Raw genomic sequence first — 114537 nt, forward strand, 5'->3', positions numbered from 1 at the left:
TGCCCAGTCCCTCCTGACATGGCCCTCGATACTGTCTGCTGTCAGCCCCTCTCTCGCTCAGACATGCTGATAGCACTGGCCCCGCTTGTACCCACTGACAGTGCAGAGCGATTGGGGCTGGTACAAGCAGCAGCTGCTGCCTGATCGCCCCTCTGGAGCCAGGAGGAGGTGGAGAAGACCTCAGGGGCCAGCCACTCCTCGCACACACTGATGATGCCAAGTGATTGGGACTGCACCAGGTACCAGCAGCAGGTACAAGTGGCAGCTCCAGCGCTGGCTGCAGGTGCAAGAGGGGCCGGTGCTGGCAGTGGGCGTGAGCAGAGAGATTCCAGCAGCGGATGCAAGTGTCAGAACCGCGGCGCAGGAGCAAAGAATTTTCGGTAACCAAGAGAGGCTTGCCCCAATGACAGCAACCAGTGCCCCGCATTGGTTTGGCACCCCTGTTCACCTGCTCCACCATCCCGACGCCTGCCGTGTTCTGCGCATGCCCCCGGTGGTCAGCGCACATCATAGTGACTGGTTCTGGTTCCACCGTTTGGTCTATTTGCATATTAGCTTTTTATTATATAGGATTATAAAGATACATGGCAATGTCACAGAAATGACACATCTGTATAGGGCATTTCCTGTGAATGGAGATTGCAGGAGAGGAAGTTGCTCTGGGTGTCAGGATGGTAAATGACGGAAGGCCTAGGAAGGGGTGGGCAAACTTTTTGGCTCGAGGGCCACAATGGGTTCTTAAACTGGGCCGGAGGGCCGGAACAAAAGCATGGATGGAGTGTTTGTGTGAACTAATATAAATTCAAAGTAAACATCATTACATAAAAGGGTACGGTCTTTTTTTTTTCTTTTTTTTTTTAGTTTTATTCATTTCAAACGGGCCGGATCCAGCCCACGGGCCATAGTTTGCCCAAGGCTGGCCTAGGACATTACACTACTGTAGACTTTATAACTGAACCAAAAACCCTCTCCCCTCCCTGCTTGCTTTCTAACGGCATATAGAATGTCAATGCTGCTTCATGAACAGTATGTTAGTTGGATTGGTTGGAAATACAAAGAAGAAACCAAATCGGCTGGGCAAGGTGTAGGTCACCATGACAGTGACTAAGGAGGGAATAAAACTTGGCTTGAGGGTCATCAGGAGGAATCATTAAAATGGGAGAGATTAGGGGATTGTTGCAATGTGGTTTTGGCTATTGCATGTTGGAGCAAAAGATTAAGGAGCTTTGGTATGCCTAGAAATCATGGAGAGGGTGTTTAACATGCAGAGGATCTAGAGCTGATCCTCTAGATTTTAACTTCGGAAATTTTGTTTTTTGCTTCATTGCCCCATCTGGTTCAAAGGGCTCTCTGGCATTGATGGAAGAAAAATTTATACTTTATCCTATATAATAAAAGTGTACCTGGTAATATGCTAATTAGACCGGACAACTTTCCGGAAGAACCTGGGCCAGCGAGTGAAACCTGGGTCCCAGGTGCCAGAGGGAAGCTGGTGCCGGCAGCCAGGGGAAGACCTACTCTTGGATGAATTTCATGCATCGGGCCTCTAGTATCATAACCAAAAAAAAGTACAGGGAGGGACAGGCTGGCTCCACACTACTGCAGAGAGCCCTTACTGAAGTGGCAGTGGTACATACTTGAGGTAGCTCCTGTGGACCTGTGTCCGTGTGCAGGATCTGAGGTCCTCCAGGAATTTACAGCAGTGTCCTCTGAAGATGTAGATCTCGGAGGCCTGAGGGGACGGGCTCCTCTGCTGAACCGGTCACTGGGATGTAATCTGCTTTCAAAACTGAGTTGGTGAGGAATGGAATCTACTGCCAAGCACACACAGTGATCCCCTCGGAGATCCTGAGCCACAGACCCTTCCATTTCTTAGACAAAACTCCACTCCATTATGATCTTACGGGACCATCGTTGCCTGTGGTCTGCTATTGACGAAACATGTAGTGCATGACTGAAATAGTTGTCTTAGGGAATGGGAAAGCAAATATACTAGGGAAATAGAACTGCCAGCAGGTGGGGGGTTGGGTTTAGTCAGGGCTTTGCCGCCTAACTTCAACAGAGGAAGGATAGAGCAAAAATATTGAAAATGAAGACAGTAATGTTCCCAACATCCACTTCCGCCATCCCCTGATCCAGGGATGGGTCTGATTAGCCAAAGCCAACAAAAGCATAGCATTCTCTGGTGACTTGAATTGGTCCAGGACTTGGCAAGTGTTCCAAATTAACTCAATGGAGTAGGAGTACTAATTTAAGGGAGTTGGAGGTAGTGGTCCTAGACTGGCATGCTTAACTTGAGATGTACAGTTACTGGTGATGAGATGTAGGTTATGGTCATGTGAGTGGAAGACGAAGAGACACTGCTGGAAGTGGAAAGGTCAGAAATAGACAATGGTGTTCAAAGAATCCTCTCTGGGCAATGAGGTGGCCACAAGTGATGGTAGAAGTACCATGGAGAAGACCATGACAGTGACCCTGGAATGAAAATCTTCAAGGAATGCTGCTGGATAACAGATATAATCTGAAGGTGCGGGCTTCAACGAAGTTGGCGTTGAGGCCTTATGAGGGAGGAAAAGGGTGTAGAAGTGGCAATGGTGTGACAGGAGACTTAGCCCACCACCAGGCATCATGGTACATGGGTGAAAAGAAGAAAAAAACACCACTGAAAGGGCTCCGAGGGAAGTAGTGTCCTAGGGGTGAGTCTGTTAGAGGTAGAATAAGGTGAAGGAATATTCAGAATAGGCTGGTGACTGGCTTTCAGAGGTGGGAGGTTTGGGAAGGGAGCAATATTGGATCAGAATCGGAGTAGGAGAGAGTTCATGGGAATTAAGATAGTTACAGCTGAAAAGGGGGAAGCTTTAACATCTGTTAAACAAGCAATCGGGAGTGTAGCACGGGACAGGCTTAGTCCTGTGGTTCTGCTGGAGGAAGGACTAGTCTGATACTGGTGAGGCTGGCTTGTGGCTGGAAAGGAGCAGTTTTAGCAACTCTGCTTGGAATGGTGCCCCAGGGAGAGGCGGGCCAGTTTACATCTCTTTAATCAGGCTGCCTGCTTATAAGGCTATGTAAATGGTACCGAAGTGAGTAGATTTATACCTATTCGAGTGATGTTCTAGCACTTGACAGGCTTAGGGCAGCTAGCTGGTGATAGGGAATCTGGATTATTTTTAAATATAATGCTTTTCATTTCAAAAGTATTACTCTGGGGCAAAGAAAAAAGTTTAATCAGAAATGACCAATTTAGACATTGTTGCGTAAGTCCATATGAGTAATGAGACCTGGACCATAGACATGACAGAAGGAAAAGGAGATCCAATTTGAGATGTTTTCAGAAATGGAGTTGACAGATCTTTGTGACTAGCTAGATGTAGGGATGAGGACGAGGGAAGAATCTAGCATGATTGTGGTATGTTGATGCAAATAGTGCCATCTGCTGGAATAGAGAATGCAAAGGGGTATGCTCAGTTTTAGCTATATGGAGTTTGGGGTACCTCTGGGCCATCCATGGGGAGTATGCAAGAAGCTGACTTGTAGCTGAGTGGGGTAGGTTGAAGCTGAATGTTTGACACTCATCGGGCAGCTATTGAAGCTATGGTCATAGATGAAGTCACATTACTCAAGGAGCATCTGTGAAGAGCAGAGGGTGGAGTCCCAGACTTTTCAAATAAGACCATGGACATAAAAGTGATGACTGAAAAATGATGTATTGAATCAAGAATCAGGGACATCATAGAGTCCTAAAGAATAAAGTAGAAATGGTTCAGCTGGCATCAAAACCAAGAGTTCCAAGGAGGTGGAGGCAATCCTGGGAAGGTGAGGTGGACCCCAGACTGCAGCAGCTGGAGGGTGAATGGAGCTGCTAGCGCACAGCCTGCTAGGTCCATCCTGACAGGTCCCAGCCCCTCAGAGTCAATCCTGACATCTCACTTGTTCTCACAGTCCACGTCCCATAAGTCTTAAAATCCTACCTTTGAAACCCCCAGAATCTGAGCACTTCTCACCACTCCCAATCCCATGGATCCAGGCCTCCAGCATCTCACCTGGATTATTGCAGTAGCCTCCTAGGTGAGCTCCCTGAAACCTTCCTTCCCACGCAGCAGGGCGTCTTAAACACCATGTCAGACCCTCCAGAGGCTTCAGTGTCACTTGCACCTGTGCCCCCACCTGTCCCATTCCCATACTGTTCCCCCCAGCCTCAGGCCTTCCCTCCCCGTGCCAGGCACGCTCCCACCCAAGGCCTGACACCTGCTTTCCCCTCTCGACGGGATGACTGTTTCTCCGGATAACGAAATGGCTTTCTCCCTCAGATCTTTCAGGCCTCTGACCTTCCTTGACTGTCTGTTTAACATAGCAGGCCCTCCCCACACCCAGATCTCCCAGCCTCCTTACTTACCCTGCTTGATTTTTCTCCATAGTGCATACCCTCACCTGCTCATCTATATTAACTTTATTCTCTCTCATAGAAGGTAAGCTCTGTAAGGGATTTCATCTGTTTTGTTCACTGCTGATGTAGCCAACAAGACTAAAAGAGTACAGAGTTAAAGCTCACCGGCTATGTTGAAGTGGGATGAAGGAAGCAAGGGCTGCCGCTGGAAGGGCAGATGTGTGATTGGGGCCATATTAATTTACATATTAGCCAAATAGGGTGCTTGTGAGAACGAAAGGGATGTGGTTATCATTCGTACTGGGATGAAAATTGCCCTGGGCACCATGGGAGTTCCAGTAGCTCTAAAGTTAGGCAAATTTGGGGGAAGGGTTTTTTTTAGGATGAGGAGACATGTTTATAAGGCGAGGGAGAAGGAGCCAGCTAAGAAGATAGCGTTATGGTACAACGAAATGCCTCGCTTTACCCTGTGCACAGAATTTGATTTTCATAAGTCATTTTCAGACACCAGGAAGGAACGTGATTTGGAGTCAGGAACCTGAGCTCCACTACAGACAGTGGAATCCCACCTTCCAGAGCCTCCTTCTGGAGCTCACGCAGAAGTCAGTACGGCACGTGGGAATATTTCTCAAAGTGTGGTCTATGCGCCACTCGAGGGTCCCCGTCAAACCCAATCCAGATGCAGGGGAGGGCCCTCAAATGCGCATTTTACGTAAGCCTGAAAACACTCCAACAGCACCAACTTCCTAAAGTTCTGGTGAGGATTACGTGAGAATCAGTAAGGTAATAATTCCTGAATAACAGCTGAAGTGACTCCCAGGGGATACAAAGGCCTGGTGCCTCCCTCCACCCCATTCATTTTAGTTTGTTCCTCCTTTTGGGAGCCGGACATGAAAGTCTAGGGGACCATCAAAAGCCACCACATATATGGGGGAAATCAGAAAGTCACTGCTCGTGCCCAGGGAAAGCCACAGGCTCAGCTAAGACCTGAAAAGACCTGAAACTTACACCTGAGGCTGATCCTTGGCATATTTGCTTATTTGTTCAGTCCCCGTCACATGTAACCAGCCTGTGCCCTGCCAGCCAAGGACTCCTCAGCTGCGTGGGGACCATGTGGGCCACCATGTGACCTACAGGGAGAGGGGGTGCTTCTCGGGTTTGACTCTGTGACACCATAGCACCGTGTCAGCCTTTTGATGCTTTGAAAACATTTTGTACACTTTCCCCAACAGGAGTGTTGTCCAGAATAAAACTGCCTAAAATTTCTCATAAATGGAACCAATTCTCATTTTTATGTGCTCTAGGAGCAAAAACGGTCAGGAAGCGTGACTTCGGGTCCAGCTTTCCTGGGTCAGGTTTAGTTGGGGCTCTCCCTAATCTCACCAACTCAAGATGAAATGATAAATTCACCCATTTTCAATGCACCTAGGGTTCAAATGATGGAGGAGAACAAGGTATCGCAATTGAAATTTTCATCTAGAAGAGGGGAGGCACCGCACATCTCTCGCTAGCTTAGGTCTGTGTTTCCCAGACTTCAATGTGTACACAAACCAGCTAGGGATCTGGAGACGTCTGTTTCCCTGGGTCTGGGGTGAGGCCTGAGATCCCGTATTTCCAACAAGCTTTCGGATGATGCGCTGCTGCCGCCGGAGGGCTGTGCTTGGAGTAGCAAGTCCCTGAAGTATTTGTCACGCTTATCCCAGTGGTCAGCGGGGGTATATTAAATTGTACACCTGAAAAACGTGGAGGGATTTTTAGTCCTTTATTTCTTTCACTTGCAAACGTCCAGACAGAGAGAACAGTGAACCTCTGAGAAGCACTGGTTAACACACAATACACAGCACACCGCTGAAGATGGAACTTGAGTAACTACAGAAAAGAGAAAGGCCACTTAGGCCCAGAGTCTAGGAGTGTGAAGAAGCCTGCAGATTTGGGGAGCCTGGAGAAACTTAGGTCATTGAGCAGCATTTAAATATATTTGTCTGCTTACAATTTCCAATTTCCATGGCAAGTGTGATTAGTTTGCTTGACTAAATAGGAATATGAAGATGAAAAAAAAAACAAACCACTGGTTACCCAACTTATTTTATAACTTCTTCTGCCCCTGACCTTTTTGTTCCTGGAGTATTTTAAAGCAAAGTCGTCCATTATATTATGTCAGTGTGCACTTCTAAGAGATAAGGGCTAAAAAACAAACAGACCACAGTGTCATTATCACGCAAAATGAACAACACATATAACGCAGAATTAGCCATAATTCCTTGACATCATCTAATACTCAATCCCCACCCAGATCTTTGGATGCAGGCAACAGGTGAGTCCCCTGGCCAGCTACTCCAGTGCTGGGTTTACTCCCCTAGCTACTTGGACATTCCTTAGGGGCTGAGCATACAAATATATTCCTCCCCAAACCATATTTTCTGGCCTTCCAATTCCATTCTTGGGGGGGACAATGTTTGCAAAAACAATGGCAGAAGCTTTAGGATCAAACCCTTTGCCTCTGGCTAATTCTTTAGCCTTGAGGTTGGGACAGTAAGCAGGATCCCAGCCCTGACAGGGGCTTGGGAAGTTAACCGCACCACAGGTTGGCAGCCCAAGTGACCTTGATTAGACCTTTGAAAGGGGTTGTTGCTTCAGGAGAGTCCTGGGGCATCAGGCTTCCCAAACTCTTCTAGCTCCAAACCCTCTCACTTCTCCCAGGCACCCTCACATCGCCAGCACCACAACGCCCCCCCCTACCGCCCCCCCCCCCCCCCACACACACTGTTCATCAGTATATTAGCTGGGTTGTATGTGGTGATCTGACTCCACCTCTCCAGACTCTGGCCTCCTTTTAGGAAGGACCACACTGAAGTGTGCTCCTGCCTTGCTCTCAGGCCTGACCCGGGGCACAGGGCTGGGCTCTCTCACAGCCTGTCCCTTAAACCCTCAGGAAGCAGCTAGGGCATCCTATCCTGACGTCTTCCCACCAAGTCCTAGCACTGCAGAGCCTGTTTCTATCCTGTTTTAACAAGATCCAGATAGAAGTTCAACCTTGGCTGCACCACCTACGAGAACTGGTGGGCCCTTAACTGTTACCCCTTACAATCCCACCTGCGTCCTGGACTGAGGAGCACAGGCCTGAGCCGTGCCTCCTGTCTCCTTTCTTTTCTCCAAAGCTGGTGCTATCGTGTTGGCATCTGTCCATGAGGAGGTGGGGTGGGGGGGCGCGTGGACCCTTGCTCAGTGACAGTCCTGAGCCTCTGGTGGAGCCTGAACCGTAAGAGACCACACACAGTTGCCTGGCCAACTGCTTGGTTGCCAAATGCCCAGCCTGGGACTGAGGTCGAGCCTTGGGCCCCACATCCCACGCTGCTCAGCCTGCGCCCGTGACAGGAGCCTTCACTGCCACACCCGGTGTCCAGGTTCCAACTCGGGGTTGGCCAGGGCTCTTGTATCTGCGCGGCAGAAATCACACTGCAAGTGGCTTCAGCAAAAAGGGGTCTGTTTATTGGGGGACTCGGGGAACCGCCTGGTCTCAGGGTCTCCGGAAAGGCAGAGGGAGACAGGGCTTCCTTTCGTCCTGCCCCTCCTCGCCTCTTCTCCAAGGTGCCTTGCTCCCTCTGAGACCCCTCGGAGCAGCGAAAAATGTGGCCCCAACTTTAGGCCTCACCGAGGTGCTGACCGCTGCTGTCCCTCGGGAGCTGCCTGAGCTCAGATGCCGGGTCACCCCAGGCCGATTACATGGGGGTGTCGGGGGTGGAGCCTGGGCGTCGGAGGTGAGAGCAGCTGAGTTACAGCTCAGGCTGGAGCCCAGGCCAGAAGACTCCTTCGTACTCATCCATGGCTGGAGGGGCGGCCGTCCTGTAAACCATTGAGGGCCACCCTCTGGCCCCTCTCTGGCGCCCCCTCTGGCCAGAGGCTGGATGGGCTTCATGCAACAGCCATTCCCCGAGACCCCGCAGGGATGGGCAGCAGCTGTCCAGCCGGGGCCCACACCAATGATCCCACAGCAGCTCTCCCTCCCCTGATCGCCCTCCCCCTCCCCCGAGCATCCACGACAGACAGTCATCTTGTCAGAATTCACCTCTCAGAGTCAAGCTCCGAGGAGGCTGGGTTGTGCCCTGGGATCTGTGACTTGGTGAGAGAGGTGGTCACAAAAAGTGGTGGAGGAATCAGAAGGAAGCTGGCTGAGGAGGCATCGGGGAGGCAAGGGACCATCGCGTCAGCTCTTTCCACGTGGGAGAGAGAAGGCAGTGGCCAGAGAGAGACTCGGCCCGGGAAGGAGGTTTGGGGTGGGAGAGGCCCGAGCAGGAGGGAGGCACTGACTGGGCTCATTTTCCCTGCACTCCTCTGAGGCCTCTCCCCCTTTTAGACCAAGGGGGTGGGTACCTGTCCCAGGGGCAGACCTAGTGACAGGGATGGGACTGCGTCTCTCTTTAGGCCAAGGGCTCCCTGACCGGGGGATGCTGCCCAGTGCTGGGCCAGGCCTCAGGGTGGGGTCTCCCATTAGGAGGTCCTGGGGCCAACCCAAGGCCAGGCTGCGGAGGTTACTGGGCAGGAGTCCTGGTCAGCCTCGGCCGCGTTGTGTAACCCAGCCTGGGCCTGTCTCCCCATCTTTATGCCTAACAGCCCAGGGACCAGCTCTGACCTCTCTGAGCCAGCCCCGCCCTGGCCATTCCCCGGGACAGATCAAATGACACCGCACTTGGGGCTGGATGTTCACTTCTCTTTCCAAAAAGTACCAAACACACAGTCTGGGTGTGGCAGGGAGGCAGCCAGGCTGGGGGCCTGGACATTACACACCCAGGGGGGCCTTGGAGGAGGCAGACAATTTAAGAATTGGTCTGAAAGTCAAAAGAGAGGACAGTTGGTTAGTGGGGTGAGCAGCAGAGGGGGAAGGAGGGGCAGGGGCTGTGGGGATCAGGCCTGGGCCCAGGGACTGGCCAGTGGGGTCAGACCTGGGCCCCCACAGCAGCCCTGCCTGGGGCCCGTTCCCCGGGGCGGGGGAGGAGGACGCAGTCTGTGTGGGTGTCCACGCAGTGCTGGGCATGCTGCAGAGCTGAGACCCGAACTCAGAGGCAGTGGGGCCAAGGGTCTTGGTCTCTCTGAACGTGTTCCCTCGTGTGTGATATGGGGCATTCGTCATCCCAGCACAGCCTCCTTCATGTGTGGCTGTGAGGAGCCAAGGGTGCTGGCCACCCCAGGGTGCTGGACACCAAGGTCCATCTTTGTTGCTCTGTCCCCAGGGCCCAGCACGGTGTAGACACGTAGCCCTCCAGTGAGTAGATAAGCCTCCAGTGAAAGGGCTGGACCCTGACTGTGGGGAAACATGTAGCTGCCATGAGACTGTGTGGACCGGCCCAGGCCTGTACCTAGACCTGTGTGTGCACATGTGGCCTCTCTCTGAGTGTCTGGGTCTTGGCCTCAGAGCAAAGGGTGGATGCCTATGTTGGGGACAAGCTGCTCAGAGCCCTAACCAAGCTCAGGGGACACCCTGTATCCCACGGGCCCTGCCCAGAGCGCTGAAGGGGCTGTGGAGAGCTGGGGGGTGGACTGCTGGCTGGGGCTGGTGACTCAGACGTACTCTCTGGCTGCAGCTGAGGGGCCCGGCCGGTAGGGCTGTGGGCTGCTGTTGACTCTCTCAGGCTCTGGGCACGTGCAGCAGAGGAAGGAACCCCCCAGCATGGCCAGGCCGGCAGCGGCCCAGCCCACGAACAAGGCTGGGCCAAACTCGTACCTGCAAGGAGTAGGGAGGATGCCATCAGGTGTGGCTGCAACCCAGGCGCTCGGTGTCACCAGGGGCTCCCTAGCCTGGGCCCTGGCCGGGGTCGGGCAGGTGTTGGGAGCTGAGGTGGGACCTCACAGGCCTTAGCAGCCTCTCTGGATGAGCTGGGATGAGCGCTCATCCTTCCTCCGTGGCCACCCCAGCAGGTTGACGCTACACAGGGTGACCCAGACCCATGGGGGGCTGCTCCATGCAACCCCGGGCCCCTTTCCTCATCTGGCCCGCTGAGGGGTAGGGGAGGGCCTGCAGGTCCTGTTGGCAGAGCAGGGCAATCCCTGCCATCTCTCTCAGTCACGGTCTGGCCCTTAGAATCCCAGCCAGGGCTCCCCACTGCCCTCTGAGAAGGGCAGACCCTCCACCTGCCACTCCAGGCTCTGCACGTCTGGGCCCTGTCCACCAGCCTCGGCAGTGCCTGTGTCTACCTGCGTCTGTGCCTTCGCCTGAGGCGCCCCCTCCTGGAGAATCTCCTGTTCTGCACCTCCTGTACTCCGCCTTCAGGACCCAGCTAAGAAGCTACCTCCTCCAGGGGACTTTCCCAGGCCCCCCTGTGCTCCCCTGAATTGCACTGACTCTCACTAGGTGGCCATTCAGTACCATGCTAGTTCAAGCCATACACCCGAGGTCTCGTTTTTCTTCCCTCTCCATACCTCTGCCTCCTCCAGGGAGCACTCCCAAGTGCAACAGCCCAGGCATCTTTGCTCATCCTCCCTCCACCCTCTGCAACTCCTCCACCCCCTACCATCCTACTCTCCCCACCCCGCTCAAGGCCTGTGGGGATGTCCGGGATTGAGATTGTCCCAGTCTCTGCTCCTGAGAGCTGAGAGGTGAGGGAGGAGCCACAGGGGCCCAGGTTCTTCAGACCCCCCAGTCCAGCCCCCACGCCCTTGGCCTTACCTGTCCTGACCATTCAGCCTTCGAAATATCCCTGACCTACTCTTCACTGCCAGCCCCTGGCCCATGCCCTCTGCTCCAGACCTTTGCAACAGCACCTACTGGTCTTGCCCCTCTCCCACCATTCTTCACACCACAGCTGGAGGGACTGCCCGCTGCCTGAGGAACCAAACCTTCCTATGGCTGCAAGGCCCTCCGTGAACTGCCCGATCTCTTCTCCAGCTCCACCCCCTGCTTCCCACCCAAAGTAACGCTGCCTCCTGCAGGAGCAACAACAGCTGGGCTTGGGCCTGTGCTCTCCAGGCCCCGGCCCTGTGCTCAGTCCCTTACCTGCCTGTCTCACTGAACCCTCACAGCCTCGGGCCCTTGGGCCATAGCTCCCTTTACAGGGAGGAAACCTGGCACAGGGAGATTAAGGAACTAGCCCGTCGCATAGCAGCACGTGCAGAGCTGGGATTTAAGCCCAGAGCCGGCACTTAGCCCCTGGGTGCCGTCCACAGGCACCCTGCCCTTTGGAGGGCCCAGCCACAGCGAGCTTCTCGGTGCCAGCGCCTGCGGCCGTCCCCTGGGCCCCCTCCGTGTACCCTGCGGGATGAAGGCCGGTGGCCCTAGAGCCAGTGGAAAGGGAGGCCCAGCCCGACCCCTGGCCCCAGCCACGTCTTGGCACTCACCTGGCATTGACAGGTGTGCTCGGGTTGAAGAACTCCTGGGTCACCAGGGTGGCATACCATGACACTGCAGTCAAGGTGCAGAGGCCTAAGGACAAAGGAGCGGGTGCTCAGGTCTGCCCCCTGCTGGCCACCAGGGTGGGCTACCTGTCATGGCCAACACGGTGGAGAAGGAGCCAGGGGCACCCACCTGCCAAAAGGAAGAGGGCGCCCCCGGAGATGGCAATGCGGCCCTTGGCGATGGGGTTGCTGTCTCCGACCCGGGTGCACTTCATGCCGACGACGCTGAGGATCATGGCCACGAAGCCCAGGAGCACGGCCACCACCATCAGGGCTCTTGCTGACTGGATGTGACCTGGGGGCAGGAGGGGCTGAGCCGGTGGCGGGGGGGAATGGGGTGGATGGGGGAGCCGGGGGTGGGAGCCTGGAGCAGGAGGGGAAGCTGCTCTGGGACTGCACCTGGGCAGGGGTGAGGGTGCAGTAAAGAGGGACGGGGTGGAGCCTCCCTCTATAACCCCGTCTTCACCGTTCACTCTGGTTTTCAGGCTCCTCTGTGGTGACCGGGCGGTTCTCTCACCAGCCGCTCCGGCTGGGACTCCCTCTGGGGCCTCCCCCACCCAACAGCAGGGGCAGCTTCTCCTGAGACCTTTCAGATTCGGCAGAAGGAGGAGCTGAGGGCAGCGGAGGCCCAATTCAGCGCAGATGGCCCCGTAGGCAGGGATGCCAACCCCCATGGGCCATCCTGATTATGGCCACCTTCCCCTTTGAGTCACCACGGCAGCCATATGCCTGCTGCTCGGGTCAGTTCTGGGCTGGGGGCAGATGGCTGGTCGCTGGGCTCTGGCCTGTGGGCCCCAAGCCAGGGACAAAACTGCAGTGGTGCCTGCTTACGAGCCAACTTTTTAAGGCTCAATTCCAAACCCCAGGAGGAAGCAGAGAACAACTGGAGGGCTGGAGGGCTGGAGCGCATGTGTGCACATGCATGTGTGTGTGCACATGTATGTGTGTATGTGTCCATGTGTGTAGGGCTGTGTGTGTGCTTGCATGTGGGTGCTTTCCTAGCTGGCGGGGCCAGCATGTGAGGGTGCACAAGGTGTCTGCCTACAGAGCATGGGGAGAAGTGGAGGGGAGGGTCTTAACTGAGCCTTTCTGAGTGCCAGGCACTCATCTCACCCGACCCTCCCATCAGCCTGTCAGTCCTAGTATGCCCGTTACACATGAAGATGTAGGAACACAGAGAGGGAGGGCCAGTGGTTTTCTCAAGGTTACAGCGGCAGAGCTGCCAGAACCTAGACCCCTGCCCGCTGCGGGGCACCCGGCTGGCCTAGATTTTCAAAAAGTTCACGGGGCGGGGGTGGGGGGGTGGGGGTGGGGGTGGCGAGGGCTGGAGAGTAGAGCCCAGTGAGCCCAGTGAGGATGGTGGACTGTACGGAAGCTTGCTCTGGATCTCCCCCTCCCCCTCCCCACCCTCCACCCCTACCCCCAGCCCCATTCCCAGCCCGGCTGACATGAGGCCTACCTTCCAGAGCCAGCAGCGAGTCGTAGAGCTTGCACTGCACCTGCCCGGTGCTCTGGGAGGCACAGGACATCCAGAGCCCTTCGTAGAGGCCCACGGCGGTGATGATGGCGTCGCCCGCATAGGAGGACTGCTTCCACTGCGGGAGGGCTGTACTGGCGATGATGCCCACCCAGCCACCCAGGGCCAGGAAATAGCCCAGGAGCTGGAGGCCCGAGTTGGCCATGGCCCAGGGGAGGGGGCCGGGGGTCCCAGAGCTCAGGGCTGGGCCAGGGTTCCTGGGGGAGTCGGGGTCATGGCCAGGTGAGCCAAGCTGCTGGGCGGGGTGAGGTGCAGCAGTGGTAAGAGGCTGAGGAGAGGTGGCAGCCCAGCCACAGCAGCAGCACAGGCAGCGGCTGGGGCTCTAGAATGCAGGGGGAGGCCCAGGCGCTGGCATGGCCAGGGGCCCGCCCACAGCAGCCGGCTAAGCCAGGGCAGGTCCCGGCAAAGCTCCTGCCCAGCCCCCTGGGGGTGGGAGCTGGCTGTGGGGCAGGTGGGTGCTCCTGCTCCACCCCCAGGGACAGAGAAGGGAGGGGCTGGGGGAAGTGACCCTGTTGTCCTCAGGGCCTTTCTGCCAGGAAAACCCCTTTAGGAAGCTGATGCCAGTGCCCTAAAATTCTCCTAATTCCTGCCCCGAGCACCAGCCCTGAGGGGAATGACTTTGCTCTTGGGTGGCTGAACTGACCCTGGGGCTTCTGTCCTCTCTGCCTGTGGCATTCCAATGTGCAGCCGGTGAGACTAGAGTAAGACATCAGGGAGAACTTTGGGGAGAGGACTGTGAGGCAGACTTGGAGACGGGACTGGGGAAGGGTGTTGGAGAGCGGGGGTGTCCTGGGTACCTGGGGGCCATGTGTAGAAAACCAGGGAGGCCAGACCAGGGAATATGCACCGTGGAGTCTGTTTACGATAAGCAGGGCAGAGACGGACCCATCGAGGCTGGGCCAGACCTGGCTGCTGGTCAGCAAGGGGCCTGGCAGGGAGGTAGGAGACAGCACCGACCTTCTGGCATCAGCCTGAAGGAAGGCAGACTGTTCAGCCCTTAATCCCCTTCTGGCTGGCTTAGCAGCTCCTGCTGGGGCCTGTGGCTCTGCGCCCCGGCCCCCAGCTCCAGAGCAGCCTGGTGAGGAGGGAGCCATGGCCTCTGCACATTCCTGGGGTTCAGGCTTCCCCCTCTTCCCACCCACCTCCCCCCCCCCCAACCCCAGTCTCTCCCACCCCAGCTCCGCCCTCTGGAGCTAGCGAATATTTAACTCTCCTGGACCTCATTAGCAATCCCCTCACGTTCAGTGGAGTTCGGTTGTGGGTACAGGGGGAATGTCACAACCCTGCTCCCACTCCTGCCAGCTCCCTCCCCCAGCCGCCCCCTTCATCTCCAGGGGCCACCTGCTTTCGCTGGCCTGAACTGGGTGAATGCAGGGTCCTCCCCCACAGCCCCGGCCCCCCTCCATAGGGACCCCGTCCCCAGCCTGCACCCTTGCATTCTTCACGTGGCTATGCAAACGAGAGCGTGCCAGGCACTGCACAGACAATGGCTGCCCTGTGTGTCCGCCCAAGGCGTGGGCCCCTGGTATGGCCTGGAGCCCCGGTCCTTGGGAGCTGGGGGAACAGCCAGCCCTCTGAAGGGTCAGGGGTGGGTGCTGTTTGGCCTGCAGTTTGGAACACTGGGCCCCCTGTGGCCCTCCCTGCTGGGAAGACCAGAACCATATAGATCTGTGTACTTGGATCCCAAAAATCAAGCAGAAGGTCTAAGCCAGGGGTGGGTAACATCTGGCCCAAGGGCCACATAAGGCCTGTGAAATCATTTGGTCTGGCCCTGCCAAGGCATTATGGGTGAGTTCATTAAATGTCTGACCAAATACAGCAGGCTCATTTTTAGGTGGATACTTTTGTATGGCTCGTGAATGATGTTCTAAATCCCCAAATGGCCCTTGGCAGAGAAAAGGTTCCCCACCCCAGGCAGGAGCAGTTGTAGAGAAGTCAGTGCTGAGTTCAGATTCCTCTTCCCCCCTAGACAAGGCTGAGGCAGCACAGCCAGGGGGAGCTGAGGACATTGCTGGAGCCCAGAGTGGACATGCCTGGGGACCCACTGAGTACCTGGCGCAGGTCTTTGCACTTTAGTATCAAGATCACACAGAAACCAAGTGTCAGAGCCACACAGGCCCTCAAGACCATGGCTGCAATCCCGTCCGTCTGTTGATGAGTGAGGGAGCTGAAAGCCAAAGAGGCCACGTGCGTGGCTGTCTCCAGGACAAAGGTCGCAGGCTCCGAGGCCTTAGCGGATATGTGCCCGAGCCTCCATCCTGACACCCCCGGCGCCTCGCTCACACTGGGACCAGAGACATCTCTGATCCAGAATGACGCTCACATCGCCCCCTGCAGCCCTCTGTCCATCTCTTCTCTTTGTTATTTAAGGTCTTGAGTGTGTTCTATCCAAATGTCCCCGACGGCCTTCCCTCACCAATGTCCCAAGGCCTTTCAGGGTTCAGGTCCTGCTCCTGGAGTGGAGTTCCCCACCTGGCGGAGCTTCTCCACCTAGGGCTCCACCCCTCCCCAGCCCAGTGACTCCCAGGCATGCTGGAGCCACCCAGCCTCCATTAAGAGCCAACTGGAAACTGCCCCGGGGTGTCACACCTCACTGTTTAACAAGTGTTTTCACATACATTACAAGAGGCTTGGGTCGAGCTTTACCTCTGCCGCTAAGGCTGTGTGACATTAGGGAGTCCCTTAGCTTCTCTGGGCCTGGTTCCCCAACTGAAAAGTTAGCGCTGGTACCCCTTGTCCTGCCTGGTTCATGACAATATTTACAGAGATCAAATAATGGGTGAGACGTGCTTTTGGAAAACATAATGTGCCTGAAAAATGTGGCCAATGAGAGCTGTGTTCCCAAACACTCCCTCCTGGCCGGGTCTCCCATTGTGCCCTCGTCCCGGGTGTGGGTGGACTGGCTGTGGCCGAAGACCCACTGCCACGCCTGCCTGGCAGAGCCTGGCAGAGAGTGGGTGCCGAGTAGGTCTGTGTTGATCATGACCGGCTGGCTTGAGGATGACCGTTTTTGCTGGAGCCCTTCCCAGGGTCCTCTCCCACCGACAGTCAGGAGGGTCTGACTCAGTGGGTTGCCATCCAGCACATCTCTGCAGCCACCACCTGAAACATTGGAGCTGGTCTTACTGCCCCCAACTCAGTCTGACTTTCCTGCCCAACCACAGGCTTGGAATGGAGAGGACTTGCCCCAGGCCCCACAGCTAGAAAGTGGTGCAGCAGTAATGCCTGTACCGCCCCAACCCCCAAACCGCCCCCCCCCCCAGCCGTCCTGCCTACCCAGCCAGGTCAGGCGCCCTGACCCCGGATCCCGGAATGCCCTGCATATTTCCACTCACAGCACTTGGTGTGTTGCCTCCTTCAGAGGACTGAGGACGGTACGAACCTCATGGCCCTATACCAGCTCATTGCTGTGCCCCACGCCTAACCCCGGGTGGGATGCCCTCCAACTCACAACCACCGTGAGCACAGGCTCTCTCAATGCCTGTGCTGAGAGCTCTGCCAACTGCTGGGTGCCAGAGACCACGGTCCGCGTCCACACCTTCCATGTCTGCTGAGCTGCCTCCACCCCCTCTAGTGCTAGCAGGGCCCGCTCTCCATCTGGGGCGAACTCCCGCATGGCTGACATGCCGTTGCGTGTGCATCACAAACATGGATGAGGCAATCGCACCCGCATCTCGCCCGGACCCTGCTGTCCTTTGGCCTTTCGTGACTTACTGAGACAGTCCGCTGTCTCCATGTGGCTAGCATCTGTTGAAATGATAAAGGTTATCTGCTTTGATGTAGAAGCTTCTGGAAGACCAGCATCATGCAGGTGTAGTTTTCTGTAATATTGGGAATTTACTATGTGCTAAGTATTGTGCCAACTGCCTTATGAGCATTCCCTTGTGAACATTCTCTTAATATATATATATATATATTTATTTATTGATTTCAGAGAGGAAGGGAAAGGGAGAGAAAGAAACATCAATGATGAGAGACAATCATTGATTGGCTGCCTCCTGCACGCCTCTCCTGCACACACTGGGGATCGAGCCTGCAACCCGAGCATGTGCCCTGACCTGGGAATTGAACCGTGGCCTTCTGGCTCATAGGTCAACACTCAACCACTGAGCCATGCCGGCCGGGATTCTCACAAACACCCTTGAGCATCCTGGGAGGTCAGGACTGCAAGCCCAGGTGCCCGGGGAGGAAGCGCACTAGAAGGTCACACAGCTCCAAGTGGTGGAGTGAGTCTTGCCCACTCGGCACATGGTGAAGCTCATGTTCTTTCCCCTAATGTGGCCTCTCTCCACAGGGCGAGCACGTCACTAAACAGGTCATGGGACTAAAGGAGCAGAGACCATCCCTGCAGGATCACTCATGGAGTAGTGCTTGTCCCCCGCTTAACAACACATGTGCCTCCAGCTCATCTCTGGCCCCACGTAGAGCCAGACGCCCGAGAAGAGCTCTCTTCCCACCTTCCTTCTCACTTGAACTCACTCCAGCCGTCTTTCCTCCACACTACCTCCCCGATACATCTCTTGCCCCTGATCTCCATGTCGCCAGATCAAAGTGGGTTCAGTTCCTCCCCGGGCTCAGCCTCTCAGCGGCATCTGACAGCAGTTCCCTCCCCCTGAACCTCTCATCGGCTTGTCCTTTCGGGTCGCCTGCTCCTGTCTGTTGGCTCCGTGTCTAAAGCCCCTGACACCTCCAGCCAGGCTCAGTCTTCTGACTCTCTCTGCGCTGACCTGTCTCCTGGCTTTGACCACCACCCAGACGCTGATGATGTCTCCGACATGCAGCCTCCTGCTGTCCCTGAACTCGACTCAAATACAGCCAATTCTCTATGGTATTTCCACTTGGATACCTAACGGGCTCCTCAAAACGTCAGCATACCATGTGCAAAACCAAACTCCTGGTTTCTACTTCACCCTCCCTCCGGCATGCTCCTTTTCCCCAGCCATCCCACCCATCAGCCACCCCTGCTGGCTCTACTTGAGACCCAGAACCTGAGCTTTTTCACCGCTTCACCCCATGCACACCAGCTTCATCCCCTCCAGGGTCGTGGCCGCAGTGCTGCTCTCCTTGTCCCCACCCTCCCCCAGCCCATTCTCCACACACATTCTCCACGGAGGCCTTGAAAATAAGTCGATGCCGTCACTCCTCTGCTCAGAACCCTCCACGGCGCAGGTCTCACTGAGCCAAAGCCCAGGCGCTTGCGGAGGCCAACAGGCCCAGAGATTCCAACTTCACGCTGCCCCCCTTCTCGCCCACTGTGCGGCCACAGGGCCTCCTGGCCCTTCCTCCCTCCTCAGGGCCTGACGTGCTTTCTTCTCTATCTCAAAGGATCACACACACACACACACACACACACACCCCTTACCTGTCTGCCCCACTAAGATAAGCAGAGGGCAGGGACTTGTTCGGTTTGCTACCATATTCCCAGGACTGTAAGCCCAGGTTACTGTTGATTGGCACTGGGCTGAGTGAATCAATGAGCACTGAGTGCAGCTCCCAAACTCACTGCCCTGGAGGGGGCTGGGCTGTGCCAGAGGGGCTGACTCTCAGGTTCCGCTCCTTCTCTGTCTCCTGAGTGTGTGTTGTCCTGCACCCGGAGGCCCTGTGGTACGGGACCGAGGCCAGGCAGCACAGCAGGACCCACATGGGGCCAGCGTGCCCCTGCACTGCTGACCGCTGCTCCTCGCAGAGCAGGATTAATGATAATCCCTGCCATTCGTCCAGCACATTCCAGCTCACCAAGTGCTGCCGTACCTGGTACTGCATCTGGGCCATACAACTGCCCACACGCAGGGCAGAGTGGGGACCGAGGTTCCCATCATAAAAGAGACAACTCCGAGGTCCCCAAGGTGAAGTTCTGGCCTGAGCTGCACAGGAAGTGGCTGAGCAGGGTACTGGGCCCGACCTCTTCCCACTGGGCCTGTGCCTGTGTCCTGCCCAGAGCAGTTTTCACCCAGTGAGACCTCTCGGGCAGGTGGGCATGTCTCTATTCTCTGAACAAGCTACTGAGTAAAAAAACACGAATCATTTATTCTTTGGTTGTCTACACAGACACTTAAATACTGCATCGCTGTCACGCGGCTGCCTGAGCAGGCACCCCGTGGTGGCTGAGCCTGCGTCCTGAGCCCTCAGCCGTGTCGAGGGTAGCAGGCCATCCTGCCATGTCCACTCCAAGAGCAGTAGCACCGTGCGGGCGGCTGTGAGCAGGGTCCTTTCGCTGGGCAGCAGGGGTAAGTGCCCACAGCTCCGTGGCCCCCAGCGGCCAGCCAGTCCAGGCCGCAGGCCAGAGTTTCCCACGGCGGGTCTAATCCCTAGTCCACAGTGAGCTGGACACGGTCAGAGCTCGTCCTTGTGCCCTGACTCACTGCTGGGGACAGATTCCTCTGCAGGTTGGGGCGGCCCCTGCGGCGCTTCCTGGGGCTGCTCCTGGGGGAGGTCCATCTCCTCTGGGCTGAAGAGCATCTTCACCAGGTCGTCGGCCTGTACCCTGTCCTGCAAGGACAAACCCCTGCTACTCAGAGAGGCCTCTGGACCAGGTACTCACCGCTCAGGGGCTACTTCCTCAGTGGCCTCTGAGCTCATCTCCTTCCCAACAGGTCCTGCTCTCTGGGCAAAGCCAGCTGAGGTGGCGCGCCAAGAGGAAGCAAGAACCGGGGTCATTCCCCATCGTCCCCCGCCCTGGAGCCCCATTACAAGTGGGGAAGAAGGGCCAGGAAGGAGGAGGCAGTGACCAGGATGACACAGGGCGCCTCCCATGTCTAAGCCACCGGCAAGGGACTGGGAGGGCGGAAGCAGAACAAGGGCCCTTCCAGGGCATTGCAGCACCGGCTGCCCTCACCCGCTCGCTGTGTCTAGCGTCCAAAGTGAACCACAGGGCGATGGCACAGCGCTGCCCCCTGGTGACGGCCTTCACTCCGTGCGGGTTTTCGGTGCCCGAGGAAAAGCCCACGGCCCTTCCGCACTGGGGCTGCACCTCTGCCTGAAGGGCACAAAGGGGAACACAGGACAGACTGACCTGCCTTCAGAAGGGACATGGGGTCCTTAGCGTCCACGCGTGAGGGTGGCTCCTCAGCCCAGCTTCCCAAAGCCCAGGCTAAAGAGCAAAGGTGACCAGAGGAGCGACCAGCACAGCAAAGCCCCTGGTTGGGGGGCAGGGGGCGGGGGGGGGGGGGAGGCGCTGGCCACTAGAGACCAGGTGGCTGTTCTGCCCTGCACTCCGAGGGTTTCTGTCTCGCAGGGATGGGGACAAGGACACACTCACTGTTACGGTCTTGGCATCCAGTTCAGTGAAATAAAAGTTTCCTCCATCGAAGTCTCCATTTAGGTAAAGAATGGCACTGGGAAAGGCAGAGAGAATCTCAACACAGACTTTCTCCTCCTCCCGCTCCCCAGACAACCCACAGGTCCAGTGCCTTCATCTCCAAGTGCTCTCAACCAGCAGCTAGAGGGGCCTTTCATAGGAAGAAAGCCTTCTAGAGCCTTCTTTGAAGCCTCACAAATGACTGCAACCATCCCATCCCTACCCCCTTGCCCCAGAGAATCCACCATGCCCTTCTCTGGGGGACTTCTGCACCAAGTCCACCTCTTCCTGTCCTCATCACACTACACTGTGATGGTTTCCTTGCTGTCTGGCTTCCTATCCAGAGGGTCTGGGGACAAGGGATTGGACTCTGGGAACAACCGCTCCCAACCCTGTGTGTATGTATAATGTTGGGGGAGGGGGCAAAGAGCAGGGCATGGGGGCTCAGAGGGCGAGCGGGCACCTGTAGTCCCGGAAGGTGTAGGCAGGGGGCTCCTTGATGCACACGAGGGCCTCGGCGTTCAGGATGCAGTTGTCCACGTGGACCGGGTGGCTACTGTCCTTCCTCTCAGCCTGTGTCTCTGGGACCCAAGTGACATGTCAGCGCTGAGGTGCCTCAGGAGATATCACAGCTCTCCCGCTGGCATGGCGGGGGGCGGGGGTGCTTCCCAAAATGAGTCTGGGTCCTGGGAATACCCAGTGAACAAGCGGGTCTGCAGCTGAGCTGTATCAGCCCAGGGGTCAGGACAGAATCACATGCGTGCCCATCCCATCACCGAGAATCACTGGCCTCACCAAACTCTCGAGTGTAGCTCCCCATCATTTGGCTTCTGAGGCCCTCACCAGTCTGATCTGATTGCTCCGCCTTAACCTCACTCTCCAGAATGGCAGCTTTCTTAGTTCCCCAACTGCCGGGTTGCTCAATGCTCCTTCGCACATCCTGTTCTCTCTGGCTTGAACAACCCTGTGCGCTCAACTGCTATTCATCCTGCACAACTATCATCACCTCCTCCAGAAAGCCCACCTGACTGCCCAGGTAGAACGACTGTAACTGCCTCGGCTGTATTATCACACTAGGCTGCCACTTATTTGGTTACGTCCTCAGCATCCAGTCAGGGCCTGGGCATGGCATGTGCTTCGCGAAGCCTGCAGGGGTGAAGGAGGCCCACCTTCGATGGCGGTGCGGCACACCAGGTGGGAGTAGGAGAAGTAGAGGGGGGTGTCCAGGCGGAAGTAGGACTCCATGACACGCCGCACCTTCTCCGTCACGTTGTAGTACAGGTGGGCACTCTGCAGAGGAACTTTCCCTTCCTGTCCCAGCTGCCAAGGAGACCAGTGGTCAGCTGCCCTGAACGCCCCTTGTGGGCCAACAGGGACCTGAGGCCCCAGGCTCCTCATCCCTATATCCAAGGTGCAGTCTCTCTGCTTCCCACGCACAACACCCCAACGTTTTCCGCTTTCCCTGGCTCTCATAATTCTCTTTAAGAATAATTTGTGCACGTCACGCAGAAGTGCGGGCCCCTGGAGTCAGCGTTCTTCAGAAAGCGCTCACAGCTTTGGATATTGGTCTTATCCTGTTTGCCTCATCTTGGTCTAACAGCCAAAATTCCAAAGTGAAACTCACTCAGCTTAATTTACCCTCTCTCCATGGCAGCTGGAATGTGGACAGGAGACATCTTTAACCTTTTCTCCCACCATCCCCAGTTCCTGCCCCAAACCTGGCCTCCCCTCCCCTTCCCTCACTCCAGAACACTGAGCACCGACTCTACCTTGAGGGCTTTGAAGACAGTGACGCCATAGAACTTTTCATTGGGGGTGTGTGGGGAGGTTTGGCCCCGGTAGCCATCACCTGATGTTGCTGCTGCCTACAAGCCCAAAAACAGGTGGAGTCAGCCAGGGCAGTTGACCACCTCTTCTCAGGCCACCTCGGGGCACTGAGTCGGGGAAGCCCGGCTCTGGGGAGAAGGTGTGGTCACGGGTCCCTCACGTTGGTCAGCCTCTGCAGCTCCCGGCACTCATCATCAGAGATCAAGCCATCCATCACCACCCGCTGGGAGCCATTCAGGACTTTGGAGTTCATGGTGAGATGGATGCCTTCATAGAGCAGGGGGCCACCTGCAAAGCAATGACAAGACTGGGCTAAATCCAGCAGCCACTCTGTGCAGAGACTCCATCAGATACTGCTTCCCTGTAAAGAACAGAAATTCCAGTTGCTTCCTGTTCACCAGAGAAATCTCCCATTTGGTCACTTCCAAAGGCTAGAACTTGGAGCTGAAAGACGGGAGAGCCAAGTCCTGGTCCTCCTCTACTCCTGACCAGCTGCTGGCTCTTTAGGCCTTTACATTCCTAAAACGAGCTCCTGAATCAGAAAGAACTGGGTTTGACTCCTGCATTAGTGAGCTGTGTGACATTGGCAAGTTACTTAACCTCCCTGAGTCCTAATTTTCTGATCTGTAAAGTGGCATCTACCTCATGTGATGTCTGTTTGATATAAATAAAAGTACAAATTAAATCCTTAGCATACTTGGCACAAAGTATATGCTCCAAAGTTTAGCTACCATCATCATCACCATCATTTATTTAATATGAGGATCTTACAATCTGCCCAACCCACCTCCTGGGGAGTGAAGAGAATCAAGACAAATACCGCTGAAAGCACTTAGAAAACAAAGGAAATTGGACACATTCTTTTCACATGCCAGTCTTGTTACTAGTAAATTAATCAGTTTTTGTAGAGCAAAGCCCAGTGCTTCTCCTATTTCGCAGGAGTCTCTCTGTGCTGGGAACATACTAAAGACTCAACCCAACTCCACCTATTTACTAAGACCGCAACATGCTAGGTGAGGCAAGGGGTTAACTCCTGCAGACAGCACCTGTTTCAACAATTACACAAACAACCAGCATACTACAGACCTTGTGAAAACACAAAGAATTTCAACAGAAAGGGGGAGGGGGTCCCAATTCGCCAGGGGAGGCATTGCAGGGTGTACCTGAGCCGCCTCACAGGCGGAGATGAGAGGAAGTAGCTTAGGAGGAGGGATGGGCATGAACAAAGATTTGTGGGCAAAGAGAGGATCCAGGAACAGGAGCAGTCCAGGTGGGAGGGGAGAAGAACACAAGGTTAAAAATCAGAATCCCTGTGTTTGGAAGACTGATCTGACCCTGGCGTGGAAAAAGGCAAGGACAGACAGGAAGAGGGAAGACAGGGCAGACAGGAGGTGCTGGGCCTGAAGCAGGTTTGAGGCAGTGGGAAAAGAAAAAGGCTGGGCTGAGAGGAGAAACAGCAGAGTCATGGGTAGGCCTCCCTGGAGGACTGGAGGGGATGGCCTCGGGGGAAGGAGGGGAGACCAGAGGATACCTGCAGATTTTGAGGCTTGGTGACAGGATGCATGGTGGACTTTGGGAGAAAACAGTTTGGAAGCAGTGAAACGGTAAGTTTTGCCCTATGAATACTTACTAAACTAGTGTCACTGTGACAAGAGTCTAATTTCTTTCACAAAAGCCAATTCTCAGTACCCTTCCCAGATGGAAGTCCTGTTGGCGAGTCAGGAGGGACACCGAGGCAAGGTGAGGCCTGATCCACGACGGCTTAGATCCTGAGCTGGCTCACCGTGAGCTTGGCGCATCCAGGGCGCATCCCGCTAGTGTGGGCAGCTGCCTTGCTGCCTCCGAGACAGCCGCAGGGCCCTGAGCTCTGTCCTCTCACCTTCCCGGGTCAGCCTGCTCACATCCAGTGACTCCTTGGTCTTCTCTTCCACAAGCGTCTCAATCTCCTTCATCAGGTTTCCAATCTCCTGGGAGATGCGGGCGGCTGTTTCCCGTTCGGACCTGTGAGCACAGCTGCTCTGAGGACTGGATTCTGGGTCTGGCCCCGGCTCCCACCCCAACTTCCCGGATTGGACCTGCCCACCCCTGGCCAGGAGTTCACATCTGCCTGGGCTCAGAAGCCTCAGTGCTTCCTCAGACCGATCCAAGCATGCAGTTCTTCAAGGTCCTCACTTCTGTTTCTCTTGTAGTCTCTTGGGAATCACCTCTTCTGGAGTCCATGAGTCCTAAGGGCAGGTCGGGAAAAGTTAACAGTGTAGGGCGACCTCCTTACGCTTCCAGGTCTTGATGCATAGAACAGGGTCTACAGAGAAGCCCCCTTATCACCTTCGTGGTCCCAGGAGATGAAGTGAGAGGTCTATGAACTCTAGTCACCTCTGGCTAGCTGCCCAGAATTCCCCTTTGTCGTTTTCTGTCTCTCATCCATGGGTTTCAAGATTCCATGTTTGGCTCACTCCCTGGAGTCACACAGCACACCACTTACCCGCATCCCTTGCCCCCTCACACCCCCCCACCCCCCCAGCTGCTGTGCCCTGGCTCACCGGATCAACAAAGGGAATTCCAAAAACATCATAAGCAAAGAAAAGCAGTTCTTTCTCCAGCAGGCTTCGCTGTCGGTACTCCTGGGCGCTCTGAAGAAACAAAGTAGAAGAAAGTCCTGGAACTCGGCCCTGTCCATTAACTCTCGGGGTGCCCCTGGGCTTTCTACCCATCACTCCCACTGTGACCTGAGGCTCCTCTCCGTCACTAGTGTGTCAGTTCCCCAGTCTGGGACCAAGTCTCACTGCTGTGCTCACAGGCGCCTCCTGCATGGCTCAGGAAGAACCTCTGAGGGCGGCATAACCAGGCTTCCCTTGAAGGGGAAAAGCCCCCTTCCTCCCCCCAAACCCGCATTAATCTCCAAGACAGAAAATCTGATGATTCTCTGGAGACGTGAAAATGCTTCTCAAAGGAGAGTTCCTTCTTGATTTCTGCAGCTTAGCGCTCAGAAAGGAAACCTCAGAAAGGAAACCTCAGTCAAGTGAATACTTGACTGTTACTCCCTGCATCCTTATAGCCACCTTTGAGATCGATACTATTATCCTCATTCTACAGATGAAGACACCGAGAAGCAGACGGGATAGACGATTTATTTTAGGGGACACTTTAGGAAATGGGACCTGCATTCAAACCTTGGTCTTTCCAATCCTAAAGCCCATGTGCTTTTCATTACACCACTGCCTCCCTCAGACTCGGGACAGACCATGCCCCTCCCTGGAGATGGGCAGCTGCAGCAAGAGCAGCGGCTCTGGCATCTGGCCTTCCCACAAGTGCTCACAGTAGGGCTTACCCAGGGCAGGGAGACTAAGTACCTTCCGGGTCACATCTTTCCCTAGGTGCCCTGCTAGTCTCCAAGCAGCAGAAGGAAGGAAAAGGAAAAGAAGACATCGTCAGTTGAAATAAAAGATGAGGGCAGTAAGGACAATGTTACTGGTGTCAATGAGTCCTATACCATCTACTACTGTATTTACCCAAGAGGAAGGTGGGAATTTCCTCCTGCAGAATTTAAGTGATTGGCTTCCTTTATCAAGTGCTAGACACCAAGCTAGGTAAGTTATCTCATCTAACCCTCCCAACAGTTGTATGAGGCTGCTAGGGAGCAGATCCCCCTCCTACCATTTATTCATTCCGCACCAATCTACTGTGTCAGGAACTGAGCCAGCGCTGGGATAAAACAAGGAGACAGATTTCGGTCAGCACTACCAGCCATTCGCCACTGTGCAACTTAACTCATCTCTTGGTGCCTACACGTCCTCATCTCTGAAATGGAAAGAACAGCGCCTACCTCATAGGGTGGTGGTGATGATTAAGTGAGATGAGGAGTGTAAGGCACCCAGCACAGTGCTTGGCTCAACAAATGCCAGTCACCGTCTTCCCAGAAGGGGAGTTCTAGTTAAAAATGGTAGTTTGACCATATGAGCTTATTTTCCTCTCTACCTCAGACTCACTAATATGACCGTAAAATAAAGAAAGAAAAAAAAGATAGAGACTAGAAGTGCCATCTCAAATCCAGACGGTCACCATCTAGTGGCCAAAGAGGACAACTGCAAGGTAACCCTCTCCCTGTGGGAGGGGATGGCCCGGTTCCAAAGCTAGGAAGAACCTTGGTATTTTTCTTCAGGGTAGGCTGGTGACCCCACCCTCGCCGAGTTTTTTGAGAATCAATAAAAGCCGTGAAAGAATTTTGTAAGCCATAAGATGCCACACGCATTTGAAAGGTGGTGATTTTCAATAGTGAGTGCCACAACAACCAGGATGGGAAGGCTGTTACTGCCACATCATCTCCTTCCTTCTCCCAGGGACCAGAGGAAGAATGAGCTCCTGGGCTGGAGTCCGGCAGAGGAAAGCCTCCCGTGTGTCCCCGAGTTAGGTGGACAGCACCATGCATGTGTCTCCCGAGCTGGAGCTTGCTGCCTAAGTAGGTAGGAAGAGGAGGGAGGAGTGAAAACACCCCACCTCCTGCCATCTAGTCAGTTCCCCTCTTGTAGCCACTGCCTCACTCAGGCCTCTTGGCTCCTCTCTGCACCCCCACAGTAGCTTCCAGCTGGTCCCTGCTTCCAGCACCTTCCCATTCTGTGTCATTCACCGTCACATCCTGTCAGGCTACTGCTTAAAACGACTGTCTGCCTCATGGGACAGAGTCCAAGGTCCTGGTGGGGCACTCAAGACCCCTTAAAATCTGACCCTCCTCGGCCTCATCTCTGGTAATTCTCCATTACCACCTTTCATTGATATGGGACAATTGTCCATGTTTGCACATGCTGCTCTCTGTCTGAAAGGACCTTTCCTGCCTCATTCACTGACTGAGTTTTTTTTTTGTTTTTTTTTAATATATTTTTATTGATTTCAGAGAGGAAGGGAGAGAGAGAGAGAGAGAGAGAGAGAAACATCAGTGATGAGAGAGAATCACAGATCGGCTGCTTCCTGCACACCCCCTACTGGGGATCGAGCCCGCAACCTGGGCATATGCCCTGACCGGGAATCGAATCGGTGACCTCTCGGTTCCTGGGTCGAAGCTCAACTGCTGAGCTACACCCGGCTGGGCTGAGGTTTTTTTTTTTTTTTAATATATTTTTATTGATATCAGAGAGGAAGGGAGAGGGAGAGAAAGATAGAAACATCAATGATAAGAGAGAATCATTGATTGGCTGCCTCCTGCACGCCCCCAACTGGGGATTGAGCCTGAAACTCAGGCATGTGCTCTTGACTGGACTCGAACCTGGGACCCTTCAGTCCACAGGTCGACGCTCTATCCACTGAGCCCAACCAGCCAGGGCTCACTGACTGAGTTTTTTAAAACCAAATGTCAACAGCACTTTTGTGAAGCATTCCCTGACTCACCAGCTGGCTGCTTTTCCTCCCTGCTTCCACTAGAGCTTGTACTCACTATCTACTATTATATGCACTAGAGTTCTACAGATTTTGGATTACATGTCTTTCTGTACCAGCAATGCCCTAAGGTGTGTTTTAGATGGCATTGAAAAGACATGAGAGTAATACATTTACAACTAAAAGAAATCCACAGAGTATCAACAGCCATGAAAAGAAACATCAGTCTTCTCCCACCCCTGACCTGTAGGCCCAGGCCTCAGGGGTAATCCTGATCAACAGTTTTTTATCAGTCTGTACAGAAAGATTACAATTTAAATTTAAAGCATATATATGTATTTAAAAAAAAGGATTTAATATATTTATTTATTTTAGATTTTTTTTTCTTTACTTAAAATCATATCACGGGAGATCATTTCATATTGGTGCACAGCAATCTGCTCATGCAATACAATAATAGTCTTGTAGGTCACTGAATGAGTGTATCATAATTTATTTAACCAGTCTCCAAATTGATGGTAGTTAGCCTGCTTCCAGTCTTTTGCATTTAGCAGGAATGTTCTGGTGCACATCTGTGCATACTTAGCTTTGCATGCCTGTTCAGTACAGCCGCAAGGTAAATCTCTGCAGTCCCATTGCTGGTTAAATGAACAGTCCAATTTACAGTCCCACCAACAGTGCAGGAGTGTGCCTGCTTTATCACTCCCTATTTTCTCTAATATATTTGCTGTATAGATAACTGAGTGGCCTCTAGAGTAACTTTTGCTATTAACTCTTTTTTGACAAAGTGAAAAACTGGTCCAAAGTTACAGCCATTTTACACACACTGTAGATGGGGTGGGAGAGGCCAGTAAGGACACAGGTGATTGAAAGCCACAGTGATAAGACACCAGTTTCAGGAGGTGGCTGAGTTTGGAGGTGAAGAAACCGGCCACCTGCTACATGTGTTCCAGCACAAGACCCCTGTGATGCTACCCGTGCACACAATACTTTGTACACACTTGTACCAGGCCGTCAGCTCACTATCTTATTTGACCCTCATACTCATTCTGTGTTGAAAACAGAACAAGAGCCATAATCCCATTTTATAGAGGAAGAAACAGATGCAGAGGGGCAATGCAGGGTGCCTATGATCTCCATGATGTGCTGAAGATCACGCGGCTAGTAGTGGAGGAGCAAGGATGAGTACAGACTAGTGACTTCAAATACACCTCATTGGCCCTAGCTGGTTTGGCTCAGTGGGTAGATCATTGGCCTATGGACTGAAGGGTCCCAGGTTTGATTCCAGTCAAGGGCACATGCCCGGGTTGTGGGCTCAATCCCTAGTGGGGGGTGTGCAGGAGGCAGTCGAGCAATGATTCTCTCTCATCACTGATGTTTCAATCTCTCTCTCCCTCTCCCTTCCTCTCTGAAATCAACAAAATATATTTTTTTAAAAAACCAACAAAATATCTCATTGCTCTGGGTTCAGGAAGGAAAGGGTCCAGGTTCTGAGCAAGGCATATACACAAATATCAAGGTTTATAGTATCAAATGCAGTAAGTTAAAAACAGCAAACTTTTCATGTTTTTAATTATAAATATAATACCCATTCATTGCAGGAAATTTAGAAAACATAAATAAGCGAAATACAAAAATCACCCATAATTCTACTACCCAGAAAAAACCATTGCTAACATTTCAGTGCGTTTCATTTTGGTCACTGCATTCCATAGACTTTTCTCCTTGTTTTGGAGGGAGATAGAAATAATGCCAAAAGAGGGAGAGATCAAACAGGGGCAGAAAGAAGAAGGGATGGAGAGGAAAATGGAGACAGAAAGCTTGTGAGTGAAAAAAAAGCATGATGTTAAAAATGATAAATCTTGGCCAAGTGGTATCAAGTCTCAAAGTAGGGGGTGCCAAAAAGGGGAAAGGCGTGCTGCTTTGCCGTTCTGCTTTTCTTTGACAACTCAAGAGAACATGCGTCTGGGCCCAGATCATGCTAATTAATTATGCTAGTTAGGGCTCCAGCAGCTTCTCCATGCTTCCCTTGCTCCCTTATTCTCTCAGTGACAATTGCTTAGTGCACTCCCAGCCGCCCAGGCCCCCTGTCCCCACCGTGCACAAGCAGTGCCAGCTCCCCTCCTCCACCCCACTCTGCCCTCTGGTCTGGTTCAGCTGGAACGTCTCTCACCTCTCGGGGGCCAATGGATCTGGCTTGCTCTTCCCCAAGCATGGCGGTATAGTAGGCCAGATTCTGGTTCATCACCTCATCATTGGGGAAGAAGAGGAGATAGGTCTTCGCACATTCAATAGCCTGTGTATAATTCCCAACTGCAAAGGGAAAGAAAAATGGCTTTGAAAGGTCTAATTCTGGGTGCCAGGAACCACCAGTGTTCATTCTCAGCACAGATTTGGGGGAAGACCTAGAAGAATAATATTGAAACAAAAGAATTTGAATCCTCTGTGTGCCCACATTTTTAAAAATTCACAAGTAATTCAAATGCTGGCCTCCAAATTAGACCAACTTCAGGAATATTCCTGTCTTCCTACTTTCTTTTCCCTATGGATTTTCAGGAGAGGGGAAGATGATAATAGCAAATTGCCTCTTCGTTGGTTTGTGTTAGTTTATAGTTGAACTATAAACATCATATACTCAGGAATATGCTGTAATGCTTAGCACATAGTAGGAACTCAGTAAAGATCTGCTGACTTGCTTTTCTGGATACTGATAGACACACACACACACACACACACACACACACACACACGATCACACACCTGCCCCAGAGCATCAGTGCTACACAAGGAGGAGGGCTGAGAAATGTCCTGTGAGCTGGTTTAAATGTCCTATGAGCTGGTAGTCCTAGCCTTGCTGTAACAATTCAGTTGCAAAATTAGATTATAAATGCCATGGAAGGGATGAGAGGGAGTCCTAGAGCCTCCCTCTCCCAGCTTTCCAGGCTGCTGGTATGGGCTTCCTTGGCTGTGGCTTGTGACACAGCACCCAGGGATCACCTGGCAGGGTGTCTGCCAGAGCCACAGAGAGAAGCCAAATGAGTTGAAGCACAGCCGATACAAGCCCTGCCTGCCTTGCTTTTGGCTTCTGACTTAAAAGCAGCAAAGAGGAAAGTCGGCCTTACTGTTATAGTAGGCAAACTGCAGATAATTATAGTGCGACGGGAGGAAGTCTTCAAAGGGCTTCTCTCGACTTGGGTGGGAAGCCAGCTCCGTGACACAGTTCTGCTTGCAGCTGAGGACCTGGATGTAATGATCTGAGAAGAATCAAAGAGGGGGAATAAGGTCAATCTTCAGGTCTCAGATTCCGGTTAAGATGCACAAATTCACGCGGAAGCAACTGCCAGTCCGATTCCCAGATTTAAGAGATTTAGAAATGAGAGTGAAGATGCTGTGCGTGTGTTATCACGACGCCATCCTTAGAGCTGAGGTAGGGTTGAGGGCTGGGCTCTGAGCAGCGCACCTGTGATGGCCTGGAAGAGGTCAGCGTTGTACTCCAGGTAGTTGTAGCCGTCATAGTCATAGGGTCCTTCGCAGAGGGCCCGGCACTCCTCCTCCGCCACAAAGTACTGCTGCAGCGCCGCCTCGAGGTGGGGCACGGCTTCCTGCGGTTGCTCCTCTGAGTAGAGTCGCACTCCCAGTCGGAACTGGTCCTACTGGGAGGAAGCAGTACCCAATGCAGGCCAGATGGCCTCTCTCCTACTCCCCCCTCCCCCATCTTCATGAGGGTCCTCATTTCTTGCTCATCTCAGGTTATGAATGGAAAGGGTGGCCGCCATATAATGAAGACCTTTTGTAAATGGTCTTGACTTGCTTCATTTGAAATTTAAAAGCATTTAACTAGATCTAGATGAAAGATGTGGGAGTTGTCATTTGTTTCACTTTTCTGTTGCGCTAAAGTTTCAAAATAAAAGTTAAATGAAAAACAATTTAATTCTTAAATGTTAGGATGTGGTCTGTGGCGACGACAGCAATCTTCCCAGCAGTGAGGGACTTGGGCACTGCAAGCAGCTGATTACAGACTCTGCTTTTGCTGTCTGTGGGACACAGCTCCCATTCCTGTGGACAACAACCATTTTCATTTGTCACAGAATCACTAAAAAAACCCAACCCCAGACCTGTGTGTAGGTGTATAATTTAAAACTCTGTATGGCTGTAGAATGTACTAGGTGTGCGCAGTTTACTTTTACAAGAAAAACCTACATAATAAAAAAATTGTGACTAGTAGATTAAGACAATCTCTGCATGATATGGACTATCATACAGCCATTAAAATTGTGTTTTAAAAGAAAATTTGAAGACGTGAGAAAAGGCTCATGATACAATGTTAGTTCAAAAAGGATGATGAAAAATACACACAGAATATGACATCAAATTATGTTTTAAGCCAAAACCGGTTTGGCTCAGTGGATAGAGCGTCGGCCTGCGGACTGAGGGGTCCCGGGTTCGATTCCGGTCAAGGGCATGTACCTGGGTTGCGGGCACATCTCCAGTGGGAGATGTGCAGGAGGCGGCTGATCGATGTTTCTCTCCCATCAATGTTTCTAACTCTCTATCTCTCTCCCTTCCTCTCTGTAAAAAATCAATAAAATATATTTAAAAAAATAAAAATAAAAATAAAAATAAAAAAAAATTATGTTTTAAAATCACATACAGAAGACTTAAAATATAGGCCAAAATATCAACTACTGGTTTTCCTGAGATGGCAGTATTATAAATGATTAGTTTCTGTTTTATACTTCACTGCAATTTTCTAATGGTATACAACAAACAGACATTACTTCTGCAATCAGAAAACAGCCCTAGTAAGTATCACTGTGATAAAAAGTAAGAAGGAGATAAAGTTCTTCACCATATGCGGTTTGGCCTCAAGATCCTTGAAGTCAGCCTCCTTCACCCCAGACATCGTCTGGTAATAGTCTAGGTTCTGACGCATCTCCACGTGCTCAGGATTGCCCACGAAGAAGGTGTGCGCTGCGGCTACGGCTTTCTCCAACTTGTTTATCTAAGAATGAAGCACAAGAACACGATTCTCACATCCAAACCCTGAAGGTCTGTGTCCACATGTGCCGTCCACAGTAAACAGGAAATCGCAGCCTTCCTGAGCCTTCCATTCAGTGTGCCCCGCCCCTGTCCGCCCCAGAAAACACCTACGGCAGGAACTACATCCCAGAGATTAGAAGCACAAGGCCCTGGGCAGATTTTCAGTTATTCCCCAAATCAGGATTAGGGGCGCTCCAAAGTACAGGAGGTAATGCTTCAACAGTGTAAACATTCTATTTTAAAACAAAGGTCATATTGTAGAAGGAACACTATAGAAGACTGACTGCTCACATAATGTATTCTCAAGATTTACATGTACTGACTGAGCTGAAGAAAATCCAAGGCTTTAAGAATTTATTTAAGGTTAGAGGAGAAAGAGCAGTTAATAATCAGACCATGTCGAAGAAAGAATATGCTTAGAAACAGTGTCTAGTTTGTTAATCCTCACCTGAGGATATTTTTCCTTTTTTTTTTTTAAAGAGAGAGAAGGGAGGGAGAGAGACAGAGAAACATCGATGTGAGAGAGAGAGGCACACGCAACTGGTTGCCTCCAGCACGCCCCGATCGGGGGGCCAGGGATCCAGTCTGCAACCTGCAACTGAGGCATGTGCCCTTGACCAGAATCAAACCCTGGGGTTTCCGTGACCCTGCAGTTCAAGGACCAACGCTCTATCCACCCATGAGCCAAAATACCCAGGGCAAAAAAGTGTGGGGTTTTTTTGCATAAAATGACACATTCAAGGAAAAGGTGGGTGGCTGACAAATACTAAGGTCCTCTACAACAAGCATGTCAAACTTGCAGCCTGCGGGCCCCATGCAGCCCACAACAAATATTTTTGCTGTGCAGCCAAATATAATGGTATGTAAGAAACATTTTTAAAAAATATATATTTTATTGATTTTTTACAGAGAGGAAGGGAGAGGGAAAGAGAGTTAGAAACATCGATGAGAGAGAAGCATCGATCAGCTGCCTCCTGCACACCCCCTACCAGGGATGTGCCTCCAACCAAGGTACATGCCCTTGACTGGACTCGAACCCGGGACCCTTAAGTCCGCAGGCCAACACTCTATCCACTGAGCCAAACCAGTCAGGGATGTAAGAAACATTTTAATAAATATTTTGTAACTTAATTTTTATAATATCCTGTTATATATAATCCTATATAATAAAAGGGTAATATGCAAATTGACCCTAACAGCGGATGACCAGGAACAACTGGTCACTATGATGTGCACGGACCACCAGGAGGCAGACACTCAATGCAGGAGCTGCCCTTCGGTGGTCAGTGCGTTCCCACAGCGGGAGCTCCTCTCAGCCCAAGCCGGGCTGACGGCTGCAAGCACAGTGGCAGTGGTGGGAGCTTCTCCCTCCTCCTCCGCAGTGCTAAGGATGTCTGACTGAGGCTTAGGCCCAATCCCCCAGGGAGCGGGCCTAAGCTGGCATGTGGACATCCCCCGAGGGCTCTAGGGCTGCGAGAGGGCACAGGCTGTAATGAGGGATCCCCCCAAGAACACAAATTTTCATGCCCTGGGCCTCTAGTTATTAATAATGAACTACAGCCGAAACCAGTTTGGCTCAGTGGATAGAGCGTCGGCCTGCGGACTGAGGGGTCCCAGGTTCGATTCTGGTCAAGGGCATGTACCTGGGTTGCGGGCACATCCCCAGTGGGAGATGTGCAGGAGGCGGCTGATCGATGTTTCTCTCCCATCAATGTTTCTAACTCTCTATCTCTCTCCCTTCCTCTCTGTAAAAAATCAATAAAATAAAAAAATAATAATGAACTACAATGTTTGCTAATGACTGATCATTATAATCATGTTGCATTCATTTCCCTTATGCACCTTATGTGCAGGCACACCATTTTTCTCCACTAATTCTAGCAGCAAATATTTTAGCAGCCAATTGCCATGTCATTAGTCTTGTACTGACCTGTTTGGTGCGCAACAGGAAATATTTCGCTTTAGGAAAACAAGAAAAATAGGTTTATTTGTGTTATGCTTATTAATTTGTGCAGTTATTCAGTGTCTGTTAAGTAAATGTTCAAGAAAATATTAATTTTTATTAAAATGTTCTATTATTTTATGTTAACGATTACTCATGTATTTCAGCCCTTCATATTCAGCATGTCTCTATCAAAATAAACCTATGTTTCTATGAAAATTGGAGCTTTTGTTTTTTTGCAGCCCACATAAACTTAAACCTTGCTTATTTGGCCCGTGTTAGCCTTTGAGTTTGACATGCTTGCTCTACAACATTCAGGCATGGCATCTTCAGACTCAAAATCCAGGACTCATGAGGTTATACAAATATCTGAGGGGAGGAGGGGTAGGGATGTGCTACAGGCCACAATAATGTCCATAGCAGTGGACTCCAGCATATCAAAGTTACACAGGTTCATATGTAGAATCCAAACTAAATCACCAATGATTTAATGATTAACTAATGGGCAAATGAATTAAAAAATGCAAAGTATTTAAAATGTCAAAGGGGGGAAAAAAGGAGACCTGTGTAATACTCTTTGTAATACTTTAAGAAATAAAAATAAATAAATAAAATAAAATAAAGCCTGTAACCTTAAAATAGCGGTGACCCAAGGGCAATAATCCCCATCTCTGGACCTCAGTTCCCTTAATTATAAAATCATAAATTCTTTTAAGTCCATTCCTTTTATGGATTTTTTCTCCCTCCCATCTTTCAGCATTGCTCTTGCTTTCTCTATTCTCCCCCATTTCCTCACTCCATGCCCAACCCTTTAGTTTCCTTCTCTCATGTGAACAACTGCACTCATCTCCTAATGGTTCGCCCTGCCACCACTTTCTCCTTCGCCCAGGCTGATTCAAATGGCCTCCAGGGTCAGCATTCTAAAACCCACTTCTGATGATGGCTCTCTGAAGCCTACAGAATTCTCTTCCCAGTCTGGCCTCACTCTACCTGGAACAGGGTGCTCTCCTCTAGCAATATCTAGAATCAGCTTCAAATGTCACCTCTTTTTTCCCCACATATTTTAAAATTGATTTCAGAGAGGAAGGGAGAGGGAGAGAGAGACAGAAACATCAATGATGAGAGAGAATCATTGATTGGTTGCCTCCTGGAGGCCCCCTACTGGGGATGGAGCCTGCAGCCAAGGTACATGCCCTTGACCGGAATCGAACCTGGGACCTTTCAGTCCGCAGGCTGACGCTCTATCCACTGAGCCATCCCAGCTAGGGCTTTTTTTCAAGTCTCTCTAATTTCTCTGAGACAAAGATAGATCTCCCTCCTCTGTGCTCCCACAGCCCTATGTACATATCATTTCAGTACCCCTCATGATAGTGATTCTTAACAGCAAAGCAAGACAAACAAAAAACCATAAAGTCTAGCATTTTAATTACTTGCAGAAGAACTGGAATGTAGTAGATATTCAATAAATGTTTGTCAAAGACTTTTAAAAAGTGCTGTTAAGTGACATGACTAAAGATAGCCCAATTGTTTTGGTTTCAAACCCAGTACTCTTCTGCATAATTAGGAGGAACGGAGCAGAACTGTGTACACAAAACATTTGTGGAGATGTGGAAATCTGCGGTTCCAAAGGTTTTCTAAGTCTCTCTTCAGGTTGAATTGAAAGTCTATTAAACCATGGACATAACAGATATAAAGCACAGCTCCTTCTTTTTTCACCCAATAAAATGGGGCTAATAAGTAGTACCTACCTTACAGGATATAGCCAGGATCTGGGCATATGAATTATTAAACGCAAAGTATTTAAAATAGTGCTGAAAGTATGTGCTGGCTATCATCACCACCACCACCACCATCATCATCATCATCATCATCAGGCAGGCCAGGAGCGCTCCAAATCCATGTATACTCGGACTTAAGGCACTCTGGAATTCCTAAAGTTACTCATTTCTTTGGAAACCTGACAGACTCGCCAGAGGGTCCCCCACAGGGAGGGGCCAGACAGCCCCTGCTGGCGACGTGGCAACCTCACGTCTCGAGAGAAAGCGGTGGCACTCAGGCAGCAGGAAAAGCATCACTGAAAAACGAACCGGAAGGAAGATCGTGTAGAAAGGTCCGGGCTTCTCTCTCGGACAACTACAATGAAATCAGGGTGAGAAACCCAAGCTGCCACTTTGGGTCCCTTTTGGAAGCCTGTCGGGGAAACACGGGCCACGTTTCGGTTGATGGGTGCCCTAACCCCAGGCTGGACCTTTGGGGCTACCATCTGACTATGCGAAGCGGGCTAGGCAGGTCTCCCAGCAGGGTCCTCGCCCTCCCTGGGTCTGAGGAGAGCTCTCGGGCCGAGACCACCTTCCCTCTCTGCGGATCCTTCCCGGGCCCCCCGCCAAGTTCCCCCGGGTCGCCTTCACCTACGCCCAGAAGGACCCCAGCCAGCAGACAGGTCTGCACCTTGAAGTAGGCGACCTGCAGGTAGTTGTAGGGGCTCCGCTTGTGGAACTCCAACTCCAGCTCCTCGCTGAGCGAGTGGGCGCCCGGCGGTCCCAGGCAGCGGCGCAGACAGGCAGCGCGGCGCAACAGGCCCCCGAAGAAGCGCAGATCGTGCAGGGCAGCGCCCGAGGCCTGCGTCAGGCTCGGGGGCGAGTCGGAGTCCAGCTCCCACGGGAAGTCGGCGGCGCACCGGGTGCGGCAGCGCAGGCGGAGGGCGCGCAGGGCGGCCCGCGAGCGCAGCGCCCGCTCCATGCTCAGTATCACCCCGGGCCAATCCCCGCGCGCGTAGGCCGCGGTCCCCTCGGCAAAGAGCAGATCCGGCGCCAACATGTCCCACTCTGCCTCGGATTCGGCATGGGCTCGGGAGGCAGCGGCGGCGACGGCCAACAGTGTGGTCAGCAGCTTCAACACGCGTGCCGCCATCACCTCCTCAGACCTAACCAGATGGCTCGTCACCCGCCACGGAGACCCGAGTCCCACCCCCAGGCAGCTCCGCCCCGCCCCGCCTGAAGCCCCGCCCCCAGGCTGGGCGCTGCGAGTACCGAAGGCTTGCAGGGCTCCACCCCTTAGCGGAACCCTATGCGTCACTTGGAGTCCCGCCTCCGAGCTCCGCATCTCGGACGCCATTGGCCAGGGACCACGGAAGCTCCGCCCACGGGCTTTTGTGCGCATACTCTTCCGCCGCAGGCCAGTGGAGGTGGGGAAGGTTAGCTGCTGTCATGGAGGACGCAGCGACGCCCGGGCGGAGTGAGGGAGTCCCTGAAAACCAAGTTCGTTCGGCGACAGATCGGGGAGGTATGCGGGGCGGGAGTCAGAAGGGGCAGAGAGGCCCTCACGGGGCAGCTGGTCTGCCGGGCTCCGCGGGAGGCCGAGGGCGGGCGCTCACGGCCTGTGTTCCCGGGTGTGTGTCGCAGGAGCCCTGGTGGAGCTCACCCCGAACCCCGGCGGCCTGGCCCTGGTGAGCCCGTACCACACCCACCGGGCCGGGGACCCTTTAGACCTCGTGGCGCTCGCAGAGCAAGTACAGAAGGTGAGGAGTCGCGGCCGGGATCGGCAGTAACCATGTTCCTTCACTGTTGGTCCTGCGTCTTACGACTCGGACCCCACCACCACTTAGTGTGGGGTAGCCATGTGCTTGTCTCCGTCTTACACACAGGAAAACCGGATTGTCACTGCGGGTCTGGTCTCGAACTCTGAGACCAAAGGCTCGTTCAGCTGCAGCTTGCGTGCCCGTCATCTCCCCTCGCGGGAAGGTTTGCGCAGCACTGTCCGTGTTCATTAATTATTTCATTGGGCCTTAGGACCACCTGTGAGGTAGGCAGTACGAAGTTGTTCTTCTCATTTGACACTTGAGAAGTTCCCTGGGGAGTTTCAAGAACACTGTCATGCAGGTTCTGCAGCGATGCATAGTCCGCTTAAAACCGTTTCCCCATAAGATCTTTTATCTGTGACCTGAGAGCTTTTAGAACTGAACATCTAAAAGGACAACGACTCTAAGTTCGTCCTCTGTCCTACAAGCCCAGTGCGTAGACTGATTGCTAAAGAGTAAAATCAGGAGGGAATGTGAAGTCGGAAAAAGCACTGGAATTTAGACACATGAGTTTGAATCCCACTTTTGATATGACTTGAGGCAAATTACTTTTCTGTGGACCTCAGCTTCCTTATAAGATGCAGAGTTTAGACTGGGAGAGCTCCGAGGTCCAAAGCTCTGAAAAACCAAATTCCATCTACTCTCTTACGGAGACTTGCAGCTGTAGAACCTCCTTCCTTCAGTTTGTACTGGGCCGGCCCTGCTGCTTTAAAGCTTATGATAGTGCCCTGGCCGCTGTCTCAGTTGGTTGGAGAGTGGTCTCCTACACCAAAAGGTTGTGGGTTTGACCTCCGGTCCAGGGGGAGATGGGAGACAAATATCTGTCACATCAATGTCTCTCTCTCTCTCTCTCTCTCTCTCTCTCTCTCTCTCTCTCTCTCTCTCTCTCTCTCCTTATTCTTCCCTCCCCATATCCTCAGGTCCTAGCTGGTTTTGCTCAGTGGATAGAGCGCCAGCCTGCGGACTGAAGAGTCTCGGGTTCGATTCCGGTCAAGGGCACATACATGCCCGAGTTGTGGGCTCGATCCTCAGTAGGGGACATGCAGGAGGCAGCTGGTCAATGATTCTCTCTCATGGATGTTTCTTTCTTTCTTTTTATCATCATTGATGTTTTTATCTCTCTCTTACTCTCCCTTCCTCTCTGAAATCAGTAACAATATACTAAAACAACAACATATCCTCAGGTGAGGAGTAAACAAATAAAAACCAAAGACTGGTGTGGCTCAGTGGTAGAGCCTCAGCCCACTCACCAAAGGGTCCCGGGCTCCATTCCTTGTCAAGGGCACCATTCCCCAGTAGGTGGGGGCACGTGTGGGAGGCAGCAACCAATTAATGTGTCTCTCTCACATCGATGTTTCTCTCTCTTCCTTCTCTTTCTTTCCCCCTCTAAAAGTCAATGGGAAAAATATCCTCAGGTGAGGATTAATAAATAACAACAATCCTATATAATAAAAGGCTAATACGCAAATCGACTGAACAGGGGAATGACCAGTTGCTATGACATGCACTGACCACCACGGGGCAGATGCTCAATGCAGGACTGCCCCCTGGTGGTCAGTGCACTCCCACAGGGGGAGCAGCGCTCAGCCAGAAGCTGGGCTCACAGCTGATGAGCTTAGCTGTGGTGGCGGGAGCCTCTCCTGCTTCCGTGGCAGCGCTAAGGATGTCCGATTGTCGGACATCCCCCCCCAACCCCCCAGGGCTCCCAGACTGCAAGAGGGTGCAGGCCGAGCTGAGGCCCTCTCCCTCCCCAAATTTCGTGCACCGGGCTTCTAGTAAAGTTATAATATCCATTTGGCCTTGATTATGTTCAAAGGTCTTTGTATATAATAATGGGCTCAAATTCCCTCAGTGTAAACATCTCTGTACTTCAGGGTTTTAAATTTTTTTTTTTTTAATTAAGAAATATTCAGATGTTTAGGAAAGCCCCTTTGGTTCAAACCTTGTGCCTTCTCTTTTCTAGACAGGTAGGGAGCAAAGTATAACTTTTATGGATTAGAAGAATGTCATGTGTCTGTTTAATCAGATCACTCTTAGTGGGAGGGAGGCTTCCAGGGCCAAATTTTAGGCAAACATTTTCATGGGTTACTGAGTAACCATCATGTTTATTACAATGTCCTGAAACAGAGAAAGAAGGAATATAGTTTTTGTTCTTCAGCCTATAGTTTAGTGAGATATAAAGGATGCATTATTGTGCTGCCTCCATTTCCCCCACATTATCATTGTTTGAGAAGCTGAAACAAAAACACTAGAGACAAACAAATTGAATCAAGAATATTTACTGCCTGTGTACTGAAATGTACTTTCCAGCAGGAGTGACCTCTGACGTGCCTTTTAAGTATTAATATGTGTTTAGAAAGCTCTGAAATTTGTAATCAGACTGATCTGTGTTCAAATCTTCAACTGCTATTAGCTGTGAAATCTTGGACAGGTTGTTTCACCTTTCTGCGTCTGATTCCTAAAATGAGAAAGTGAAGTTGTCATATCCAACTTCATAAGACGTTACGAGAATTAAATCATAATATATGTAAAGGGCCTTAGAATGATTGGGGCCAGAGTTTGTGCTTAGTAATTATGGGTACTCTCATTTCTGTTTTAATTAGGCTCTTATGTTACAAGGAACAGATTTGCTGCCACCACCTTAAGAAAAATGAACTACTTTAGTTCTAGAAACCAGCTACTCTGTCACTGGCCATAAGGTACCTCATTGTCCTTGGAACAAAATGAAAATTCTTTTGTCCTGGGCCATGATCTGGTCCCTGCCCTCTTTTTCACCCTCCCATTCCCACCCCCACTAACTACTCTTCAGCTGCACTGGCTTCAGAAATGCCTGGAAGCTTAGCCAGTTTTTTGCATGCCTGGCTCTTTCATTCAGATCCAAGACAATGTCACATCCTGAGTGAGGCCTTTTGTCTGTAGAAGGCTATATCCTACCCCATCTAAATTATTAATGAGTGCCTCTACACATACGTTCCAATTCCTGCAGTCCTCACCACTCCCTGTTATTAAACCAGTTATTTCATTTGTTTTCTTTGATCTGCTTCTATCACATGACTATGGTTGTTTCCTTCATAATAGTGCATCATTATTCTAAGTACGTGTAATATTACCTTTAATTTTCTTTCTGCTGTCTGTATTACTCACTACAGGGCTGTGCTGTATAATATGGTAGCTACTAGCTATATAATGGCTGTTGAGGACTTGGATTTTATGGTTAGTGCAACTGAGAAACTAAATTTTAAATTTTATGTAATATTACTTAACTTAATTTAAAAACCTGATAGTTATTGGAAACTTTTACCCATAAGTATATTTGGAACAATTTGAGTATGTGAATTAACTCAGCTGTAAACTTTATGAAGTCCAAATATAGATCAAGTATTTCCAATGAAAATTTAGCATCCAAATTGATAGGTGCTGTGAGTATAAAATATAAACTTAATATAAAATATAAAATATAAAATATCTTACTAACAATTTTTATTTTATTATTTTTAAAATATATTTTTATTTCAGAGAGGAAGGGAGAGGGAGAGAGAGAGAAATATCAATGATGAGAGAGAATCATTGATCAGCTGCCTCCTGCATGCCCCACACTGGGGATGGAGCCCGCAACCTGGGCATGTGCCCTGACCGGGAATCAGACTGTGACTTCCTGGTCCATAGGTAGACAATGCTCAACCACTGAGCCATGCCAGCCAGGCTTATTAACAATTTTTTAAAAAAATATATTTTATTGATTCTTTAACAGAGAGGAAGGGAGAGGGATAGAGAGTTAGAAATATCGATGAGAGAGAAACATCAATCAGTGGTCTCCTGCACACTCCCCATTGGGGATGTGCCCGCAACCAAGGCACATGCCCTTGACCAGAATCGAACCTGGGACCCTTCAGTCTGCAGGCCAATGCCCTATCCACTGAGCCAAACTGGTTAGGGCTTATTAACAATTTTTAAAATATTAATGAATGTTGAAATGATAAGCTTTTGATATATTGGTTAAATAAAATGTTATTAGAATTAAGTTTAGTTACTTTTAACACAGCTACAAGACAATTTAAAATTACATATGCAACTTGTTTTATATTCTAAAGGACGATTGCATTAGATTTGAAAGCTAGGAGAGATGGTGTAATCTTGACGAAGGTAGGGACCTCTCTCTCATGTTTGTCAATGCATCCAGTGCTTAGCATGGTGTTTGACACACAGTAGTTACTAAATATATATTTGTGGAACAGATAAATGATTGACTCAACTTATTCAATTGTTTCTGTTCACTCATAACACTGGCTTATACCTGACTTTTACCTTAAGCTCTCTCAACTAACTAGCAAATTCTGTTATTATTCTTTAGTTCAAATTCAAGTTTAGCCTCCTAATTTCTTTTTCTTAATTTAATTGTATGCCACTGGAAATTAATCAGCTTTTCTTGAACATAAGCTGGAAGCTTTTGACAGATTTCTGATGCCTGAGTGATAATCCTTCCCAATACATTAATTAGTCACACCATCTCTCCTAACTTTCAAATTTATTTATTTGAAACAATTTCCCTTGCTTTCACACATTTTCTAGCACATGACAGGCAGTCTTATGTGTACATTATAACTTTGTTTCAGGTCTATACCATAAACATTTTAAATAACAATTATGAATGTAAATATAAGTTCAATTGAGGTATTGATCAGATGAATAGATACTCTGTATATAGCTAGATTCTTATATAACAGGTAATAAGAGCCATATCATACATGTCTGGATTTTCATTGAAAACCCAGCCCTGATTTTAGAAATGTTTAAACATGAGAAGATAAATGGAGACCTAAGGAATAAGCAGGGTTAGTGGGGGTAGAGGGATGTATTAGATGGAATCAAATATCCATAATCAGTATATTTGGTAGCAAGAGAGATCAGGTATGTTGGTGGACCAAAGAAGTTCAGTGTGATTAGAACAGAGTGAAAAGGGTAGAAAGCTATGGGAAGTAGAAAAGAGCACTTAATTCTGTGGTGTGGGGTCATGTCAGGGTTGGCTTCTCATTAGCAGTGCTATTGAGGTGAATGAGAACTCATGGGGGAATGGTGAGGTTGGGAAAAATATTTTAGGCATAAATGAAGATGTTGATGCAACTCTTCATAATTAAGATCTAAATAAGAGCATCATAAGTCTGACCCTTTTTCGACCCACAGTTCAGTTTCTCTCACCTTTAGGCTGATGAATTCGTCCGGGCAAATGCCACCAACAAGCTAACAGTGATAGCTGAGCAAATCCAGCATTTGCAAGAACAAGCCAGGAAGGTAAGTCATGGCTTTTAGGCAGGACTTCATTTCCCTCATTTAGTTCATAGGATTGACTGAACTTGCTTATGATCATGTAGCTTGTCTTCAGTACCTTCTAGAAATATAGAGGTATTGAGCAAAATAAATAAGTCCAAGAGGTTACGTATAATCTAAGTTTTTTCACTAGGAGAAAGTTCAATGAGATAAAGCATTTTGATGGGAAAATACGTTTTCAGTTATACAAGCAATGTACTTACTACAGAAAAGTAGGAAAGAAATACAAAAATCTCTCAAAGCCACTAATGCTTAACATTTTGAAATATATTTCTTCTAAAGGAATTTTTACAGCACAGTAAAATTATAGTCTAATTTTTATCTCTGCAGAATCATCTGATCCCAGCAGTGACTTTTTGTTATGGGGGAGGAAGCAAGATCATAAATATTAATTGGGATTTTAATTGGGAGGATCACTGAATATGAGTGCCTGTTACCTCCGATACCTAACTTGTTACCTCTCTGTGGTTCTTAGGTATTAGAAGATGCTCGCAGAGATGCTGACTTGCACCACATAGCTTGTAATATAGTGAAAAAACCTGGCAACATTTACTACCTTTATCAACGGGAGAGTGGTCAGCAGTATTTTTCTATTATTTCTCCAAAGGTAAGAACATTTATTTTTGCACAAAAAGTCTACTCTTAATGTTTGAGAAATTCTTGGCATGTGTGTGAAAATGTAGGCATAGGGATTGGTAAATGGTTTCCCAGAAAATGGGAGGTGGTGTGAGCCCTATATGATTCTGAAAAACATACATGTGCTTAAATTATTTCACAGCCATTATGTCTGCAAAGGGAGGAATCCGTAATGTGTAATGTTAGACTTTCCAGGATGATTCTGACTGGTTTGAAGTGAAAAGCCTAAAAAGAAATTTGTGGCATAATTAGGAAATGTCTTTACATCTTATCCTAATCAGAACTGACTCCTTTGCCTTCTCTAGGAATGGGGAACGAGTTGTCCACATGACTTCATTGGTGCCTACAAGCTACAGCATGACTTGTCCTGGACTCCCTATGAGGACATGGAGAAGCAAGATGCTAAAATCAGCATAGTGGACAAATTGCTAAACCAGCCAATGGCCCTGCCTCCAACGCCTGACCCCAACTTCCAGGGACTGACTCACTGAAAATGGACTCTGACACACAGCTCTCACGGCAAGGACCTGTCACCTCCTTGTTGCCCCCATTCTCTGCCTTGATGGGGGTGGCGGGAGAATTGAGGATGTGTAAGTGAATCATGAACTTTTCGGAAGGAGACCCTATGTGATTGTAATGCTGTCATTATTAGTTTTAGTTGGGATGGTAATGAGTCACCTCAATCTTTTTTGGGATCCTCTCTGGGTCACAGATACCCACCCAGTCAGTTTCAGCATACTGGCTAGTGTACTTTCCTTCTCCTTTGTCTCCCTCTCTTGTCCTAAGTCAGAGCATTAGAGAAAGAAGAGTTTTTCTTCCCATAAAAAGGTTGGCAAGGATTTCCATAGGGGACTGGTTTTAATTTTTTTGGTAACTAGTGTTTAAGATTGGGTTTAGTCTACTTTAACAGTTGGTGCAGTCAAGCTTCAGATTCATCAGGGAGCTCGGCCGGTGTGGCTCAGTGGTTGAGTGTCCCCTATGAACCAGGAAGTCATGGTTCGATTCTCAGTCGACACACGCCTGGGTTACGGGCTTGATCCCCAATGTGGGGCATGCAGGAGGCAGCGGGTCTATGATTCTCTCTCATCATTGATGTTTCTATTTGTTCCTCTCCCTTCTTCTCTGAAATCAATAAAAATATATTTAAAATAATAATAATAATAAATCCATCAGGGAACAAGAATGTTGTGTAATGGAGGATGATAAACAACTTGGCTTGACTGCACTAGTGTGTGTGATTCTGGTATTTTTGCGCTATTGGTGAGGTTTGACTTGCCCTCTCTGCTCATTCTGCCTTGCTAGAGTGACTGGAGAACCTGAGAAAGCACAATGGCCAGATTTTGGGAGGGTCAGCCTCTCAACTCACTGAGTCTGCCCTTAGATCCTTGCTACATGGATCTTCCCAACATGGCAACTTTCTTCTATCCCCTCGTCAATCCATTCTGCAAAGATCAGCTTGATCTTACCTAAGGCCACACAACTCATAAGCAATGGAGCACCCCCCCCCCCCTCACAAGATAGTGTTTATTAAGGAGTCGGAGCTTGGGAAGACGGAGCTCCTAAGTGCCTAGAGCAGTGATGGGGAACCTATGACACGTGTGTCGGAGGTGACACGCGAACTCATTTTTTTTGGTTGAATTTTCTTTGTTAAATGGCATTTAAATATATAAAATAAATATCAAAAATATTAGTCTTTGTTTTACTATGGTTGCAAATATCAAAAGATTTCTATATGTGACATGGCACCAGAGTTAACCCTTTGCGGTCATATTAAATTTGGACATGGGTGTCGTACTGGCCGGAATTAATTTCCATTGAAAGAGCAGTGATACATAACATGTAAGATTATGAAGGCTAAACAAGATTTATTAATTCTTTTTTGGAACTACGTCACTACTAGTAGAATCACTACAAACATTATCACTTTCTACGTCAGAGTCAGTATTCAAGGTGCCAAAATAAAACTCTTCATCGTTACTTTGAGAATCGAAGTACACTTCTTTCGGTAACTTTCTTTTTGCCATTTTGGAGTATTATTTTGAAATATCTTAACAAGCGAGAATGCCTAATTACAGTTAAACGTAATTTGTAAAGCTTTATTTGAAATTCTGCGAAGTATCTCCGAAGCTTGTCGATTTCTCCACTCTCAAAAGGAGACTGACTCGCCACGGTGTTTTGCATGGCGAGTGTGGAACGACCGCGTTTGTTTATATTGAGTTTCGATATCTCCGATATGTCGGGGCAATGTTTTGGTTCGTGACAAGGTCGCTTAGACACTTAAGAGCTTTCAGAGAAATTATGAACTGATACATGAATGAATAGAGTTAAGATTCATATGGTTCCTTGCTGTGGTGGCTGAGAGCAGACGTACGACCGGAACGGTAAAAAAGCTTTGGTAGCTGAGAGTAGACAAACGACTGCAAAGGGTTAAGTTAGGGTTTTTCAAAATGCTGACATGCTGAGCTCAAAAGGTTCGCCATCACTGGCCTAGAGCAATTAGGCCTTTGTAGTCTTAAGCAGCATTTGATTCAGTTGTGCACTCGCTGCTTGAAAGGTTTTTTCCCTTCATTTTGATTTGGAATTACAATATCTGCTTTTTCTCCTACTTCACCAATTCCGCCTTTTCAGCTCCTGGCACATTTTTTTAAAAAAATATATATTTTATTGATTTTTTACAGAGAGGAAGGGAGAGGGATAGAGAGTTAGAAAGATCGATGAGAGAGAAACATCGATCAGCTGCCTCCTGCACACTCCCCATTGGGGATGTGCCCGCAACCAAGGTCCATGCCCTTGACCAGTCCTGGCACATTTTTAACTGCTCTGGGCCAAGCCCTTGGCCCTGTTGACTTTCTCTCTAATCCATCCCCTTGACTTTAAATACCACCATATGCTGCTGACTGACATGCAGGTCTAGCCCTGATCTCTCCCTCAAATTTCACACAGACTGTTTATGCAAGAGCCTTATTTGACATCATTACAAACTTAACCATGTCCAAAGTGGAAGTCTTGAGTTCTCTCCAAAAACCTGTTTCATCACCAGTTTTCTCTGCATATTAGGCCAAAAACCTAAGTCATCCTTGATTTCATTTGTTCTTTCCACACCAATCAGCAAGTCATCTTAGCTCTGTCTTTAAAATACATCCCAAATCTGACTGCTTCAGACCACCTTCACCACTACCCTCTTCATCCACAACACCAACATTTCTGGCCTACACTAATGCAGTATCCTTGGCTCCCCACCTTTATTCTCACCCTTCATTCTGTCTCCACAGAGACTGTCTGCATCATCATTGAAAATTATAAAGCAGGTCACAACACCTCTATATAAGAATAACCCAACAATTTCTCATTATACTTAGAATACAATCTAAACTTTTTGCCAAGGTGTTATGTGATTTGCCACTGTCAGTATTCACCATGTTCCTGCTAACATTCCCGTCCTAACACACCAAGCTTGTTCCTGCTTCAGACCCTTTACATTTACTGTTCCATCTGCCTGGAATATCCTCCAAGATCTTTGCATGGTTTGCATCTTCTCATCATTTAGGTCCTGCTCAAATACTACTTCACAGATGACCCTATCAGAAATACCAGCTCTCATGTCAAAATCACTCTGACTGCTTTGTTTTCCATAGCCCTTATCACGACCAGACCTTATTGGTTGCCTTTTCCAATAGGACAGAAATGGCGTCTGCCTTGTTTACTGCTATATCCCTAGCACCTAAAATAGTGCCTGGCACATAATAAATACTCTAATAATGAATGGATGAATAGGTGGACATCTGGAGCTCTGCCTTTATTTATATCCTGCAGAGGATCTCAGTCAATGTAGCTAGAAGAAATACAATATGAGCCACATGTGTGGTTTTAAAATTTTTGGTAGCTACATTAAAAAAACAGAAACAGGTGAAATTAACTTTAATAATACATTGTACTAACCCAGTATATGCAAAATATTAACATTTCAATAGATAATTCTAAAAAATATTAGTTATTTTATTTTGTTAAACAATATTTAAACTCAGGTGTGTATTTAGCATGTCTCTATTTGGACTAGTCATATTTTAAGTGCTAAAGAGCCAGATATGGCTAGTGGCTACCATATTATCACAAAAGTAGATTGTCTAACCTTACTATTCTTGTCCTTTACTTCCTGTGAGATCCAGAATGGGAAGAAACTAGAAACTTCTGGAAGATGGAGAAAAGGGGCTTTCTTAGCTACTCCTGCTTTTCTCCCTCTTCTGAAGGAAGCCTTGGGGAAGTTTCAGCTAACAAATGCATGATCATGTAATAATAATAATAATAATAATAATAGAGCTTTTACTCTGTGCTAAGTGCTTTTACAGACTAGAGCAGTGATGGCGTACCTATGACACGTGTGTCAGAGGTGACATGTGAACTCATTTTTTTGGTTGATTTTTCTTTGTTAAATGGCATTTAAATATATAAAATAAATATCAAAAATATAAGTCTTTGTTTTACTATGGTTGCAAATATCAAAAGATTTCTATATGTGACACGTCACCAGAGTTAAGTTAGGGTTTTTCAAAATTCTGACACGCCGAGCTCAAAAGGTTCGCCATCACTGGACTAGAATATAGGTTCATGAAACAAAGTAACTTGTTCAAATTTACACAACTGGTCAGTGTTAGTGCTGGAATATAACTTGGTTAAAAGTTAAAGCCACAAAAAAGAAAAAAAAGAAAAAGAAAAAAAAGTTAAAGCCAGTATTATAACCATTATGCTACAGTTTTTAATTTACCACCTTAATGGACCACATGGCATGGACAAATTAAGAGAAACACAAGTGACAGAAGTCAATCTGGCCCTTGGCTTGAACTTGCAGCACACCTTGGATGAACTTGCCTCCATCCTGGTTCTTTCTTTTAGTTTCTCAGACACCTTAGATCTGACTTTCATGTCAGACTGTGTTCAGGTCTCAGCTTCACGAATTATTAATGGTATAACCTTCAATAAAATCAACGAATCCACTATTTCCTCTTCTGGAGAATGGGAATGCTAATACCTTGGGCATTTGAGAAAATCTAATAAATGATGACACTGTCTGTAAAACATTGAACAGTGCCCTGCGGCTATAGCCACTCAGGACACACTAGATCCTGTGCTGTGACTTTCCCCTCCAGGTGGCTAGGAGAGGCAGTGCCACTTGAGCTCCTAACTCCGCCCCTGCTCTTTGCATATCCCTCTAACTTAGTGGCAGGGTAAGTGGGAGAATGTGGGGCAGGTGTTAGAACTGGTGCCTGGGATCCTACCCAATATTAACAAAATTCTTTCTGTAGCACACTCTTCATCCAAGTGGCCAAATCTAGTCACTTTGCAGTGGTTCTCAACCTTCCTAATGCCGCGACCCTTTAATACAGTTCCTCATGTTGTGGTGACTCCCAACCATAAAATTATTTTCGTTGCTACTTCATAACTAATTTTGCTACTGTTAAGAATCGTAATGTAAATATCTGATATGCAGGATGTATTTTCATTGTTGGCGACCCACAGGTTGAGAACCGCTGCTTTAGAGGGACTCTTACCTTCGCCCTCTCATTCCTCTCCCACACTCTTGGGATTCCATCTCACCTTGGCTCCTAGTCTGGCTACTTCCCATTACCTTTAGTTGCTGACCAACAATGCAGTATTTTTTTTAAAAAATATATTTTATTGATTTTTTACAGAGAGGAAGGGAAAGAGATAGAGAGCTAGAAACATCGATGAGAGAGGAACATCGATCAGCTGCCTCCTGCACATCCCCCACCGGGGATGTGCCCGCAACCCAGGCACATGCCCCTGACCGGAATCGAACCTGGGACCCTTCAGCCCGCAGGCCGATGCTCTATCCACTGAGCCAAACCGGTTTCCGCAACAATGCAGTATTGCTCCAGCCCGCACTCGTCTCTCATGCAGTATTACAGAGCCTTCCTCCACTGGCTGCCAGAATAATCTTTCTAAACCAACCTGACCGCGTCACTTTCCTCCTTAAAATGTAACTGCCCTAAGCTGGTTTGGCTCAGTGGAGCGTCAGCCTGTGGACCCTTGGGCTCGATCCCCAGTAGGGGGCGTGCAGGAGGCAGCCAATCAATGATTCTCATGGATATCTCTCTCCATCTCCCTTCCTCTCTGGAATCAATAAAGATTATATATATTTAAAAACGTACTATTTTCAGGACTGGGTGTAAATTACTCAGCTTGTCTATCCAACAAATATGGGGGTGGGGATGGGGGTGGAGACTTGCTGTATGCCTAAACGTTCTTAGGGGCACAAAGATACATCAGTGCACCGCACAGTGCAAGCCTTGCCCACACGGACCTTACATCCTAGGACCCCAGCTTCCATCCCTTTGGCTTACCTTCCCAACTCTCTTCCAGTCCGCCTCCCATTCACCATGCATTCTGTTCTCTTCACCTGCCAACCCTTCCCACACCCGCCATGACCGAAAATAGTCCCCTCCCGTCAGATCTCTCCAAGCCGCACCACGCTCACTACAAGACCTAGGGCTCCCCAGCAAATTGAGGTCCCTCTTTGGCCAGCTAAAGCCCGCCTGCCCCTCCCCTGTCTCTCAGGGATTGTGAGCTAAGAGCCAGGGCTAAGAGCCTCGGGACCAGTGCCGCTGCCCTTGCTTGGCTGGTCCCCCTCCGCTGCACAGGAAGCAGGGAACGACTGCGGCCCCACCCCATTAGGAATGTCCAGTTCCCAGGTGAGCGTAAGTGGCAGCGCATGTCCCTCGAGTGCTGTGAGCGACCAGGTCCCTGGGGGATGGAGTGGTTCCGAAGTGCGGGCACCCAGGCCCGGCTCCATCTCTAGCGCCTTTTCCCATGGGCGGGTCCTCGCAAGTGGAGCCTGGACTGAATTCCGGAACAGCCAGGAAGGGAACAGCCAGGAGGGGAACAGCCGGGAGGGGAGCTCCGGTGTCTCCAATTCGGAGGGACCAGCTCAAGAGAGGCCGGCTTTCTGTTGTTGAGGGATGCTGGCCCCGAGGGGTGGGGTGGGGTGGGGTGGGGTGGGGTGGGAGCGTGGAGGAGGAGGGAGGGTGTCTCTAAATAGAGTGACTATGCCCTGTGTCCTGTGTCCCACACCTGCTGGACCCTCCACTTGGAGCTGCTCACTTTAGTGCTGCTCCTGGGGTTTCCTGGGGGAGGAACCGGCTTGGCCATTCCTTTCTTTTCCTGGGAAACCTCAGGCAGTTCTGCTTGCTCACTCTCCTCACCAGTCTCATGGCTAGTTTTCTTTTCTGCAGTTTCTTCCCTTCAGACCACCCTCCATTTCCACCCCTATCTGACCAAAACACCTCCTTCCTAAACACCATTGCCTAGCCACAGGCTGCAATTCAAGGTCACACCTGGGCATCCCTGCTGACTTGCCTCCAGTCAAGTGAAACCTTCCCCCAGACTTAGTCTCTCTCTCCCTTTGCACCTGCAGCAACTGGATATCCCCTTGTCCAACCGAACACTTGCCATGCTGCCTTCATTGTCCCTACACATGTCTGCCTCCCCTACCAGGCTCCGAGCTTCCTGAGGGTGCAGCCTGGGTCTTGTTCTCTCCACCTCCAGATGACACAGGCCTTCACAGAGCAGGCATCAGCAAATATATTTTTTTAATTGAGTAAATGGAAGATTATGAGCGTTGGGTAGATGTCACGTGTGATGAAGCAGCGGAATTGTTGAGAGTTCATTTGAGAAGGCTTCTTGGAGGACAAACTGACCAAGCTTTGGTGCAGGGAGAGACGTAATTGGGTGCAGTGAGAGGATCTCAGGGAAGCACCAGAGTGACGAACTCTGTTACTGTATCACTCACTGAACAGCTTCTATTGCCAGGCCTCGGGGTGGGCACAGGGAACCTTGGTCCGCACTCACGTTGCTTCTCCTGTGGTAGAGGAGGAAGACAAGATAGGCAATGCCAATACAGAGTGCTCAGTGTGACATGGTGTGCACAAGGACATGTGGCAGTACAGAGGAGGAGCACCTAACAGGTTTGGGGTGGTATGGGGTGCCAGGCTTCCTAAAGAGGACCACCACCCAACCCAAGACCAGAGGAAGGGCCAGAGAAGGGATTAACAGGCAATAGAGGTAGGAGGCTAAGAGTTGAGCATGGCCTCATTATGAAAATCTCGTATACCAAATGAAGGAGTTGGAATACTATGCCATCCTGAGGGCATTGGGGAGCCACTGATGGCTTCCAAGAAGCTAGGGAGCAATGCCTCATTTATGACCCCCTCCTCTGAGGAACCTTCTCTAAGCCCCTGACCTGTTGCTCCCCTCTTCTGTGCTGCCTCAGCATCCTGGTCACTTCAGTGCAGGGTTGAATCTTCTGCTAGACTGAGTTCCTTGAGAAATGAGACCAGGACTTAGACTTTGTGTCCCAAGCACCAGGCACCAATCTTGCTCATGATTAAATGTTTGCTGAGTGAATAGATTGTTTCTTTTTTCCCTCTGGATTTCTATAGCCCTCACTCTCAGGTCCACATTCTTTTACACCTGGCACATGTTCATTATGGTAAAAATAGCATTGAATTTGGAAAGAGGAGACTTGATTCAATCCTGGTTCTACCATTTACTGGGATAAGCTGCTTAACAATCCTGAAACTTCCATTTCCCCATCTGTCAGATGGGGTACCACCAGGAACAGAGTAAGTCTCCACATGCATGCATGAGTTATTTTCCTGGATAGCCTAGGAGTTCCATGGAGACAAGGACCAAGGGTTTTCCCCAGCACCTAGCTCAGTCTGAGTTTACGGTGAATACGCGTGGTCCTGATGGTTGGTAGACAGCAGAATACAGAGGAACCTTATAGAAGTCTTAAGTCTTAGTCTGCCACTTCCAAAGGGTGTCAGTGACCTTGAGCAAAGTTCTCCCCTCTCTGTGCCTTCTTTGCCTTACCTGGCAAGTAGGGATAGTGATCCTTACCTGATAGACCTCACGGGGCCAATGAAAACCACAGAGGTGAAGGTGTTTTGTGAATGAACGAAATAACATAGTAGATAACCGCGCATCAATTTTAAAAAACAGTGAACTAGTAAAGATGAGGTGTGTCTAATAATTGGCACCTGCTGACGGCCAGTGAAAGGCGGAGATGCTGGGATGCTGCTCTTCCAGGCAACAGTGGACTAGGCTGTGATAGAAGTGTCTGGGTTTTCTGGGGTCAGCCTTGAGGCCCAGGAGAGACCGGAATGGAGGGGTTCAGGGGGAGGGAGTGTGCAGCCAGTCCTTTGCCCCCTCCCCTCTTCTCCTATAATTCTGGCTCACATAGTTTCAAGTCTTAGGTTTTCAGTGGCCCTGGCATGAGAAGGTCTGAGGAGTCCCAGTGGCTATGGTGATGTGGTCACTGACACCCTTGGTGAAAGGGTGGCCTGTGGGAACAGTGAACCCACAGTGCTGCCCTGATAAACTCCCAGTCCCAAACTGCAAGTCCAGCCCTTCTCAGTCTCTGACATCTTGGTGTCAGGGTTTATGTGAAAGGACCATGATTGTCTTAGCTCTTATCCAGACCAGAGGGCCTGGGACGGTACAGAGATGTTGAGTGGAGGCAGTCTCAGCTTCCTCACCTCTAAAATGAGTAAGGATTTGCCTGGCCAACGTGGCTCAGTGGTTGAGCCTCGACCCATGAACCAGGGGGTCACAGTTCAATTCCCAGTCAGAGTATATACCTGGGTTGCAGGCTCCATCCCCAATGTGGGGGGTGGGGTGGGTACAGGAGGCAGTTGATCAATGACTCTCTCTCATCATTCATGTTTCTATCTCTCTTTCCCTCTCCCTTCCTCCCCGAAATCAATAAAAAATATATTGAAAAAAAATGAGTGAGGATTAAATGGGGAGAATGATAGCACTGTCTCCTGAAATCGTCAGCATCAGAAGAGAGCACACAGTGGAAGCGCCTTGTGAAATAGTCTCTGCTATCCACATTCATTTTGTTTGTTTCTCACCTCTTCCTTCCCCTGTTGGAGCTGGGCCTGCCGCTCTGGTTGGGGCCTGTCAGATCCAGAACCTTGAGGCACCTCAGTTGCAGTCCTGTCCTGAGGGCGTGAGCGTGGCCTGCAGGACAGAGGAGGCTGGATCTGCAGCGGGTCCCTGTTGTGCTTCCTTCCCCTCAGGTAGCCTCTCTCCCCTGGGCCACTCCTGGGGTGTGCGTGTTACCCCTTTCCAGTGCTTTTTATTCCTGTGGGGCTCATCAAAGTATTGAAAATAGTTTTGTAATTAAAAAAAAAAGTCTCATCTATGACAAAGAGCTCAGTGACAAAAGGGTCATCGCTCAAAATGGGGGAAGGGCCCATACTTTTATACCCTGGGTCATGGGGTGCCATGAGGGTCAGCATATGGCTAGAGGGAGGTTTGTACTATGGGGTAAGGGATGTAGTCAGAGAGGCATGGGAACTATGGTTGTGCTGGTTCACTTGCTTCGCTCTTGTGCTTTCCCAAGACACTCAGCTTCAACTCCTTCGTCTTTACTTCCTGTGTCTCCTCTACCTACTTACTGTCTGCCTCGTTCCCAGCCAGTGGAACAGTGTTTGGAGGGTGAAGTTCTGGGAGAAAATCTAGGGGAACAGGAGCTACCTGGTTCTTAGGAGCCTCTTTTGGGACTCTGACCTTGGGAATCCATTGCCCCTCTTCTCTGGGCCACAGGTTAGCACACCAGTTTCTTCCTGACCAAAGACCACCTCCAGATGAATGAAATTTCCTGGAAAGATGTTGCCAATGTCTTGTCGCTGGCCAACTTGATCATGGGGCTCTTCTCCATCTTCTGCAGCCTCAGCAAGTAGGTCTGGGGCCCAGCAAGGTCTCAGCCATGGGCATGAAGACAGAAGTGGGAAATCTAGAGAGCCGGACACTGAGACATGGAGATCAAATGGGGGCAGAAGAAAGTGTGGCAGGTTGGGAGTCAAGGGGCCAAGAGTCTAGCTTCAGTTCTATCATCAACCTAGTATGTGACCTTGGCTAGGTCACATCTCTGAGCCTCAGTTTCTCCATCTTTAAAACAAGGAGCTCACACTATGATCTCTATGGTTCCTTCCAGATATGGCAGTCTAGAATGGTTTTTTTGAGAAAATCAGGAGGCTCTGCTTTGGTAGCCTTTACCAAGCATGTCAAACTCCTGGCTGGTAGGGCACATGCCTTGGCCGGCCGCCAGCTGCTGGCCGCGTGTTTGACATGCTTGCTACACAATTATTGGGTAGGTACACTACCATTCAAATTTTTAAATTCTTAAACAAGAACACATGATCTGGTGGAATATTTAAAATTAACACTGCTCTGGAAAATCTGAGACATGTATATGGGTCTCAAAAAGTTGTAAGCAAATGGTATTTCTATAAATTGAGTCATATTTCAATGTGTTGGCAAATTGGCTCTTTATAGATAAATCCTTTATAATGCAAATAACATCCTCCTAATCTGTTTGAATCTCTATAATCATCAGCGGATGGCTTTTCTGGATTTGTGTCTCATGATATTTAAGTTCCCTACCAGTTTGAAAATTTTATGATTCTCTAAGTCTGGGTTTAGGGAGTCTCAAAGTGAGGCATACCTGCAGCAGAAAATCTTTATTTTCTTAATTTAGCCTAATCTTCTGGGAGTGTGTTTTTTATGTTATTATCATGGGCCCAGTTCATTTAAACACACAGGTATAGGTCTAAACAAAGGAAACGATGAGGTTGTTTGGGGACAGCTGAGGTCTGGGGTCAGGCTTTCTGTTTCCCTGTACTGGGCCACCCAAGCATTGCAGTCAGAGTGCAGACTTGGGAATGGCCTCCTAGGGCAGGCTTGCCAGAGATTGTGGTGGTTGCTTTCAGAGGGGTCCAGGAGCATGTGCTGGACAGAAGCGTAGAATCCTCAAATATTGGATCTGAAAGAGCTCTTGGGAGTCATTTACAACATCAAAATACATTAGATAAAAACTGATACAATTGCAAGGAGAAATTGATGGCTCTACTATCATAGTTGGATATTTCTACACCCTTCTGTCAGTAATTGACAGAGCTAGCAGACAGAAAATCAGTAAAGGTATAGTTGAACTGATAGCACTATCAATCAACTGGGTCCAATTGATATTTATAGACTACTTCATCCAACAACAGCAGAATACATATTCTTCTCAAGCTCACCATGATAGACCACATTCCGGGCTATGAGACACACCTTAATAAATTTAAAAGAATAGAAACTATATAAAATACGCTCTCAGACCACATGGAATTAAACTAGAAGTCAATAACAGATAACTAGAAAATCTCAAAATACGTAAAGGTTAAACACAGTTTTAAATAATATATGAATAAAAGAAGCTCAAGAGAAATTAAAAAAATATTTTTAACTAAAAGAAAATGAAAGTATCACTTACCAAAGTTTGTGAGATGCAGTAAAAGCAGTACTTAGACAGAAATTCATAGCATTACATCCATATACTAAAAGAGAAATCTGCTCTGCAACAGACTACATCAAGAGAATTAGAAGACAGACCTGGCTAGGTGGCTCAGTTGGCTGTAACATCATCCTGTACACCGAAATATTGCAGGTTTGATTCCTAGTCAAGGCACATAGCTAGGTTGTGGGTTCGATCCCTGTTGGGGCACAGGAGGCAACCAATTGGTGTTTCTCTCGCATATTGATTTTTTACTCTCTCTCACTTCCTCTCTCTAAAATCAATAAAAACATATCCTCAGGTGAGGATTAAAAAGAAGAAGAAGCAAAGAGAATTAGAAGACAAGCCACAGACTGGGAGAAAATATTTGCAAAAGATAAATTGGATAAGGGATTATAAAACCTAACAATAGGAAAATAACCCAATTAAAAAGATGCTTAACATCATATGTCATCAGGAAAATATAAAGTAAAACAAGTGAAATACCACTACATACCTATTACAATAGCCAGAGTCCAGAGCACTGACAATAGCAAATGCTGGTGAGGATGTGGAACAATAGGAATTCTCATTCATTGCTGGTGGGAATGTAAAATAGTGCAGCCACTTTGGAAGATAGTTTGGCAGTTCCTTACACACTAACATACTCTTACTATATGACCTAGTAATCACACTCCTTGGTATTTATTCAAATGAATTGAAAACTATGTCCAAAAATCTATACTTGGATGTTTATGGTCTTTTATTCATAATTGCCAAAACATGGAAGCAACCAAGATGTCCTCCACTTGGTGAATGGATAAAAAAAATCTGTGGTACATCCAGACAATGGAATATTATTTAGTGCAAGAAGGAAATGAATTATCAAGCCATGAGAAAACATGGAGGAAACTTAAATGCATGTTATTAAATGAAAGTAGCTAATCTGAAAGGCTACATAGTCGGAAAAAAAAATATGGAGAGAATAAAAAGATCAGTGGTTGCCAGAAAGGATAGGGGGCTTGCGGAGGACACGAATCAGTAGAGCACAGGATTTTTAGGAGAGTGAAACTACTTTATATGATATTATAATGATGGGTATATGTCATTATACCTTTGCCCAAATCCATGGAATGTACACCACCAAGAATGAATCCTAAGGTAAACTATGGACTTTGGCTGATTATGATGCATCAATGTAGGTTCATCCTTGGTTATGTACCAAGAAACAGAATATACCATTCTGGTGAGTGATGTTGATAATGGGGAGACTATGCATATGTGAGAGGTGGAGAAATATGGGAAAACTCTGCACTTTCCTTTTAATTTTTTTTTATAAACCTAACATTCTCGAAAAATAGTTTTAAAAAAATTAAAAAGAAGGAAGACCTAAAATCACTAACCTGAGCTTCCACTGTAGGAAACTAGAAAAAGATGCGCAAATTAAATCTTAAAGTAAGAGAAAGAAGTAAAAAATAAAAATTAGAGCAGAACTCAGTGAAATTGAAAACAAGTAATTAATAGGGAAAATCAATGAAACAAAAAACTGGTTCTTTGAAAAGATCAATAAAATTGAATAGCCTCTAGCGAGGCTAACCAAGAAAAACAGAGAAGGCACAAATTACCAATATCAGAAATGAGAGAGGAGCCATCACTACTGATCTCACGAACATTAAAAGTATAATAAAAGAATATTATGAACTCTGTACTCACAAATTTGATAGCCTAGATGAAATGGACCAATTCCTTAAAAGATCTAAACTATCAAAACTCACAGTAGGAGAAATGATAATACGAATAGGCCTACTATTATATGTGTTAAAGAAATCATTTGGTACAAACCCCTCATTTTACAGATGGAGGAACAAAAAGGCCTAGCGAAAGAGGGGAGTGATTTATCTGAGAATTCACAGTAATATACGCACTTGCAGAGGCTGGGCTAGAAAAGACCCTTGGGCCATTGAATATACCTGAAACTTAGAGTTGGGAGGGACCTTAGTGATTACCTAGGACAGTGGTCATCAAACTCATTAGTCAACAGAGCCAAATGTCAACAGTACAACGATTGGAATTTCTTTTGAGAGCCAAATTTTTTTAACTTAAACTATATAGGTAGGTACATTGTTATTAACTTAATTAGGGTACTCCTAAGGCTTATGAAGAGCCACACTCAAGGGGCCAAAGAGCCGCATGTGGCTCGCGAGCCGCAGTTTGCCGACCACGGACCTAGGAGGTTTGGGCATCACTTCAAGATTGTGGGTTGAGAGAATAGAAGGAATGTAAGTGTGTGTGAGTGTGTGTGTGTGTGTGTGTGTGTGTGCATGCACATGCGCATGGCATATAAAGCTGTGTATATCAGAAAGGATGTGACTGTGGGAAACTCGCAGGGGTGTGTATGCGTGCAAACGTAGGAAGTGTACTAGTGTACTGGAGGTGTGTGGAATGGTTGTCCAGTGGAGTCTGTGAAAGCTGTCCTGTTTGGGCCCACACCAGGAAATCCAGCTGTGCTTCCTGGATGCTTCTGATCGGCTTCCTAATGGACATGGCAGTCAGGACAATCACCAGGCACCTCAATATCTGCTCCAAATCCGGTGAGTCCAGGCCTCAGACCCCTAAACCCTGACCCCAGGAGCTCCCCTGTCAGGTCAGCTCCTTCATCGTCTAACACTCACAGGCCTTTATCAGTCACCAGTCCTGTTTATATCCCTTGAGTATAGCAGAAGCAACCCTAGAGTTGGAGCTGGAGCCCCTCAGCCTAGATCTAGCTCCTTTGCTGGCTCGCTTACTGATCTCTGGTTATCCTTAGCCTGGCTTTCAGTTGTCTTGTCTCCCCTGAATTCCTGTTCAGAACCAATTCAAGAACTGGGAGTGGGAATGGTGGTTATGATGGTGGGAGAGAGGGGAAATGAAAAATTACTCCAAGCAGAGCAGTTGATCAAAAAAATATTTTTGTGTCAGATTTTGCTTGAAAAAATGGGTCCATATTTTCTTAATTTGTATCCAGTTGTAGTCCAATCCTTGCATGTTAAAGGGTGGAACTAAGACCTGGGTCAGGAAAGACTTGTTTAAGGCCACATGGTCATTCTAAGGTGGAGCCAGAATAAGACCAGTCTTTGATCTATAGAACCCAGGGGAATAGATGTTACCTTCTGGGACCTCAGACCGTGCTTGTCACCATCCCAGCACCCCCATCAGAGGGTGTAAGTTCTAACCTTGGCATTCTGGAGCAGGAGCTGAGCTGAATGACTTCGCTGTCTTCACCACCTTTGGCCTGGCCTCAGCCCTGCTCCTAGGCGTGGATGGGCCTCTGAATGGGTTCCTGGCCATCATCTATGTGTTAGCTGCTTCTTTCCGCCTGTGTTTTTATTCAGCTAGTGAGTGAAACCCAGCCTTATGTCTGAGCTTGGGAACCATGGAGGGGGAGGAACTGTTGAGTGCAGTAACTGACTCCTCTCCTTTTTATAAAGTCCCTCTTCCTTCCTTCTGTTGTGCCCCAGACCCATTGGAGGCTGGAGGCTGCACTGGAAGAGCCCTAGTCTGAGGAGGTCGGGGGCGGGGTGGGGGTGGGGTGGGGTCGGGGGAGGTTAGGGCCCTCATTCTTGGGCCAGCTATGCCTTTTTCTCACTACGTAACCTTTGGATGAAGCACATGGAATTGGACTCTTCTAGACCCAGAGGTCGTACTCCAGTTTCCTAAAACAGGTGGAGATACGGAGCTCTGGCAAAGGCAATTGCCTAAGATTCCAACGCCAGGGAGTGCAGACACAGCCTAGATCTAGGGCCCTTCTACAGAGGCCTCCTAGGGCCAAGGCACACCCCTGGTCCTGGCCGTCTGCTTTACTAGTGCCTTGGGGGTCCAATGCAAAGCCCATGCACCATCTCCATGAATAGCTAAATGCTTTACAGCCTGCTACTGTCCTGAGATTAAGGGGGTTTGGAGTGAGGGGTAGGGAAAACCCAAAGGTGACAGGGGCTTGCTTCATGCAGATACCTTGAGATCAGCAGGACACAGCTAATCCCCATCTTTTCTTTCCCCAGGCGGCCTTTCCTTCACATACAAGGGTCTACCCTGCCCCTATGCTTCCTGTGTTCTGGCCTCCACCTCCCTTCTGACCAAAGGCAACACGTTCATTCTCTCCTGCATGGCCTCACTTATGATTCTATTCATGATGGACCAGAGCTACTACCCACATGATGAAATCCTGGAATCTGAGAATTGGAAAAAAATAGTTTATCTTGGAGGTGAGTTGGGGATGAGAGAGGAGAGGGTGGGAAATACATGTAAGAAAGCTTCATAAAAACTGAGTGTTGTATTTCTTTCTCCTTCCAGGTGTCATCATACTGTTTTTTTCTCCATTCTCAATAATTGCTTTTTATTGCCTGATGTGGTCTCTCTCCTACATCTTCTTTCCAGATGTTCTGTGGGGCAAGACAGAGTGTCTTAGGCAAGAAGCGCATCTAAGAAACTAAACAGCTCTTCCCACTCCTTCTGGCTTCTGTGTGGTTTGTGCCAGCCTGTTGGGCCAAGACTTGCCTTATCCTCACTAAATCTTTCCTTGTTCCTGTGTTGTGCTTGTGGTAGATACATGGTGTCTCAAACCAGAACAGCCCATAGTAGGGCCAGCAGCCTTCCCTTCTTCCCCTTTATTCAGGGATCTGAACCCCTTCAGGACAACAGTTGTTCATGTCGGATGGAACAGAATTTTTTCCAAGCTCACTTTGGGCCAGGTTTGCATTCCAGCTCTATAACCAGTTGTGTGACCTTTTGCACTAAGATTAATCCCTTGGAAAGGAAACTCATCAGAATTGGTATTGATCCAGTAATGGGGTGGAACTCAGTTCACTAAGGTATTTCTTCTTATTATTTTTTGTTTTGTTTTGTTAATCCTCACCTGAGGATATTTTTCCATTGATTTTTAGAGAGAGTGGAAGGGAGGGAGAGAGGCAAAGAGAAAGAAAGGCCTGGGATAGAGCCTGCGACTGAAGTACAAGCCTTTGACCAGAACTGAACCTAGGACCCTTCAGTCTGTAGGCCAACACTCTATCCAGTGAGCCAAACTGGCTAGGGCTCTTTCTTTCTTTTTCTTTCTTTCTTTCTTTCTTTCTTTCTTTCTTTCTTTCTTTCTTTCTTTCTTTCTTTCTTTCTTTCTTTCTTTCTCTCTCTCTCTCTCTCTCTCTCTCTCTCTCTCTCTCTCTCTCTTTTCTTTCTTTCTTTCTTTCTTTCTTTCTTTCTTTCTTTCTTTCTTTCTTTCTTTCTTTCTTTCTTTCTCTCTCTCTCTCTCTCTCTCTTTCTTTTCTTTCTTTCTTTCTTTCTTTCTTTCTTTCTTTCTTTCTTTCTTTCTTTCTTTCTTTCTTTCTTTCTTTCTTTCTTTTTCTTTCTTCCTTCCTTCCTTCCTTCCTTCCTTCCTTCCTTCCTTCCTTCCTTCCTTCCTTCCTTTCTTTCTTTCTTTCTCTCTCTCTCTCTCTTTTTTTTATATGTTTTTATTGATTTCCTAGAGTGGAAGGGAGAGGGAGAGATAGAAACATCAACGAGAGAAACATTGATTGGCTGTCTCTTGACGCCCCTTACTGAGAATCAAGTCCACAACCTGGGCATGTGCCCTGACTGGGAATTGAACCATGACCTCCTGGTTCATGGGACGATGCTCAACCAATTGAGCCACACCAGCCACATAGCATTTCTTTAAAAAAATTTTTTCACTTACAGTTGACATTCAATATTATATTAGTTTCAGGGGTACAACCCAGTGATTAGACATTTACATAGCATACAAAGTCTAGTCTACTAGATAAGTCTAGTCTATTACCTACCTGGCAGCATACATAGTTGTTACAACATTATTGACTCTGTTCCCTATGCTCTACTTTATATCCCATGACTATTTTGTCACTACCAATTTGCACATCTTAATCCCTTCACCTTTTTTACCCAGCCCACACCTCCCTGCCATCTGGCAACCATCTCTATATCTATGAGTTTGTTTCTGTTTTGTTTGTTCTTTTATTTTTTATTTCTTTTTATATTTTATTGATTTTTTTACAGAGAGGAAGGGAGAGAGCCAGAAACATCGATGAGAGAGAAACATCGGCCAGCTACCTCTCGCACATCTCCCACTGGGGATATGCCTGCAACCAAGGCACACGCCCTTGACCGGAATTGAACCCGGGACCCCGCAGTCCGCAGGCTGACGCTCTATCCACTGAGCCAAACCGGATTCGGCTGTTTTTATTTTTTTTTAGATTCCACATATAAGTGAAATCATATGTCGTTTGTCTTTCTATGTCTGACTTATTCTAAACATACCATCTAGGTCTATCCATGTTGTTGAAAATGGTAAGATTTCATTGTTGATAACTGAGTAATATTCCATTGCATATATGTACCACCTCTTCTTTATCCAATCATCTATCAATGGACACTTAGGTTGCTTCCATATCTTGGCTATCTATACTAATACTAGAGGAATATGCGAATTGTACGAGATGCCGTCATAGTAACGACTGATCAGCAGGCTGCCTGTGCAGCAGGCGTGGGTGGGCGGGGCCGCGGTGAGGGCCTCCGTGCGCCTGCCCCAGGGGAGGGCCTGATCAGCAGCCCCCACGGCTGCTGTGCCACGGGTCCAAGTCAGGGCTCATGCAGGAGGCAACTAATCAATGTGTCCCTCTCACATTGATGTTTCTCTTTGTCTTTCCCTCTCTCTTCCATGCTCTCTAAAAATCAATGGGAAAATATCCTCAGGGAGGATAAAAAAGAAAGAAAGAAATGTCATATCCTATGAAAGAGACATCTTGAAAATGCCTAAAGAAAGTTGTCATTTTTTTTGTGGTGAAGGGACTGGAGTCTGTGTTGATGAAAACACCTTGGCGGCTGCAATGGCTGAGGGCTGGAAGCTGCAGTGGCCAGCGGTGGCAGTGGCAGTGGCAGCAGCAGCGGGGTGATGGGAGTGGCACCTTCCCCTGATCAGCCTGGTGGCCTCCTGCAGAGGGAGGCCAGACCAGCTTAGGCCCGCTCCCCCCTAAGCCGTCAGTAGGACATCCCCTGAGGGCTCTCCGACTGTGAGAGGGGGCAGGCTGGGCTGAGGGACCCCCCCAGTGCACAAATTTTTGTGCACCGGGCCTCTAGTTGTAAACAATGCTGCAATGAATTTACATACTCTGGCTCCATAAAGCAGAGCTAGTCATAGGACAATCAGGTTGCCCAATTTTAAATTCTGTAATTATTTCAACAAAGCTTCTGCCTTTTGCTTCATTTAGAGATTAGTCATATTGGAAGCTTGAAGGATCATTTGGCTTCTAGGCCCTCATTATATGCTTTTTTCCTAAGGTCTAAAGTACTAAACTCTAGATATTCAAAATGCCATTCATATTCTAAAATCCAAAGTGAATAGAAATAAACAATATCTATGGAACCCTAAAGTTACACCTCAAAAAAGAACATAGGTCTGCTAAAAGCAGCAAACCCCAGCACTCTCTTGACTTTTACCTCCGGATGGTATACAAAGGATTGCTGGCTGTCCACCTTTCCCTCAGCTGGGCACCAGAGCACTTTTACCTCAGGACTAACTTCTTGAAGTTTGCAGAACAATGTATATGGCAAATATGCTTTCACACTGAATTGAGGATTTAAAAATAAAAATCCAGAGAAGTCCACATTGCTCTGATTTGGCTCTACAGGAACACAGTCCCTCTCCCTCTCCACTGCTCTCTATTCATCTCTCTATGATACATATTTTTGCAGAATTAGATGACTATGTCTGTGTCTCACTATATTGTAACTTCCTTCATAAACATGCCTTTTGGATTTCTGCTGTCTGCCAATACCTGGCACTCAAAAAGGTTTACTTCGGAGATGAACTGATTTAGTTGCACATTCTAGAGAGCTATATACAATGTTAGTATAATGCAGTACGAATCTTACAAACATCCATGAGCTCCGACATCCCAGCCTGAATATCCCCATCCTAAATCCGTTTCTAGGCCTGGTGAAGTCACTGCCAAATGAAAAAGCAATGCCTGCCCTCTTCTCCTGCTGGTGCAGGCCTGCTGCTAGCTGTCCACACTTGCAAGGTGAGAGGACCCCGGCTTCCAGCTCTGACCCTGAGTAGCAGCTCATCGGGGAGTAGAGGGGCACAGATTTACACTGTGTGGCTACCAACGGAGGATCAGGGGACTGCAGAGTTTCAGCTCCAGGAAGAATGAGAACTGGAAGCAGCCACAGTCTTTCTCCCGCTCTCTTCCACTCCCCTCCTGAAGGAGCAAGGGTTCCCTCGGCTTACCTCACTTTTCCTCTCTTATAACATCGATCCATTTCTTACGGCTAGGCACCCCCAACTAAAGTATGAGCAAACACACATTTTATTTGTATTTTTGGAGATTTACAGTTTCACAAGAAACACTGATTTTTCTCAAACAATAGAAAAAGGTTTAAAAAATAAGAGTATTATCTTAGAGAATAAAACAAGTTTCTTCAGCCAGCATTGGGCCAATTCAAATTGGAGGAACCAGTGAAGCAGAAGTTACATATAGGAAGTTCAGATTTATCCAGTTTTAGGAATAACACAAATGCCTTGTCTAGTTCTGTCAGGCTCCACATGGGCCACCTCAGCTTAAAACTGGTACTGAGCTCACAGACAAAGCTTCAGGGGTCCCATCTGGTTTGAACACGGGTGGCTCACTCTCCAGTAGGCTGCATCTGTTTACAGAACTCATCAAACTGCTGCTGCTCCAGTTCGGTCATGACTCTGTTAAGGGCATAAATCTAAGGGGAGAAAAAGATGTGTTAGCAATGGAAGCAGCTGCTCGACCTATCTTCAGACACAACAGGCGGCGCCACTTGAAAGTGCCGGAACTGCACCAGTAAGGGAACAGGAGAAGCAGATATTCATTCCATTTGGGGAATCAGGAAAGCAGTGAAACAGGTGACTTAATCTGGCCCTTTAAAGGATCTGTAGGATTTGAACAGATAGAGTTTGGGGAAGGGACTTGATAGGTGATGGGGACGGGGGATATTATGATTAAATAAATATAATGGAAAAGTACAGGATTAGTTCTGGAAACTTCAAGTATGCTAATATGAAGGATATTATATAGGAGGGTTGGGGAACTGGAGAAAGCAAGAAGAGTATGTCAGGGACTTAAATGCTATGCCAAGGAACCTGGACTTTATCTGGCCGACTCTGGAGAGCCACCAAAGATAGGTGTGCAGGGGAGCAACCTGATTATATCTGGGCTTTGGGAAAGATAACTGGAGACCATGTGAGGGATGGAGTGGGGGGAGGAGAGATGACAGGCCACATAGGAGGCATCTATTACATCAGTGAGAATGGACCCAGGACAGACAGTGGGCTGGAACAAAAACTGCAACAGACATTCTAAGGTGAAGAGCAGGGGCTCTACCTTAGTCCTCATCTTTGTTTATCCTTGTAGTCTCAACCGGTCCACTACAGAACAGACACATCATATAACTTCCCGATTTGTAGAACAAAAATAAATGAAGGGAATGTTTGTGTTTAGGGAAAATAACTCTTGATTAATTAAAAAGACAAGAAAGGGGCAAATAAAGAAATTGAGAAGTGAGACACATAAAAGATAATAGCAGAGTTAATGGAAAAGCAGCCCGAGGTACAATAGAGAGGATCACCAAAAGGTGGTTCTCTGAAAATGCTAAAGCAAACCTCCGACATGACTGATCCAAGACAAAAAGGGGGTAGGCACAAACAATACTATTAGAATTAAAAAAACCACACACCACATAAATACTGATGTAATAGAGATTACAGCAAACATTATGAACTTGGTGTCAATAAGTTTGGAAAGGTAAATGAAATAAATTCCTAGAAAGTAAAATGATGGAAACTGACTAGAATCAATAGTAAGCTAGAATGATCCTATAACCTTTTTTCATAAAAACATTTTTATTGTGATAAAATCCTCTAATCTTTAAGGAAAATGGAATTCCACAGTGACGAAAATGGTCACCAACAAGAAGACAAATAATTCTAGAAAAAACGTAATACCGGCCTGGCCGGTGTGGCTCAGGTGGTTATGGGCGACAGTTTCAACTTTTTATTCACAAACTGATGGTAAGCGTTGACGGACCAAAGGACACACCGGTGGGAGTAGAACGTCTGTGCTGGGGTGGCTGACACGTGCTCTCTCACTGACCCCGCCCTCACATGTCCCTTTTCTTTCTCCTTTCTCCCTTCCCTCGGGTCCCTAGCACAAACCTCTGCCCCAGGAGTCACCCGGAGACCCTACACTAACTTGGCATGCCACCACGGGCTGGCACTTCACCGTTCGGGCCCTCGACGATCATCTCTCTAACCTGGGGGACGCCTGTTTTGCCTGCAGGCAGGCGGGGCTCCCCATCACAGGCGGACGATTTCTCTCTTCTGCGTCACCTCCAGCAGATGACAGGTATGCAGGCCTCCTCCTCAACCTCACCTCTGCTCTCTGTCTTTGCTTCAGCTCCTGCTGGGCTGATTTCTGCTTGGCCTTCTCAACTCTGCTGACAGGTTCTTTAACTTTGGACTTTTCTTTACGTGCAGGTGGATCCATGACTTGGCTTCTGAATACTTCTTAGTTCTGACCTGGGTGGTACAGAAAGAGGGAACAGAAGGAAAGGAAAGGGAAGGGGGGGTGGTGGGGGGGGGGGGTGGGGGGATGGGGGGTGGGGAGAGGAACAGAAGGAAAGGAGGGGAAAAATAAAGAATTGCCAGTCATTGGCCGCCCTAACTAATCCCTTCGCTCCGCCCTTTCCTCTGACAGGTGCGGCGGAGTGGCCGGAGGGAAGGGGGGCTGCACTTGGAGGAGCAAGACCTGTCTCCCACCGCCACCACCTCGCTGGGCATCCCCACGCACATCTCCCCACTCTGGGCCTTGGTTTTCTGTCTGCAAAATGGGACAACAGTCCATTCCCTGGCCTCCTTCCCTGTGCTCCCGTGCGAGGACCCCGTGGAAACCCACGTGAAAGCGTTTCATACTCGGGTGCGCGCTGTTCCCGACAGGGGGCTGCTGTCATCATCATGACACCGCGGCCAGAGACTGGGGCGCGCCAGCCCCAGTCCCGCAGGGGGAGGCCCGAGCCTCGCGCCGTCGCCAGCCTCCGGGCCAGGGCTTTCCCCCCCCTGCCCGGGGACAGCGGCGTCCCAGCCCGGTCGCCAGGGCCCCGCCCTCCGCCGTCCGCGCCGGCCAAGCTGCCGCCCTCCGCCGTCCGGCCCGCCCCCCGCCGCCCCGCGCGGCCGGGCCCCACGGGAGCCTCCCCTCCCACCGCTGCGGGCTCCGGCTGCAAAATGGCGGCGGAGGCGAAGGCGCTCGGGAATCGGCACCTTCCCTCCCCGGCATCAGGCCTTCGGGGCCCCGCCACGTCGCGGACACCGCCCCAGGAGGGGGATCCGCGCCTTTCCCTACCTCCCCGCCTGGAGTCCCGAGCGCCGCGCCTCAGACTGGGCGGGGCCTGGGCGGGGCCGGCGCTCTCCGAGGCCCCGCCCTCAGGCAGGCCGCGCGTGCGCAGAGGGCTTATCTGCATGCCTTGTGTCGGCTCTAGGGCTGGGGCTGGGGGGGCAGAAGGGCGGGGGGGGGGGTGCGGGCGGGGGGAGAAGAGGGGGCAGAGGCGGTTTATCAAAAGTTTTTCCCGGGACTGTTTTGTGGGACAGCTGCTAGGCTTTGAAGGGTGAGATCTGAAACCTGGGACTAGAATTGTAACTTGTTGAGTCTCAGTTCCTTTTTTTTTTTTTAATATATTTTATTGATTTTTTACAGAGAGGAAGGGAGAGGGATAGAGAGTTAGAAACATCGATGAGAGAGAAACATCGATCAGCTGCCTCCTGCACACCCCCCTACTGGAGATGTGCCCGCAACCAAGGTACATGCCCTTGACCAGAATCGAACCTGGGACCCTTGAGTCCGCAGGCCGAGCCAAACCAGCTAGGGCAAGTCTCAGTTTCTTCATTCAAAAAGCGGGGATGGTGATTGCTGTCTTATTGATTTCTGAGTGTTTTTTTTTATTTTATTTCTTTTTCATTTTTATTTTATTTTATTTTATTTTATTTTATTTTATTTTATTTTATTTTATTATTGCTTAAAGTATTACAAAGGGTATTAACATATGTGTCCATTTTTCCCCCCGATTTCTGAGTTTTAAAATTAGGAAGATCAAGTGAGATCCCGTTTGCCACAGTGCTTTGAAAAAGGAAATCGTCCGCAGTCCAGGGGAAAAAAAAGCTGGCTGTCATTTTTCATTCATTACATTATTAAGGATTGAAGAAAATGGTAGGTAAATGCTTTGACAACAGAAACCCTGTTCAGTGCAACAACAAAAACAACTAACAACAATAATAGCCCCCTCTCTTCTGGGCTTTTTATGTTCCAGGCACTGTTCTTAGAGCTTCACATTTCTTAACTCATGTATTTCTCATAATAAGTTTGTGTAATAATGTACATGTATACTAATATATGATTATTATCCCCATTTTACAAATAGAGGAACAAAGGCACGGAGAAGTTAAGTGACTTGTCCAAGGTCACACAGCTAGTTAAGTGTCCCCGGCAAGAATTTCAGCCAGGATTCTAGGTAAGACAATGAAAACATATTCAGGCCCATTACTTTTGTTTCTTTTGAAACAAATGATGGATGCTAAGCAAACAGGGTGTGGTCTAGACACACAATTTCAAAGTGTAAATTGTCACAACTTGTTGGAAATCAGTTTAGTGCTACATACCTAAAGCCTTAAAAATGAGCACAACCTCACAAATAGACAAAGACCGCCTGATTCTATTTATATGAGATATCTAAAATAGTTAAACTGCTAGAAAGTAGAATGGTGATTGCCAGGGGCTGGGAGAGGGGGGAAAAGGAAGATGTTCAATGGATAGGGAGTTTTGCAAGATGAAAAAGTCCTAGAGATCTGTTGCACAACAGTGTGACTATAAAAATGATTAAGAGGGTAAACCTTAAGTGCCTTTTTAAATCAGATTTAAAAAAGAGCATAGCCAGGCTGGTGTAGCTCAGTGGTTGAGGGTCGACCTATGAACCAGGAGGTCAGGGTTTGATTCCTGGTCAGGGCACATGCCTGGGTTTTGGGCTCAATCCCCAGTGTGGGGAATGCAGGAGGCAGCCAATCAATGATTCTCTCTCATCATTTCTCCCAGAGAAATTCTTGCACATGTGAACCATGGAACATGGATCAAGAATGTTCAAAGCAGCACTGTTTGTAAAAGCAAAAGACCAGAAACAACCACATTTTTATCATCAAGGGAATGGACAATCTGTTGATATATTCATGCATTGGTCTACCACACAGCGGTGAATGGATGTACTGGAGGGAATGGACAATCTGTTGGTATATCCAGGCAATGTTCTACCACACAGCGGTGAATGGTGAATGAATGTAGTGAAGCTCTGTGAATGAGTCTGGATGAATTTCAGTGTCTTAATTTGCACTCCACCCATAGCAGAGTGTTTGAGACAAATCTTTCCATATTTAGGAAGTGATCCCAGGAATCAGAAATGGTGAGAAGAAAAGGAAGAAAAACCAATAACATGTACATTACTGAGCTACTGATGACTGTGGGCTACTGTGCTCATTCCCATGGGAACTCAGAGTCGTGAAGAATACAGCTCAGAACTGTCCCTCTGAGGTGCGAGGCTGGAGTGCTTTCCTCTATCTCCTGTCCCAGCAGGTTGACCCCCTGAGGTATTAACTTTCCTGAACTCCTGAGCTGCACACAGGTCAAACAGCCTTCCCAAGTTTTGTAGAGAGCCCGAGTGAGATGAGCAAAGAACTGCTGTGGCCTCGGGGTGGCATGCTGGCAGCTTGTGGGCAAGTTTCAGTTACCCCGGAATCGAGTGGGTTGAGGGACATGGTTTGGGCCACCACAGGTGTCAGCTAGGCTCAGAAATGAATGTTGACTGAAAAAAGGAAATTACAGAGAATTAGGTGTAATGTGCTCCATTTTTATAAGGTTGAAAAACAAGTAAAAGTATATAATGCTTTGGGGTTCCCCCACATATATTTTATTATTGAAATATTATGTGATATGTGCTTCTTGTAAAAACCATGAAGAGTAAAGATGAAAGTTTCTCTCCTCTCTCTCCCCTCCCATCAATCTCATTGCCCTTTCCAGAAAGAACCATTTTTAAAATTTATTATTTTATTTAAGTATAGTTTGTACACAATTTTATATTGTTTATATTACTTTCAGGTGTACTATATAGTGATGTGACATTTTTATACCTTACCATGTGATCACCCTACTAATTCTAGTAATCATTTGTCACGTGTGCACTTATCACAATATTATTGACTATATTCCCCTTCACCTTTTTCGTCCATCCCTCCACACCATCCCTTTTGGTAACCATGCTGTTGGTCTCTATTTCTATGAGTCTGTTTTCGTTTCATTTGTTTGTTTTGTTTTTTAATTCATTGTTAAGGATACAATTGTGGATGTTATGAATATACAGTTACGGATATTATGAAAGCTGTCGAGACAGGCAGGAAAGGGTTTATCGCAGGTTGGTAGACAGTAAGCACGTTTGCTTGTCAGGAAGCACGTGTTGGGTGCAGCTGGAGATAAAGGTAGTGAGTTCAAGAAGGTGGCTAATTGGTAGATGTCTTTGAAACCGACCTTCAATTTTACTCAGATTTGGAAAGTAAGTGGGAGCAAGCTTTTCAGAAAGGGTGCTTTAGGGTCAAAACTTATGAAAAGGAATCGCTATGCAGTTAGCTGGGGAGGGGAAGGGTGTGAGGGCCAAAGGTCCCTGACACCCGGTGGCATTTGGAGTTTCCCTCACTTTTTTAGGGAGGCCACTCTTTGCTCTGTTCCCTTATCAGGGGCAGACAGGCAGGGCGGAGCTTGTGGTGTGTAGGGCCAGCTAGAAGGGAGTCTGTGGGACAGACGAGGGAGCCCCTGGGTGAGGGCTGTGGGCATTAGAATGAAAGGAGAGCTTTCCCCAGGCCCACCTCCAGAGCCCTTCCTGACCCCTCTGCCTGATGCCTGATCTCCCCGGATGGATGGAGGGAGGCTCCGCAGCTTGGAGACTCCAGCTCTGCCGCACAAAGGGCCCTTGATTCCAAAGGTGGTGAGTGCTCCTCCCTTTCCCCTTCTTCATTCTCTTTAGTCCTTTAACTTTCTCAGGATCTTCAGGTTCGTTGGATAAACTATCCCCTTTCTCCTTACTCCCGAGAACATTTTAAAATATAAATATATACATACTTTTATTGATTTCAGAGAGGAAAGGAGAGGGAGAGATAGAAACATCAATGATGAGACAATCACTGATCATCTGCCTCCTGCATGCCCATACTGGGGATCGAGCCCACAACCTGGGCATGTGCCTTGACTGGAAATCGGACCGTGACCTCCTGGTTCATAGGTCGATGCTCAACCACTGAGCCATGCTGGCCAGGCACAAGACATTTTAAAGGACGAAATGAGGCAATGGGAAATGGGAAGCACAAAAGGGGAAGAGTGAGAAGGAGCCTGGGTGAGTTTTGTCTAAAGACTCTCATTCAAGTATTATTGTCATCATCATTGGTATTATAGCTATCATTAATTTAGTCCTTACTATTAGCCAGGCCCTGTGCTGTGTGCTTTCAGACTGATCATTTGTGGATTTGCAGGGTCTTCTGAAGTTGCTTGGAGTTATTAAGGGGACTTCTGCTGTAATGCTTTTCCTCACCCGTAGAAGTAACCACTGTTTACTATCTACATTCTTGCCTTTTTGCTAAGCATCTTCTCCCTAAATTGTATCATACTATCCATAGCTTTTTCAAGTTACTATTTGGGTTACAATGAAAACTTCCCAAATGCATATATATATATATATATATATATATATATATTTTTTTTTTAAATTGATTTCAGAGAGGGAGAGATAGAAACATCAATGATGAGAGAGAATCATTGATCGGCTGCTTCCTGCACACCCCCTACTGAGAATCGAGCCCGCAACCCAGGCATGTACCCTTAATGGGAATCGAACCCAGGACCCTTCAGTCCGCAGACTGATGCTCTGTCCACTGAGCAAAACCAGCTAGGGCCCAAATGCTCTGAAAGATGGTTTTAGCATGTGTGTATGAAATGCTGTGTAGTATTTCATTGCAAGAATGTGCAGCTATTAGTTAATCATTCCCATTTTAATGAACTTTTAGGTTGTTTTTAATTTTTCCTTTTCACAAGAAGCTTTGTGATGAGCATCCTCACCATCAAACCCTTATGCACATCCTTATTTATTTCCATAGAATTCTTTTCTGGAAGTAAAATGACTGGATTAAAACTTTTGCAAATTTATAAATCATTTGATACTTATTGCTAAATTACCCTGGGAAAGTTGATTTGCACTGGGCAAGCGAGTCATTTTCCCACATGTGTAATAACTCGGGGTATTATTTTTTCTAATATTTGATAATTTCAGGGAAGACAAAGTCATATCTAACTGTGGTCTTAGTCTGCATTTCTCTGATGACAGAGAGTAAAGTCCATTTCTGGTGTCATCCTCTCCCGGGTTGGTTTGCCTCTATGGCTGCTTAACAGTGACTTGATGACGTGCTTCAGGGAGACTCCCTGGCTGAAACCACCTCGGTTGCCCTTGTCACACAGAGTGACAATCTGATGGAAAGACTTCATTTGCCTTTTTATTCTTAGAATCTGGTGCAAATCATTTCACATGTATTTTCTATGAGTCCTATCTACGAAGTAGCTACTATCATTAACTCCATTTCATGTGTGAATGAGAGAAGACGTGGAGGAGTAGCCTAGACTGTCTAAGGTCACACAGCTGGCAATGGCAGGGCCGGGGCTTGGCCCCAGGCTGACCTCTTAATCACAATAAGCAATCCGAATTTAGGAAGATGGGGCCATGGTGGGGGGGAGGGCTCCTCTTATTTGATTTCAGGCAGCCCCAGTTCAGTTTGGAGCTCTGTGCTACTCTGGGCATGTCTACTCAGGGTGTGTTTCAAAAGCACCTTTTAATTGAGGGTGTTGGGCATTGGGGTAACTCCAGGGGATCCTGGGCCCTGCCTACTTCTACCATCAACAATAATTGATAAGGTAGAGAGCTTTTCTCATTTACCTAACTTCTCCTGTTCAGTTTCTGAGTAGCTGGCAACCTGCAGGAAAATGAGTGGGATTGAAGCAAAAAAATATATCCTAACTATAATCCTAACCTCACTGTGTCCTAGTAGTATGTGGCCATTTGCAACACTGGGGGAGTAGAGAAGTATGCTGTGTGAATCATGATTAAAAACAAAAACATGTTTTTTTTAAAAACCTGGCTGGTTTGTTCAATGGTTAGAGCATCGGCCCTAAGACCAAAGGGTTCGGTTCCTGGCCAAGGGCACGTACCTAGGTTGCAGGTTCATCCCAGGCTCCTGTCAATGTTGTTGTTTTTTTTCTCTCTCCCTCCTCTTCCTCCCTCTTTTCTCTCTCTTTAAAAAAATCAATGGAAAAAATATCCTCAGGAGAGGATTAAAAAATAAAAAAAGCCCAATGGGAAAAAAAATTTAAAAAATAAAAATAAAAAAGCCAGTGGTTCAGTGGTTGAGTTTCAACCTATGATACCACGCCCCCCCCCCCCCCCACGCCCGAGTTGTGGGCTGGATCCCTAGTAGGGGGTGTGCAGGAGGCAGCTGATGGATGTGTTTTTCTCTCTCTATCCCTCTCCCTTTCTCTCTTTCTAAAATCAATAAAAACATATTTTAAAAAAGTAAAATAAAAACAAAACATCCCTAAACCAGTGTGCTCTTTGCCACAAGAAAAAAAGAATTGGAAATGTGTTCAAAGCTTAAGTCACTTCATGTCCCAACCTCTCTTTGACAGCCCCACCTCCTCCAAGCCCCATCTTTGTCCTTTAGGGATCTGGCCTGATAACTTTCACCAAGCCCCTCCTCTTCAGAAAGGATTTGAAGTCTTGGAGAGAATGTAAGAGATGATCTCTTCCTGAAGTATTTTATTATACTTCTTCCCCAATGGTGGCATGGAAGATTTGTTTCCTGCTATAGGAATTTCAGGCAGTCAAGGTAGTGGGAAAGACTTTTAGAGTAAGGAGTCCTTTAGGGTTTCCCTGTGGTTAATGCACTCAGTGCCCACCCCTCCTGTGGATAACAGCACATTTATTGGGCACTTGTTCGGCCAGGCATTTGTGGCAAGTTCTTTTTTCTTTTTAAATATGTTTTTATGGATTTTTTTTAGAGAGAAAGGAAGGAGAGGGATAGAGAGATAGAAATATTGATGAAAATCATCGATTAGCTGCCTTCTGCTCGCCCCCTACAGGGGATCGAGCCTGCAACCTGGTCATGTACCCTGATCGGGAATCGAACCAAGGACCTCTTGGTTCATGGGTCAATCAATGCTCAACCACTAAGCCTCACCAGCTGGGCTGTGGCAAATTCTTCTTCTTCTTCTTCTTTTTTTTTAAAATAAATCTTTATCGTTCAGATTATTACAGTTCCTCTTTTTCCTCCCATAGCTCCCCTCCACCCGGTTCCCACCCCACCCCCTGCCCTTACCCGCCCCACTGTCCTCGTCCATAGGTGTACGATTTTTGTCCAGTCTCTTCCCGCACCCCCCACACCTCTTTCCCCCCGAGAATTGTCAGTCCACTCCCTTTCTATGCCCCTGATTCTATTCTATTCACCAGTTTATTCTGTTCGTCAGATTTTTTTATTTACTTGATTTTTAGATTCACTTATTGATAGATATGTATTTGTTGTCACTTTGTTGTTAATAATTTTTATCTTTACCTTTTTCTTCTTCTTCCTCTTCTTAAAGAATACCTTTCAGCATTTCATATAATACTGGTTTGGTGGTGATGAACTCCTTTAGCTTTTTCTTATCCGTGAAGCTCTTTATCTGACCTTCAATTCTAAATGATAGCTTTGCTGGGTAGAGTAATCTTGGTTGTAGGTTCTTGCTATTCATCACTTTGAAAATTTCTTGCCACTCCCTTCTGGCCTGCATAGTTTCTATTGAGAAATCAGCTGACAGTCATATGGGTACTCCCTTATAGGTAACTGACTGTTTTTCTCTTGCTGCTTTTAAGATTCTCTCTTTGTCTTTTGCCCTTGGCATTTTAGTTATGATGTGTCTTGGTGTGGTCCTCTTTGGATTCCTTTTGTTTGGGGTTCTCTGCGCTTCCTGGACTTGTAAGTCTATTTCTTTCACCAGGTAGGGGAAGTTTTCTGTCATCATTTCTTCAAATAGGTTTTCAATATCTTGCTCTCTCTCTTCTTCTGGCACCCGTATAATTCGGATGTTGGTACGCTTGAAGTTATCCCAGAGGCTCCTTACACTATCTTCATATTTTTCTATTCTTTTTTCCTTTTGCTTTTCCAGTTGGGTGTTTTTTGCTTCCTCGTATTTCAAATCTTTGACTTGATTCTTGGGATCCTCTAGTCTATTGTTGGATCTCTGTATATTATTCTTTATTTCAGTCAGTGTATGCTTAATTTCTAATTGGTCCTTTTTCATATCCTTGAGGGTCTCACTATATTTCTCGGAGGTTTCTAGAAGATTCTTCAGTAACCTTATAACTGTGGTTTTGAACTCTATATCTAGTAGTTTGCTTTCCTCCATTTCTTTCATTTGTGACCTGTTTCTTTGTCTCCACATTTTGGCTGCTTTCCTGTGTTGATAGAGTGGCTCTGTGTGCTAGGTGTCCTATAGGGCCCAGTGGCTCAGCCTCCCTAATAACCTGAGGTGTACACTCTTGGTGCACCCCTTTGTGGGCTGTGTGCACAGTCTTGTTGTAGTTAAGCCTTGATTGCTGTTGGTATCACTGGATGGAATTGACCTCCAGACCAATTGGCTGTGAGGACCAGTTGTGTCTACAGTGGGAGAACTTCTGTGCTGGAGACACCCTTATGGGGCAGGACTTGCTTCAGTGGGGCTTTGGCGCTCACTGAGTCTGCCCAGGTTTTTAGGCAGAGAAAGGCCAGGCCATTCATATGCAAAAGCCTCTGCACACAACTTGGGTGAGGTTGTAAATTGGGTGGGGGGGTGTCTCAGGGAATCACCAGGGCAGAGCAAACCTCAATGGCTGCCAGTCTGCTCTGCCTCAGTGAGGTCCCGGGGTCTGCGCGGCAGCAAGTTCAGGTGTTTACCTTTGCTGCCATCTTGGTTGTTCTCTGTGGCGAGTTCTTCACATGCCTTTGAACCCTCTTTTAACCCTCACAGTCCCTGTGAAGAAGGTTCCTCCTTTATAGATTAAGACCTGGAGATCCACAGATGTTGTACAACTCTCCAGGGACACAGAGCTAGTACCTGGGGGAGCTGAGACTTGAACCCAGGTCTTTCTAACTCCAGACCCTGAGTTTGTAAGATAGGTGCCTTCATAATGAAATGGCAGGACCTTACTGCCTTGGTTTGTTGTTTCTCAAGAGTCAAACTGAGCCCTAACCAGTTTGGCTCAGTGGATAGAGCAGTGATGGTGAACCTTTTGAGCTCGGCGTGTCAGCATTTTGAAAAACCCTAACTTAACTCTGGTGCCGTGTCACATCTAGAAATTTTTTGATATTTGCAACCATAGTAAAACAAATTTTTGATATTTATTTTATATATTTAAATGCCATTTAACAAAGAAAAATCAACCAAAGAAATGAGTTCGCATGTCACCTCTGACACGTGTGTCATAGGTTCGCCATCACTGGGATAGAGCATCGGCCTGTGTACTGAAAGGTCCCAGGTTTGATTCTGGTCAAGGGCATGTACCTTGGTTGCGGGCACATCCCCAGTAGGGGGTGTGCAGGAGGCAGCTGATCGATGTTTCGCTCTCATCTGGTTTCTAACTCTCGATCCCTCTCCCTTCCTCTCTGTAAAAAATCAATAAAATATATTTTTTTAAAAAAAGAGTCAAACTGAGAAGGCTGGCGGGAAAGAGCTCCAGGCCCCACTGTGGGTGGAAAATTGACCTGGAGCATTTCCCAGACTTGGCCTGGGACCCTAAATGCAAAAAGAGGTCACTATCCTGGTGTTTACCAGGTTAGTTCTAGATATAAATTCTCAATCTTCCAGACTCCTCCCTGTGCCTCCTAGGGCACACACCGTGTCTCAACCCTGGCTCTCACTCATGGCATTTATAGACTTAACCACGATGCCAGCCTTCATGCCGAGCACTGTCCTCCTTCAATGCTCACAATAACTCTGCAAGGAGGCAACTTTATACCCTTTTTAAAGATGGTGGAAGAGAGTTCCAAGGAAGTGAAGCCACAATGTTACGGGGAGGTAAGTAGCAGAGCTGGAACTTGAATTCTGGTCCAGGTGGTTCCAGAGCACCTGCTATGCAGCCTCCATCTCCGCCCCGCGTCCTAGGTGGTAGCTTTTCCACATCAGGCTCACGAACCTTCTCTGGTGTCTGCCTGTCTGTCCTAGTTCGGATGGAGACCGTAAGTTCCTCTGGCTCCCGGCTCTCCAGCTGCCTCATCACCCTCGTCTTCCTCCAGCTGCCCATACGCGTGTCAGGTAGGAGTTCCTGACCTCGTTCCTGCCTGGGACATCTGACCACGGCCTTCTTTCTTCGGGGGTTCTGTTGTAACCCCAGTCCTTTCCAGTGCCCTCCCCAGACTCTCTAGGAGCCTTCCCCACGTGATCTCCGTCTTCATCCTCTGCTGAACTCTCGCATCCCTCCCAGACTGCGTTGTCCCTTTCTGTTTTCACTGCACAGGGGACTCCGGCCAGTTCCACCTGGCCCCGCTAGGGGGCACAGCCAAGCTGCTCTGCCCACTCTCGCTCTGGTCGGTCCCGACGCTCACCGAGGTGCGGTGGCTGCGGTCCTTGCCCCGCGGGCGCTCCCAGGTGGTTCACGTGTTCCGGGATGACAAAGTCCGCGAGGAAGATGTGGTACCGGAATTTCAGGGGAGGACGGCGCTGGAGAGAGACACGCAAGAGGGAAATGTCACGCTGGAGATCCGCCACGTGCGGCTGGAGGACCGAGGGCCGTACCGATGTCAGGTCCGGATTGCAAACCTGAGTCGAGAGGGCACCGTGATCCTGCAGGTGGCAGGTTCGTCATTTTTCGGGGGGGGGGGGGGGGGGAGGTGACTGGTAGAGGTGGATGGGGTAAGGTACTAGCATGCAGCCAGATACTCTCGTCCCTTTGCGGTGAACAGCGTGGGGTGGGGAGAGAGAGCAGGCGTTCACAGCAATTAACAGCCCGCCCCCTGCTCACCCGGAGCGGCCTTGGGAGCCAGAAGAGCGCCCTGGCGGGGACGGGGATCTTGCCAAGGCTGTGCCAGCGGCTTTCCTTTCCAGTTCTAGGCTCCGACCCTTACATCCACGTGAAGGGCTACGACGCTGGATGGATCCAGCTGGTGTGCAGGTCGGTGGGATGGTTCCCAAGGCCTTGGGCCGAATGGAGAGACCCTCAAGGCAGGGTGCTTCCATCTGAGCCCCAGGCCCCTTCCCTGGACCACGCTGGGCTCTTCGAAACAGCCGTATCCAGCAAAGTCAGGGACAGCACTGTGGGCAGCGTGTCCTGCACCGTCCGCAACGATGCCCTGGGTCAAGAGAAGACCGCAGCCATGGTCATAGCAGGTAAACCTGGGGCAGAAAACAGGCTCGAAGCTCCGGGTGGCTCCAGAGAAAACTCTTACCCAAGTGGAAACTTTATAAAGAATTTTTTAAATACTAAGAATAGCATGTTTATTGTAGAAAACTTAAAAAAAAAATAGGAGATTTTTAAAAAGAAAAAGAAGCCTGATTTTATAAATTGGAGAGAGCCACTGCTAACATTGTGGGGCATTTCTTTAGAATTTCTTTCATGGGTGCATCTCTGAGTGTGTATTGATACACATGTGTATTCTTCTGCCTAGGTTGTTTCCCCCTCCACTTACAAGGCCGTGACCATTTTTTGCCCATGTCCTTAAGCAGTTCTCTGCAACAGATTTTAAAGGGCCGCACAGTATTTCGTTGTGTGGGTATAGCATAGTAAAATTAATCGCAGCCCTATTTCTTGATATCTGAATGGTTTAGACTTTTCCTGTAACAGTGCAGTGAAAAACTTTGCACATAATTTGGGGACTGATTCTGATTATTTTCTTAGAATGGGTTCCTAGAAGTAGGATTAATGCACCAAAGGGTTACGAACCTTTTAAAGACCCTTGAAACATGGAGCCGTGGGGCAGAGAAGCGTGGTTTTAGAGCCAAGAAAGAAAGGGTGTGGCCTGGGGTCCCAGGTGCAGAAGGAGCACTGACATCTGCTAAGCCCTTCTTTTCTCTCTCTCTCTCTCACCTCTCCTCTCTTCCTACAGCCACTGCCTCTTATCGGTGCTAAGCACTTTACATCCTCCCCTCTTTAAATCTGTCACAACCCAGGGGGACTGGGGTTATTGTAATCCCCATTTTACAGATGACTGACGAGCCAGGCTTGGAGGGGCTCCGTCTCCTGCCTAGGGTCCCACGGAGGATGAGCGAGGACTCACGCCCAGTTTAGACTCTGCCACTTGTCATAGTGCTTCCTCTGCTTTATTCTTGTGTCTATTTCTTCTTTCCTTTCTCCTGCCTAGGCGTTAGCCCCACGCGGTAGCCCCACAGAAGTAGCTTTGCCCCCGCTGATACAGCTCAGGGCAAAGGGGTCGCTGATGGCTGTTTCACAGCAGAGTGAGGACTTGAAGCAGAAGACAGGTGGTGCTCAGAGAAGGCTGCAGGTGATTAGAGGAAGCACCTCCAGTTCTTCAAAGATCACTTTCCCACGGGATGATAGGGCAGGATGAGGTTGCGATTGGGAAGCTGAGTTTAACACATTGTTTTCAGGCAGGACCATCCAAACCACTCCTAAGAGATGACCATCTCGCTTTAAAGTCATCCCTGAGTCATCCAGGGTTTGAGGCACTTAGAGAGGCAAACACCCTCACCTGTCTTGGCTGGAGGTCTCTCCCTAGAGGTGACAGAGACCGTAGGGCTGTGCCTGAGGCATCTCCCATATAAGGTGGGGGTCTTTGGCCTGGAAGAAGCGCTGAGATAACTCCTGAGGGTGGTCATTGGTGGTTCTGTTTCAGCCCCATCTCCAGGGAGGATCTCCCCCGCAGCAGTGGCTCTTGCTGTGGTCCTGCCTGTCCTGGGGCTTCTCATCATGGTGGGCATTGGCCTCATCTGGAAGCAAAGACGATCAAAAGGTAACTAAGTGGTAAAGGGGCCGGGGTGGCAGGAAGTGGGACTGTGACTTCTCTAGGAAAAGGCTGGGGGGAAGGAGACATAGATGTGACGGCTATCCATAGGTTGGAGACTCTGCAGATTGTCTGGTAGAACAATGCTCTGGGGACCCCCAATGCAGAGAAGATCAAAGAAACTGCAGAAAGTTCCTGGGAAGAGTTGTGAATTCTCAACTTTTGAGAAATTAAAAATAACTGATCATGCCATTCCTCTAATTAATTTAAAAAATCCAATTCTATCCATTGAATAAAACCCTCATCAATATAATTGCATCTCACAGGATCTCAAGGTTGTATGGCACCTTGAAAGACACCTAATCCAACACCCCTTTCCCTATCTGATGGTTTGAAGACCCTCTAATCCTTTCAAATGGTCACGGACCTGCAGGGACAAGGAGCAAAGTCCTCTCCAGGCAGCTTGTTGTCCCCGGACAACTCTGCCTGTTAGAAAAAGCTCTTCCTTAGCTGAGCTGATGTCTCTCTCTCCCCCTTCCAGAGAAGCTGCTCTATGAACAGGTGATGGAGGTAGGTAAGTGTCCTGGGATGGGTGGGGATGTTTCTCAGTTTTACTCATTTTTATGACTCCAGTGTCCACTAATCTAAATTCTATACCAGAAAATCCCAACATCTGTTGTCCTTGGTGGCAGTGTTTGCTGACTCTGACTTGTAATAGCTTGTCTTTCAATATGTTTGTTGAATTTTGTCTGTGGACTCATTGCTTGATCTTATTCTGTGCGAGTCGTGTAGGTCTAACATGGGGGAAGCTCTTATTCATTCAACAAATAATTGATAATTGTCTACTAGTGCCCTGGACTATACTAAATGCTGGGGATACAATGGTCAAAGCAGGCAGTCTTTGCCATCTGGGAGCTTTCAGTCCAGCCAGGGAGGTCGACATGAGTTAAATAACTGCACAAATCAATGTAAAAGTACAACCATACAAATGCCACGAGTGGAAGTTCTGGAGGCTGCGAAGATTATGACCAGGAGGAACCAACCAAGCTTCAGGGACAGGAGAAGAGTCCCCAGAGGAAGTGATATTTGATCTGGAGGAGGGGGAGGCATGGGGGGAGAGGGAATAGAAAACGATCCACAGAGAAAGACCAGCTAGAGAAAGAAACACAGTGCAGAAGTGAGGGGGACGCTGATAGGGGACCAGGCTGCAGAGTTAGGCAGGGCCAGGCCCTGTGAGGCCTTGGAGGTCATGTGGAGAACTTTAGTTTTTCTCTCCAGGGCAGTGGCAAAGCAGAGAGTGGGATATCTTGATCAGAATTGTGCTTTGAGCAGCTTTCTCTGACTACAGTATTGGGAAGAGGCCAGAAGGAGCAAGACAGGACTGGGGGCAATTTGGGCTACTAGTTCTGTCATCCAGATGAGAGATGATGAGGGCCTGGATTAGGGAGGTGACATGGTGATAGAGGTAAACAGGTTTAAAAGCAGGTAAAATCAGTAAGAATCAGGGACCTTCAAGGTAATGGCACAGAATCTCATTTTTTATTTTTTATTATTACTTTTCTCCCTCTAGAAACTCTTCTCTCAGACCATGCAAAAGAAAAAGGTAATTATATGAAGGGGTAGGGAACAAATAACATATTCCTTCTCCTTCTACATAAATGCTGACAGTTTATTATTATACATACACTAGGGGTTTGGTGTACAAATTTGTGCACGGGTAGGGTCCAGCTGGCCTGCCCTGATCAGGGCCCATTGGGCCAGGTTGGCCAGGGGGAGGGGCTGCAGGAGGTTGGCAGGCCGGCCCTGCCCCCATTTGGGGTGTGTGGGGGGGTGATTGGGGGTGGGGCTGGCCCAGGGGAGGGGCCACAGGTGGTTGGTCAGCCGGCCCCACCCCCTGGTGGAACTCCCGGTCGAGGGGACAATTTGCATATTAGCCTTTTATTATATAGAATTATTCAGGTATACACACACATATTCTTCATTAATATTATTGGAATTTACTTTCCAGTGTGAGGGGGGTAGGGGTAGGTGGCAGTGGGTGAGGGGATGCTCATGGTAAAAAGTCATAGGTCTGAATTATCATGAGCTCCTTTTATCAGCCTTTCCACCAGTCACCTAAGAAGGTCTATATTCAATTTAGAATCTATGCATATGCTATCTGGGATGTATGAGAATCTCAAGGATCCAAACAACATTTGCATTCAGACAGGTGGTGTGATACAGTGGGAGCCCCACAGGCTCTGGAGTCAGCGACACCTGGTCAGGTCACTGGTCTGCCTTGGATGTGTCGCTTCACTGCTGTGACCTTTGGTTTCCTCAACTATAAAATGGGATTAAAAATCCCCTTGCCCGATTGTTTTCAGGGTTTAAAGAGACAGCTTGAAAAAAACTCTTCTATTATAGTGCCTGGTACTCCTCTTCCTTATTGCCATTTCATCTTCATTAACTGAATGTTTGTTCTGGGCCATTGAGGTTGAAAGTTCGACACCCAGGGTACAAAAATCAGGCAGTCTATGCCCCTTAAAATCTAGCTGAGAATACAAGTCACTGGCTCAGAAATGGTACACATTCAATGATTTGGGCCTCTCCTCTCCGCCCTTACCTGTCCTCCCTGCGGGTGAAAGTGTGGGGGTGCACGCAGCAGGGGCCCTCTGGCTGCTCTCTCCAGGAGTGGAAGGCACAGCATGGTGCAGTGGCCAAGGCCTCTGACTAGGAGTCAGACACATTGGGCCTTGAAGCCTGTCTCCTTGGCCACTTGCTAACTGGATGACCTGGGCAAATTTCCATGTCCCTCTGAGCTTCAGACCTGGGAACAATAATTCTACGCACCTTACATTGTCAAGGGGTTTCAGTGCCTACATCATTATGAGAACAGGACACAATAAATGGAGGCTAATAATAGTGGAAATATAATATATCATTATTATATATAAATAATATAATGTTTACATAATATAATCAATCAATAATAGAGTGAACATTATATAATTATAACATTAATCAGATTAATAACATTGATATAAACATAAACCAAGAGCTCCTGAGGGGCCATATCATATCCAGCTTCATTGCTCCAGTGCCTAATGCCTAACACATGCCCAGCCCTTAGCACAGAGCTTGGCAGTGGATCAAAGTTACAACTTCAATTCCCTGGCAGGGCCAATGCTCCCGGCAGCATGTGAAGCATATACATACATCCCAAACCATCTGGAATCTCCAAATCTGAGAATCTCTCCGTAGGACTTCAGGAAAATTACTGTAGAGAGTGAGAAAGCCATGTCCACAAGTCAGTGCTAGGCCTTCGCTGTAGATATTATAAACAGTAGGTTATAAAAGGGCAGCAAGGCACACACTCATGTGCACATGGTTACAAACATATGGAAACACTCGTACAGACAGCGGAAATGAAACCAGATAAAAAGGAAGGGAAAAGGGAGGAGGAGCCAGGCCTGGGCAGCCTGGTCTTTGGAAAGTGGCACCAGCTGCACTGGCTTCCCCAGGCTGCCTCTGGGAGGCGACGCACTAGCAGCTGAGAGGCATGTCATCCTTTCCACGGTGGGGTGGGGTGATGAACCTCCCTGGGCTCAGGGATAAAGCAGAGCATCTGCTCACTCAGGCCTTTTTCTCTGTTTTTCAGGAAGGCTCCATAAATCCCTCAGTAAGTTCTGCTCCTCCGTGGCACGGACCTCCTTCTGCCAACATCTTTGCTTTAGGATGGGTGTCTCAGTTTCATTTCCTGGGGCAGAAGAGAGGGGTCAGGGTGCTTTAAACCATGGGGTTGGAGATTTCTTGGCTCTCAAGGGCCTCTCTTCTCAAATATTCCCTGCTCCCCTTTCCTGCACAACAGTTACCTAGTCCAGCGGTCGCCAACCTTTCGGACCTCACAGACCAACGCTAGGTCCCAGTCTCTAAGCGGGAAATGTTAATCAGGAAGAGATGTAGCTCCCGTAGGTGAAGCCACTTGGAAGACCTTTTATCACCAGGCATGGCATTCCCTTAGGTGGGATCCCAGGCGATGGGCCCTCATTAAACTGAACATGCGGAGCAGAGCTTCTCCATCTCATGTACGAGACTCTCTTTAGTGCAAAAAAAGAATTTTCAGACATGACATGTCTACTTTATTTTACCTTGATTAAATGTACACAAGAAAATCTAATAGAAATTCAGTGATAGTTTTTGTTTGTTTGTTAATCTTCACCCAAGGATATTTTTCCATTGCTTTTCAGAGAGAATGGTAGGGAAGAAGGGAGAAGGGAGAGAGAGAGAAACATCAATGTGAGAGAGACATATTAACTGGTTGCCTTCCAGGTGCCCCCACAGGGTGTGGTGGGGGCAAACCACAACCCAGGTACGTGCCCTTGACCGTGATTGAATCTGCAACCCTTCAGTGCAGGAGCCAACACTCTAATCATTGAGCAACACCAACCAGAGCTCAATGATAGTTTTAAATGAACTTATATTTTGTTCTTCTCTCACAATAGCTACATATATTACATTGTAGTTACCTAGATGCGTGAGATGTGCTACTCAATGAGTTGTAGTCAGGTTTGGCTTACTTGGGAATTTGCTGGCCCTCTGCAGTATCTCTGGTGATCGCTGGGGTGGGGCTGGATGGTCAGGGTATGGCTAGTGAGGATCTGATGTGGGAATGTGGTTGGGAGGGGACCCAAGCATTATGGAAATGTGGAAGCCCTCCTTCTGATTGGTCAAACTGTTTTTATTCTTTAGAGAAACTCCGGAGTGAACTGAGTAAGTTTCCCATGTCCTTCCATACCGAATTCTCTCCTGCTGATTCTATATTTTCAGTGATAGCTCACCCCTCTTGTTTCTTTTTTGTAGAGTTGAAAAGAGCTGCAGCCAACTCAGGTGAGATGCACTTTCTGGGTGCCTGACTCCTGCCCTCTGGGGGTTCTCCTTGTCTCCTTTGAGTTTACAATCCCTTTTATGTCTTTCAGGCTGGAGAAGAGCCCGGCTGCACTTCGGTAAGTTACACCAGGCAAACCCGCCTACATTTCAGAGCCCAGTGCTCTGTACCTTTGGAATGCAGGCTGACTTTTTTGTTTGTTTGTTTGTTTGTTAATCAAACCTATTTATCTGCTTATCAAATTTTAAAAAATCTTTGTGATTTTTTTTTTGGGGGGGGAGGCTCAGTTAGACTTAGAAAGTTTATTGGTTATTTGTATGTCTTCTCGATGACTTGTCTGCTCTTATGCCTATTCTGGCTACTATTTGATTTGTGAGGATTCTTCCTATATAAAGTGTAGAAACTCTGTCCTGTTCCTCACAAATTATTTTTCTGAGTTTTTCGTTTGCATTTTAATTTCCTTATATTATTTGTTTGATGCATGAGTGTCTTGTTTTTATGTAGTCCAATTTAAGAATCTCTTCCTGTGTAGTTTCCTCTGTGCTTTCAGTCCTTCTTATCCCACAGTTGGGTAAATGGCCAGTGCTCCTCTGTCTGTATAGACACCTGCCACCTTCTTCTTGCTCTTGAGGGTTGGTGATTGAGATTCTCAGAGAAGAAGGGAAATGGTTGGGCAGGTGCCCCCACCCACCCCATTGTAGACTACAAAAGGTTTTGTAGTTTTATTCTAAAAGATTTGCACATCTTTTAATTTGTTCTTAAATATTTGCTTTTTTTTTTTTTTTTTTTTTTTTTTTTGCTGCTGCTGTTTCAATGAGATCTGTTAATTTCCCTGCTTGAGTCCTTATCACTTTTCCAGTCTGTTGATGCCCCTCCTGTTCAATCCCTCTTCCTTCAGGCAGGTGGAACTGATGAGTCGCTGCTTCAGAGCACGCCTGGTCACCTTGGTTGACATTCTGGGAATTCCCAAGTCCTTCTCACACTCACAGTCTGGCTTATTCCACCACCTGGGCAAAACACACATTTCACAGATTTAACTCTCCAAGAAGTGTCTGTTCTCTGTACTGGGGGAAGGAGGGAGACCCACCATGACCTTCCACAATTTTAAGGAAGAATCCTTCTCTCTCTATTAACATTTAAAAATAATAATTTTGAGCAACAATTTCAGTTACCAAGATGAGCATCACACATTGTGTATGAAGGAGGCACTGCCTCATGTGTTAGCTCATCAAATGTGCACAGCAGCTCGACCACGTCGGGTCTGCCATTGTTCCCATTGTACGGATGAAGAGACTAAGGTTTGGAGGTGAATAGCACGCCCCAGGTCACATAACCAGCCTGTGGCAGAGCTGGGACTTCCACGTCCAGTGTGGCTTCTGGGTCTGACATCAGAGCCAAGGTTTATTATCATACATTAGCTTCACCTGGACCATCGAAGACCAAGGCGGTATTTCCTAAGGGATTAAGGCAGCTTCACAAAGGAAAACTTTCTCCTGTTTTATTGAACACACTAGAGGCCTGATGCACGAAAATTCATGCAAGAGTAAGCCTCCTGCGCCCCCCTCCCCCCCCCCAGAACCTGGGCTGCTTCGCTCAGGCTGCCACTGCCACCCACCCGGTTCCCTGTGGTTCCCTATTCATCATGCTGTAGTCGGAGCCTGCAGGCCGAGGGGGAGGGGCCTCGAGGTGGGCAATGCACCTCATAGCGACTGGTCAAGTGGTCGTTCCGGTCGCTATGGTCACTGACCTTTTATTATATAGGGTGACCAGGAGATCCAGGAGCCCGGAAGACACTTTTCTTTGGCTCCAGTACATCTGGGGTCGAAGGAATCATACACTAAAATGGGTCCAGTGACGGGGGTTGCTGACCCAGAGGTGATTTTTTTCCTCCGAAGCTACCCAAACCTCTCCTCTCTGTGCCCCTCTGCAGTGGCCGTGACCCTGGACCCCGACACCGCGCATCCCAAACTGATCCTGTCCGAGGACCGCCGGCGGGTGCAGCTCGGAGACAGGAGGCAGCCTGTGCCTGACACCCCCCAGAGGTTCGATTTCGTCGTCAGCGTCCTGGGCTCCGAGGCCTTCGTGGCGGGCTGTCACTACTGGGAGGTGTACGTGGGCGACAAGACCAAATGGATCCTGGGGGTGTGCAGCGAGTCAGTGAGCAGGAAGGGCAAGGTCACCGCCTCGCCCGCCAACGGGCACTGGCTGGTGCGGCAGAGCCGCGGGGCGGAGTACGAAGCGCTCACGTCCCCGCAGACCCCCTTCCGCCTGAAGGAGGCCCCGCGCTGCGTGGGCGTCTTCCTGGACTACGAAGCAGGCGTCATCTCCTTCTACAACGCGACCGACAGGTCCCACATCTTTACCTTCACCCACGCGTTCTCCGGCCCCCTGCGCCCGTTCTTTGAACCGTGCCTTCACGATGGAGGGAAAAACACGGCTCCGCTGGTCATTTGCTCGGAACTCCAGAAATCGGAGGAACCCGTGGTCCCCAAGCCAGATGGAAAAGGCCGCGCCAACGGGGATGTGGCCCTGAAGGTGGACGCTTCCCTCCGGCCCTGGTCCCCCGATCTGGGCCCGGCGCTCCAGGGGCTCAAGGTTCCTTCTTTTTAGGGAGGTGCCTCCGTGGCTGCGCCTGACCCTCCGGCCCAGGGCTCTGGATTTCAGTCTCCTGGCCCGACACCGGCCTCTGGAACAGCTCATCTCCTTTCCCCAAATCCAGACCCTTTTGTGGTTCTATTCGTGCCACCTTCCTCCCATTTCTAAGCCCTGTTTCCTGCGGGGGACTTGAAGTTCCCATTGCCCTGGAAGAATTCTTGAAAACCAGGTGAACAACCAGATTAGGGCTAGGCGGCTAGGGGTGATGGTGAGTGGGTGTCACCGAGACCCAGGGGTTCTCCATGCGAGGGGCTATTCAAGAGAACTTCATTTTATCGCATCCTGAACTTGGGCTTTTAGTTGTGATGTTATGGGGCCCAGTCCCCGACTTCTTACTTATGTCATCAAGAATGGCTTTTCTCTCTGTTTTAGTTCATGCTTTTAGCCCCCAAAGCCAGCTTTTTAAGAGTAATCGTGTTTGGGTCACACACTCTTTCTTCATCCTTCTGGACTATGGGGTAGGGTGGATCAGGGGGTAAAACATGTCCCTTTCTAGTTCCTTGATGCTGTTGACAGCATAGTTTTGTAATATCCAGAGCTAACGTACGTTTTCAAAGCTGATTTACCTAGTGATGATGACCAGGTACAGGGACTTCAGAGTGGTAGCTGTAGCCCTGAAAAGCCTCAGGAGCAAATCAGGGAACTGGTAAACACAACTTCAAACACAGCAGGCAGCTGTGTGAGGCCTTGAAGAGACAGCGATGGATAAGGTTGCTGTGCTGGCCCTTTCGAATACCCTCCTGAGATTTAAAGAGGCCCCCGCTAGAAAAAGTGGCAGTTTTAACACCAATAAAGACAGTTTTCCCCCACAAGACATTATACTGGAAGACTTGACTATTCGTGTAGCACAGGCATGTCAAACTCAAAGGCTAACACGGGACAAATAAGCAAGGCATGAGGCCCCCGGGCCGCGAGTTTGACATGCTTGGTGTAGCGGACTCCTAGGTCAGAGAGTATTGATTTCAGAAAGGAAGTTGGTAGACCAGGTATGAAGATAAAGTAATGAATCAGATTGTTTGTGTGGATATCAGAAAGAAGCTTAGTCACATTCAAGTCATACCACAGAGGTGATCTGGCCTCTTTTTGGAGATATTGGCTATTAGTTTTCAGATAGGTACTCAGTTCTACCCCACAAAAACTGGATCTTTCTGTCAGAAGTTCACTCTGTTACTCTGTAGTGCCTGTATTAGTCAGGGTTCTTCATGGAAATATATATATATATATATATATATATGTATATAGTGAGAGAGAGAGAGAGAAGCAAAGATTATAAGAAATTGGCTCATGTGATTATGGAGGATGGCAAGTCCCAAGATCTGCAGGGATAGTCAGCAGGTTGGAGGGGTTCTGGGGAGCCAGTGGTTTAGTTCCTGTCTGAGTCTGGAGGCCCAAGACTCAGGAGGCCTATGATATAATTCCAGTCTGAAGGCTGTCAGGCAGGAAGAATTTTACTGGGGAAAGAGTCAGCTTTTTTAGTTCTATTTATGCCTTCAACTGATTGGCGAGGCCCACCATATTAGGGAGAGCAATCTGCTTTACTCAAGATAATAATTTAAATGTTAATTTCATCCAAAAATACCCTTACAGAAACACCCAGAATAATATTTGACCCAATATTGGAGCATTCTGCAGTCCAGTCAAGTTGACACACAAAATTAATTACCAAGTAAAATTTTTCTTTCTTTAAAAAAAATCTTCATTACAGAGTGTTTATTATTATTATTGATTTGAGAGAGAGAGAGAGAGAGAGAGAGAGAGAGAGAGAGAGAGAGAGAGAGAGAAACATCAATGTGAGAGAGAAATATCCATTGGTTGCCTCCAGTATGCATACTGACTGGTGATTAAACCCGCAACCTGGGTATGTGCCCTGACTAGGAATTGAACCTGCCACCGTTTGTTGTATGGGATGACACTTCCACCAACTGAGCCACACCAGCCAGGGCCCAAGTAGAAATTTTTATTTGCTTTTGTACAGTTCTTAAATAAAAGTTTGGTATTCATTGTTGTTATTTTCATTGTGAATGAAAAGTTGTAGGAAAAGTCTTTGGGCTGATAAGAGAAAAACACATTATGGGATTGGTTTCCAAAAAGCCTTGAATCCACTAAAGCAAGCTTTAACCACAGTTACAAATAAAGCTACAGTTCTATTTCTGATAGAGATATTAGCTATTAATTCTACCCAACAAAAACTGGAGTCTGTCTTTTTAGCATTTTATTTAAATCAATTTATAAACAAATAGTATATTTATAGTGGGGTATTGATATTTCACTCATCCATATTCAGTTTCAAATCCACTTTCCTGAATTTCCCAATCGTAAAGCGAACATTGTCCACACTGGATGCACCCAAGAGAATTTACCACCAGGAATGAGACCTGACATTTGTGGGGGCAGAAGCTTGCTATAGCCTTCCGACAATTCTGCCAGGGATTTTACAGGGGAGGAAAATGCTGCTCCAAATGGCTAGGTGCTAGAACTGGGATTATAGATCTGGTTTACTTAGCTCTGAAGTCAATACTCTTTGCACTGAAATAACGTGGAGATATGAGACGCCTGTAGAATTTTAGCCTACTTATTCAATTAGACTTTTTAAAAAGGGAAACCTGGAAAAAAAAATCCCAATCTTGGATATACATTAGTGGGCTAGTTCTGTCAGGATTGATGAACAAACAGTCAGGTTTAACTACATAGGACGCAGAAAAATCCCTGTGCAGGGGTGTTAGGAGACCTGGAGGTCTTAGGACAGGGAAGGTTTAGCTTCTCTGATAAGTGGATTGGGCTGGTTGATCTCTAAACTCTCTTCCAGTTCCACAATCCTTTGACTTTAAATTATGAACCTCTATGAACTTCGACTGAGGCTCAGGACTCTAGGCTTAGGGGAATGTCTTCAGGACCAGTAAGAGTCACCAACTCATGGAAGTCATGTAGGTTAGCTCTACATAGCCTACAACTCGCAGGCTAGTGGCCCTACATGGGGCTTTTAACGCTGAAGCACAGAGGGAAATCTGACGACCTTAGGAGGAAACCCAGCGCCCAGGCTGGGTTCCAAACTTGGCACATTTCTTCTCTGCGGCTACGTTCTCTTCAGGACTACAACTCCCAGCAATCCACCACCGAGTTCACAGCTGATTGGCGGGCCCGCTCGGGTTTCTTGCGTTATGGCAGCAAGTAGAGCCAATGGAAAAGAAAGGCAATTCTCAGGAGCCAATCCTGGAAAGGCAGGGTGGGTCCTTTCTGGGTTCCGGCTCCGGCACCTCCCCGGTCAGCGAGGCAGCGCTGTCCCTGACCCAGCGGCGGGAGCGAGGTGGGTTCGGGTTGGGCCCGCGGACACGGGGGGAGGTAGACATATTTTCGCGGGGACGCTGAGCATGGCTCCTTCTGTCTCTCCGGGAAGCCGAAGGTTGTGGCTTTGCTCCCCGGACCCAGTGGGGAGCAAATAGGGCCCTGTGATCCCGACCCCGGTCCTCCCCGGCCCGCGCTCCAGCCTGCTGGCTCCAGCCCTGACCGTCGGGCCCTTCTCCTGTTGGCCTTTGAGGACTCCAGCCCCCCTGCCACTGACCATACCTTTGGGCTCAGCCCCACCTATCCCACCCCTCCGCCCCCAAGCCCTGCAGCAACTCCGAACCCAGCCCCTGTCCTCCAGAGCGCTCGTACCCTCGGACTCCGCCGTGGGCTTCTCCCCGACCCACAACGCACAACCCAGCCTCTTGGGCCGCGGTCCCGACACCTCCGATTGCAGTGTGTGCGCCCTGTCTCCTGACCATCTTCTCTGACCCTCCGACTCCTTTGATCCTCCTCTGTCTCCGACCCTGTGCAGTTCCCTCTTCTCTGGTCTTTCCAAGCTCCTCTACCCCTTCTTCCCCCAGTTCTCCACTTGACCCGAAAGAACCCAAACGTTGGCCCTTCACCCCAACTTCCAGCTTGGTCTCTTCCCTCTAGTCCTGGCCTTTGAACTTGAGCATCTGACCAGCCTCATCTTCTTGGCTCTTACTGTTTAGACCTGGCTCCTCCTCCACTGCCAGAGTCCCTTCCACCTTTGGTCCTCCTTGTACCTCTGAGCCTCCCGGGAAGACAAGGGGGAAGATAAGAGGGATGGGCCCCTTTCTCACCCAAATCTCTGAAATGTGATAGGAAAGTGCCTCTGCACTTTACCTGCCACTGTCTTTTCAGTAGATGGTGGATTCCCCTCTCTGTGAGTCCCAGTCATGCCCATCCTGCAAGCCCAGCTGGAACTCCACCTTTTTCATGAAGCTGCTCATCCCTGACCTCTTCAGGGAAGTATGCCCCTGTCTTTTGAAATCCTGTGGCATTGTTTTTTCCTCTCTCTTTCCGCCCTCCTTTCTCCCCCCTTCCCTCCTTCTTTCCTCCCTTTCCCCCTCTCTCCTTCTTTCTTCCCTCTCTCCCTCCCTCTCTCTCCCTTCCTCTCTCTCCCTTCAACGCTAGTGTGGCACTGGCTTTGGAATGATGGGCATCGGTCCTAGTTCTGCCATTCTCTGAGCCTCAGTTTCCTCATCTCTAAAATAAGTTGTGAGAATGAAAGGGGACGATTCATATTTAGTGATTAGTCCATGACCTGGCAGTTGGAATGACCTTAACAATTGTTAACTATTATTATTGTTGGTTCCTGTAAAACGTGCCAGGTGCTGTACAAGGCACTGAGGAGTGGATACAAAGGCGATTAAGGCACAGTCCCCGTCTCCCTGGAACTTAACCTTCTACTGTACAGGAGTTTCTGGAGTTCATGGCCCATTTCGCTGCACTGAACCATAAACTGTTTGAGGGTAGTAACCACAATCCTAAATCCTTTTGCTCTTATTTTGACCCAGCATTCAGACCTGGGTAGAATCAGCTGGTAAAGTATACTAGTAAGTTCTCAGAGTAGCAGGATTCCAAGTGAGTAGAGGCTGTGTAGCTTATGGCATGGAGCCCTTGGTGAGGTGGGCAGGGGTGGGGAGTGACTTAAGGACATATTCAATCACATTTAACAACATTTGAGCACTGGGCCTTGTGTTGGGAAGAGATTACCAAAATGATCCAGTCCTACCCTCAAGTTACTTATAAACTTCTAGTGGACACAGACATGTAAATGGTTACACTGTAATTACAAATCACTGTAAAAGCAAGTACAAGATTCTGTGGGGGCTTAAAGGAGGAAATGGGAGGAAGGAAGAGATTGCTGAGGGACAGTGGGGAGAATGGACACCAGCATGCCATGGGTTCTGGAGGCAGGCCTGGCCTTCATTTACTCAACTCATTCAAATATTTATTAAGGATCTACTCTATCTGACCGCCAGTACTCTAGGAGTTGAAGTTACATTAGTGAATAAAAAATAGAGACCCTGGCCCTCATGGGACTTATGTTTTAAGCAGGGAGTAGGGAGGCAGATAATATATACAAGACATAAATAAGTGCAATGTTAGATTGTGAGAAGTATTGTTGGCCACAGGGACTGGAAGTGTGGGAGGGGGGTGTGACTTTTAAAAGGATGGTCAGGAAACAGTGAATAAGTATCAAGGAATAAACTTTCTGATGTTTTGCTGCATATTTGAAGGTGAAGGAAGCCTATCTTTCACATTGCTTAGCTAGGTTCTTCAAGAAACACGTTCTAACAGAGATTGGTAAACTAAGCTGGCCTCCTTTTGCTTATAAATAAAGTTTTATTCAGACACGGCCACATTGGTTTATGTATTGTCTATGGCTGCTTTTATAATACAACAGCAGAGTTGCAACAGAGATTCTATGGCCCCAAATATTTACTAAATATTTACTCTCTGGCCCTTTACAGAAAAAGTTTTCTGATCCTACTTAAAGATTTGAGGCTCTTTCCATATTTTATAATTTAGATTTTATACAGTCTTGTACCATTTTTTTAAATCCTCACTCAAGGATATGTTTTTGAGATTTTAGAGAAAGAGAGGAAGGGAAAAGGAGGGAGGGAGGGGGAAAGGGGGAGAGAGAGAGAAACATTGGTGTGTCAGAGAAACATTGATCAGTCGCCTCCTGTATGTGCTCTGACTGGGGATGGAACCCATAACCTGGGTATGTGCTCTGACTGGAAATCGTACCCGAACCCATCACCTTTTGGTGTATGGGACAACGCTCCAACCAACTGAACCACCTAACCGGGCGTTCTTGTACCATTTTGCAATTAAAAAATGGTTTTTTCCTAACAAGATCACTGAAGGGATCTTTTCCATTCTTGTATTCTCCACAGGTCTAGGAAACAGTGCCCTCAACAACTGTAACAGTAGCTGTCGTTTGCTGAATGACGAGTACATACCACCCCCTACACTGAGCATGCCTGGCATCTTCTCTAACGCAGTGTAGGTAGGTCATCCAATTTTAGCGATGTGGGAGCTGAGGCTCAGAGTGGTTGAATAGTTTGCAGAATTTTAAAGAGAATATGTGTCATCACTGGGATCCAACCCTAAATGTAGTCAGTGTCCCTTCTGTTACTTTATGTTGCTGTTTTCCAAAAATACTTGCTGACCTGAAGGAAGTATCAGTCTTACATTTTATCATCAGGGCCTCTCTATAGTGTGTGCTTCCCTCCCTCACCCTTTGTTCCTGTCTCTACTGCATCTCTAGCAGCCCATTCTGCCTTTTGAAATGTTATTTCTCCAAGGCCCAGAGGAAACACCACGCTCTTCTCGTATAAGAAGTACTTTTTCTTCCCGTCATTCTCTGTTCTTGGCTGTAGGACCTCGAAAGAATGTATGCAGCTTAGCAAGCATTTACTGATGTTTGCATAAGTAGGCCCTGTGCTAGTCACTGTGTGTGTGTGCAGCTATGTGTGAGGGGAGTGGTGTGTGTGTGTGTGTGTGTGTGCGTGTGTGTGTGTGGTTTGTGTGTCCGTGTGTATAGCTTTGTGTGTGATTTTTGTGTCTTGTCTCTTGTCTTTGTGTGTATGTAGCATGTGAGTGTATGGCTGTGTATATGTGTGTGAGATTGCATGTGGTATAAGAGTATAGCTGTATGTGTGTGAGTACGTAGCCAGTTATATGACTGTATGTGTGGGAGGACTGTGAATGGTGTATATGACATGCATGTGTGTGGCTATATGTGCTGTGAGAGTGTGGTGTATGTGTGACTGTGGTATGTATGTGTGGTGTGAGGTGGCTGAGTGTGTCTGGAATGTGACTATGGCTGTGCATATGGAGTGAGCATGTGTGTGTGCATGTGCTTCTGTATGGTGTTTGAGAGTGGAAGTGTGTACTGACCAATGAGAACAGACACGGCCCAGACCCTGCAGTAGGTCTCAGAGGTCTCAGATGTTAACTCATTACTTGCTGGATTATAGTGAGGTCCGAGGAAGGGAAGGGAAGGGTACAGAACACCTAAGAGGATTCAGAACTGGGCTTGTAAACAACCAGGAGAGCCTCAAGAATGAGAGGTTCTGTTATGTTCATTTTGAAAGCAGGCACATAGATGGATACTTTTAAGGAAAGTTAAAAAAAAGATATAAACACGAGTTTCAGTTAACTTACAGTTAGGCAGAAGAACTGAATGGAAGTCCTCCACTTGCACATAAATTATAGTGTGGACTGTATCGTTTAGTGGTATGAAGAAAAATGATATTATTCAATTGCACAAATATGATCTGTGGTGGTGGACAAAATGGTTCCTTTTCATTCTGGTTTGGTAGCTTTAAATATCTGGAAGTTTGTTCACTTGAAAGTTACTAAGTAAAGGCATTCTGTGCAAGTTTCCCATTCATTGAGGTTACTTCCGATGGCTGGTTCCATGGGGAAGGTGTATCCCTCTTCACACAGAACAAGATTCCCTGTGGCCTGGCCTGACCCAAGGAATAAAGGTGTTGGCCATTTGTTTCGTTCTCAGGGTTCAGAGATGGGCAGTGAGAAGGAGCAGAATCCAGAACAGCACCTGCCTGAGGAAGGGGAGCGGGGTAAGCCTTGGAGAGCGGATGACCCAGAGGGTTTTCGGATCCCAGATGGGGAGAAAGAGCATGGGCAAGAGAGCCTGTCAGAGAGACCACAAGGGATCCATCCCCAAAAGCCCTGGCAGAAAGCCACTGTCCCCACTGGAGAGCCAGGGGACCCCATTGTCCATTCAAGACTTGAGGCCGATGAGAAGCCCTTTATATGTGCCCAGTGTGGCAAAACCTTCAATAACACCTCCAACCTGAGAACACACCAGCGGATCCACACGGGCGAGAAGCCTTACAAATGCTCCGAATGTGGCAAGAGCTTCTCGAGAAGCTCCAACCGCATCCGGCACGAGCGGATCCACCTGGAGGAGAAGCACTACAAATGTCCCAAGTGTCAGGAGAGCTTTCGGCGGCGCTCGGATCTCACCACACACCAGCAAGATCACCTGGGCAAGCGGCCGTACCGCTGTGACATCTGTGGCAAGAGCTTCAGCCAGAGTGCCACGCTGGCCGTGCATCACCGGACCCACCTAGAGCCGGCACCCTACATCTGCTGTGAGTGTGGGAAGAGCTTCAGCAACAGCTCCAGCTTTGGGGTGCACCACCGCACCCACACAGGCGAGAGGCCTTACGAGTGTACCGAATGTGGGCGGACCTTCAGCGATATCTCCAACTTTGGAGCGCACCAGAGGACTCACAGAGGGGAGAAGCCCTACCGGTGCACTCTGTGTGGGAAACACTTCTCTCGGAGCTCAAATCTCATCCGCCACCAGAAAACGCACATGGGAGAGCACGCTGGGAAAGATTCCGGCTGAAGGAGTGAGTGAGGGAGAGACCTCAACGTAGTGTAGGGAGATCTTTAGGATCTGCTGCTGCCCCTTGACCGCAGGCCCTTCACCCCACTTTGGAGAATGGTTCCCTGTTGCCTCTGAAGCCAGGATCTCCAGCAAGCCCTGAGAAGGGACTCTGAGTAAAAATCTTTGCCCCTTTCCAAGCCGATATTTTGCCTTGGAAAGTCAGAGGATCTGGTCTTGGCTTCATCTCCTTGGGGTGAAAGAGAAATAGGGTAGGTTTAGTAAATGCTCACGTTTTTAGGGCAGCTGTCCCTGGCCTTTGAGGAAATACCTGTGCGATGGGCACCACATTGTGTATGAACTGCTGAGGGCCCGTTGCAGTGGCCTGCTAGTTCCGTCCACTGTGCTCCAGCTGGGCTGGGAGGAGCCGTCTTCCCAGTGGACGGAGCCTCCTTGGCCTGGAGAGGCGGTCCTGCCTTAGAAATGGAGGGGAAGCCCTCAGGGAGCCATGATCTAGGGACCTTCACACTCCCCGTGTGTGTGACTTGTTATCCCTCTCCCAACCTGCATCTGTTCCCTGAGTGACCAGCAGTAAAACCCTTCAATGAAAAGGACCTGTGTACTTATTTGGGGGCATCAAAGAAGTGGGGAGCTGGTCTCTCTGCAGCTACTCTGAGAGTTGAATTTCAAGAAAGACAAGATGGGTGGTTGCTAAGAAAAGCAAAAGAAAGCAGGCTAAGTCTCTGGGCCTTTGGGGAGAAAGGAGAAAGGAAAGGAATTAACATTAATTGAGCATTCACTATATGCCATAGATTCTACCAGTCACATTTCTTTTCTTTAAAAGAAATATATTTTATTGAATTCAGAGAGGAAGGGAGAGAGAGAGAGAGAAACATCAGTGGTGAGAGAATCATTGATCGGCTGCTTCCTGCACACCCCTCACTGGGGATTGAGCCCACAACCCAGGCATGTGCCCTTGACTAGAATCGAACTTGGGAGCCTTTCGTCCACAGGCTGACGCTCCATCCACCAGCGGTTCTGTGGGTCGTGACCATCGGAAAACACATATAGCATATCAGATATTTACATTACGATTCATAACAGTAGCAAAATCACAGTTATGAAGTAGCAACGAAAATAATTTTATGGTTGGGGGTCACCACAACATGAGGAACTGTATTGAAGGGTTGCGGCATTAGGAAGGTTGAGAACCACTTGGTTTAGTGACTAAACCAAACTGGCTAGGGATACCAGTCACGTTTCCATTCTTTTTTTTTTAAAAAAAATACATATTTTTGTTGATTTCAGAGAGGAAAGGAGAGGGAGAGGGAGATAGAAACATCAATGATGAGAGAGAATCATTGATCGGCCGCCTCCTGCATGCCCCCCACCAGGGATTGAGCCTGCAACCCGGGCATGTGCCCTTGACCAGAATTGAACTCCTCAGCCCTCAGGCTGACGCTCTATCCACTAAGCCAAACCAGCCAGGGCTCCCATTTCCATTCTTTATTTCATTTAGTTGTTACAGCAACCCTCAAGGGAATAAAATGAAACAGAAGTGAGGAAAAGGGAAGTCACCTGCTGTGAAGTCACACAGCAGGTATGTGGTAGAACCAGAGTTCAAGCTCGGGCCTCCCTTGGTTCTAAGATGATGTTCTTTTCACTGCATTCACCTTGTTGGCTTTGAAGAAGGAGCCTCTTAGGGGGCTGACCTGGGTCCAAGGGATTGCCTGGAGGTGGGAGCTAGTATGGCCTCTTGATGGGACCCTGGACAATTTGCTCTATAGGAAGTTAGTGCCACCTTTTCAACTTTAGACCATTTAAAAAATATCTATCTTTTTATTGATTTCAGAGAGGAAGGGAGAGATAGGAACATCAGTGATGAGTGAGAAGCATTGATCGGCTGCCTCCTGCACGCCCCACACTGGGGATCGAACCCACAGCCCGGGCATATTTCTTGACTGAGAATCAAACCGTGACCTCCTGGTTCATAGGTCGACACTCAACCCCTGAGCCACACCGGGCAGGCTCAACTTTAGACTCTTTATTGAGCACTTATTTGTGCCTAGGAAAAATGACAGTGGCAGGGAGTAGGGGTTGAAGGGTGGGATAAGATTAACCCATAATGAGAGTCTGCCCTTAGGAGCAATAATTTAGTGCCCAAATCTGGGACAACTTAGCAGGAATCATTCCCGCTTCCTGCCCCGGTTTAGGCCTGGTTCCATACTGCAGATTTCAGTGCTTTCTATATATAAGTTTAGTGTTCACCAGATTTCCTCTAAGAAATACAAAAGACCCCTCTGTACTCCTTGCCAATCTGGGGTCCTGCTTCTCTGGAGTGAAGGGTCCTCTTCATAGGTAGACAGTTGACAGAATGAGACTGGCATCAGGCTTGGCACTGACACTGCCCATAACCTGACTTATCACATGGGACCTTGCCACCCACCCAGGAAGGGATGTGCCCAGGAGCTTTCCACTCTTTATCCCACTGAATTCTCACAACAACCCTGTGAAGTTAGACTTACGGACATTTGACAATGGCAGAAACAGGCTGACAGAAAATGACTTAGCCAAGATTACATGGCAAGTAAATGGCAGGGTCAGGAACCGAACCTACTTCTGCCCAAATCCAAAACCTGTATATTTTCCAACTATGGAAGACTTCCCAAATGATTCCCTGACATTTGTATGGCACTTTACAGTTTACAAAGCACTTTTATTTCACATACATTTCCCTGCTTCTTGAAAATCTCCATATTTTAAGCACAGAGTCAAACAAACTGACATGTATGAATGCTCACACACCTTAATAATAAAGGTCGCCATCTATCAAGCATCTGCTGAGCAACAGTTATTGAACATCTCTTACCTTTGATCTCTGTAACTATCCTCCAAGGAGCAGTATCCACATTTTCAAGATAAGAAAATTCTGAGAGGTTAAATGACCCGACTGAATGACTGAGCTGGGATTCAAGTCAGCTACGTCTGATCCCAAGGCCAAGCTCTTCTTTATACCCATGACCAAGCCAGGTCTGTCTGTCTCCTCTCAGTCTGGGGAGCTTGGTATCATTATCCTTGCAACCTTAGTGACACATACTGTGACTTTTGGGGAGTCTTTGCTGCTAGTAAGACCCAGGACCAATGTACAAGGCATCTGCTTTGATCATGGGACATAATTTGCTGACCAATCTCATTTGCCCTTTTTTGACCAAGTTCATGGCCTGGGGTTTCCGTGTTAGCAGGGGCTAGATGGGGCTCTCCTACCCCATGAGAGCTCTGTAGGATTGGCCCAGAGCCCTGCCAGTTTCACGGAAGGGAAAGTTCAAACTCTCCACACGATTTCTGCAGGTTCCTGTGTTTATGCTTTATGGTCTCTTCTTGTCAAAGGTTCCTGTGGCCTGTACAAGCCTTCACTGTTTTGTCCCCGTTGTCTCTATCCCAGAGGTAAGCCCCTCATGGACTTCCCCGAGAAATGCTGCCATCCTAGGTATTTAGAACCCCTTTGAGACAGTGGGAGTCTTGGGGAGGGGCTTCCATCATGGCACGTCACTAGCTTCCTCTCCTCCTTCTTCCCATTGCTGCTCTTAGCCTCTTTTTCCCAGATTCCCTGGAAACTCCAGGTTGTTTTACTCTATTATAGAAAGCCGTGTGGCTTTCCTCAGCCTCTGATGCCAATTTGCATACACAAACATACTAAGGAGCTCAGCGGAAGAGGCCTCGCCATTTACCAGCTGTTCCACCCCATAAAGCATTTGCAAAAATAAATATCTTCAGAGATTTGCAAAGCATGTAAACATTAAAGCTTTAAGAGAGTAGTCTAAGCTCAAGTGATTTTCTCCCTTTTTTCCTATTAACCCCCCCTAAAACAACAGAATGGCAGGGAAGAAGGGTGGCAGGTGCAAAGACATCAACAAATTTCTGGAAGTAGATGACATATAAGGATGGCTTAACAGACTGAAGGAAGCCATGGCCCAGAAGTGGGCAATGGAAGAGAGAGCCAGTCTTTCTGGCAAAATTCCAGAGAGGCTCTGACTTTATAATTAGCAAGTACTGAGGACAGAAAAAAAATGGACCTAAAAACTAGGGAGTTCGTAGGTCTATGCAGAAGCTTGCACCAGTCACCCCCCTCTTATCTCCAGAATGGAGGGTGACTGGCACCTCCAGACAAACAACACACACACAACACATGTGCATGAGTGCACACACATGCACATGTAGCAAGAACCCAGAAGGGTCATTCTATAGAAATCCAATAAATCTCTAGGAAAATTCTAGTGTGTTTTTGTGTGGTGTTAGCATACCAGAATAAAACTTTTGTCATTCTGACATTTATAAACCCTCCCCCAAGAATCATCCACCCTATAGTCAAGCCTGCCATAAAACTATACTCATTCTTCCTATTTAAGAGGGTGACTGTATCAGGGAAACAGATACAGCAACAGAGGAAGCATACAGCAGAAGAGAAAACCAACTCAGTTACTAAAATTAATCAAGTTTGTTATTTCATGAACAGGCAACCAGGAGCACCAGAATTATGAAGATAGCTAGAAGCATGAAAGAAGGAGGGAAAAATGGAGGGAGGAAGGGAGGGAGGGAGGGAGGAAGAGAGAGAGAGAGAGAGAGAGAGAGAGAGAGAGAGAGAGAGAGAGTAAGAGAAGATAAACAGAATAAGTGACTCTAGAAAACAGAAAGAATGGCACAGTGGAATCTTTAAACACTCTAATTATATTCTCAGAAAGATCTGAAAAAATACTACCTTCATAAAGCAAGAAAGGTTGCTAGTGGAAAGGAATAACTGGAAAATAAGAAATAGCTTTTGGAAATTAAACACGGTAGCTAAAATAAGATATTCAAGAGACCACTTGGAAGATAAAATCAAGAAAAGCCCCTAAAATGTAAGCAAAAACACACAGATGTGAAAAGAAAAAATAAAGGACATAGAAAATCAATCCAGAGGGTTCTTATGGTGAAGACTGCTGGTAATCCTCTCACCCATTTTTTTTTTTTTTGGTAGGGGGCATTTAACTAACCAACATTACCCAGTCTCCTTTGCAGTTAGGCATAATCATGTGATTCAATTTCTTGCCAATGGAAAATGAGCAGAATTGTATATGACACTTCTGGACCTAGACCTCCGGAGAGCTGGTATGCCTTCACCTCATTTTCTTTCCGCCTTTCACCAGCTGTAATCTGCAGGAACCCAGCTTTGCTGGTTGTAGACTAGACAATGTCCTACTGTAGACTCACCAGATAAAACACAGGAGACCCAGTTAAATTTGAATTTCAGATGAACAGTGAATCAATTTAAGTATGTCAGATGTTGTACCCTAGTGGATGCAGAGCAACAGGATAAAAGGAACTGGGTTCTTGAATCTAGCATGTAACTATCTTACCCTACTCACCTGGACTCTCACCTCACAGCTGTCAGTGAGAGAGAAATACACTTCTTTTTTGTTTTGTTTTGTTTGTTTGTTTGTTTGTGAAATACACTTCTTTCTTTCCTCCACGCCACTGCTTTCTTGGGTCTCCTTTTTTACAGCACCCTAACCGTTCACCCTAACTAATACTTGGGGTTGGCTTCTCTCATAATAAGACCGGTGCATTTTACCGTATATGGTGTCTTACTGTTGCCATTGGTTATTTCCCCTCATTTTTAACATACCCCAAATTGGGATGTGTTCAATAGTTAATGCTGTTTTAGATAAAATGAAATATCACATTACGAGAAAGAGAGGAGGCTGTGATCTCAACAAGCTGGCAGAATAGGAAGTCCCAGCCTTCACTGTTCAACAGAGACACCGACTTGACACCAATAGATGGGCCAAAATACCTTTATGAGAACCCCACAAATCCACAAGCCAGCACCGCTCAGCTCAGGTTATTCTTGGGTTGGTGGCAGGGATTCGGGGGTGGGAGGAGAAGAGTGGATGGAACATATACCCAACGTTCTGGCTTTTCAGAAGGTGGCTTGAGAGATTGGTTTCTGTTTTACCTGATTTGGGACTGACTGAGAGCCACAATACCCTGATGCCACTGAGCACAACATGCCCCCCCCCCCCTTTTTTAAAAATCAAGTTAGAGTAGGGTGAAGAAATATCTAGTAAGGGAGGAAATAAAAGTATTGCATTTAAACACCTCTTTTGAAGAACTTGGCACTGAAGATTTAAGTAAAGATTTAAATAAAATGGTGGCTGGATGCAAAAGGATTTGCCAGATTTAGCAAATAACAATATAAGAGACCCAGTTACATTGAATTTCAGGTACACAGTGAATGATTTTTAGTATAAGTATGTCTAATGAAATATTGTGGGCATACTCTAAACAAAAAAATTATTTGTGCATATATTCAGGGCATGCTTATTCTATAAAATAATTTTTTGTTCTAAAATGCAAATTTAACAGTGAGTCCTGTATTTTATCTGGGAAACTGAGATGTGGGTTCAAGATACTTTCTTATTTGAGAAATCTTGAGCATATATAACAGATAAAAATATCTGGAGAAGTTAAAAATGCAAGTGAAAGAAGGGAGATTGACTTATCAAAGAATGGAAACTTCTCCCCTTCACTGAAAACAGAGAGAAAAGGAGAGGATGGTGCTGGAGCAAGCATGTGTAGATCTGGTTTTGGAAAAATGCTGGAGCCTTCCTTTCAAGGCTTCCAATCTATATATATAAAAGCCTAAGCAACCAGCTGACCAGCCGACTGGCCAGTAGCTATGGCATGCACTGACCACCAGGGGGCAGACACTCAATTCAAGTGCTGCTGAGCGACAGCAACTTTGCAGAGTCCCCTCTTGCACTCCGGGACCCCTCAGGGTATGTAGGACTGCCAGTTTTGGCCCAATCCCTGCAGGCCAGGCCAAGGGACCCCACCTGCCGGAGGGACCCCACTCACTCCACAGACACTCTTCAAGCCCTGGTGCTGCCCCAAGTGCGGCCTGCTGGAGGGACTGTGGGAGGTTGGCTCCAGGGCATGTCTGGCTTGTCTCATCCAGTCCCACCCTACTGGTCACCTTCTAATTAATTTACTTTCAATGTGCGTGAATCCATGCACCAAGCCTCTAGTTTTCTTTATAAAGCAGCAAGTCAATCATGAGAGCAAAAGGGGATTAGGATGAGAATGAATAGGAAGAACAAGGGAATATGAACCTAAGAGTGAGCAAAGCTGATTTAGAAAATAGTTAAGATGCTGGTGATATTGGACAAAGTGGGGGGTCCTTTTCCCCAATGAATTTCCTGAGACTTGCATGGGAGAATGAGTGATTTTTATTTGTGTGGAATTCCATCCCTGGGTTTCCAAGGTCCCATTTCTCTTACTAGTAGTCCAGTCACAGAAGAAATGTAGCTGAGGTTTCAGTACAGCTAGAAGCAAAGCCAGTCTCAAGAGCTTTCTTTCCATATTGGGCCTGGGTTGCAGTCCATTAGTCTGTGTATGTGTGTGTGTGTGTGGGGGGGGGGGGTATCCACATGGCTGTGGGCCATGTAGGCAAATGCAGGAGAGCACACCCCAAGCAACAATAGTTCCAAGGGTCCCGAGAGCACAAGAGCAACAAGAGGGTGAGTTCCTTTATTCAGGGGATTAAATATCCCAACTTTCCATGCACTTGCAGTGGCCACACCCATTCTGGCCAACCATCTCTGTCCCCAGGTGTGATTCATAGAAAGCACCTTTGCTACTCCTCACAACTTTACTGGGCATGTGCCCACCTTCCCTTTGTTGGACCCCTGGGGAGTGTAAAGTTGTAGTTTCCTGGTGAAGCTGCTTAAGTTACATGCCTATATCTGGCCATCCCTTTGCTCCTGTCCTGTTATTAATAATTAAGTTAAATTACAACGGTATCATTGGCAGTGTTGAAGGCACAGTTAATGTTGGTGATCATGAAGAATGGTACCAAACTACCTAAAGCATGGTTTTGCCCAGTGACATTCAAGTACTCAAGGCAGGTATGAAGCTGCCTGATAGATTATTTATTTATTTACTTACTTAAATAAATCTTTATTGTTCAGATTATTACAGATGTTCCTCTTTTTTCCCTCCACCTGGTTCCCACCCCACCCCATGACCTTACCCCCCACCCCCACTGTCCTCATCCATAGGTGTAAGATTTTTGTCCAATCTCTTCCGCACCCCCCACACCCCCTTCCCCCTGAGAATTGTCAGTCCACTACCTTTCTATGCCCCTGCTTCTATTATATTCACCAGTTTATCCTGACTTAATTTTTAGATTCACTTGTTGATAGATATTCATTTGTTGTCACTTTGTTGTTCATAATTTTTAACTTTACCTTTTTCTTCTTCTTCCTCTTCTTAAAGAATATCCTTCAGCATTTCACATAATCCTGGTTTGGTGGTGATGAACTCCTTTAGCTTTTTCTTGTCTGTGAAGCTCTTTATTGTATGTTCTTGTCTCCTTTGTGAAATATTAATTGAGCATAATGACTTGGGTCGATTCCTGGGGTCTCTGTTCTGTTCCATTGATCTCTATGTCTGTTCTTATGCTAGTACCAGGCTGTTTGATTACAATGTCTTTGTAGTGTGACTTGATATCTGGTGTTGTGAGTCCTCCAACTTTGTTTTTCTTTTTTGCAGCTATTCAGGGTCTTTTTGGTTCCATAAAAATTTTTGGAGTATTTGTTCTAGATCTGTGAAATATGCTGTTGGTAATTTAATAGGGATTGCTTTGGGTAGTATGGACATTTTAATGATGTTAATTGTACCAATGCATGAACACAATATATTTCTTCCACTTGTTTATATCTTCCTCTATCTCTTTTTTCAACGTTTGTAGTTTTCTGATCACAGGAGTCTTTTACCTCCTTGGTTAAGTTTATTCCCAGTTATCTTAATACTAGAGGCGTGATGCACAAAATCCCTGCAAGGGTAGGTCCTCACAGCTGCCCCGGCTGCTGCCCCAGCCCTCGTAGCCCTAGTTTCATCTGGAAGGTCATCTGGACAGTTGTTCTGCTGTTAGGTCTAATTAGTGTATTAGCTCTTTATTACATAGGATTTTTTGTTGCTATGGTAAATAGGATTGTTTATTTAGTTTCTCTTTCTGAGAATTCATTATTGGCGTATAAAAATGCCAAGTTAAGAAAGAGAGAGGATCCAAATAATTAAAATCAGAAACAAAAGTGGCCTGATCAATATGGGGAGTGGACCTCAGCCACAGTCAGACGTCCTTCAGTGCTGCCAAGAAGGCAGGAGAGGCTCCCACCACTGCTGCTGTGCTGGCAGCCGTCAGTCCTGCTTATAGCCGAGCGGAGTTCCCCCCGTGGGAGCACACTGACCACCAGGAGGCAGCTCCTGCATTGAGCGTCTGACCCCTGGTGGTCAGTGAGTCATAGTGATTGGCCGTTCTGGTCGTTCTGCTGTTAGGGTCAATTTGCATATTACCCTTTTATTATGTAGGATTATTGATTATATTCCCTTTGCTGTGGTATACAGACACTTTGGAAAACAGGCATTTTTCTGTACATTTAAATATACTATAAGACTTAGCAGTTCCACTCCCACAAGAAATGAAAAGTTATGTTCCCACAAACAAACAAACAAAAACCCTGTACATGAACATTAATAATGGCTCTGAAAACATGACTATACTGTCGGGAATGATTAACTCTAATTACAGGAAGTCTTTTAGTTCTTTCTTGATCTCATTGGAAACCCATTCATTGTTTAATAGCACAGTAATTCACCTCCATGTGTTTGAATGTTTTTGAGCGTTTTTACTGTATTTAATTTCTAATTTAATTTCATCATGATTTGAGAAGATTCTTGTTATGATTTCAACCCTCTTGAGTTTGTAGAGACTTGTTTTGTGTCCACAATATACTTTTGGATTGCTTGGGGCTGTAACACCAGAAAATGTGCAGTACCACAAACAGACACCAGAGGGAGCAAGAGCCATGAAAAAGAAACCTGAAAAAGAAAGCGGCAACCTCTCTAATTGGGAAAATAGCCTCACAAGCTGGGAGAAGTTACATCTACCAAAAAAGCTTTGTGAGGTTCCCAGAATCTCCAGCCAGCTGATTATTAAAGGTCTTCCCCCTGCCTCAGCCAGTGTATTAAAAAATCAAAATGATGTCTGAACAAAATGAGAATGTCAACAAAGAGAAGCTATAGAGAAAGAACTGAACAGAAATCATGGAGCTGAAGAATACAATAACTGAATTGAAAAATTTATTAGAGAGGTTCAACAGCACATTTGATCAAACAGAAGAAATAATCGCAAACTCTAAGACAGATTATTTTATGTTATTGAGTCAAAGAAACAAAAGCAAAAAAAGAATTAAGAAGAGTGAAGGAAGCCTAAGGTACTTATAGAATACCATAAAACAGACCAACACAGGCATACCTCGGAGATATTGTGGGTTTAGTTCCAGACCACAATAATAATGTGAGTATTGCAATAAAGTGAGTCATAATATTTTTTGCTGGTGGAGTGTCTTGCCTTTAATTTGCAAAAAAAACCCCACAAAAAACAACAACAACATCTGTGAAGGCAATGAAGCAAGCACAATACAGCAAAGTATGCCTATATATGCATTATGGAAGTTCCAGAAGAACAAAAAACTAAGAAAAGGAAAGAGAACTTACTTGAAGAAATCATGGCCAAAACACTTCCAAAACTACCCATGAATCTAAAATTATTTCAAAGTAAAAAATTGAAAAAGACACAGACTTTCTGAAATAAGTGGTGTTTGGAAAATTGGTTACCTATTCGGAAGAAAATAAAATGGGATCCCTATCTTACAATAAAACAGTCTATTCCTAGAGTATTAAAAAACCATAATACGAATGGAAAAGTATTAGAAAACACAATATGGAAGATTATTTTTGTGACTGCAAGATAGGAAAATATTTCTTAACTTGGTCCAAAAAAGAACAAACCAAAGGGAAGAAAATGAATATGTCTTTAAAGTTAGAGAAGGCCTAACAGTGGTTCTCAACCTTGGCTGCATATTAGAATTACTTGGAGAGCTTTGGCAAATCCTGATGCCTAGGCTGCACCCAGACTGATTACATCAGAATCTTGGAAGAAGGACGAAAAGCCCTCTCAGTAGTTTAAAAATATCCTAAGAGAGCTTAAGAACCCACTCAAATTGTGTGATAGAAGTTTCCTTTCTTGCACCCTGGGTGAGGCTGAAATGCTGATCAGATGAATTGCAGAAGGGTGTAATTTGAACCCAGGAGAAGGATATGGACTAGAAGTCCCCTGTTGTTATGGCGACTATAACAAGGGCTCACTGTATCCACCCGTGGCTCAGGTAGACTCACCTGGAAGCCTGCAAAGCTCAGGTGCTGCTCCCCAGTGTCAAATCTCTGACTGATAATGACCTTATTGGCTGATAAATTGTCAACCCAATGGCCTCCACTTTTTAAAGATGTCAACCTCAGCCTTCCTGAGCAGGTAACTATGAATTGTTGAGCCAGTCACCTCAACGTGGCCGCCCTGGATGGTAACCCTATCATGGTTGTGAATTGACCCAGTAATCTGAACTCCCTGGAGATGCTAGAACTCCTTTCTCAGTGAGTTAAGTGGGTTTTCAAACCTAGAAAGGCTTAGAATTATATATAGAGATGATAAGGAAATCAGACCTATCCTATTAATACTTATAGGTTTGAAATAAGTGTGTGTGGTACTTTTGAAATAACATGATATATTGAAGAATTTGGTAGATTAGCCTAATTTGATAGGTTAGACTTTGAGGTGTAAGAAAATGTAATTAAGTTTGTAAATAGTATTGGCATAGTTGACAAGTAGATCTGCTAGATTGATATGTTTGATATATATAACACATTTTTGTTAAGTATCTGGAAAGGATTTGCTCATTAGGGATGAAAGTTGATTGATCAGGCATATGAAGGATGTAAAATAAAAAGAAAATATATGAAATTTACAAATTCAGTTTAAAACGCTTAATAACTTTATATTTTATAAGTTTAAAAGTGGGATTAATTGTTTAACAGAGTTTAGAATTGTTTTGGAATTAATTGTTTAACAGAGTTTAGATTGTTCTACCTGAATTATTACCTGAAGTATTACTAACTTCAATAACGTATCCCCTTAAACCTAATTATTATTTTTATATGAATATAAGGAATTTAGAAATAGAGTAGTCTACTTGAAATTGAACTTATAAGACTTAAACAAAACCAAGGTTTTGAGTGTGTAGATGGAAAATTTAATATTAATTTAAAGCCCAAGATGCTGTAGTCTTTTAAAAAATATATTTTTATTGATTTCAGGGAGGAAGAGGGAGAGAGAGATAGAAACATCAGTGACAAGAGAGAATCATTGATCGGCTGCCTCCTGCACATCCCCTACTGGGGATCAAGCTCGCAACCCAGGCATATGCCCTTGACCGGAATCAAACCTGGGACCCTTCAGTCTGCAGGCAGATGCTCTATCCACTGAGCCAAACTGGTTAGGGTGTAAATAGTCTTTTATGATCACAAATCTACTCCCAGATAAGAAAAAAAAAAAAGTCACATGGACACTATTATTACCTGCATCTAACAGATGAAGAAACTGAAGCTTGGAAAGGTTAAGAAACTAGCAATCAATTCCTGTGTCTGGCTCTGAAGCCTGTGCTCTTAGCCAGTGTGCATGTGGCCTCCCTGCTGGACCAACCCCCTGAAAAGTCAAGACTTCAGAACAATCAAATAAAATGCGTTGAATTGACTTACTCAATGGAAGTCAATATGTATAATAAGTTGATTTTATAGCTAAGCAGTCCATCTCAGCTCAAGGAAAGATACTTTACTGGCATATGTAATGGAAAAGTCTGGCTGCAGGCAGGGTGCTAGACTCAAACCCTCCTTCTCTCTGTCCATCTGTCCTTAGTGGTTCCACCCAGACAGACTGTCTTTTCCCTTGTGGTGCAAGATGACTGCAGCTATCTCTCTGGGCTCAAATACAGCTGAAAACTGTGGCTGCCCCTCTCCCAACTGTTCTCACAAAAGCACTGCATCTCATTGACTCTGATGAACTCCTGGATGTATTCTGTAACCGACCACTGTAGCTGGAGGAATGTGGTGTTTTAACTGCCCGTGCCTGGGGTCACAGGCTGACCCCTAGAGTTTAAGGTGACGTCAACTCCACCACCAACATATGGGCTGAGAGCAGGGAAGGAGCCGTCCTTGAGAAGCTTGATTGGATCACAGGCAACAAAAGCCAGTTGTCTACTACAGCGGGAAAATGTACCTCTCCTACTTGAAGTTCTTGGGAGTACCTCACTGTATCATTCCCATTTACTGCTGACTTATTCTCCTCTATTCTGCTCAAAATCACAATACACTATAACTTAATTGTGTAGCCTTTGTTCTTCCCATTATTTCATTTTGGGAGCAAAGATATCTGTCTTGCCTTTCTTTGTGTCCCCTTATTTCAGTGGTTCTCAACCTTTTGGCCCTTTAAATACAGTTCCTCATGTTGTGATCCAACCATAAAATTATTTTCGTTGCTACTTCATAGCTGTAATGTTGCTACTGTTATGAATCGTAATGTAAATATCTGATATGCAGGATGGTCTTAGGCGACCCCTGTGAAAGGGTCGTTCGACTGCCAAAGGGGTCTCAACCCACAGGTTGAGAACCGCTACCTTCCTTCATTCAAGTCTGTGTTCAAATAGCATTTTCTTAGGAAGGCCTTCAAATGATCTTATCTAAAACTGACCCACCCACCCAAACCTGTCCCCACAAACCACCATCCTCTATCCTTTAGTTTTCCCTTATAACACAAATCACTATCTGATACTTTATGAGACATCTGGTGATTGCTTGTTGGGTTTTCCCCACCAGAATGTAAGCTCCATGAAGGTAAATTTTCGGTTACTGCAGTCTCCCCAGCACTGAAAAGACCAGAGCTCCACAACAGAGAACAGCTGGTGTTGGGGAACCCACACCAGATGGTTTCGGAGATGCCAACGATCAGAGCCAGATGAACTTGCAAATGGAAGATCCTTATCTTAAAAAAAGAAAAGGAAAAGAAAAGAAGCCTGGCAGGCGTGGCTCAGTGGTTGAGTGTCAACCTATGAACCAGGAGGTTACGTTTCAATTCCCGGTCAGGACACATGCAGGAGGGAGCATTCAGGAGGTAGCCAATCAATGATTCTCTCTCATCATTGATGTTTCTATCTTTCTCCCTTTCCCTTCCTCTTGAAATCAATTTAAAATATATCTAGCCGAAACCGGTTTGGCTCAGTGTCGGCCTGCGGACTGAAGGGTCCCAGGTTCGATTCCGGTCAAGGGCATGTACCTGGGTTGTGGGCACTGTTAGGTCGGAGAGAGCCCAGGATCGGATACATGTGATGAGACAATGGACTTCCCCTGGAATTTCTCACAGATCAACGTGCCAGACACAGATACTGGCTTCTCCATGACCCCCTGCAGCTGCAACTTCCTCAACTGAATACCTCAGCTCATGTCCCCGCCCCTCACCCAACCGCAGTATAAAAAAAGCGCCCCCCTCCCTGTTGGTGTGAATCCACGTGCCCTGTCTTTGGGGTACGTGGGTCTCCCGGGGACGCAGAATAAACCTTTTCCTTTCCTTTCTTTTCTGATTCACTGGACTCTATTTCTTGCGCCATCTCCTGAGCCACCTAACCTAACAGGCACATCCCCAGTAGGAGATGTGCAGGAGGCAGCTGATCGATGTTTCTCTCTCATCAATGTTTCTAACAATCTCTCTCCCTTCCTCTCTGTAAAAAATCAATAAAATATATTAAAAAAATAAAATATATAATAATAAAGGTGTAATATGCTAATTAGACCGACAGCTGAGTGACCTTCCAGATGTCCTTCCCTATGTCCTTCCTGACGACCTTCCAGATGAAGCTGGGGCTGCGAGGGCCGAGGCAAGCCACCCCAGCTGTGAGGGCTGAGCCCCTTGCACAAATTTCATGCATCGGGCCTCTAGTATATATAAAAAAGAAAAGGGAAGACCCCTCTTTGCCTTCTGTCTGGTAGATTACATTAGACAAGTAACTATTATATTAGCCAGAGACAAGGCAAGAGAGGAGGAAGAGCAAAACATACAAAATAAGACCTAAATTAAAGAGAAAAGAAGAGCCTAGGTAGGTAACAATGCAGATAGATTTCTTTTTGGAAATCCACCTATTTCTATTTTGGAAATCCAACTAAATTTTAAAAGAGGGCATACATGATTTTTGGTGTAGTTTTACTTTATTATTTTGGGGGGGAAAAACTCTAAAAGTACTTTAAAAATATGACTCTAGGAAAGATAAGAAGGGATGAGTTGGGTAATCACAGAACTTTCCAGCCCTGAGGCCTTAGGTGTTTCTGAAATGACACTGAAACTTGGACTTCCATCTGCTAGTGCCTCCTGTAGAGTTAAAGCCTTTAGGCATCTCTCTCAGCACAAGATAGCTGGTGTGTAATTTTGCCACAAATATACAGTAACTTTTATGTGCTTTTATTTACATATGTAGGGCAAAGAGAAGACAAGATACAATGACTCAAAGACAGGTTTGAATAGCTCCCTTTCATGGAATACAACCTGTACTTATTTTATGCAAAATGTAAGTGTATAAACAAGGAATAACAGATATTGAGATATCTACTAGCTATTCCATCTGGATTGTATAATAAACCAGTTTATTACATAAGCAGTCACAATAGATAAGATTCCCATTTTCTAGATGAGCAAGTTGGAGCTTTGTACTCATTTAACCTAAACAAGCTTATCAGGAAAGATATCAGAGATATATGTATTGTTGAATTAATAACTTTTTTTTGGCAGGAAAGTTAAAAGAAAAAAATAATAAAATGAAAGAGATCCCTTGGAATTCACAGAAATCTTGGTATGAGGACTGGACTTTCTGAAAGGGGGAAGGGAGAATATAGAGTTACTCCAGTTGATACCTGCATTACAAATACATTATCTTATTTCATCTTAATATCACAACACAGCTGAGGAAATTGAAGATCAGAAAGGTGAAGTGACTTACCCAAGGTTATTCAATTAAGTGGCAGAGTAGGAATCTGAAATGAGCTCAATCTGACTCTGGAAACCATATTCTTTCCAAGATACCACAGAGCTTAGGAGAAAGCTTGGCAAAGAATGTATGTTCTGGTAACAGTTGAAGGAATGAACAAATGTTTCATAGAGAACATGACAGTTAATTTGGTCTTTTCGAGAGACCAAAGGCAGACCAGGAGAAAGAAGACCTTGAACAAAAAGTTTTAGAATTAGATGATTAGGAACCATCCAGGGAACACTGAGTCATCAGCTCGGCTGGATCTTGGGGTGTTGAAGGAATGTATTAGGAGCTAAGGTCTCCAAAGATGAGAATGTGAAAGATCTTGTCTGCTAGATTAAGGAATTTGGGTTTCACCAATGAGACACTGGGGAGTATTAAGCGGTAGAGGAATATGGTCTGACGCTGACTTCAGAAAGTCATTGTGGGGTGCAGGGTTACCAAATGGATTTCTTTTAAGAGAAGGGTGATCTCCAAAGCAATCTGTTCTTTGAATCCCTGAGGTTGAGGTTAAAACCAGCCCTGACTTAGTTGTTCACACAACACCACTAGTAGGCAGCAGTGTCCCAAGAAACTGGTGAGCCTGAGCTCCAAGTAGCAGCTTCCCCAGCCAAATCCTGGGACCATGATAGGATATGATCACCTGGTGGGCAATATGAGTAGGTGGAAGGGCAATATGTGTGGAGGGAACCCCCAAGGCCCATAAGGGAAGGAGTATATGGAGGTCAGAGGACAGAGTGACCAATGGCTGGGGGAGGGTGGGGTGGGGTGGGCGGTAGTGGTGAGAGATGAGGCTGCATCTGAGCTAGAAATTGATCATGAATGGCCTTGAATTTCCAGGTTAAGGAATCTGGACATTATCCGAAGGGAACTGGGGACCCTGGGGACATTTTAAGGAGAGGCGTGACTACATTTGCATTGTAGAAAGATCATCAAGACTGCAGTGTGGAGAATGAGGGAGAAGAGACAGGAGCAGAACAGTGAGGCGTTGCCTCGGTGATTTTGGAAGAGATGATAAGAGATCCCTCCACACGAGGGCCAGCAATTGCAATGGCTAGAAGTGGTAAGATTTCTAGGAGGCTTAAGAAATTATAATAGAATGAGAAAGGGATCATTAAAAGTGTTGTTATGATGGAGGAGAATTAATGTTCTTTCCCTGGTACACATTCTCAATCGGATTTTCTGCCTAAAACCGCACTAGAAAAACTCAGATTGTGGAACTTCATGGAGTCCAGATTCTAGTTCATTCATCAGTGCTGCCCAGAGTCTGTGGTGGGAACTGGGGACAAAGGAGTGACTTCGCAGTTGCCTCCCCAGTCTGGTGGAAGGACAGTGTGGAGAGGGCTTTGATGGGAGAAACAGGATGCCATGGGGGCCGGCGGGGAAACCCATCCGTAAGGTTTCCAGGGAGAGAACTTCTGCGCCCAGAATATCAGATAAAGGACATCACAGAACTGTCTGTGAACTTAACTAAGCCCTGGAAAAGAAAGGGGTCTGCTCTGAAACCCGTCACCCCTTTGTCAGAAACCCTAGCATAACCAATGCCCGACCGGCATCCTAGCGACTAGTCCCCCCG

General features: G+C 47.5%; 7 protein-coding genes across 10 annotated transcripts; 4 read left to right on the plus strand and 3 right to left on the minus strand.

Moving 5' to 3' along the window:
• Positions 1 to 7851: 7851 nt before the first annotated feature.
• Positions 7852 to 13680, minus strand: CLDN19 (claudin 19). Its single transcript, XM_059689809.1, has 5 exons — positions 13230 to 13680; positions 11901 to 12065; positions 11714 to 11798; positions 9951 to 10103; positions 7852 to 9210 (listed from the first exon to the last, which is right to left on the minus strand). The coding sequence occupies exons 1-5, from the start codon at positions 13450 to 13452 to the stop codon at positions 9162 to 9164; spliced, it is 675 nt and encodes a 224-aa protein (XP_059545792.1). The 5' UTR covers positions 13453 to 13680; the 3' UTR covers positions 7852 to 9161.
• Positions 13681 to 19314: 5634 nt separating this feature from the next.
• P3H1 (prolyl 3-hydroxylase 1) lies at positions 19315 to 37754 on the minus strand. Its single transcript, XM_059689810.1, has 15 exons — positions 37229 to 37754; positions 32648 to 32800; positions 31259 to 31448; positions 30921 to 31052; positions 29972 to 30111; positions 24972 to 25061; positions 24604 to 24656; positions 24311 to 24432; positions 22592 to 22719; positions 22374 to 22469; positions 21774 to 21924; positions 21068 to 21185; positions 20566 to 20641; positions 20143 to 20283; positions 19315 to 19796 (listed from the first exon to the last, which is right to left on the minus strand). Exons 1-15 carry the CDS (start codon positions 37688 to 37690, stop codon positions 19641 to 19643), a joined length of 2208 nt encoding a protein of 735 aa, XP_059545793.1. The 5' UTR covers positions 37691 to 37754; the 3' UTR covers positions 19315 to 19640.
• A 162-nt stretch (positions 37755 to 37916) lies between these two features.
• Positions 37917 to 45543, plus strand: C3H1orf50 (chromosome 3 C1orf50 homolog). The gene is made up of 5 exons (XM_059689811.1): positions 37917 to 38062; positions 38182 to 38297; positions 43560 to 43646; positions 44158 to 44289; positions 44624 to 45543. The coding sequence occupies exons 1-5, from the start codon at positions 37987 to 37989 to the stop codon at positions 44807 to 44809; spliced, it is 597 nt and encodes a 198-aa protein (XP_059545794.1). The 5' UTR covers positions 37917 to 37986; the 3' UTR covers positions 44810 to 45543.
• A 9057-nt stretch (positions 45544 to 54600) lies between these two features.
• On the plus strand, positions 54601 to 61143 carry TMEM269 (transmembrane protein 269). Of its 2 annotated transcripts, XM_059689813.1 has the most exons (5): positions 54601 to 55077; positions 59152 to 59249; positions 59889 to 60032; positions 60696 to 60899; positions 60988 to 61143. In XM_059689813.1, exons 1-5 carry the CDS (start codon positions 54986 to 54988, stop codon positions 61125 to 61127), a joined length of 678 nt encoding a protein of 225 aa, XP_059545796.1. In that variant the 5' UTR covers positions 54601 to 54985; the 3' UTR covers positions 61128 to 61143. The 2 variants fall into 2 exon arrangements, with proteins under 2 accessions (XP_059545796.1, XP_059545795.1); XM_059689812.1 differs by lacking the exon at positions 54601 to 55077 and having other exon boundaries at positions 56685 to 59249.
• A 3851-nt stretch (positions 61144 to 64994) lies between these two features.
• Positions 64995 to 68145, minus strand: SVBP (small vasohibin binding protein). 3 transcript variants are annotated; one of them, XM_059689816.1, is made up of 3 exons: positions 68067 to 68145; positions 67101 to 67246; positions 64995 to 65415 (listed from the first exon to the last, which is right to left on the minus strand). In XM_059689816.1, exons 2-3 carry the CDS (start codon positions 67212 to 67214, stop codon positions 65329 to 65331), a joined length of 201 nt encoding a protein of 66 aa, XP_059545799.1. In that variant the 5' UTR covers positions 67215 to 67246; positions 68067 to 68145; the 3' UTR covers positions 64995 to 65328. The 3 variants fall into 3 exon arrangements, with proteins under 3 accessions (XP_059545799.1, XP_059545800.1, XP_059545798.1); XM_059689817.1 differs by lacking the exon at positions 68067 to 68145 and adding an exon at positions 67623 to 67849; XM_059689815.1 differs by lacking the exon at positions 68067 to 68145 and adding an exon at positions 67640 to 67848.
• Positions 68146 to 71019: 2874 nt separating this feature from the next.
• Positions 71020 to 90030, plus strand: ERMAP (erythroblast membrane associated protein (Scianna blood group)). Its single transcript, XM_059689818.1, has 12 exons — positions 71020 to 71739; positions 78027 to 78116; positions 78319 to 78657; positions 78906 to 79187; positions 80651 to 80767; positions 81300 to 81332; positions 82329 to 82361; positions 84396 to 84416; positions 85487 to 85507; positions 85598 to 85624; positions 85714 to 85740; positions 87553 to 90030. Exons 2-12 carry the CDS (start codon positions 78032 to 78034, stop codon positions 88230 to 88232), a joined length of 1665 nt encoding a protein of 554 aa, XP_059545801.1. The 5' UTR covers positions 71020 to 71739; positions 78027 to 78031; the 3' UTR covers positions 88233 to 90030.
• A 1488-nt stretch (positions 90031 to 91518) lies between these two features.
• On the plus strand, positions 91519 to 97571 carry ZNF691 (zinc finger protein 691). The gene is made up of 3 exons (XM_059689819.1): positions 91519 to 91581; positions 94493 to 94605; positions 96118 to 97571. Exon 3 carries the CDS (start codon positions 96127 to 96129, stop codon positions 96979 to 96981), a length of 855 nt encoding a protein of 284 aa, XP_059545802.1. The 5' UTR covers positions 91519 to 91581; positions 94493 to 94605; positions 96118 to 96126; the 3' UTR covers positions 96982 to 97571.
• Positions 97572 to 114537: the final 16966 nt, after the last annotated feature.

Source organism: Myotis daubentonii, chromosome 3 (assembly GCF_963259705.1).
Source record: "Myotis daubentonii chromosome 3, mMyoDau2.1, whole genome shotgun sequence".
Taxonomy (NCBI): domain Eukaryota; kingdom Metazoa; phylum Chordata; class Mammalia; order Chiroptera; family Vespertilionidae; genus Myotis; species Myotis daubentonii.

Excerpts from the sequence above, each read along its gene's own strand:
- CLDN19 (XM_059689809.1), bottom strand. The coding sequence starts at position 13,452 with ATGGCCAACTCGGGCCTCCAGCTCCTGGGCTATTTCCTGGCCCTGGGT. Across the intron at positions 12,066-13,229 it reads CTCGCTGCTGGCTCTGGAAG|GTCACATCCAGTCAGCAAGA; the intron begins GTAGGCCTCATG and ends TCCTGCCCCCAG. Across the intron at positions 9,211-9,950 it reads CCCTCAGCTGCAGCCAGAGA|ACCAATTCTTAAATTGTCTG; the intron begins GTACGTCTGAGT and ends TTTGACTTTCAG.
- ZNF691 (XM_059689819.1), top strand. The coding sequence starts at position 96,127 with ATGGGCAGTGAGAAGGAGCAGAATCCAGAACAGCACCTGCCTGAGGAA.
- TMEM269 (XM_059689812.1), top strand. The coding sequence starts at position 59,054 with ATGCGTGCAAACGTAGGAAGTGTACTAGTGTACTGGAGGTGTGTGGAA. Across the intron at positions 59,250-59,888 it reads CAATATCTGCTCCAAATCCG|GAGCTGAGCTGAATGACTTC; the intron begins GTGAGTCCAGGC and ends ATTCTGGAGCAG. Across the intron at positions 60,033-60,695 it reads CCTGTGTTTTTATTCAGCTA|GCGGCCTTTCCTTCACATAC; the intron begins GTGAGTGAAACC and ends TTCTTTCCCCAG.
- C3H1orf50 (XM_059689811.1), top strand. The coding sequence starts at position 37,987 with ATGGAGGACGCAGCGACGCCCGGGCGGAGTGAGGGAGTCCCTGAAAAC. Across the intron at positions 43,647-44,157 it reads TGCAAGAACAAGCCAGGAAG|GTATTAGAAGATGCTCGCAG; the intron begins GTAAGTCATGGC and ends TGTGGTTCTTAG. Across the intron at positions 44,290-44,623 it reads TTTCTATTATTTCTCCAAAG|GAATGGGGAACGAGTTGTCC; the intron begins GTAAGAACATTT and ends TGCCTTCTCTAG.
- SVBP (XM_059689816.1), bottom strand. The coding sequence starts at position 67,214 with ATGGATCCACCTGCACGTAAAGAAAAGTCCAAAGTTAAAGAACCTGTC. Across the intron at positions 65,416-67,100 it reads AGCAAAGACAGAGAGCAGAG|ATTTATGCCCTTAACAGAGT; the intron begins GTGAGGTTGAGG and ends TTCTCCCCTTAG.
- ERMAP (XM_059689818.1), top strand. The coding sequence starts at position 78,032 with ATGGAGACCGTAAGTTCCTCTGGCTCCCGGCTCTCCAGCTGCCTCATC. Across the intron at positions 85,508-85,597 it reads GAAACTCCGGAGTGAACTGA|AGTTGAAAAGAGCTGCAGCC; the intron begins GTAAGTTTCCCA and ends TCTTTTTTGTAG. Across the intron at positions 85,741-87,552 it reads AAGAGCCCGGCTGCACTTCG|TGGCCGTGACCCTGGACCCC; the intron begins GTAAGTTACACC and ends GCCCCTCTGCAG.
- P3H1 (XM_059689810.1), bottom strand. The coding sequence starts at position 37,690 with ATGGCGGCACGCGTGTTGAAGCTGCTGACCACACTGTTGGCCGTCGCC. Across the intron at positions 22,720-24,310 it reads GAGCAGGCTGACCCGGGAAG|GTGGCCCCCTGCTCTATGAA; the intron begins GTGAGAGGACAG and ends ATTGCTTTGCAG. Across the intron at positions 21,186-21,773 it reads GTGCCGCACCGCCATCGAAG|AGACACAGGCTGAGAGGAAG; the intron begins GTGGGCCTCCTT and ends CTTGGGTCCCAG.